The 144,179-nt window shown below is 44.4% G+C and overlaps 3 protein-coding genes across 4 annotated transcripts in view; all 3 read left to right on the top strand.

Moving 5' to 3' along the window:
- The window catches only part of LOC142493881 (cytochrome P450 2K1-like), a 164,461-nt gene extending 151,167 nt beyond the window's left edge, over positions 1–13,294 (top strand). Inside the window, exon 9 of the mRNA XM_075598576.1 lies at positions 12,955–13,294. Within this exon, the coding sequence (XP_075454691.1) occupies positions 12,955–13,136 (182 nt within the window). The 3' untranslated portion in view covers positions 13,137–13,294. The remainder of the gene's footprint in view (positions 1–12,954) is intronic.
- Positions 13,295–37,762: 24,468 nt separating this feature from the next.
- LOC142492441 (cytochrome P450 2K1-like) lies at positions 37,763–97,773 on the top strand. Its single transcript, XM_075595080.1, has 11 exons — positions 37,763–37,953; positions 38,656–38,734; positions 39,740–39,878; positions 47,612–47,782; positions 53,142–53,291; positions 68,586–68,746; positions 70,667–70,840; positions 90,725–90,866; positions 92,586–92,770; positions 94,091–94,232; positions 95,978–97,773. The coding sequence occupies exons 1-11, from the start codon at positions 37,763–37,765 to the stop codon at positions 96,157–96,159; spliced, it is 1,716 nt and encodes a 571-aa protein (XP_075451195.1). The 3' UTR covers positions 96,160–97,773.
- Positions 97,774–129,131: 31,358 nt separating this feature from the next.
- LOC142493878 (cytochrome P450 2K1-like) overlaps positions 129,132–144,179 on the top strand; it is a 102,053-nt gene continuing 87,005 nt past the window's right edge. For both annotated transcript variants that reach the window (XM_075598573.1, XM_075598572.1), the window contains exons 1-4: positions 129,132–129,383; positions 130,916–131,078; positions 138,199–138,348; positions 140,809–140,969. In XM_075598573.1, the coding sequence (XP_075454688.1) occupies positions 129,198–129,383; positions 130,916–131,078; positions 138,199–138,348; positions 140,809–140,969 (660 nt within the window). In that variant the 5' untranslated portion in view covers positions 129,132–129,197. The remainder of the gene's footprint in view (positions 129,384–130,915; positions 131,079–138,198; positions 138,349–140,808; positions 140,970–144,179) is intronic.

Here is a 144,179-nt window from a genome sequence, read left to right as displayed (position 1 = left end):
CTCTATTTGAATTTTCCATGAGAAAGTTTTGAAATCTCACCACAGAGGACTGAACCCGTTTGCTATTTGGTGACAGCTGAGTATAATCCCCTCTGCTGTTTGGTGGTACTGTCCCTCGTGGTTCCTGTTATTTTGTATGTTTGCAACATTCTCCAGTTTGGGTTTTGTGCAACATTACTTAACTTTGTCTCCATCTACTCATGTGCCATGACCATGGTTACTTTATACATCTATGCTGCAGGAATTTTTTTACTCATTTTTGTATTTGCTGATCAGGGTATGAGTTGGTTTAAAATGTCCCCTTTTTTTTCTCCCCTGTGTTTTTCCCTTGGCTTAAAGGTACATTTTTGTCTATTTACATGTTTTATGTACATAGCATTATTGATTTCATACTTTTCCTTATGCCTTTAGTTAAATTTTGCTCATAATAGCATTAGGGTTTATTTAGAAATAATATCTTTTTTGGTTGTTTTTTGTCCCATTTATGCTTTTTGATTGCCTCATTATATTATACTCATTATAAGTTAGACGCATCACAGCTTCTTGGTTCAAATACCAGCATCTACTTTTGGAATATCACTGCCTATATATTTTCAGCTGCCATCTGTTTGTTTATGTTTTTAAGTTAGTGTGTCTTGCTGCTTCAATAAAATCTTGTTCAATTTTTTGCCTTGAAGGAGCATTCGGGTCTTTTTGCTAAACTCTATTTTGGTTATTTTGGTAGTATACTTTAGAGTGCTATTTTAGGGGATTGTCTTTGTCTCTTTTCTTTGTGTGTTTTATATATATATATATATATATATATATATATATATATATATATATATATATATATTTATATATACAAAGAAAAAACTGCGCCCCTCAGATAATATCTCTCTCAACACCAATAGTTCAAATGGTTATACACATATATGCATGCATTAATTAATAGGATGTCAGAGGTAAAAAGTATCTATAAATATGTGAGTATAAAAAATACAAATTTTAATCCACACAATGATAAACTGCAATAAATTGACTATATTAGTGTGAGCTAGGACTAAATACTAAAATCCTTATAGGTGTATTGCCAAAATCATATGATATAAATTATGTATTCAAAAAAGAAAAAAAGAAAAGAAAAATAGTCCTATGTAAAAATGAAAAACAAAAATGGAAACTCTGGATACCGGCTGCTCTCTGCAAGGAACCAACGACCTCCCAGTGAATCTACAGAAAGACAAGAAAGAAAGCGCCCGAATCTAGTGTAATATGAAACAAAACATTTAATAACCGGACCTAAATTCAAATAGATGTAAACTCACAAACATATGTGAATAAAATGCATGTAATGAGTATACTCATTCGCCAACTGTGGGATGGTCCTGCTCTGCTCACACGCCAACCAGCTCTTCAATGGAGTCCCAGAGTGTCTCAGCCGCCGACCAGCAGGGCTTCCACAGGGTGCCACGACCTCTCACGATGTGAACCGGATGCAGATCTCTCCACACAGCACCTCCGGATGGGAGAACCGGTCGCGTGACCCCGCAGTACAATATGATTTGGCGTCGCAGTTTTGCCAAAGTATAAAGTTCAGCAGTGTCCTAGCAGCGTCCCAACGTCCCAGCAGCAAACGAGTATACAATAATAAAGTCAGTAGCTCACACTAACTTCCCAACTCGTTTCTTCACACAAAGGGTGTGAGCTACTGACTTTATTATTATATACTCGTTTGCTGCTGGGATGTTGGGACGCTGCTGGGACACTACTGAAGATGGAACACACCGCTTGTGCCTCTTGCAGGCTTCGTCTCAGCTTGCAAGAGGCACAAGCGGTGTGTTCCATCTTCACGGTGCCAAGATCCGGATCCTTTGCGGTCACCGTGAACCCGCATTCTGCCTTAGTGTAAGTGTCCGTCTCCCCTTGCCAGTTGTTCATTATTCTATGGCGGTTTCATTCCAAATCGTTAGATAGACTTTGTATTTTGTTTTTATTTTCCATGTATTTTACTGTGGTTGTTTGCTGTGCCGCTTAGAGCTTAGGTAGCATTGGAGGTACTCTCTAATAATACTGAGTTTATAGCTGTTTAGCATTTGTAGCTGAGGTGGGGTTGGATCCTCTCAGTATTTGTGTATTTTTTAATAAATTACCATCAACTAATCCCTGGTGCGCATTTGTGCATTCTTTCTTACCCAGTATTAGAATAGCATACAGTACACACAATATATGATTAACCTTGTACTGGTGGCTCTGGCCATGCTCCACCCTGGAGTAGTGTCCCTCTCCCACCACCGTGTGCACCCCACACCGTGTCCAATGTACTGGACCAGTTCCTTGGTCACTTAACCCCCAGTGTCCTCAAAGAACCCACCCCCAAGGTGGAATCCGTTTCTGCAGGCACCCGGTCGCTGATACTTCGAAAAGGATCTGCAGATCCAGCGTCGTCTCTCACGAGTAGTCCCTCACTGTCAGAGAGATCTCTCACGAGTCTTGACTCTGCACTGTAGTCTGATCTCACAATACAGAACACCATGTACTGTAGCTCAAGAGAGTGCATTGTCCCTGACTGCTACTATCAATAAGCGAGTCAAATCCCTGAATATGGCTGTTCCCTGCAGTACCACAAGCTGGTGGTGACTCAGGGCCTGTACTGGGGCCTAGGGGGAATTTCCTGGCCTACGCAGTGGGTCAATGACCCCCTGCACTACGCACCTCCTCTCCCCTTGCTCGCCCAGGACTCATTGGCTAGCGTGGTCTCCGCTTCACGCTTCACTTTCCTGTCTCCAGCTACTCTCAAGCCCTATTGGCTGCCTTGCACCCTGTGAACCTGCTGAGGCTCATTTTTGTAGTCCCAACTCAGAGCCTGCACAAGATTGGTCCAGCTTTGCACGCTTTTGTCCTGCACCTGCGCAAACCATCTCTAGGGGCCGCCGCAACTATCACGCTACTGCGCATGTGCGGACCGCGCATAACTTGGTGGCGCACTGAGCCAATACCTCTGGGAGTCCCCGGCGATGCAGCCGCCCCGGCAGCTCCCACTAGCACCAGGGTAAGAAGGGGTGGTACCGGATGACCTGGCTACATCCTCCCCCTGGTGGAATCCAACGACCCCGCTTGGGAACGTATACCAATGTCACACACATTTACACAATACAAATGCATATATAGGAATACAATTTATCACTTGTATACTCTACATGAGATTATACATTTCATTGAACATTCCAATCACAGATCTCACTCTACTGTGAGCCCACTGCTGAGCCTCATAATGGGGTGCCCCGAATTGATCATAAGTCATTCTCATGAGAATTTGACCAACTCGTTGACTTCTGCGGAGCTGTTCTTCAGTCGCTCCCTCTTGAGAGTAACTAACCTCACTTTGTAACTCAGTCTCTTCCCTTGAGGGGCTCAATGGTTCAACACAGTCTGTTTGAGGCACAAAGCATGGGCTCTGTGGATCTAAGGGCTGACTCCCTGAAGTCACCTTATCTAACTTTTGACCATAGGGCCCTTTACCATAGCTCCTTCGGGAGATGCCCCAGCGGTCCGGAGGTCCCTTTGAGAGATTCCCTCCACCATAGAGTCCTCAGAGGTGGTATTATTTACAGTCTCTGGACTACAGTTGAGTTTGGCTCCCCATCTAGAGAAGCAGCTACTATTTCTGGTTCTTCATATCCTACTTGGGGTATAGGGAGTAGATGATTCCTATGCCATACCTTTGCCTAACCTTCTGACTCTTTGATATGGTAAACCGGGAGGCCAGGCATCTGTGACTCCACCTCATATACTCCATCTCTCCAACGGTCGGCCAGTTTATGCTTTCCGGGAATGCCAAGATTGCGAAGAAGGACAGTATGCCCCAGACGAATTTCCTTATGGCGCACTTTATGATCGTAGCATCTCTTATTACTTGCGTTTAATTGAGCCGAGGCTTTCTCTGCCAATTTATATGCCTGCTGCAAACTGTCCTGTAGCCTTTGCACATACTGGAAATGCGTCCTATTGGATACCCCGTCGGTAGATATCTGCAGACATACATCCACTGGTAGCCGAGCTTCCCGTCCAAACATCAGAAAATAAGGCGAATACCCAGGGGATTCATGATGAGTACAATTATAAGCGTGCACCAAGGACTCCACGTGCTTACTCCACTCCGTCTTCTGGTAGCCTTTCAGAGTACCAAGCATATCAAGCAGTGTTCGATTGAACCGTTGAGGCATAGCGTCCCCTTCTGGATGATAAGGTGTCGTCCGGGACTTGGTTATATTCAGCAACTTAAGCAATTCTCGTATGAGATTACTTTCAAAGTCCTGGCTTTTATCAGAATGCAATCTATTTGGCAGACCATAATGAATAAAATACTTCTCCTATAAGACTTTTGCTACAGTGACAGCTCGTTGGTCTTTAGTAAGGAAGGCTTGGGCATATCGAGTGTAGTGATCAGTGATTACCAATACATTTCTGATACCTCGAGTGTCAGGTTAAATACAGAGAAAGTCCATGCACACCAGATCGATGGGTCTTGAGCTTCTCAGATGAGCCATAGGCACAGCCCGTGTGGGTAGTGTTTTTCATTGCATACAGCGAGTACACCGCCTACAGTGCAATTCCAACGATTCCCTCATCTTGGGCCAGAAAAATCGATCACGTAGTTGGCCAAAGGTTTTATTGATCCCAAGATGACCGTGATCATCGTGCAACGCTTGAAGGACCATTGGTTGTAGAATCTTAGGTAGGAATAACTGTCGTCTATCAGGGTGGTTGTGATACGGCACTACCCGATACAGTAGACAGTTATCAAGTTCAAACTTGTTTATTTCCTTCATTAACAGAGCTACAATTTCTTTTGGGACCCGTTTAAACAGCGATGGATTATTTTGCTGGAGAGCTTGACGGACTATTCCGGCCACTGGGTCGTGTATTTGATATTGTACCAAATCTTTCCAGGCGATAATTTTATCCAAAAAAGAAGAAAAAAAGGCGCAATGGTTAAGCAAAGGAATTGTTATTTATATGGTAATGCAAAAAAGTAAAATAAAAATCACAGAGTACAAATGAAACAACGAATGAATGAGTGAACTGTAATGAAAATTAAAAGTTTTGCCTGCTTGGTAAAGGACTGTTGCCGATGTGCCAGATGTAGTGGTGTAGTCTGTAACAAATCTTCCGATTGAGCCTGTGGTCTTTAAGAGGATAAAAGATAGATCTCAGCTTGCCGAATGGATGCCGGGTCATTACTGCTTCTCAGCTGGGGAGCGTCTCCTGGGGTGTTTTCCTCAGTCAGTTGGCTCCCTTGCTTACACGCTGCTTACTCCTGCAGCTGGCTAGTGCTGGCTGTCTCCCCTCAGGGCTCACGGGAAATTACATCAGTTCTCGTTCAGTAGCTTTCAGGAAATATTGATGGAAGGCCCTTATTCATCACATGCTTGGACAGAAACTAGTAGGACCCAGAGAGGTTTACTAGAGCATTCAAATGACCAGAAAGAGCAATCGTGCCAAAATTTGGGACAATGTGGACCTGGAGTGGTGGTGTTAGTTAAGCCCCCACACCCTTCACTTCACCCCCCGCACCCGCACATTTTTTGTGTTTACATGTGACTACAACTACTTGTACTAAATGCATTCTGGATATAGTGCATTGGAAAACATACTGGACACCTAACAAGCTCCTATTAAACCCCCAAAATACCCACAACATATATATAAGCATATGAGTGTCAGAGGAGTGCTACTGAGCATGGCAATATGCATTAAAACCAGAGACATAACATAAAACACAGACAAAGCTCAGTTTTTAGCACATCTAGTGAGATTCATACACGGTACAGTGCCTAAATATATATGGATAAATATCTAATAAGTAAATGGTCTTTTAGTTTGACATTTTTGGCCAAAATTGTTGTAAGCCCCTGAGCCAACGCCAAGGCAGACCACATATCAGGGGTCCCTAACGCTAATATAAATTCTTAATAACCTGTTTAATAACAGGAAGAATGATTTATAGTAAATCTGTCAATATTAGCTGCAAAGTTCTGTCTGACTGAAGCTTTTATTAACCTGTACATTACCAGGAAAAGCACTCTGTATTAGCGATGTCACAGCCAAACTGCAAGCAGGCAAGTTCCCCTGAGTGGAAGATGCTATGGAGTGAGCCCATAACCATTTAAATGTGGGAGGGGGTGAGCTTAAATTAAGTAGGAGGTTGCCAACCTCCAATCAGCCATGACTAGCTGGACAAGAATTGCAAAACATACTGGACACCTAACAAGCTCCTATTAAACCCCCAAAATACCCACAACATATATATAAGCATATGAGTGTCAGAGGAGTGCTACTGAGCATGGCAATATGCATTAAAACCAGAGACATAACATAAAACACAGACAAAGCTCAGTTTTTAGCACATCTAGTGAGACTCATACACGGTACAGTGCCTAAATATATATGGATAAATATCTAATAAGTAAATGGTCTTTTAGTTTGACATTTTTGGCCAAAATTGTTGTAAGCCCCTGAGCCAACGCCAAGGCAGACCACATATCAGGGGTCCCTAACGCTAATATAAATTCTTAATAACCTGTTTAATAACAGGAAGAATGATTTATAGTAAATCTGTCAATATTAGCTGCAAAGTTCTGTCTGACTGAAGCTTAGGTGTCCAGTATGTTTTGCAATTCTTGTCCAGCTAGTCATGGCTGATTGGAGGTTGGCAACCTCCTACTTAATTTAAGCTCACCCCCTCCCACATTTAAATGGTTATGGGCTCACTCCATAGCATCTTCCACTCAGGGGAACTTGCCTGCTTGCAGTTTGGCTGTGACATCGCTAATACAGAGTGCTTTTCCTGGTAATGTACAGGTTAATAAAAGCTTCAGTCAGACAGAACTTTGCAGCTAATATTGACAGATTTACTATAAATCATTCTTCCTGTTATTAAACAGATTATTAAGAATTTATATTAGCGTTAGGGACCCCTGATATGTGGTCTGCCTTGGCGTTGGCTCAGGGGCTTACAACAATTTTGGCCAAAAATGTCAAACTAAAAGACCATTTACTTATTAGATATTTATCCATATATATTTAGGCACTGTACCGTGTATGAGTCTCACTAGATGTGCTAAAAACTGAGCTTTGTCTGTGTTTTATGTTATGTCTCTGGTTTTAATGCATATTGCCATGCTCAGTAGCACTCCTCTGACACTCATATGCTTATATATATGTTGTGGGTATTTTGGGGGTTTAATAGGAGCTTGTTAGGTGTCCAGTATGTTTTGCAATTCTTGTCCAGCTAGTCATGGCTGATTGGAGGTTGGCAACCTCCTACTTAATTTAAGCTCACCCCCTCCCACATTTAAATGGTTATGGGCTCACTCCATAGCATCTTCCACTCAGGGGAACTTGCCTGCTTGCAGTTTGGCTGTGACATCGCTAATACAGAGTGCTTTTCCTGGTAATGTACAGGTTAATAAAAGCTTCAGTCAGACAGAACTTTGCAGCTAATATTGACAGATTTACTATAAATCATTCTTCCTGTTATTAAACAGGTTATTAAGAATTTATATTAGCGTTAGGGACCCCTGATATGTGGTCTGCCTTGGCGTTGGCTCAGGGGCTTACAACAATTTTGGCCAAAAATGTCAAACTAAAAGACCATTTACTTATTAGATATTTATCCATATATATTTAGGCACTGTACCGTGTATGAGTCTCACTAGATGTGCTAAAAACTGAGCTTTGTCTGTGTTTTATGTTATGTCTCTGGTTTTAATAAAATATAGTGCATTGGATGCTGACATTTGTACCGTATTATATGGATGGAACATTGTATAATTGCTGATTGAAAATAAAAGGTTTAAGTTACAAAAAAAGAAAAGAGGTTTCTAAGAGGGGATATGATAACTATATGCAAATATATTCGGGGACAGTACAAGGAACTTTCAAAAGAACTATTCAACCCAAGGACAGTACAAAGGACTCGGGTTCATCCATAAAGGTTGGAAGAAAGGAGATTTAAAAAGCAACAAAGAAAGTGTTCTTTACAGTAAGGGCAGTTAAAATGTGGAATAAATCACCTATGGGGACTGTGATGGCAGATACAATAGATTTGTTCAAAAAAAGGTTAGACTCCCAGATTAATTCACATGGATCAAGTAGGGTTTATCGGAGGCAGACAGGCAGCAGACAACACCAGAAGGATAATAGATTTGATTGATTTGGCCAAAAAGAAAAACATCTAATCCCTGGTGTTAAGTCTGGACGCAGAGAAAGCCTTCGATAGGATAGACTGGCCCTATTTAGAAGAGACACTGAGTGTATTTGGTTTTGAAGGACGCCTGCTAAAAGCCATTTTAGCACTGTACGAGGGCCCGACGGCAAGGGTGAGACACCAGGGCTTCCCCTCAGAACAATTTAATATTCGTAGCTGAACTAGACAGGGTTGTCCCCTGTCCCCGTTGCTGTTCACCCTCTGAATAGAGCCCCTGGCGGCGCACATCAGGCGCAGTCCAGATATAGCAAGAATACTAACAGGTGATCAGTCACATAAAGTGGCGATGTACGCGGACGACGTGATTTTAACATTGTCCAAACCATTCCCATGTCTGCCCAATACTTTCTGGATCCTGGGAAAATTCAACCAAATTTCGGGATTTAAAATCAATCAGACCAAATCAGAAGCCCACAATATAAATATGCCCAAAGAGGTGGAGAAATTGATAGACATAAACTTTAATTTTAAATGGCAAGCCTCCGCTATCAAATATTTAGGGGTGTACATCACAAGGGACTACAAAACATTGTAAAAAGCAAATTACCCTAGATTAATTAAGACATTGGGGGAGGATCTCAGGACATGGATGAAAGGTGGCATCTCCTTGATTGGGAGATTACATAGCGTGAAAATGAATATCCTCCCAAGGATGTTATATCTGTTCCAAAGTCTACCTATATCTTTAGTGAATGCGGACTTCCTCTCCCTACAGTCACAAATTATGAAATTTATCTGGAACAAGAAAAGCCCTAGAATTGCAAAAGGTATCTTGAAGAGGCCTACAACGAAAGGGGGATTAGCGGTACCTTGCTTGTTAATTTATTATAAAGCGGCTCAATTAGGTCAAATTATCCAGTGGCACACAGACCCGAAATTACGGAGATGGGTCGAGCTGGAGAAAAATTGCTGTGCACCAGTAGAGCTGCAAAAACTGATTTGGCTACCCAAGAACAGTGTAAACAGAATGGAATTGTCGCTCCAGGCCATGGTCAATTCCTTAAAGTTATGGGAGTCCACTAAAAATAGGTGTAAACTCACTTCAAAACATTCCTTAATGACTCCAATAATCTGTAATCCAGATTTCACTCCAGGGCTGAATAGAAATAATTTGTTAATTTGGATACAATCGGGCATTACACGATTGAAAGATCTGGAGGGGAGAAAATTTATAAAAACATTTGAACAAATGAAGTCCTCAAAGGATATACCAAACAAGGAATTCAATAGATACCTCCAGATCCGAGATTTCCATAACAAATCACCAATCAGACCAGCACGAACAAATTTTGAGCAGCTGTGTTCCAGAGGAACGGACACAAGGGGACTTACATCTAGAATGTACAGGGAAGTGATCTGTCCTGAGACACCTAATTACATAAAACTGAGCTACATGAGACATTGGGAGACAGACTTAGGGGAGACATTAGAAGACGAGGAATGGGATAGGATCCTACAGGCAGCAGCCAAAAGTTCGATCTGTACCACATTAAAGGAGAACGCATATAAAGTCCTAATGTGATGGTATTACACCCCAGTTAAACTAGCTAAATTTGTCAAAGGATACTCCCCGCTTTGCCCAATGCAATGCGGGGAGAGAGCAGATTTTCGACATATGCTGTGGTCCTGCGCAAAAGTGGTCCCGATTTGGGAACAAATTAGAGAATGGTTACATAGGATACTCAATTTGGAGATCCCCCTGGACCCGTGGGTGTTCCTATTGGGCAGACGGATCCAGGGTCTGTCAAATGCGTCGCATAAATTAATCGCGCATTTCGCAATAGCCACAACATGCGAGATCGCAGCATTGTGGAAACAGGATGAATTACCAGTAATCCCCAAAATCAGAAATTGGATTTGGCACGTCTGTCAGATGGAACAATTGACGAGTATGGTCAAGGACACTGCCATAAATTTTCTAAAAGTCTGGACGCCATGGCTGGCGCAGACAGATATCCCCGGGGTAGATGTCTTCGCAATATTACAATGATAGTTTCGAGTGCGTTCTCCTTTGATAACGCAGGATCCGTGATCACATAGAGACGGACAGGTAGGTCACATGAGACAGTCACCCCAGATAGGGTTGTAGATAGGAAGAAGGGAATAAGGTGAAGAGTACTATGAGAAACAGAAGAAACACCAGGAACCTTGGAAGAACGAGCAAACGAGAACGCCACATCTACTGCTGCCCTACCATACCCCCTCCCTCCCTCCAACCCCCTCCCCCCCCTCTGTCCATTGTCCGGTATGTCTAGTTAATTTTGTTGGGTGTTCGTTGTTCGTACGTAGCCCCCAGTCGATGTCATGTAGGTGTTTAGTGTTGTTGGAAAAGTGAAATGGTTAAAATTTGACACTTAGAACAATGGTTTGTGGCATAATGTAAGCATGTTAAAAACCAATAAAATCAAAGTTGAAAAAAAAAAGGTTGGAAATCTTTTTAGAAAGGAAAGGTAAACAGGGATATAACAAATAAATAAACATGAGAAGGATGTTGATCGAGGGAGTAATCCGATGGCCAATTCTTGGAGTCAAGAAGGACTTTATTTTTCCCTTATGAGATATCATTGGATGATATCTCACTGAGGTTTTTTGTTTGCCTTCCTCTGGATCAATATACACTAAGTATAGATATAGGATAACGTATCTGTTGTCTAAATTTAGCATAGGTTGAACTTGATGGATTTTTTCATCCTCATCTACAATGTAATTATGTCTAAGATTATGATGATCACATGTATGCATATTGCCCCATATGCCACCCACCCCCTTCCTTTTTATTTTTGTTATCTTTCCCTCCCCCATCCTTCATCTCTGTAATAACCTGCAAAACCATAAAAGAAAGTTTTAAAAAAAAGTTATATCTTATTCATGTTTGGGAGTAGTTCTTTAGAGTGCACACATATTTTAAATATTAACATGTTGCATTATAATTAAGTAATAATCCCCAAAGAACAAGGCATTACTGGCCAGTAATGCCCTGTTCTGAGGGGATTATTACTATTATAGGCTAAATGTAGGCTTTTTTCATAAATAGACAGTTATATAGATTTTTTTATTAAAATAAAATGGTAAATACATGAATCCACCTCTATATACTCTTAAACTGCAGATATCTATATCCACACACTGCCGACCCCTCTGTGTACACACACACACACACACACACACACACACACACACACACACACACACACACACACACACACACACACACACACACAGCAGCTCAACACACAACACAGCAGATCTACACACACACTACAGCACAGCACCTCTACACACACAAGCACACCACACACACACATACACACACTGGAGCTCTACACACACAACACAGAACCTCTACACTCACAACACAGCACCTCAACACACACATAACACAGCAGCTCTGCACACATAACACAGCAGCTCAACACAGACACACAACAGCTCTACACACTCAAGCTCTGCTGCTACACACACACATGCTACACCCATAAACACTGCTGCTGACACTGACACACTGACACATACATACACACTGGAGCTCTATACACACACAAACATCAGCTCTACACACCCAACACAGCCGCCCTACACACACAACACACACACAAACTGCTGCTACACACATGTACAACAGCACAAAACAACACACACAAACTGCTGCTCCTATACCCATAAACACTGCTACTGACACACACACAAACACACACACACTGCAGCCACAATAAAAAATGCAGCTACTTACTAAACTTTGCAGACTCTCTCCCCCCCCCCCCCAATTCAACTGAATCTGCTCAGAAAATCTCAGTCAGCTCGGGAGGGGAGGAGTCAACCTGTGGCTGATTCTTCCTGACCAATCCATTGCCTTGTCTCAGAGCTGTTACTTCATTCTGACCAATCCATTGCCCTGTCTCAGCTGTTCTAAAAGCTGATTGGCTGGAAATAAATACACTGAAAAATACAGTTTGCAAGCTGCTAACATTCCGGGCATTACTGATTGGATAATGCCCGGAATTTTAACCAATCAGAGAGCAGGGTTTTCAATAATGGCCGGAATTTTAACCAATCAGAGAGCAGGGTTTTCAATAATGGCCGGAATTTTACTGCTTTAGCCTATAATAATGATTATCACCTTTATTAACTTGGAATGCCACAATATCCATTCCTTAAATAACTTTGAAGAGAGCCACAGTTCTTAAACAGGTGAATTTGTGTTTCCTATTCCAATCATCTACAGAAACAGAAGAGCTCATTCCTGCAGTTATGCTTTTCTGTGGGTTTTAAGTGTTAGTGAGGACTAACTTGGGGTATGCAGCTAAACCAATATTTTTTTTAGATGTTTTTAAATTGCTTGAAGTAATTAGTATTGCCTAGTTGCCCTTATATTTTCAAGAGCTGTAGACATACAGTGCTACTTGCAGAACGGCATTCTTGTAAACTATAGTAGCCAAATTAGAGTATGCTTTCTTCCTGTAGTATTCTGCTACTTAAAGTATACCACTTATCCTTCTCATAATTTGCTTAGTTCTACAACTGTGTATTTTCTCATCTCCCACCAGTGAGACAAACAAAACGGGAGGTCAGGGAGGATTAGGGATTCATTAATTCGAATTAAACACATATCAAGCTCTCCTTATTTACCATATTGACTGCCTAATACGTTTAAGATGCATTCCTTTATTGGATTGATAAGCGCTGCTGTGTGTTTTGTTTTGCAGGTCCTAGAGTTTGTGCTGGGGAGACTCTTGCAAGAATGGAGATTTTCATCGTTTTCACAACTCTGCTGCAGAAATTCACATTCCGCCCACCGTCTGGTGTCACTGATGTGAATATAAACGCAGAAATTGGACTTTCAACCACACCATTACCACATATGATCTGCGCCATACCCCGTTTTTAGGAGACAACAATGGGGTGGATCATCAAGTCTGTTAAATACTTACCAATACGTTTACTTCAGTTAATATATCGTTAAGTGCTAACAGGGATTTTCAAAGCTCAATAACAATAGGTTAAGAGCTTTTTTCAGTTATAATGAGCCCCTGCATTATTATAATGGACGTTTCGAGCTAATGATCTTCAAAAGAGGTGTTCCCTACAACAAGGAATATCCTCAGAGCTCTGTTACTGTTAACACAGGGATTTAATGTAAGGTAATTGCAAAAGGTTGTGTTACTCACATCCAGACCCTGAAATACTGCTGTGGCCAACTTCATTGCTGCATTTGCCCGTCTTGTCCTGCGGCTGTTTTCGGGCTGGCGCCGAACTTGGCCGCGCGCCAGCCCATCTTCCCCGCTTCTTCCCCTCCCCCTTCCCTTCGCGACCCCCTGGCTGTTCTGCTCCGCTCCACGTGCTGGATTTCTCGCATACCCCGTTACCTTCAGCCTCCTTCGGGGATGCCTGGCGTCTTTGGGATGCCTGGCGCATGTGACCGGCGCCCGGCTGTCGCGCGGCACGCTGCGAAAAAAAAAAAATAGCCGCGTCTGCCCCCACATCGTGGTGGCGGCCGCTGAAGACTCAGCTCGGCCGCCACTGTAGGTATTTTACAGGGTCTGGATAAGTAAGACTACTGTTAAGTATGATTTAACTATCATATTGTTATTTACCAGCTTCTTTTCCTCCCCTCTCTTCTTTTTTTTACTTTAAATAACTTTTTAGTTACTTGATAGACGTAACCCCATCTGTGGGTAAGACCTGCTTACTACCATATTATTTGAAGCTATTGAAAAGAAGTGGTAACTTGACATGTCCTTAGGCGTATGCTAATGTGATAACTAACAACCATTGTTTCTGTATTTAGCTTTGAGGATAGCCTTTAAACCCAGGGAAATTAACACACATTACCTATTTAGATAACATCATGTTAGTGGCCCAGGTTTAATGAACTTCTGTGGATATACCCAAATGAACACATAAACAAAAACTATATAACTATTTAAGAATGTCGAACTATTTCTTTATTTCTGAGTGCATTAACAAACTGGAATGACCAAATAATATGTATCTACTATTAATCAAGTACTGATCATGGTGTGTTTTGCTGTGATTTAAAAATAAAAAATCATGAACTATATCTATATTTGATTATTATTATTGTTATAATACAGTATGGTACTACAAAACACTGAGGGTTATTTATCAAGCCCAATCCTACCCTAAAATTGACAGTAGGAGGTATTTTGAATATGTATAAATGTTATGAGCATTTTTGCCTAATTTTACCTTCATAATATTAGCAGGGAGTGGTTATACAGATCAATAAGAAGAGTTTCTATTACATTTTACATCTGGGTCATCAAATGTCTGCTTTTATTCCATGTGAAAAAACACCACCAGGTATATTGGGGTTTAAATATCTATTGCTAACAGATATGTGACAAGAAAAAAATGAAGCAAAGTTGGGTGAGCATTTGTACATCTTCAAGAAGCCATGGTCATAGACCCAAGTGACAGGCAAATATATCAAAAAGTGGCGCTCCAAAATTATAAACACATATGTGAAAAAATGTGATACTTATACAAACATGAATTAATGCTGCTTAACCCGGTGTGGGGTCGTTCTCTTGATCCCGTGGACAGTGAAGAAGTGAAGATCGCCAGGAAGCGCAATGTCATGTAAAAAACAGAAGAAAATTCCCTGATGGTGCAATATTGTGATTGATATATGATAAATATCAAGGTGCAGTGTGCTGGATACTCACAAGTGTAGAGTGAGCAATGTTTGCTGGATACTCACAAGTGTAGAGTGAGCAATGTGAACCAACGGGCTGACACACATAAAGAAACCTTTATGGGAACATTGCTCACTCTACACTTGTGAGTATCCAGCACACTGCACCTTGATATTTATCATATATCAATCACAATATTGCACCATCAGGGAATTTTCTTCTGTTTTTTACATGACATTGCGCTTCCTGGCGATCTTCACTTCTTCATGGTCATAGACCCCAATGAGATTATTTTTTTTATACTATACCATGTAAATAATAGCTTAGTAATATATTACAAATAGCTTCAAATATTTTGTTGCATTCTTACTCTTTCATTAAATATATTATTGTACATAGATTAGTATCAAATGTTGGATATTTGTGGTCTGTAACAAGCGGGCACTGTAGCTTACAACACATTATTAGTTGTAGCAGCATGAAGCACAGCAACTTGCTATAGACTGATACTGACTAACTGCATACTGTACATACAAACACTCCTAATTTGGACAGGAGATTAGTCCAAACAGGTTTTTAGCAAAACTAAAAGGGCTGAAGGATCCAGTTCAAATCACCCATTGCTCTCACTTTCAAACTTAATATTTTAACAAGAAAAAAAATGGGAATTAATGTACAGTTCAAGCTGCCGTTTAAAAAAAAATCCCATTCAATATGTGCATCATTACAATCTGCACACTGACAAGTGATTAGCTGAGCTGCAGATCGAACTGTTCTCCTGTAATCAATCGCTTGCTCGGGGCTATTTATTTCTGTTCTTGCACAGCCTTTCGGGCCATGTAGCCCTGGAATATGATTGACTGGGCAGTTACAAGAAACAATTTGTTCACAGCTAAAGAGAGGGTGGGGCTCGAGGAAATGTTTCCTATGTTAGAAACATTAAAAATGTCTTTAAGACATTTTTTTTTAAATGCTACAAATATTTTTTCATAGTACAGAACTGATTTATTTAAAAAAAAAAAAACACACATGTAGAATATTGCTGCTTTAAACCTGGGACCTCAGAGGGGTGTGCCTGGGAGTCACAATGCGGCCAAACAAAGACAAATAAAAAAGTCTTGTGTCTTGCACTGTAGTACAGTGAGAACCACCTAATCTGGACCCATCCAGCTGCTAAATGCTATAATGTGCTTATAAAAGGTCTGATACCTTCACTGGGAGACACACCCCATTCTGCAGGTAATATCTTGGAGGAACCTCACAGAACCAGGCAGTGTTAGTCATGTAAACGAGGCCTGCCAGGTACTCACATGGGGTCTGGTGGTGAATGGAGGCTGCTGTGATGCGGTGCTTCAACTTTGGGACCATAAGGAGGGTTATTCATTGTGAGAAAGTGGCAGGGCTGCAGGCCTTTAAACACCACATGTACAACCTATACAGGCCCCACCAGGACTTACAAATAGGTGAAAGTGCCTGACCGGGCAGTCGTGATGTGGGTCCATCTGGCTGGTGCTCAGTTGCAGAGAACGGGGCAAAGCCCTCCGTCACCACGTTTCTACCCCTGAACACTCCAGCCTATAACGAGAATGAGGTCTGAGCAGGGCCTGGAGAGGGGTCTTCAGGGTGCTAAAAGCTTTGAACGCTGCATCAAATCAGTGCCAAGTCAGGATCTAGCCACATATGTAGAGTTGCTCTCAATCACCATTGTGCAAGAAAGTGTTGCCCCCTTACTATTCTTAAGTTTTTAAGTAACTGAAGCTCTTAAAGATTGAATTTCTTCTCAACAAAAATACCTTCACTGGCCCACTGCTTATACAGGAGGTGCCAGCAAAGACTTCATCCCTCCCAAAAAATAAATTGCCCACACTGATCACAAGAGTTAATCATATGATGAAAGGGTGAAACTGGGGTCTTAACAGGCTGGATGGCCATCTCTTATGATAATCAACTGGTTACATTAATAATACAAGTGCAAATCTTACCCCATAGGAGATTGTCCATCATCGTGCCACACAAAAATAGAAAAAAAATGCTCACTGAGAATTTCTTATGGAGGTATCTTGCATGCAGGGGGTTTCAGAGCTGAAATTAATGGGTTCAGCTCCTTGCTTCAAACATGTAATAAAATAAATATATATATATATATATAAAAAGAGTGTGTGGACAGTGCCTATAGGGTAAATCACTGGTGCCACCTCAGTCCAAGCTATAATGAATGCAAGATTGTGAGTTTGAATTTGTCCGTTCGATTTTATTAAACCTTTTCACTTTGGTATAACACGAGGATCAGGCGCTTATTATATAGCCATGCAAAAGAGCACACAGTGCCACTTTTTGCTTCAAAACCATTTTAAACATGGTTCCCTATAGGCTTAAGCTTGCTGCATGGTCACAGCTTCAAGCACAGGCAGGGTTAAGATGCACAGCCAGTAAAGCCACCCACAGACAGCTGTTTTGACATTAATGGGTCTCATCAGTGTGGTGTTGGTTACTGGCTATGCAAAGCTGAAGCAATGAGGATGGGGTTTACCATACTTAGTAAAGTTATGGTGAATAAAAAAAGTGACAAAAACCCTCCACAGCAAAGCATATAGCAAATGGAAATATAACTGTATGCTCATTTGCATGTAGGAAATATAACTGTATGCTCATTTGCATGTATTAGACAGGTCTGCAACCCCGCCTTTCACCATTATCACCCAGCACACAGCACTTCCACTGCAGCAAGGGATTCTGGGAAATGACATGCAAATGAGCACACAGTGAAGCCTATAGGGAACCATGTTTAAAATGTTTAAAATGGTAATTACATGAAACCACTTCTATATACGCTTACACTGCAGATATCTATATCCACACACAACCCCCTCTGCGTACACATACAGCATGCCACACACACACTGCTGGCGCAAACACACACACATACACACACAGACACACAACACAGTACCTCTATACACACAAGCACACCACACACACACACACACAGAACACACACACATACACACTGGAGCTCTAGACACACAACAAAGCACCTCCTCTACACTCACAACACAGCACCTCTACACACACACAACACAGCAGCTCTACACACACAAACTCTGTTGCTACACACACATGCTACACCCATAAACACTGCTGCTGACACACACACACACACACACACACTGGAGCTCTATACACACACACACACACACACACACACACACACACACACACACACACACACACACACACACACACACACACACACACACAGTAGCTCTATACACACACACATCAGCTCTACACACACACACACTGCTGCTACACATACAACAGCACCACACACACACACACACACACACACACTGCAGCCACAATAAAAAATGCAGCCACTTACTAAACTTTGCACTCTCCCCCCCCCCACCTCTACACGCAACACAGCACCACACAGCACCACACAGCACCTCTACACCCCCCCCACACACACACAACACTGCACCTCTATACACAACAAAGCACCTCTACACTCACAACATACACACACACAACACTGCACCTCTATACAGAGCACCTCTATACACAGCACCTCTACACACAACACAGCACCTCTACACACAACACACAAACTGCGGCTGACACTTACACACACACACACACACTGGAGCTCTATACACACACACACACAGCACCTCTACACAGATATACAACACAACAGCACACACACTGCTACTGACACACACGCACACAAACTGAAGCCACAAAGAAACTGCAGACAGCCACTTACTTCTTTGCAGACTACTCTCCACCCCCCCCCCCCCCCCCAATTCAACTGAATCTGTTCAGAAAATCTGTCAGCTCGGGAGGGGGAGGAGTCAAACCGTGGCTGATACTTTTTGACCAATCCCCTGCCCTGTCTCAGAGCTGTTACTTAATTCAAACCAATCCCCTGCCTTGTCTCAGCTGTTCTGAAAGCTGATTGGCTGGAAATAAACAGATTGAAAACTGCTCTTTGAAAACTGCTCTTTGCTGCTAAAATTTAGGGCATTACTGATTGGATAATTCTTGGAATTTTAACCAATCACAGAGCAGGGTTTTTAATAATGCCCTGAATTTTACTGCTTTCGCCTATAATGAGTAGTATTGTGCTTTTGCATGTATTGTTTGCCTGGTGCACATGTTACGCAGGCATCTGTAGTGATTGAGATACTTGGTAGTGCCAATTACTTTGTAGCTTTTCCACAAGGCATCACTGAACTGGTAGAGTATAAGGTGTATAATATCAGTTGTAACCCATGGAAGGTGGGCCCCCGATACCCTTATTCTTTGTAATGGAGCATGAGTATCACAGAGTTTTAAGTACTCGGATTGGAAATAGTCAACCGCAGAATCAGTTCCAAATCTGTCTCCTTATGTCCTCTGTGCCAATATAAAAGTGTGGTGATATTGGAGTCCAAGTGCACTACCATAAATGTAATAGAATTTTAAATATTACATTGCTTAGTGTGTTTTTAAGAAGCGTCTTCTTTTGTCTAAAATTGTCTACACCCAACAAAGTGGTCTTATGGTTGGCAGTACACTTCTAATTTGCATTAATAGTACAGTCATAGTTTGGTTACATCTCTATTTGACCATATTAATTAAATCATTAATTTATCTCATCAGATCCAAAGGGACATATTTAATAAGTGGTGTTGAACTGTAAGACATACATATTGCAAGACTGAATATAAAATGTTATCCAAAGTCCACCTGATTATGTAGTAACAACCCTGCTATAGTTTAGAAAAAGTTATTGTCCCTACAACCACTGTTTTTCTCGGCCACAGCTATAGGAGTGTGAGCTAAACCAACTGATGGCTAGCAGTGCACACTGCCAACTAACAGCATACCTCAATACATCTATTTTGTTAATTGGCACCTTCAAAGCACTTCAAACACAATGTAATAATATGTACTGAGGGCTATATGAGTTACTTAGGCCAGGTAGATTAAATAAATGAAGAACAGAACATGGCCTACCTCGCTATACTGGGTTAGAAGAAAATGGGTACCACCTCTTCTGTTCAAGGGATTACACAGATAACTGTGGTTCGACAAGCAAGCACTATTTTTTTGTAGATAAAAATTCTATGTACTATCTGGGTGTTATACTTTTTCCTTTAAATAGACCAGATTTGTGCATTTTTGTTTATATACTGTAAATTGCACAGGTGGCATCAAATCCCTTCTATGTACCTGTCATGGGCGACCAGGGTTATTAACACCTTTTATACTGGGATCATATGATTGAGAAAGACAAGGCGGTAAAATAAATTGTAATTTATTCCACGAAAAGACATACACACAATGGATCACAATTTGCACTGAAAACACACTTACAGGGATCAGTGCTAACAAAATAAACTTTCTCAGAACGAAATGTTAACAACTGAAGTCTGTACGGGTCCTTTCCAATGACCGGGAGGTACTCACAAAAGTCCTGGAAAGCAATTCGGTATACAATACCAGCCACAACCGCTACGTCCCATTTTCAGAACTTGGCCCCTGAAAAGCAGGACTTAGAACATTTCTTAAGTTGAAATTCCAGAAGCCGGATCACGTCTATTTCTTAAAGAGCATTTTTTTCAGATCTTGAACTTGCCGCTGATTGTTTGGCGCTTGAATCTGCTGTCCTGATTGGCTGCAAGGTTTCTTATAGGTTTTGGAATCCCATTCACAAACTACTACAGCCAATCAGCACGTGGGAATTCCTCTGCCAGCCTATCACCAATTTGCCGTTATACTGAAGCCGGGCAGGCATCGATTTCAATTCTAATAAGGGGCATGCGCCAACCTGGCACCTCTGCCTCTCAGCATATTGAGCCCCCACTGTTCCAGGCTCCGCAAAGTCTGGGGTTGGGCAAATAGTTTCTGGATATCCCTTTGTTAGACCCGAACGTGGGTACTCAAGTATAACTGCAGTACTCCTCCTGTTCTAAAACCTTGGCATCCTGAGGCTTTCAACTCTGGGACCTGAGCAGAGTCAGTGGCACCAAGCTTGGAAGCCATCTGGTCTCTCGGAACCCCAGACTTGGAAATTCCACAGTTCATATACAGGTTATACGTACATATACCTATTAAACATAAACTTTTAATAAAATATTCTGCTTTCCTGTATCTTGTGCAAAAAAAGTCTAAGTCCCCTCTCTGGTGTCAGGGATGGAATAAGATTATATACTTTCTACTCTTACTAGCCTCATCCCTGCCACACTATAGAAACCTGACTTTAGACTTTGCAGACAAAAATCTTGCAGCTTTATCACATGGTTGGAGCACCCCCTGAACCCCTATACCAGGTTCAGGGTGACTGGGCATGAACTGTGTATCCCCCCTTATGCTAGGGACCCTGTACCTTTATGGAGATACCCTGATCCCCTATGCCCCATTTTTTACTTTTCTGGACTATGCTGAAGCAGGGAATCCTGCCAGTGAGTCGTAAGAACGTTTCCAGTGTAGGATTTTGAGCGGAGCACTGTGCTTCAATGTATCCAAGAATATTACCTTATTCTCGAGTACATCTTTGGGGTTTCCTGTAACTCGGGGACCCCACTACATAGCCACAATCTGACAAGACTTTCTCCGCAAAACCCAATCTGAAACTCCCAGCCCCGCAATCTCTGCTTGCTAGCACTCCTGGAAAGGCAAAAACACAAAAATACTTTACTGTCACATAATTTACACACAGTCACAGCAATGCATATATGACAGTCAGGTCCAAGAGCTGACACTCTAGGACCTTAAAACACAGATCAGTGGTAACCAAGTGGGCTTAACCTTTATTATTGGGCCTTGTTACCCCCTCACTGTCACACCTCCCCCCTCAAGATGAAAGCTTTGTTACAAGCGCCTCGCCCGGCGGTTTAACTAGCCTGACACCTCTTGATGCAGTTGGCTCACTGGGGCGTGAAAGTGCACCCACATTGCCATGCTCGCTGCCTTTCTTGTGTTGGATAGAAAAGTCAAATTCTTGCAGGGCAAAACTCCAGCGAAGCAGTTTGCCATTTTTGAAGTGAAACTTCTTTAGTGGCAGCTCTGATGGGATAAAACTGGATAGATGGGGGGCGAAATGTGAAACGGAAGTGACGTCACGTAATGGACGCCGCTCCGCTCACACGCCCCCTGTCACATGTGGAGGCGGTGGTGGCGATAGCCGCCGGCGCCGCTCCTAATCGCCGCCGAGCACGTGTGTGCCGAGCACGCGCGTTATAAGTCAATTTCTGTTACAAAAGTCAAAGAAGTTTCACTTACTATGCACGTGCACAGCACACACAGCTTTTTTTTTCCGGACATCCTTTGTAGCCAACTCAGAGGGTTGTGATCAGTGATCACTGTGAATGTTCTTCCATACGGATTGGGGTGAAGCTCGCGTAAAACCCACACAATAGCCAAACGCTCCTTTTAAATTTTGGCATAAGCCACTTCCCTGGGCAGCAGTTTCCTGCTTAGGTACACCACATGATGCTCTCCTCCCTCCTCCCCCACTTGGCTGAGTATAGCACATATCCCATAGTCAGAGGCATTGGTCTGTACCAATTTTTTTTGAGTGGTCTGGAGAAGCCAGGATAGGAACACTGGCCAGCTCTGTCTTCAATTTATATCACTTGCAAGATTTGAATTTATGGTCAGAGTTCACTAGGTCACAACATTGAACACACTGTTTTTTTCAGGCTACTGCCAATTTCCAAAGTCACACACTGTAGGAGGCTTGTGTATAAGAACATAATGGATTTATCAATTAGAACATTGCGCATAAAACAGGAATACAGACACTGGGTAGATTGACTAGCTACAGTACACCCAGAATCGCAGACCAGTAGTGTCAGGTTGGCAGACATGCGGAGAACCATTGCGGATCCCTGGATAGTTCTATTATAAAACAATTATAGAAAAATAAGTTATCCAGTCCTCAGCTATTCTAATCGTTAACCAGTCAGTGACTTTCAGCCTCTGCTCAGATGCACCATCTGGTTCCATCTCAGTGGCTCATTCATTCTCCATAATGATTACTATACTCTTTGGGGACACAATAACAAAGCAGCATGCAGTATCTCCTGCAGCTACTGTATTGATTTCATACAAAGATATACATTTAAATAACTGTTTAATATTGCACTACAGATGTCATGCTGTAACGCTGTGCTCACCACGGACAAGGAGGGACCCCCGAAACTGAGGTAAGAAGAGTAACACCTGCACCCACAGCTACGGGGACACGCCTGGAAAGTGGAAAATAGGCGTCTGGAACTGTACGGGAGTATAAGATAAAGTAAGATACTCGCCAGACGAGAAGGGAGGTTCCAGAAGATAGTTGGTACCGAGAGCCTGCGGTCCAGAGCCGGAAGGTAGATCAGAATCCGTAAGCAGAGGAAAGAGGTCGGAGAGTTCAGGAGGTCAGGATACTAGCCAAAAATCAAAGTCCAGAGCGGATCCACAGCCAAGCCGGTTCGGTACACAAAAGATCACTAGAAAAGACAAAGGGACAAGAGCTAAGGCAGACACAACCATGGTTAACACTGGTCATACAGAACTATGCTCAGCCAACAAAGAAATGGCTGAGCAGGGTATATATAAGAAGGGAGGCCAATGGGAACAGGGGGAGGAATGGAGGCACGATCCCATGGGAGACAGGGATAGGAGGAAATACTGGCCCAGCTGATTTGCTTGACGCGCAGCTTGTGAGCGGTGCACTCGCATCAGGCGTGTGCCCCGTGCGGGGGAGATGCGCGCGGCCTGAGCTGGGGCCGGGAGTCCCTCTCGCAGGGGGAGATAGAGGCGTGCAAACGTGCGCGTGCATGTGCGCTTCCAGTGGCAGCCGCGGGGGCCAGGGAAGGGGAAGTAGAGGCCCGCTCACGGGAAGAGATAAAGGTGCGCGAACGTACGCGCGCATGCGCGCCTCTAGTGGCAGCCGCGGGAGCCAGGGAAGGGGAAGGAGAGGACAGCTCGCGGCGGAGATTCTGTGGAGCAGGAGCCGGAGAGCGCCCGGTGAGTTGTGGCCTGGGGTGAACCCTCTTGGGGAGAGATGTTCCTCGGGGTCTTACAGTACACCCCCTTGAGGAGCGGCCTCAGGACGACTCCAATATGGTTTTTGGGGAAATTTAGAGTGAAAGAGTCTCAGCAGTCAGGGAGCATGTATTTGATGATAGGGCACCCAAGATCTTTCCTCTGGGCCAAAGCCCTTCCAGTGAACAGGTACTGCACCAAACCCCTCGTGCTCCTGGAATCCAGAATAAATTGAACCTCAAACTCCTCCTGCCCTTGAACTATGACCGGCTTAGGGTCAATCGGTGTCCTGTGGAACTGCGGACTCTGGGACACAGGTTTTAGCAGTGACACGTGGAACTCGGAGGGTATCCTCATGGATGGAGGAAGTTCCAGACGATATGCCACAGGTTTGATCCGTTCCACTACTGAGAATGGACCCAAGTACCTGGGAGCCAGCTTGTGGCTCGGAGTCTTCAGTCTAATGTTCTTGAAGGAGAGCCAGACCTTATCCCCTGGCTTGAAGACTGGTGCCTGATGACGGTGAACATCTGCCTGTGCCTTTTGTCTGTGGGTTGCCTTTCTCAAAGCCTCTTGGATCTTTTTCCAGGATTCCTGAAGATCCTTAATTCAGTTATCGGCCGCTGGAACCCCGGAAGGAACTGAGGTGATGGGCAGCTGACCTGGGTGAAAACCATAATTAATGAAAAAAGGGGATTTCAGCATGGAGCTGTTCTTTAAAGAATTATGGGAGAACTCTGCTCACGGAAGTAAATCTACCCAATTATCCTGGCTGTCCGTGATGAAGCATCAGAGGTATTGCTCCAGCGTCTGGTTCGTTCTCTCGGTTTGCCCATTAGTTTGGGGATGATACCCGGAAGAAAAATGAAGGGTGATATCCATCCTGCGAGGGAAGGCCCGCCAAAATTTTGAGACAAATTGTGTACCTCGATTGGATACGATGGAAAGAGGAACTCCGTGAATGTGGAATATTTCCGTAACACAAATGTCTGCCAAAGTGGCGGAATTGGGTAGGCCTTTGAGAGGAACGAAAGGAGCCTGTTTGGAAAAACGATCCACGACAACCAAAATTGTGTTCATCCCTTTAGAGGTTGGAAGTTCCACCACAAAGTCCATCGACAGATGACTCCATGGGCGTTCTGGTATAGGGAGGGGTAATAGAAGGCCATACGGCCTTTTACGAATGGTGTTAACCTGGGCGCAAATTGGACAGGTTTTTACTTACTCCGAAATGTCCTGCAACATGGTTGGCCACCAAAAGGTACGACCAATGAACTCAGAAGTCTTGTCAATACCTGGATGACCGGCTGACCTAGAAGAATGATCCCACTCAAGAATCTTCTTAAGGAAGCGTGGAGCTGCATACAGACGGCCGCCCGGCACCTTAAGGTCCCTCGGGAGGTTAGATTGTGCTGCCATGACCTGATCCAGGATATCGAAAGAGTTTGCCGAAATTATATATTTGGAGGGTAAGATTGTTTCAGAGATAACTTCGGAATTGTCCTCAGACAGGAATTAACGTGAAAGTGCATCTGCCTTTTGATTCTTTGAGCCAGGAATGTAAGATATGAGATAATTAAATCTCGAAAAGAAAAGAGACCATCGAGCATGACGTGCCCAAGGCGACGTGCACTCTCAATGTAAAGCAAATTTTTATGATTAGTAAAGATTGAAATGGGGGTTTCTATTCCCTCCAGAAGATGTCTCCATTCCTGAAGGGCGAGTTTAATCGCCAGGAGCTCTCTGTTTCCGATGTCATAGTTCCGTTCTGCCGAATAATTTTTTTTTTAAAAGAACCCACAGGGATGAAGTTTGGCCTGTGGGGACTGTCTCTGAGAGAGAATGGCTCCAGCTCCGACGTCGGATGCGTCTACCTCTAAAGTAAAGGGAAGCCCGGGGTCAGGATGACGTAAAATAGGAGCCGAAGCGAAAGATTTTTTGAGGGGGTCGAAAGCTTGGAGAGCTGCAGGAGACCAAACTGCTGTGTTAGCTCCCTTTTTGGTAAGGGCAGTAATGGGAGCCACGATAGAAGAAAAATTCTTGATGAATTTACGATAATAATTTGCAAATCCCAAGAATCGCTGTATGGCTTTCAGGGAAGTGGGTTGTGGCCATTCTAAGACAGATTTGAGTTTGACTGGGTCCATAGAGAAGCCAGTACTTGGAATGATGTACCCAAGAAAGGGAATGGAAGAAAGATGAAAATAACATTTCCCTAGCTTAGCGTAGAGATAGTTCTCCTGAAGGCGGGACAGGACTAATTTGGTGTGCTGAATGTGGTCAGAGAGAGATTTAGAAAAGATAAGGATATCGTCAAGGTATACGATAACAAAGCTGTCGAGGAGATCGCGGAAGATCTTGTTGACAAACTCCTGGAAGACCGCCGGGGCATTGCACAGGCCGAAAGGCATAACTAGATATTCATAATGCCCATCCCGGGTATTAAAGGCGGTCTTCCACTCGTCGCCCTGACGGATGCGGACAAGGTTATAGGCTCTGCGAAGATCAAGTTTGGAAAAAATTGTTGCCCCCTGTAGGCGATCGAAGAGTTCGGAAATGAGTGGCAGGGGATAACGGTTCTTGATCGTAATCTTGATAAGACCTCTGTAGTCAATACAGGGACACAAGGAGCCATCCTTTTTCTTGACAAAAAAAAATCCAGCTTCAGCTGGTGATGAAGAATTACGAATGAACCCCTTCCTCAAGTTATCCTGGATATACTCGGCCATGGCCTTGGTCTCGGGTATGGATAGGGGGTAAGAATGGCTCTTGGGTAGGGCAGCACCGGGAAGAAGGTCAATAGGACAGTCAAAGACTCTATGGGGGGGTAACACTTCGGAACGCACCTTATCAAAAACGTCCGCCAGTTCCAAGTAGACCGTTGGGAGAGAAGTTTTGGACTCTGCGGATAAATCCACTCCGGCTAACATCTGTTTGGGGGGAAGACAGGTCTTGAGGCATTGGGGGCTCCAACGTATGGGTACTTTATTAACCCAATCTAGTTGTGGGTTGTGTAGTTGCAACCAGGGGAGTCCCAGAATCACATCTACCGATGGAGTATGGATCACGTCCAAGATAATCTTCTCTTGATGGCTGTCCTCCGTGGAGAGGGATAGAGAACAAGTCTCCAGGGATATAAAAGCTGGTTGGAGTGGATGCCCGTCTATGGCCTCCAGACCAACTGGAACAGCTTTAGATCAGAAGGGAATCTTATTCCTATAGGCAAAACTCTGATCAATAAAGTTTCCCTGAGACCCGAAATCTATGAATGCGGAGGCGGGGCTCAGGGAATTATTCCAGGCCAGAGAGATAGGCAGCATTATTCTGGTGGGAAGTTTTTTAGGAGAAGAAAGAGAGGAAGAGTTTACACCCAACGAGACCCTCTCATACCTTATTGGATTTTGGCATTTCCCGGTGTCAGGACGTGCTCACCACAAACGAGACGGGACCACGGTGCTGAGGTGGGATAGGATATAACGCCACCCACAGCCACGAGGGCATGTCTTGAGAGTAGAGTGGTCTGGGATTCCGGATCGGGGCAGGAGAGGTACGGATGGTAGAGGGTGCTGTTTGCTAAGTCCGGGGTTAGAGAGAAGGACGTAATCGTTTACCGTTTGCCAGGATCGGGATGCCAGAGGTGCGGAGAGTCGTGTTGCCGTATGCCGAGTTCGGAATGCCAGAGGTGCGGGTAGACGTAGCGGAAGCCGGTTCGGTACACGAGGAAGACTGCAAAACAAGACAGGACAAGACAGGACTAGGGAGGCAGAGAGTGATGAGAACAACTGGTTCTATGCTCAGCCAACGAGTCAGTGACACTGTAAGGTATATATAGGAGAGAGGGTCCAATGGCAGCGCAGCAAGGTGGGGGTGTGTGGAGGGGCCAGGCTACGGCAGGGATAGGTCCAGCATGAGTTCCAGGGGAGGAGCCATAAAGCCCAGAAGTCAGACTGCATTTGATAGCAGCAATGGTTTGAGGTGTTGTGCCTTTAAGAGGTTGGTGAGGCTCCGTGTGGCCGCGCCTCTGTGTAGCTGTGCTTGCGGGCGCGTGACCGAGCGTAGCCGCCGGCCCAAGAGTAGAAGAGGAGTTTTGGTGTGTGCGCGCGCGCCCAAGTGGAGCTGTGATCGGCGTTCCGGAGAGAGGCTGCCTGCGTGCCGCGGGGGAACCCATCGGAGCTGCAGGTGAGTGGGGAGCACGCCGAGGGCGGCGTGACTCCCAGACCCTTACAGTACCCCCCCTTCAGGTGCGACCTCCGGGTGTCCATGACATGGCTTGGATGGATTCTTACGATGGAAAGCCTGGACGAGTCGAGGCACGTGGAGATCCCGGTGGGGAATCCAGGAACGTTCCTCTGGTCCAAACCCCCTCCAGTGGACCAGGTATTGTACTCCTCCTCTGGAAATCCTAGAATCCAGGATAGACTGAACCTCGTACTCCTGTTGACCTTGGATCAGAAGAGGAAGTGGAGGAGACGTGGTCTTAGAAAAGCGAGGACTCTGGAATGCTGGTTTAAGCAACGATACATGAAAGACTGAAGGAATCTTCATCGAGGGTGGAAGGCGTAGGCGATAAACCACAGGATTAATCCTCCTGACCACAGGAAAGGGACCGAAGAACTTAGGTGCTAGCTTCATGGTAGGAACCTTTAGTCGGATATTCCAGGAAGAAAGCCAAACCCTGTCTCCTGGGACGAATTCTGGAACCGGGCGTCGAAGGAGGTCTGCCTGGAGTTTCTGTCTCCCTGTAGCCACCCTTAAGTTCTCCTGAATCCTCGTCCATAAGTCTTTCAGCCGGGAGATGCGCTTGTCAACCGCTGGTACTCCTGAGGATAGAGGGGAGAAGGGTAGACGGGAAGGATGAAAGCCACAATTTATGAAGAAGGGAGATACTTGAGTGGAGTCATTGCGAAGGGAGTTAAGATCAAATTCAGCCCAAGGAAGCAGATCCACCCAATCATCCTGTGTATCGGTTATGAAACACCGAAGGTATTGTTCCAGGTTTTGGTTGGCCCTCTCCGTCTGCCCATTGGTCTGTGGGTTGTATCACGAGGAGAATTGAAGTGAAATACCCAATTTTCGGGAAAAGGCTCGCCAAAATCTTGACACAAATTGGGACCCACGATCAGAGACGATGGTTGAAGGCACTCCGTGAAGACGAAAAATCTCCTGGATGAAAACATCCGCAAGCCTGGAGGAATTTGGAAGACCCCTCAAGGGGACAAGGTGAGTCTGTTTGGAAAAACGATCAATTACCACAAGAATCGTATTCTTTCCTTTGGAGTCTGGGAGCTCTACAATGAAGTCCATAGAAATATGGTTCCAGAGACGGTCTGGAATGGGTAAGGGAAGAAGAAGGCCTGCTGGTCTGACCCGGGGTACTTTGTTGCGAGCGCCCGTGCCACACGCTTTAACAAACTCCTCCACATCCTTAGCCCTCTATGGCCACCAGAAGGTACGTTGAACAAGGTCGTTGGTTTTCCTTATCCCTGGATGTCCTGCTGATTTAGAGGAATGGCACCACTCGAGAACCCTTTTGCGGTGTTGGGGTGCCGTGTAGAGTCTTCCCTCCGGAACCTTGAGCCCCCTCGGAACTTGTGATTGTTCGGATCGTATCTTGTCCAAAATATCAAAGGAGTTGGCGGACAGAATACATCTAGAGGGAATAAGCATCTCTAGCTGTTCTTCAGACTTGTCCTATGCCAGGAACTGTCGAGACAGAGTGTCCGCCTTTAGATTTTTGGAGCCAGGAATAAAGGAGATAAGAAAATTGAATCGTGAAAAAAATAGTGCCCAGCGGGCTTGTCGAGAGCACAAACGACGTGCCCCTTCTAAGTAGAGAAGGTTCTTATGGTCTGTGAGTATGGTTATAGGCAGTGTTCGACAAACCTATACATTTGCTCGCCCCGGGCGAGTGGATTTAACCCCCGGGCGAGTAAATATTGGCCCAAGCAGCACACGTTTGGTACTAGGTGGCGAGTAGATTTTTTTGTGTGGCGAGTAGATTTTTTGGTGATTTGTCAACCACTGGTTATAGGTGTCTCTGTACCCTCTAAGAAATGTCTCCACTCTTCTAATGCCAACTTGATCGCCAAAGCTCCCGGTTCCCGACATCGTAATTCCGTTCTGAGGACTAAAATTTCTTCGAGAAGAAGGCACATGGGTGTAGTCTGGCTAAGGGAGAGGTCCTTTGGGATAATACTGCCCCAGCCCCGATGTCAGAGGCATCTACCTCCAAGGTAAATGGAAGTTTAGGATCTGGGTGGGTGAAGATAGGGGCAGACACAAAAGCCTTTTTCAGCAGATCAAATGCCCGTATGGCGGTCTCAGACCATTATGAAGGATCTGCACCCTTCTTAGTGAGAGCAGTTATGGGAGATACCGTAGAAGAAAAATTGCGAATGAAGCGTCGATAATAGTTTGCAAAACCTAGAAAGCGTTGCACGGCTTTGAGAGTGGTCGGACGGGGCCAGTCCAAAATAGCCTTAAGTTTCTCTGGATCCATATTGAATCCGGAGTCAGAGATAACGTATTCCAAAAAAGCCACCGACTTGAGATGGAACTGACATTTCTCCAATTTCGCAAAGAGATGGTTCTCCCGGAGGCGTAACAGCACTTGTTGAACGTGTTTGATGTGTTCTTGAGGGGATTTAGAAAAGATTAGGATGTCATCTAGGTAAACGATAAGAAATGTGTTAAGAATGTCCCGAAAAATCTCATTGACGAAATCCTGGAAAACTGCTGGTGCGTTGCACAGACCGAACGGCATGACCAGGTATTCGTAGTGGCCGTCATGGGTGTTAAAAGTAGTCTTCCATTCGTCCCCCTCACGTATCCTTACTAAATTGTAGGCACCTCTTAAATCCCATTTAGAAAAGATAGTTGCTCCCTGGAGACGGTCGAAGAGTTCCGGTATCAAGGGCAGTGGGTAGCGGTTCTTGCGTGTGATGTTATTCAAACCCCGGTAGTCTATGCATGGACAGAGAGAACCGTCCTTCTTTTTGACAAAAAAGAAGCCTGCTCCCACTGGAGAGGAAGACTTTCAGATGAAACCCCTCTCTAAATTCTCTGCAATGTAAGTGTTCATGGCTTTCGTCTATGGGAGAGAGAGAGGATAGGATCGTCCTCTGGAAAGAGGTGGCCCGGGTAGTAGGTCAATAGGACAGTCGAAAGAACGGTGCGGAGGTAGAACCTCGGAATGTGCTTTGTCGAACACATCACGGAATTCCCAGTACACAGAAGGTAGGGAGTCGACCTTCTCTGGCAGGGTAGTCAACCCACAATCTTCTGGAAAATCCTGGTACATGTCTTGGCACAAGGAACGCTCCACTGGATAGGTTCCCGATCCGTCCAGTCGATGCGAGGATTATGGAGTTGAAGCCAAGGAAGACCCAAAATCAGCTCAACAGAGGGAGTGTGGATAACATCGAGGGTAATGATCTCCGTATGAATGTCGATGAACTGCAGTAGGAGAGGCACCGTCTGTAGCGTGATTAATGCCGGCTGTAGAGGCCGACCGTCAATGGCCTCCAGACCTACTGGCGTCTTCTTATTGATAAATGGAATATTGTTCCGTCTAGCAAAAGTCTCATCGATGAAATTGCCTGCAGAACCGGAATCAATGAATGCCCGTGCTTGAGTGTGAAACCCCTCTCCAGACAGTGTTATAGGCAACATTATCCTGGTGGGAAGTACGTCTTTGACGATGGGAGAAAGTGTAAGGATTCCCAACGAAACTCTCCGGGATTTCATTGGAAGTTTGCGTTTCCCGGCTTGTGAGGACACTGGGGTAATATGTGACCGGAATTGCCACAGTACATGCAGAGACCGGCATTGCGCCGACATTGTTTTTCGCAGCAGACAGCTTGTTACCTCCCAACTGCATTGGTTCCGGGATGTCCCCGGAAGGGGGTGTAGGAGCCATGAACGATGGCGCAAGATGCCTTGAAACCCGTTGACGGTTACGAGAACGTTCATTTCTCCGCTCCTGTAGACGCTGGTCCACTCGAACACACAGGCAGATCAAATCCTCTAGATTAGTGAGACGTTCCCGCGCTGCGAGCTCATCCTTTAGGGATTCAGACAGACCTTGCCAAAACGCTGAAGATAGTGCTTCATTATTCCATCCCGTCTCAGCAGCAAGTGTGCGGAACTCCACAGCATACCGGGCGACGGGTCGATCTCCCTGGGTCATGTGATAAAGAGAAGATGCTGCCGTTAATTGCCGTGCAGGGGTGTCGAAGACTCTTCGGAACTCCTCGACGAAAAGATCGATGTCCTGTGTGAGAGGACCTTGTTGTTCCCAGATGGGAGAAGCCCATGCCAGCGCCTCGTCGATGAGAAGAGCCACGATATAGCCGACCCTGGAGACAGAAGAGACAAAACGAGAGGGCGAGAGTCGAAATTGGATGAGGCATTGGTTAAGGAAGCCCCTACATCCTTTGGGATCCCTGGCATAATGTTTGGGAGCTGGAATACGAGGTTCCAAAGCAAACGGAGGTGTTGGAAAGGCGGTTGCGGGAGCTGTGGAAGCCACGGGTGAAGGTTGCCGACTGAGAGCTCGGACTTGAACAGTAATTGAATGAAGGCTTTGCTGAAACGTATCCATTCACCTATCAGCTTGTTCCAGATAAGTTTCTAGCCTAGTGAAGAGATTTGTATGGGCATCCCAGGGGAGGAGCCATAAAGCCCAGTAGTCAGACTGCATTTGATTGCAGCAATGGTTTGAGGTGCTGTGCCTTTAAGAGGTTGGTGCGGCTCTGTGTGGCCGCGCCTCTGTGTAGCTGTGCTTGCGGGCGCGTGACTGAGTGTAGCCGCCGGCACAAGAGTAGAAGAGCGCGCCCACGTGGAGCTGTGATCGACGTTCCGGAGAGAGGCTGCCTGCGTGCCGCGGGGGAACCCATCGGAGCTGCAGGTGAGTGGGGAGCACGCCGAGGGCGGCGTGACTCCCAGACCCTTACACCCGGACGCAGAGGACAGCTTGCCAGAAGATGACCAGAATGACCGCAATAATGGCTAAGACCACCATCTCGTCGGCGCTGTCTCTCAGACGCGGATAGCCGATGACCTCCAAGCTGCATAGGTTCGGGCTCATCCATGGGTTGGGGAACGTAAGGGACGAGGTTGCGGCTGGTAGACCGAGGGGAAGTGGTACGAGGAAGAGCACGTTCAAGTCTTCTTTCTCGTAGCCGCTGGTCCACGTGGATGCAGACTGCAATGAGCTCCTCCAATCTGGTGGGTCTCTCCATGGTGGCCAGCTGGTCCTTAATGGCGTCAGACAGACCCTCGATCCAGGGTGGGAAGGGAGCAACGATTCCAGAGGCACACCGCAAAATAAACAAAAAAGAAGAATAATGGTGCAGTAAGTCAGCACAAATAGAGATAAATGCAATCTTGGCTCTGTCAGAATGCCTACTTACACCTAGTAGGAATTAAAACAGCAAAGGTCTGTCAATTCCGTATATGCAGATCTGGATACTCAGCAAGCAGTGGGAACTCAGACAGGGGTAGACATGATTCTCAGCCAGGAGTGGAGGCTCAAACCAGGGTATACACAATATGTATCCCAAATTGATAGTAGTACGGGGGATATGTCAGCTTCACATCAAACCGTGTGGTACATGAAAAACAGAGGCGGACTATGGTGTAGATCGCAATGTAATAATGTATCCACAATAAAAACGGGGGTAAGAAACGTACTTACAATAAGTACATCAAATATGTACACATAGGATGTTCTTGAGTCAGTAGAGTGCCGGACACGTGTGAGACAAAGTGTCTGTTAGTCCTTCTGTGACCCTTTCCGTGTCGCTGATGGATAGCGTCTGACGTCACATCCGGCGACGGAGTGACGACATCCGGTCGCGAGTCAATGAGGCAAACACAGGGAATACAGCACCAGGATCTACCGTCTTCTCTTCTGGAACAGCTGCAGCACTGAATAGATGGCTCTATTCAACCTAAGTTCCACTGTACTTTGGTAATATTTTATGGAAATTTATTAAAAGTTAATTTTTACACTAGTTTGGTGTGCATTTAAGTGAATTCTTTTAGGGGGCACATCCATTTTGTGTGTCCCTTCACTTTTTCTGATTCACATTAAGACAGAACACTGCTTATTAAATATGGTCCACTGTCTTTATCCTTAATAAGATTAGAAGTACTAACTCAAGTCACATGCTCACTTTCTTATAGTACTTTCTCTCTGCATCTGCTTTATTTGCTGTGCATCCCCTTGTTTTTACTTGTGTGCCAGAAAACATGTATTTTATTTAATCTCTATTAGAATATGAAGAGAGAGAAAAGTCAAGCCTTTAGAGGAGCGAGCATTCTTTAATATTCTGTGGGTCAAATACCCTTAGAGATGTTTTATGACCAGGACACAGTAACGTTTATTACAAATACAATTAAAAACAATGAGAAAGGACGTCCAAAGAGCTGAAAAATCGAGGTTACAATAACGTAATACAATGATGTATTAACCTAACTAAGGGAGGTAATAAGTTATACATTTGTTAAGAAACAGAATTAAGTGAATAACAAAAGAAAACATAATTATAAAAAGCACAAGATATGAAGGTGATAAACCTCAATGTTTAATGTTCCTGACAGTGAGAGTTAGTACTTAGTGGTAATGTAAGCAATAAACAAAGCCTGTATATTTATATTTGCAGAACAAAAGACTCTTGATTTAGAGCTTGGTTAATAATGCAGATTGAAATGTCAAAATGCATTAAATCACAGGTTGGCTTCTACAGAGGTGCAGTCACCCTGAAAAAAAACCCTATCCACTTAAATAGATAGGTACATAGAAAGGATTGAATGCCCCTGTATAGATTGCACCGATTTGGTCTAAGAAGATAAACATGTATAACATCCAGATAGTACCAGGAATATTCGTTTACAAATAATAATTGGGCTTGCTTGTCAAATCGCAGTTTTAACTGTGTAAACTCCTTGATAATGTGGTCAGCGAAATGTACGTCGGCAGGTTGAAACGTCTTCTGTTCATGATGTCATTTGGGAGAGTAAACGTTAACATGGCAACTGCTGCCATAATCCTCCCATTCAGATAATATAAACTCGCAGCAAGCGGCGCGTGCGGCCGTGCGTGCACCTCTCACCAGCCCCTTACCTGCTCCATGGCGGTCCCCGGTCCCTCAGCGCTCTCAGGTTCACTGTGCACTGTGACGCAGCAGCCGACAGGGGCTACAACCACATTGTGATCCCGAGCGGCGAAGCGTCACGTGGTTTGGCAGGGAGTCTATCGGAGAGGCGGGAGACCGGGAGCGAGGGAAGAGGGGGGAGAGGAAGTCTTCTGAAGTCTGTGTGTGTCGCGGGAATGGGGGGAGAAGTCTGCTCTGCACTGAAGTCTGCTTCAACATTGAACAACAGCGATGTGTTGCAGTTTTTAGCAGTTAATAGAGCAATGCTGTTGCGCGCCTCCCTAATTAGTTTGTTCCCCAGTGGCCCCCAGTCCGGCAGCCTCCATATGAAATATTGTCCCAGAGGAGCCGGGAGAGACCCACACTGGGGACAGCATGAGTGAGAGAAGGGTAGCTAATATATCCCAGGTGGTAGGAAAGAATACACAACAAGAGGCAGCAAGGGCAAGAGAGAGGCAGATCCAATCCCCACGGGGGGTAACAGTGACCAGTGTGTGTTGAGCTGCTTTGATGTGCTTGTTTTGGCCCTGCCCCCTGTCATGGCTGCGCCTTCCCTGACCTATTTTGGCCACGCCCCCCCACACGCAAAAATGCTCCCTATGGACCGCAGATAACGTGAAGTGTCTCTCCACGTGCCGCCTGTATGCAGTGCGGGCACGCTGTCTGATACAGTGGGGCCTCAGCCTTATAAGTGCGATCCTTTTAAATACCCTATGTTTTTTTTTAACGCTCTTTTCTCTGTTCTAGGAGGCAGCTGTAGTTAGCTAGCATAAACTAATAGTTAATAATATGGCATTGTAGCCTTACCTGACTGCTGTGCTCTACTGCTATCCACATCCTAAGCTCCCGCTGATCCTGAGTCGGGGCATACTCGCTCAAACGTGGCCAGTCCGATACCAGCTTTGAGTGACAGCGGTATTCAGGACACCACATCCTTTTTCCCAGATATGGACACTTCACTTCTAGCCAGGGAGCTTTAAATTACTTTTTTTTACACTCCACTGGGGCCCATTCGGTACCAGCTTCGAGCGACAGCGGTATTTAGGGCTTCATGTAACTCTTGGAAGCTATGGGCGCTTTACCTCTAGCCAGGCAAATACTACCTGCCATGGTTGCAGCATAGCACTGCCCTACTGCATTAGGTAACATTGTGCAGGGGCGCCTTTCAGCCTTATGAATATATTAATCACAAGTGCCCGATATCTATGTATCCGGACAGTACCAGACCCAAAAGGGTTAACTAGTATAGTCTTACCTACTGCAGTTAATACAGTAGACTAGAACTCCTTAGATCCCCTCATAGACCCTGATAGGAATACAGGCGCTCATTGGTGCACACTAGACCATGCATCCATGCACCGCTTACATTGCAACATACTATAGGATCTCCTTAAGAGTTTCTGCTGTTGGTTGCCATTTGATACCTCTATTAGAGCAACCACACTAAACGCAACACCTCTCTGAACATATTGCAAGCAGATAAAGACAACTATTGCTGATCAGTATACCAGTATATATTTTTAATAATATCGCTTGAATATTTCACTTTATACATTTGGATATTTAATCTTTTTGACACAGTTAACCACTTATGTCATATTGTAGCGCATACCTGTGAGGATCGGCATTAGGTTCCGCCCCGGCGACAGGCCCTGTGACAACTCAGGAGATGCACCGCAGACTAGGGAAGTTACCCACAGGCCCCGCGCCGTCATACAGAGGGATTCCTCAAGGCTCGGGCTTAGGCCCCGTCCCCACGTCCCGTGACAACACAGGTCCACAGAGACCACGCACCGGTGCTGCATCATGAAGAATATGCGAGGGGTTAACCGTAACTCCAGTCTAGGACTTTGTTAAATTAATTTTAAGGGACCACATGGATCTATACTATGTCATTATCTACCTTGACGATATCCTAATCTTCTCCAAGTCCGTACAAGGACACCCGGGTCATGTTAAACAGGTACTGCTACGCATACGAGAGAACCACCTTTTTGCTAAATTGGAGAAATATCAGTTCCATCAGACCACGACGGCATTTTAAGGGTATATCATCTCTGATACTGGCCTTGCCATGGATCCAGCCATGGTGAACGCTGTCTTGGATTGGCCTCGCCCCATGACTCTGAAAGCCGTACAATGCTTCTTGGGCTTTGCCAACTACTACCAAAGATTCATTCAAAACTTCTCCTCTGTAGTATTGCCCATTACGGCCTTAACTCAAAAAAATGCTGATTCCGCTTTATGGTCCCCAGCGGCTGTTCAGGCATTTGAGAGACTGGAAATGACTTTTGTATCAGCTCCTGTCCTCGTGCACCCAGACCCTGGGTTACCCTTCATCTTTAAGTGGACGCATCTGACGTGGGAGCCAGAGCAGTATGGTCTCAGAGGAAGTCATCTCAAGCCAAACTTCATCCATGCGCCTTCTTCTCTAAGAAATTCTCTGAATAAAACTATGGCGTAGGCAATCAGGTGCTCCTGGCCATCAAAATGGCCTTAGAAGAATGGAGGCACCAACATTAAGGCACGGAAAGCCCAGTCACCATACTGACGGATCACAGGAATCTCCTGTACATTGAGGGTGCTCGCCTTTTGGGGTCACGACAAGCATGATGGTCACTTTTTTTTCTCGGTTTAACTTTATTATTTCAAATCTACCAGGCTCGAAGAACATGAAGGCAGATGCCCTCTCCTGCCAATTCCTGGTGGAAGACAAAGCTGAAGACCGTGAGGAGACTATATTCCCTCCAGCTTGCATAATATCTGCAAACACCTTTGATTCCTTGGAGAACATTGTTCAAGGTCAGTCCAATATTCCTGAATGTCTCGTAGTCCCAGAAGGCCACCTTTTCACCTGCATATCGTAGGAACGTGCTGGAATGAGGTCACTACTCCAAGAGCTCTGGACACCCAGGTACCAGGAGAACCATCAACCTTTTGGAATTGAAATTTTGGTGGCTGGGAATGCGGAGGGAGATCAAGGAGTTTGTCACCGCGTGCTCTACATGTGCTCAAAGAAAGACTCCCTGCAACAGACCCACTGGATTACTTCAACCTTTTCCAATTCCAGATCATCCATGGACCCAACTATCCATGGATTTTATTGCTGAACTTCCTACGTCCAAAGGTATGAATACCATCCTGTTGGTAGTTGACCGTTTCTCAAAGCAAGCTCACTTTATTCCCCTCAAGGGCCTACCTAACGCTCCCAAACATTCAAAAGTTTTCATCAAGGAAATTTTTCGTCTACATGGGGTTCCTCAGGTTATTGTGTCTGATCTGGGGTCCCAATTTATTTTGAAATTCTGGCGGGCCTTTTGCAAGCAATTGGGGATCTCTCCATTTTTCTTCAGGTGTCATCCCCAGACCAACAGTCAAACTGAACACACTAACCCATCGTTAGAACAATTTGTTCGATGTTTTGTTTCTGATACCCAGGACAACTGGACAGATCTTCTATCTTGGGCCGAGTTTTCGCACAAGAATGTCCGGAGTAAGTCAACAAGGGATTCTCCATTTTTTTTTATCAATTATGGCTTTAACCCTTCAGTCCTCCCCACTACAGGACCCAGATCCGGGGTGCCATGGTGGACAACAGGATCATGCAGCTACAGAGTTCATGGGAGAAGATTCAGGAACCTCAGGTGAGCTGTGCCCACACAGAAGGAACAGGCGGATCGGCATTGATGAAGAACCCCAGCATACAACCCTGGGGTGAAGGTATGGCTTTCCACCAGGAACATTTGTCTCAAGGCACCCACTGTGAAACTGGCACCAAGATTCATTGGGCAATTCACTATCACTGAGAGGATCAATCCAGTGGTCTATCGCTTATGCTTGCCGGCTTCCATGCATATCCCATTGGTTTTCCACACCTCTCTTCTGAGAGAGCTCCAGCTCCACCTCCTGATCCCTTCCTTGTTGAGAGCCAGCAGGAATACGAAGTGCAGTCGGTACTGGATTCAAGGATAACCAAGGGTACTTTCCAGTATCTGGTCCATTGGAGAGGTATTGGGCCCAAAAAGCAATCCTGGATCTCATGGGACCAATTACATGCTCCCAGGCTCGTCCGCCTCTTCCACCTTAAGTACACTCTCAAGCCATCCCTGATATGCCCGGAGGTTGCTCCTGAAGGGGGGTGGTAATGTGAGGATCGGCGTTAGGTCCCGCCCCACAGCAGGCCCCGTGACAACTCGGGTGATGCACCGCAGACTAGGGCAGCTACCCACAGGCCTCACACCGGCAGATAGAGGGATACCTCTAGGCTCGGGCTTAGGCCCCACCCCCGTGCCACATCCTGTGACAACACGGTTGATGCGTCACGTCCCAGGAGACCACGCACCGGTGCCACATCATCAAGAGTATGCAAGGGGTTAACCATAACTCCACTCTAAAACCAGGATCACCTGCACCTGCGGCTCACTTCGCCTCCGCCCTGCCATTGGGCACCTGCTACTGAGTGGGCATTTTTCCCTAATCTCCAGAAGCTGCTTGATACCTCTCCATTAGGCCTCAGCCCTTTATATGCTCAGCCAACACTTTGGCAAATTTGCTGAGCATAATCTATCATCCTGAACATAGTGCTTACCTCAAAACCTCCGTTGCCTCGTCCTGTTGCCTTGCGCATTCTGTTCTTGTTTGTTCCTCAGTGTTTTGACCTCGGCTTGTACCTGTACCCCCGAATTCTCTCTACCTCGACCTCGACTTGCATCTGGACATCTACCATCTCTTCTCCTCGACTCCGGCTATCCTCTACGACCATCCGACCTGCCCAAACCCCAGACCACAGCGAGTATTATGATTACCCTCACTTCTCCAACCCTGACCTGGCTACATGACTATCACTCTGCACTCCGGACGCACTCACGCAGCTCGAGGTCGGTTCATACTAACATCCCCACCTCAGCCTCACGGTCCTGTCCTATTTGTGCTGAGAACCCGTTACAATACCCTATTTTTTACTTGTTGAGTTAATCTCTAATAAAGTGTTGATGTTCTTAATTACTACCATTTACCATTAAGTCATATTTCTGGGACCTGAGTGCTCTCAATAGTAGGGATACTCTTTCTTCACAGTTCGTTATAACTGTGTCATTCCTAAAGCAGTGCAGGGGGCGCCCATTTTCTTCTAATACAGTAGAGTGAGGTTCCCCATATTCTGGTAATCTTTTATTTAATGTTTCCTGACATTAGTAACTCACAACCCTCAGTATATATGCTTTCAAGGCTACAATCAACAACATAGATATCCCTTGGGGGTATGCTGTTTGTAGACAGTTTGCCCTGTTAGCGATCAGCTGGTTTAGCTCACAATGCTAGAGCTGTTGTCCTGAATAACCAAGGTTGTGTGGGTTCAACCTGATACTGTTGAGTCTGAAACCATACCCCATTCCTAAGGTGCCTTAGACCTGTCAACCCAATAACACTTTGTGTGCTGAGGGAAGCACGTGAAATCACTTCCTGCAATTTCTAGAGTTTTATTTATTTTAAAATAAAGTATTTCAAATCAGTATGTGTCTGGCACTCTGACAGATGGCACAGTGAATATTTTTGTCCATGTTCTGTTACTACTGTAGCCCCCTTTCCCTATGCCTAAGGAAACTACGCGAGCAACTATGTGTGCTGCTGTACCTGTTTGTTCACAGGAGGTCTAAGCCTCTGCCTCAGGGAGCCTGTGGTGCTCTCATTCTCCTTGCAGTGGAGCGCCTTTGCCTATGAGGGATCCCAGCGTTGGCGGGATAACACCTCACAGGAACCGATATAGAGTAATAAGTAATACACTTCACAATGTATATAACTAAGGTTTAATATAAACACATACTAACATAAATAACATACAATAACTGTACCCCAGTATAAACACAGTGACTGCAAGGGGTTTACCGTAACTCCACTCTAAACCCAGGATCCCCCGAAGTACTGAGGGTGCTGTGGCACCAATACCCCTGGTGTCCATTGGCAGCCATTCTCACCGAAATGTGAGAATCACCACCCCTTGTAGGTACATGTTGGGTACATGCCAGGGTACTCCAGTACCCAGGTGCTGCTTGGCGTACTGAGTTGGAGCGGGTCCCACGTAGCGGGTCCTCCAACACAATTCCCCTCTCTCCTAAAGGGTTCTGATCCTCCTCGCAGTGTGAGCTACAGCTGGAGTCACACAATGTCTCTGGATCCTGTGACCAGGTCCCAGGCCACTGCATGGCCTTCCGGTGATTGGTGCAGAAATAACAAAAAGGGGAAGAGTCCCTATCTGGGGCCTTCCCTACAACACTCCTCTACCCTACAACACTCCTCTACTATAGCTCAGGGCCTAACTGGAGCCTAGGGGCAAGGTCTAGGACTAGGCCAGGAAATACAGCTCCCTGGACACTACCTTCTTCTTTGCCTCCTCCGTCTGGACTGCCTCGCGGGCTTTCCGAACATGCAGTGCTCGCTCCCCATTGGCTGGTACAGTTCCATGTTCTGCAATCCCTCTCTCTAGGGATTCTGGGAATTGTTTTATTTATTTATTTTATTTATAAAATTTTACCAGGAAGTAATACATTGAGAGTTACCTCTCTTTTTCAAGTATGTCCTGGACATAGTTAATATGACAAATAAAACATGGTTACAAATACAGTTACATAAATGAACAGGGTATACATTATATACAATACATTGCATGCACAGTTAGAGAAGATGTATATTATAGGTGTATGTAACAGTTACAGACCAGATTAAAATGTGAGACAGCCTTAGTTTTGAAAGAACTTAAACTGGTGGTGGATATGAGAATATCCGGTAGGTTGTTCCAGGTTTGGGGTGCACGGTAAGAGAAGGAGGAGCGGCCGGATACTTTGTTGAGCCTTGGGACCATGAACAGTCTTTTGGAGTCTGATCTCAGATGATAAGTGCTGCATGTGGTAGGGGTGAGGAGCGTGTTCAGATAGCTGGGTAGCTTGCTCAGAAAGTATTTGAAGGCAAGACAGGAAAGGTGAACTTTGCGCCTAGACTCGAGTGATGACCAATCTAATTCTTTGAGCATTTCGCAGTGATGTGTGTTGTAGTTGCATTGCAGAACGAAATGACAAATTGAATTGTAGAGGGTGTCAAGTTTGCTAAGGTGGGTTTGGGGTGCCAAGCCATATACTATGGCTCCATAGTCGATAATTGGCATTAGCATCTGCTGTGCGATATGCTTTCTGACCAGCAGGCTTAGGAAGGATTTGTTCCTGTAAAATACACCTAGTTTGGCATAGGTTTTGGATGTCAGGGTATCAATATGCATTCCGAATGTTAAGTGGGAGTCAAACCATATGCCCAGGTATTTAAAACTAGTAACAGGAGTTAGGGTGGTGTTAGCGATTGTTCTGATCTGGAGCTCAGTCACTGGAAACTTTAAAAATGTAGTCTTGGTCCCAAATACCATTGTTATAGTCTTGTCAGTGTTTAAAAACAGTTTGTTTTGGGAAATCCAGTTTTCGAGTCTCAAAAAGTCAGACTGAAGTATGTGTTCAAGGTCAGAGAGGCTATGGCTGTGCGCATATAGGATTGTGTCATCTGCATACATGTGTATTGAATTGTAGTCCCGTGTCTGCATCTGCAAAGCCATCCTAGGATGCCCGCCGCACTCCTCACACTGCTTATGTGCGCCTCGCCGCATTGCACATGCACAATTACCAAAATGGCCACCCCCAAACTCCCGATCGCGCGGAGCTCCGGCCAACTACTTGAAAGCTCCCCTGCACCAGAAGTAGTGTAGTTGGACTCGGCCACCTTTGTTCATATCCATCATGTAGCACCAAAATGAGGGCATACAGTAGAGGCAACGTTTATTCTAACATTTGCCGTAAACTAGCCGGGTTACATTCTGGGTATGTGCTGGGTATGTGCTGGGTATGTTCTGGGCTAGTTTGAGGCACGTTTAAGGCATTTCTGCATTGACTAACGACCCTTAGGATTAACACAGCAGGGATCCCTGGCAGTCCAATTCAGTTTGAATGGGACTGCCAGGGACCCCCGCTGTTAATCTGATAGGCCATTAATCAATGCAGAAATGCTGGGGCTAGTTTAAGGAAAGTTTAAGGCATGTATTCAGAATGTACCTGGGTGTTTCCTGGGTTTTTTGGGGAATTGCCACTGGTTTTTGTTAGAATAAGAGTTGCCTCTACTGTATACTTGTAGTATCTCCCTCTCCCTTTAAATCTCCTTTATAAGCAGACCACTTACACTTCCTGATTGACAGTTCAATGCTCTTTGTGGAGCACAACTAAGGATATGCCCCGCATTGAGGGACGCTCTTGTCCCCGTGGCGCCAACCATAGCCTAAGATATCTGGGTGATAAGCTAATAGCTAGATTAGCTACATTTGTGAGCATCGAGCAGCCATTACATGGCCATTACATTAACCATCAGCTGGTTTATCTCACATTGCTAGAGCTATGGCCTAGAAAAGCAGTGGTTGTAGATTATAGATCTGTTGGATTTGACACCATTTCAGTCTTTAGGTTGATGCCTTAGGCTTATCAACTCTATATAGTTGGTATGGAAATCATTTTAGGAAGTGTGGGATGGGACTCATTTAAATATACTTTGCATATCTATTAGCATATCTCCCAGTCAGGTACCTCAGATGTGCTACTCTTTCAACATAGGCATGCTATCCTAATTTATCCGGAGGGATGTTTGAGGGAAGATATATAAAGCTGGTGACAGTGATTAGATTTTAAAGTTTCTGTCTCACTGTTCTTAAAAATATGTCCAGATTATATTTAACAACAGATTTAAATTAATCCGTCCACAGACTGATTTTAGTGAGGGGGGATGGATTTTGTTTCCGGGAAATGTATTTGGACTGTTCTGCCCATCCCTAGTCATGAAAGCCCTCCACCCCCCCGGGTGTACTGCTGCGGCCAAGTTTATTCGAGCATTTGCCCGTTCTTGGCCGCAGCAGTAGCCTGGCGCGCGCCCGAGGGTGACGGGCGCGCGCCGAAGCAGCGGAAGAGCGCCCTCCGATCGGGGCGCTCTCCCTACCGCTGCCGGGTCCGCCGGGTCCGCCGGGTCCCCCGGAACCCCCTGCCGCCGTCCCGCGATCGCGGGACACCAGGGCTCCCTCGGGGAGCCCTGGACGCGCGTGCAGGGGGCGCAGGCTCCCAAAGACGCGTGACCGCGCGTCTATGACGCGCGGCACGCCGAGGGGCGGCCACTAGCAAGCCGGGAAATCTCCCGGCTTGCGGATCTGGCCGATGCGCAATAAAGCGTGTCGGTAGTGTATATATTTCTCAGATCTATGGTATATAAGACTTTTTGGAACCAGAGCTTTCTGAGCTATGTGATAGAAAATGAACCACTTATTGCACAGGAACCAAAGTTGCAAGACCAAACTGGAGGCGTAACAAAGAAGCCATCATGGTTCAAGCAAAAATTTGGATTCAACACCAATGGGTATCATTGGAGGTGGACTATCCGATACCTGAAAGACAATGTCACCCTTTAATGACAACGACAGATATTATGGGAATGAGAGACATATAGTATGTGGTTTTTACGGTTTTATGCATACTCACATGGCACCCAATAACAAGTACCAGAGTTGATGGAACACACTTGCAAGTAAAAGTGTCAGTGAAAACAAATTAAATGTTTCTCGTTCTTCTAATACTATAGTTTGGGAAGTTATCTGTAAACATGGAATGTGGGAGATAACATAAAGATTGTATGCTACTGTAAATATCAGAAAGGATTTACTTGGTATCACAGTGGTATAATGGTTTCCTAGAATAAGAATAAGGCACTACCAATTTTCTGAGAATACAAAGGGGGCATCAGTTTGGTTATTCAATGTAATAAAACCAGAGGATTTGGGTAGATGGGAATGTAAACATAAACCAAACACAAGCTGCATATTCTAGTCAAGGATGCTCACACCTACTATAATGTTACTTTGGCAGAATCACCATTTACAGAAGGAGTTAGTTACTTGAAAATGAACCATAGGGATTGGTTACGTTAAAAAAATGCTAATTGTACAAGGTATACCGCGTTTCAAGTACATGCATTAGCTATTTTGATTTGACTGAATATGTTATGTGGGTGGCACTATGTGTGAGACAGAGGAGGGGAGAAGTGTTTATAAACCAGGAAACTCCAAGAGCTTGAGTTTTAAACTGACATGTACAGCCAACCTGTTTTCCTTCCAAAATCCTTCTAACTATAGAAATGGATGTGGCATATTCTGCAGTAACATATGTTGTACTTGCACTCACTGTTTTATATATCCTAAATGTTTTGAGCAGCTGGACAGAAATCAAAGACAAGAATTTCCCCCCTGGACCCAGATGCCTACCCCTGATTGGAAATTTACATATTATAGATTTGAAGAAACCACATCAGACTTTAATGAAGGTAAATTCATGTTTCTGCCATTCTATTTAGCAACTGGGGGGGAAAGGAGTAATAAGCAAAAATAAATATCAAAAGTCTGCTGTTATTTTTAGTTATGACTTTGTGACAGACCTTGTTGAAGGTCTTTTTGGAGCACTGCATGAAATAAGGGTTGTTTTATTTAATTTACAATTTAATAGTTTTTGCACCTATTAGATTTATTATCACATTTATACACTGATATTTTTCTAAGTAAGTTGTGTTTGTTTTTTTTTTTGTTATTAGCCACATGCGAAAAATGGGCAGGAATAACGCACCAGCAGTTTCAATAACACCTGCTACATCTCTAGCTAACTTTTTTTTACAAATAGCTGCAACTGTCGGTTGTAGACGGCTTGCCTTGAGAATTCTGCACTTAAACCCAAATTACGCTGCGAGATTTCTGCAGCTAGACTAATGGCCCATCGGATTAACACAGCGGGGGTTCCTGCATTTGAATGGAACTCACACGGTGTGAATCCTACCGGGCTGCAAATCCAATTCAAATGCAGGGACCCCCGATGTGTTAATCAGATGGGCAATTTCAGTCTGGTGTTGACCATCTCACAAGTTACTGCAAGATGGTCACAAATTTTCCAAGGCAAGCAATCTAAAACCGGCAGCCTCATCAATATTTACCACATTTTTGCAATAACGAGGTAATTGTGATTGAGTAACACAATGGGTAATATTTACTATCATGCAAGCAGTTTTTATTTGAGCTACATTATTTATTTCTAGCAGACATTATTGCTCCCGTTAAGGTGAGGCACAGAGGCGGAACCAGGGTTTTTGTGCCCAGGACAAGTTCCTCCAACTGCGCCCAACCATACACAAACACACACACAGCACACTGACAGATACTGGTGCAAGGTGACACAAAACACAGACAGACACTGACGCACAGACACTGCACAGAACACATTATACTGACAGACACTGACACAAAGCATACTGCATAGCACACCAACACACAGCATAAATACTCACAGACACACAGAACAGGACACTGACAGATAGAGACACACCGCATACTTGCACGCACTGTTACACAGCATAAATACACACACTGACACACAGCGCACTGACAGACACTAATACATACTGTAGCATATCTGGACACATCATCCTGAAGAAAGGTGGATCGCATTCTGTGGCGTGTGTGCTAGAGAATGGTGATGAGTCTGCTCTCTGAGGAGGCAGAAAAAGGGTGTGTGCACTGTGTCAAGAGAGGGGGGGGGGTAAATGTGGTGTGTGTTGAGAATATTAGTGAGCATGAAGTTTGATAAGAGGAGATAAATGTGTTGTGTGTTGAGAATAAGGGTGGGTGTGTAAGAAGGGAGAGTGTGTGATGGGTTTGTGCATTTGAGGATGGTTAAGTGTGGTACAGTATGTGAGCAAGAAGGGTTGTGTGCGTTCTAACAAGGACACCCCAAGATTTAAAAATTCCTTAAGGGGTACCCATGCCTAAAAAAAACACTGTTCTACTAAGTCTATAGCAGCTGATCTTAAAATGTAATAAGTATGTCTTAAAATAGCATCATTGGCTATGCGTAAATTGATGTTCCAAATGCCGGGCTCTTTTAATATAGTCTGATTAAAGCCCAGTCCCTATTAGAGCACAATTAAAATGGGGTCTTACATTAAAAACAGCCGTTAATCCAACTCTAATTTCGATGTGAAAACAAGACAGGTGCTTTTTAACGTGTACATAAATTAGGAATAGACAGGCTCTGCCCTCTCTAATGAGCTGTTTTTTTACTGCCCCCACAAAATGCACATATTTTTGGTAAACTCTAAATTGGGGACTTTTGTTACAAGTGGCAAACCTGCCTTTTGTACCCACGCATTCAGTTTGCTCTACTAAACTATCATTAGCTAACCATAACCTGGTCCCCTTGTGTAATAAAGGTATTGTTACTAATTACAATCTAGTCCCTAATTGGTTGTTTTGAAATGATTCTATAGATTTCTATAAACGAAATAAGCAAGATTAAGAGATTTTATACATCTGCTACAGCTACAAATTAACACAGACCAAAATATTTGGTAAATTGTTTAAAAATAGTCGTATTTTCTTCTTGAATATTTTTATATTTATTATTATCTGTAATATTTTCTATTTAAGCTATCAAAAATATATGGCTCTGTGTTCAGCATTCAAATGGGTATGAAGAAAATGGTAGTCTTGGCTGGATATGAGACTGTAAAAGATGCTCTTGTGAACCATGCTGAAGAATTTGGAGGAAGGGCAAGAATTCCAATTTTTCAGAACATGGATAAAGGAACGGGTAAGTTTGTTTCTTTGCCTTAATACATTACATCTAAAGGTTTTAATGCTTAGAGTCTGTGAGAATGATGTACAGTATTATGGCATATTTGGAGCAAAACTGAAGCAAATTGTATAATTTATAACTTGTTTCTGCATGACAATCGGGTTTATGAATGCTAAAGTACTGTATGTGGGACACATTTATCCAACCATATGTATCACATAAATAAGATTGCTTTCTGTTGATACTGTACATCTTGTGCATTTGTTGCCCCGGAATTGTTTTAATTTGGCCTTGATATATAGACCCCAATGTGCTACAGAGAAGTTTTACATTGTATTTGACTAAATAAAAATGGAGTGACATACTGTACTTTTCTGGCTAACAATTTGTTTTACATGTAGAATACCCTTTCTTACATTTGACACAAAATGCAAATGTAGCAGTGCATTAAAAAATGTAGAGTCACACTGTCTTTACTTTGATACAGTGTATATTATCCCCCAATGTGTCTATCAGAAAGCAACATACAGATTCATGACAACAAATGAATATCCTTATACAGTATTTTGCTTTGGTAACTTTAGAACTTGGAGTCACAACATGAGACTATAAGGGGCATAATCCGCATGCCTAGCACACTCACTGCAAAATTTGTCTCTAGCCATTTACTACTGAAATAACAGACACTAGGTACTGAGTTTATTGGAAAGACTGTTCAGGACACAGTTTTGCTCAAAATGTTAAATATCAACATTTAATTGGTATTGTTTTACCCTTTAAACATAGTAAAAATCTTATGAAACTATGGAGACAGAAGAGGAGAGAATGGTTCTGTTCTGTGTGAGCTATAAAACCCATATTACTCACTCCACATCCCCACTCACCTCTTTCTTGTGTGAGGGTCTGCACTATCCAAAGTCCATGAAGATGGTTGATCTGGCCAAATATATACTGGGTCCAGGGAGACAATTTTATTTGTCCTGCTCTGCAACTTAGGGAATACGGACCATATTCAATAAGCTGAGATACTGCTGATCTCAGGGCAATCATTGGATAACTGGTCTTTTATTTATTTTGTATTGTTATGTGGATGAGTAGTTATATTTTTTTCCACTGACTCCTTGTAGGGATCTGTTTCTGCCTTATTTTCTATAAAGCCCATACTGTCGGGCCCTTGTCACTATTATACCCTTTGTTGTATACTGTATATTGTATTCCCAGTCTTGCTGGCTAAAAAGTAGATCAGTGGCCACTGGGTTGATCTGTAACCATAATATAGTGTTTCCAAACCTCTCCTTGCGACCCATGGCCACACCTGGTTTTGGAAATAACCAATGCCCTTGCATCCAGGTGAATGCTCTTACTTTTTGCACATTTATAGAATGTTAGGTTGTTGCCTCAGAAACCTGGTGTGACTGTCGATTATGGGGAGAGGTTTGGAAAACACTGCATTAATAGGAGACTTCCCTACAGCAGCTATGCCAATGAGCAACACATCCACTATTAATGTATGTGGCCTTCCTGTAGGATCAACGCATATGGGGCCTATTCTAGTAGCTTTGATAAGTGACTTATCGATGGTTTTGAGCACTTTGAGTAAGTTCGCATGTGTAGATATTAAAAAAGATCAGATAGCATGGCAAACTCGCTCGAAAACTGCTTCCTCATGATTGGTAGCACTCCCGCTCAGACAAATCGAGTGGTTGCTCAAAAAATACTAAAACTTGCATTTTTTGCCAGATTGAGCTATTCAAGCAGTTCCAAGATTCACATTCCTGCAACTAGCAGGCTCTGATCTGGGATTCAAGATGAGAAAAAATGTATTCTTACTAGATCACATTGAAGCTGGGTGTCTCTGTATCTGACACGCATTCATATCAGCTCTGGAGACCCCCTGCTTCGATCCTATGCAATAAAAATATATTTACAGTCAGCTCCATTACCTTAGCATCTAACTGCTAAGGTAATGAAGGGGTGCCTGGTTTGTTGGGGGTCGATGGGTGAGTAATAAATGGACACGCTTCGACCTACCACCTCTAACCCCAACAACCCCATCACATACAGTACAGCAATGGGCAAAATCACAATTATCCAGATCTGGAAAATAGCGCATTTGCCCATTAAAAATAAAACATTAAACAGCCAGCATTTAGTAAATAAACCTCTGCCAGGATGAAGCCCTCATCCTCATCTTCATCTTGATCCTCCTATTCCTCCGTGGGCAGCAACATTAAAATGAAAAATCTAACTACTGGCCACTAACCCCTTAATTACCTTAGCGGTTAGTAACCGCTCTAGTATTTAAGGGTTTACATCCTTCATTACTTTAGCGGCTAGCCGAAAAGGTAATGAAGCTGTTTTTATTTTATTTTAATAACATTGTTTTGAAGCAAGGTGTCTCCGGAGCTAAGCCCCAAAATGTTTGCCTCAACACCCCCTTCTCCTGAGTTACAGCCCCTGGCATGGGGTGCCGGATTGTTTAAATCTCCTGTGTCACGTAACCAGGACATTTAAACTTTGCAGTAAAATGAATGTGGTTTAGCTCTGGAGACCCCCTGTTTCAATATTGTTTTATTAAAATAAAAACAGTACAATCGCCTGTACGAGCTGTACAGGGAGATGCAGCTCTGTCTGTGCAGTTCTTCTAGACTGCAGGAAGATCACAGAGGCGGAACTTAGAAAAGGACAGAGGTAAAGACACTGCTAACTCGAGCGGTATTGGCATTTTCCTAGCGAATGGTATCTGGCTTACGATAACTCTTTCTGAATTTCATGATAAAACAAATGTCAGACCGGTCGGTAGGTCATGCCAAAACATTCGATATGGCAGTGATTTTATCTAACTTACCTGAATAGGCCCCTAAACTGATAAGTGGACTGTATACCGCCCTACAGCGAAACGGTATAGTTGTTTGCACAGCAATAATTGGTTTAATATCTGAGAAAACCTTACTCACATCTACAGATTAATACACAAATTAGTTAGTCACAGAATATTATATAATATGTGACAAAACTTGCAGTACAGTGTGGCTGCTAAATGTGCGTCGACGCATGTACTTGGCCCAGAAAGATTGAGGGGCGGTGCTTGTGTGCACAGCGCATGCAACACACTGGGACCGCAGCCTAAGGGTTAGTGGGTATTGAGTTCTGGAAGAGAGTTCAGAGTGTGCAGACACTGAAGATAGTTCTCCTGCTAGAGGAGTGTACTGAGGCCTAGTCCCTAAGGGATAGGGTACAGATAATATGTGATCCAGGGCATGTACCTCGCTGCTAAATAAGCCTCAGTCATACAACAACTGGTGTGGTGCTTGAAGCATGGCTAATGATAACAGAAGAAGTGTCCATGAGTTGCATCCTGAAGCCTCAGGATCCTCTTGAACTGGAGGCGCTGGCCACTAAAAAGACACCGTGAGCCTGTCCTGATGTCCTCTACACAACATCGCGGAGATCTCCTGTCTCCTGTTTACCAACCAGGTATGATACAGCAGCCACAGAACATAAAAGTAGCAGCACATTTCCCAGAGGGTGGGGGAAACAGGGCTGCACACGAGTAACAGGAAGGTGTGCTATAAATACCCATACAGGTTACCACAAAGTGAAAAAGGGACCTCTGACGTGGGATTACAACCCAATTTGGGGTATGAAGTGATATTACTCAGTTGATACATTATTTCTGATCTTTAGTCACTGTAATTCATGATTACCAATGCCCCTCCCTTGACAGATGGACACTATAATATCAACATTGTTTTTAAGTTGTTGCAACACTTTACACTCCAAAAGTGAAATGTTAGAACTTGCTGTTGGTGGTATCTTATTACAAGCTGTACTATCCTGTTGTACTAACCGAATAAAGGTTTATACAGACAGGTTAGTGACGGGAGGATCAAAGGTACTTTTAACCTTAAATTTTGGGATGTCATTAGTCATAAGTTTATCATGAAAAATGTAATTGAATTTCATATGTCTATTGAATTTAAACATATCCACGTCACTAGAATAAGTCAAGTGTTGCTGTCGGTACATAAAATAGTCCCCTGTCTAGAAAATGGGTCCCAGTATTGGTCAATAACACGTCAGACAGATTATAGATCAGCGTGGTCCGCTTTGTGGGGGACGACGCTGCCCCTTTTCACATACCCCCTCATCTGAAAAGTACCCTTTGTCGTTTGTGTGTAATGTTGTGGCTCTTAATTTGTAGGAGTTCTTCTGTAAAAAAGGTGAACCTTACAGCTGTGCTTTTTGAGCATGACATAGGCTGTGATTTATGCCACAGACGCGCTCTCGGATAGTGCACTCAACTAGAGTATACTTTACGCTACAGGCTAAATACTGCACATTTCTATGCTCCAAAGGCTGCACTGTATGCTCTCCTCACACTATAGAGACTTTCAGAAACAATATTGATTGAGTGTAGGTATACCCTCTGGACACTAATCTGCACAGATTCTGACTGAGACCCCTACGACTGCATCCTGCTACACAGGATAGTCTCTTCCTGCTGATCAAATAGACATTCATCGACCCAGCCATCCCAATACTCTGCCAATCTTGTGACAATCATATCAGTTGGACTTATAAGACAAATTATAGACTTTTCATGCACTGACCTCAGTAATATTATTTTTATTATACTAAGGGGTCAACTGCCGATTGTCAACCGCTTGCCGTGTGTGTTTTTGCCGGGTCCCTGCTGTGTGAATTCTACAGGTTTACACCTGTCTGTAAGAGATGCGCAGTCAGAGTCTAACAGGCGATCGTTGGGGCTTTAATTTTATTTTAATAATACAATATTGTAGTAGGGGGTCTCTGGAGCAGAACTGCATTGATTTCAGGTCCGGGACCCCCGGCTTCCCGAGGTAGTAGCCGCTATGTTAATGAAACGTTTAACCCCTCCAACTGCCCACCCGAGAAGTCTAACCACCACCCTGGAGTAACTATCCCCTTCTTCCAATCCCTCTACCCCCAATACACATTACGATACAAACAACAATACATTGAATACCCTTCCCTCCCCCCTCCCAACACATATAGTAATGTGCAAAATCCCTATTTTCCATATCTGGATAATAGCTAATTTGTAACGAATCTCTGTTATCCCCCTTTATTTAATACACAGCTACTAAAAGCTAAGTTTCAATTCTGTCATCTATTCACACCACCATTACTAGTATTGAGTGCACCTAATAGGAGCGTGTTTTCTTTCTCGTGCATACTATATTAATAACTTGCAAACTTTTAATGATTTTTTCCCAAAGTTTTCAGTATGTAAAAAAATGTTGAATGTGCGAGATAAAGTTGTTTACATATATTATTTTTTTTAACTGTTTCTTGTTTGGCTACATTTAACATTTTTAACACACTGTTTTAGGACTTATTTTTTCTAATGGTGACAACTGGAAGGTGATGAGAAGATTTACTATTACAACTTTACGTCATTTTGGAATGGGCAAGAGCAGCATAGAAGACAAAGTATTTGAAGAATGTGATCACCTAACTCAACATATTGAGTCATTCAAAGGTACAGTAGGGATATAATGTGGATATGTATTGTATTGTATGTCTTTATTTATATAGCGCCATTAGTGTACATAGCGCTTCACAGTAGTAATACATGTGGTAATCAAATAAATAACAGATAATATAAATAACAGATCATGGGAATAAGTGCTTTAGACATAAAAGTAACATTTCGGAAGAGGAGTCCCTGCCCCGAGGAGCTTACAGTCTAATTGGTAGGTAGGGAGAACGTACAGAGACAGTAGGAGGGAGTTCTGGTAAGTGCGTCTGCAGGGGGCCAAGCTTTATGTATCGTGTTTAGAATATCCACAGTGCTATTCATATGCTTCTTTAAGCAAGTGTGTCTTAAGGTGGGTCTTAAAGGTGGATAGAGAGGGTGCTAGTCGGGTACTGAGGGGAAGGGCATTCCAGAGGTGTGGGGCAGTCAGTGAAAAAGGTTTAAGGCGGGAGAGGGCTTTAGATACAAAGGGGGTAGAAAGAAGACATCCTTGAGAAGAACGCAAGAGTCTGGATGGTGCATACCGAGAAATTAGGGATGAGATGTAAGGAGGGGCAGAAGAATGTAAAGCTTTAAAAGTGAGGAGAAGAATGGAGTGTGAGATGTGGGATTTGATCGGAAGCCAGGAGAGGGATTTCATGAGGGGAGATGCTGAGACAGGTCTAGGAAAGAGTAGAGTGATTCTGGCAGCAGCATTTAGGATAGATTGTAGGGGAGACAGGTGAGAGGCAGGAAGGCCGGACAGCAGGAGGTTACAGTAATCAAGACGGGAGAGAATGAGGGCCTGAGTCAGAGTTTTAGCAGTCGAACAACAGAGGAAAGGGCGTATCTTAGTTATATTGCGGAGGAAAAAGCGACAAGTTTTAGAAATGTTTTGAATGTGAGGGGCGAATGTGAGAGAGGAGTCGAACGTGACCCCTAGGCAGCGTGCTTGGGCTACTGGGTGAATGATTGTAGTTCCAACAGTAATGTGGAAGGAGGTAGTAGGGCCAGGTTTGGGAGGAAGTATGAGGAGCTCTGTTTTAGCCATGTTGAGTTTAAGGCGTCGGAGGGCCATCCAGGATGATATAGCAGAGAGACATTCAGAAACTTTGGTTTGTACAGCAGGTGTAAGGTCAGGTGTTGAAAAGTATATTTGTGTGTCGTCGGCATAGAGGTGATAATTAAACCCAAAAGATGTTATTAGGTCACCTAGAGAGAGTGTGTACAGAGAAAAGAGAAGAGGTCCCAGGACAGAGCCCTGGGTACCCCCACAGAGAGATCAATAGAGGAGGAGGAGGTGTTAGCAGAAGAGACACTAAAAGTACGATGGGAGAGGTAGGATGAGATCCAGGATAGAGCTTTGTTCCGAATACCTAGAGTATGGAGAATGTGGAGGAGAAGAGGGTGGTCCATGGTGTCAAATGCTGCAGAGAGGTCGAGTAATATGAGCAGAGTGTAATGACCTCTGTCTTTGGCAGCATGGAGGTCGTCAGTTATTTTGGTGAGGGCTGTTTCGGTGGAGTGAGCAGTGCGGAAGCCAGATTGTAGAGGGTCTGGGAGAGAATAGGTGTTGAGAAAATGGAGCAAGCGAGAGAATACAAGACGTTCAAGTAGTTTAGAGGCAAAAGGCAGGAGGGAGACAGGTCGATAGTTAGAAAGACAGGTAGGGTCAAGCTTGCTGTTTTTGAGTAATGGTATGACTGTTGCATGTTTGAAGGAGGATGGAAAGGTTCCAGAGCAGAGGGAGGAGTTAAAAATGTGTGTAAGCGTAGGGATTATAGTAGGAGCTAGAGGTTTTAGGAGATGGGAGGGAATGGGGTCAAGAGGGCAAGTGGTAGAGGGAGAAGAGGAGATCAACAGCGACACATCCTCCTCTGAGACAGTGGAAAAAGAGTCAAGGAAGGCAGGAGGAGAGTTAGGAAGAGGTGTAGGATGGGGGGAAGAAACAGAGGGGATGTTCTGCCGTATGGATTCCACCTTTTCCTTAAAATAGTCAGCAAAGTCCTGAGCGGAGATGGAGGAAGGAGAGGCAGCTGAGGGTGGTTTGAGTAGAGTATCAAAGACAGAGAACAGTCGGCGTGGGTTAGACTTGTGCATGTTGATTAGTGCAGAAAAGTAGGCTTGTTTAGCTTGCGAGAGGGCAGAGTTGAAACAGGATAGCATAAATTTGTAGTGAAGGAAGTCTGCGAGAGTGTGAGACTTCCTCCAGAGGCGTTCAGAGGAACGAGTGGAGGAACGCAGCATGCGCGTGTGGGAATTTAGCCAGGGTCTAGGGTTAGAAGGGCGAGGGTGGCAGAGAGAAAGCGGGGCATGTAGATCAAGAGACGAGGACAAGACAGAGTTGTACTTTCTAACCAGGTTGTCAGGGTCTGTAGCAGAGCTGAGAGAGGAGAGGGAGGAGCGTAAAGTGGACTCAAAGTCAGGTAAGTGAATAGAGCGCAGGTTTCTGCAGAACCGGGTTGTAGATGGAGGTGGAGAAGGGGAGAAGCGAGATAAAGAGAATGAGATGAGATGATGGTCAGAGAGAGGAAAAGGGGAAATGGAGAAATCAGAGAGAGAGAAGTTTTTAGTGAAAACCAGGTCTAAGTAGTGGCCATCCTTGTGGGTGCTAGCTGCAGTCCACTGTTGAAGGCCAAAAGAAGAGGTAAGAGAAAGAAAGCGGGAAGCCCAAGAGAGAGAGGGGTCATCAATGTGGCAATTGAAGTCCCCAAGGAAAAGAACAGGGGAGTCTGAGGAGAGAAAGAAAGAGAGCCAGGATTCAAAGTGAGAGAGAAAGGCAGAAGGGGGATGAGTAGAGATAGGTGGGCGATAGATGACCGCCACATGAACAGGGAGAGGAGAGAAGATCTGGACAGTGTGAGCCTCAAAGGAGGGAAAAGCAAGAGAGGGGGGAATAGGAAGGGTTCGGTAACGGCAGACAGAGGAGAGCAGGAGCCCCACGCCTCCACCCCTGCCATCAGGGCGCGGAGTGTGGGAGAAGGAAAGGCCAACATAGGAGAGGGCAGCTTCCAGAGCAGAGTCAGACTGAGTGAGCCAGGTCTCAGTTATAGCAAAGAGAAGCAGGGAGTGAAAGAGAAAGAAGTCATGTACAGAGAGGAACTTGTTAGAGAGGGAGTGAGCATTCCAAAGGGCACAGGAGAAAGGGAGAGAGGAGGGAGGGTGGCAGGGGATGGGTATGAGGTTGGAGGGGTTGACACCAGAAGGAGTAGAAGTTGCATGTGGGAGGCGAGGACGAGAGCAAGTTGAAATAAGACAGGGACCAGGATTGGGAGAGATATCCCCAGAAGCAAGGAGGAGAAGCATGGATAGAAAGAGGATGTGTGAGGAGGATTTGTAGGGGTGTTTTTTAGTGCAGGGGATATAGCTGTGTGGTGTCAGAGGACGCAGGTAAGAAAGGAGTTCATGTGAACTGAGAAGTGGTGAAGAAAGGAGAGATGGAGATATATGAATAGAGTTTGAGACATACTGAGGCTGGTAAAAAGAAGTGCATAATTTGAGAAGAAGTGAAGTCACAGCAAATATAAATGGTAAAGGCAGCATCACAGCAGTAATGATGCAGTCTGGTATTGATGATATATTGTATAATGCAATACATTTGTAAAATTGTAGTTAATTTGTAGTCAACCAATGTTAATACATTATATAGCTGAGCTGGGACAGGGAACATACAGAATTAGAGGATTCACTCAAAGATATCTGTTATGTTAGTGTATTTTCATGTGACTATCCAGAATCCTTTTCTGAAGCCTAACAACTTTATGATGTGAGAATGACGTGAATGAATCACGGAACCTGTGCGAGACATGGAATAACACTTTTCTACTTCTTCCAATAGTTATTCCAGAAACATGACTCCTGTCTTCTCTGTACTTACTTAGTCAGGGTTTTTTTTCTTTATGCACCATACACTTTCAGAAAATACGTAATAAGATTATTAATAAATTACATGTTTGTTTCAACCTTATGGAATCGTTAGTGTCTTGTTACACAGTGCTTCTGCTACAACCTGGATTTTGCTGGGTGGTACAATACTGTAGTGGTTGTTCTGTGTGAAATGTATGGCAGAAACCAGTATGTGTAACAGTGTTTCCTCCACACAATCACAGATAGGGGCCATTGCAGGGTGTATGCTGCATATACCTGCTGGCAACAGGAGGGCTGAGTCGTCTGCGATGACTTGGGAATAGGCTTCTGGGGTTCATACCCCACATAATACTTAGCAGTGCAGCGCCTCCATCTGCCTTAGGCTACAGGGAAATGGAGATGATCTCCCATGGTAGAACTGTACTTTTCCCCCCAGTTAGGTCACACACCAGGCAGGAGGTATATTGCAAACAGGAACGGTTTATTACTACACTTCTGCAGTGACAGTTACTCAGCAGTCTTCTGCTGGATACAGTCAGTACTCACTGAAGATGGTTAACAAACACACAGAACCCCAGCAAGCTCCTTTAAGGAACCCCTGAGGCCCCTCCCCACAATTGTATATATGTGTATATATATATATATATGTGTGTAGCCAGGTCCCCCCTTGTTGTAGCTGACCCCCTCCTTCCTTAGTGCACAGCCGCCGCGTGCAAGGGAGTGAGGGTGGGCAGGTGCGCGAGCAGCGCGTTACATGATAGTTGCGGCCGGTTGCCGGGGACGCGAGCGGGCAGGTTGCAATGGGACACGAGCGGGCCGGTTGCCAGGGATGCTATTGGGCCGTTGCTAAGGCCGCGGTCGCATCGCGAGGGTCCCGGCGGGTCGGGAAGCAGGGCGCCGCCATGTATAGTGCTGTTGCACATGCGCAGGAGCCAGCTAGTGCGGGAAGTCCCAAATAGCTCACGCATGCGCGAGACAGGACTGCCAGCCCCCAGGGTGCATAGGGGCAGAGCCACATGACTCCAGGGAGCCAATAGGGCTGAAGTATTGCCCTGCAGGCAAGAGGAGATACATTGTTGGGTTTGCAGCTACGCAGTTAGTCAGGACCAGGATACGCTAGGGGAAAGAGTTGAGTGCAGGGGTCAGTGATCCTCTGCATTAGGCCAGCAGCCCCCAAGGTCCCAGTTAGGTCCTGAGCCACTGTGTAGCTTGTGGAGCTATAGGGACAGGCCCTAGATAGGGACATTGCCCCATTAACTAGTTGGATAGTCAGGGACACAGCGCTGAAGCCGTGCAGCCCTGTGAGGTGGGTTCTGGGCGCAGAACGCCACCAAAGACCCTGAGACTAAGGTGATATTTTCCGCGCTGGAATTCACCCCACGCGGTGTGGAGGATGACGTCGGATCGGGCGGAATCCCTGTCGTATTCTGCGGAACCCGGGGTGGGAGCCCCGGGCAGGTATCAATTCTTCAAGTGCACCAACAATCCTACATTATACTCACCCGTACTAGTGGCTGCACAGTCACACATATTATCTCACCTAAAGAGTGTGGGACATATTGTGTGGGGTTACTGGACACGGGGTGGGATCACCTGGTGTAGGTGGGAGCATCCTGCGAGACGCAGTAGTCAGTGTCTCTCTAGAGAGGGACACCTGTTGATTTATAAATACGTACATGCTATGCAGTAAAGCCAGTTCTGTTTTACATCTGTTCGCTTAATGTGATTGTTTCCTGTGAGGGCCCCCTCCCACTCCGTTGGGATCCCTCCAGGTGGAGGCGTTGCACCATGAGATCGTATAATATGTATGTACCCCAGGCTCCCCTAGCAGAGGCTTAGGCTCCTGAGGGCCACACAGGTTGCACAGCAGGTAGTAGCGTCTGTATTCACAGGGAATACCCGTTATATTTGGAGGCGCTGCTGAGATAGTCCTGGGGTGCCCTACTCAGTAGTTAACATTACCCTGTCAGTCAGCATGTCTGCGCTCACGCCCAAACAAGTGGCCGACTGGGCCGAAAAGCTAGGAGAGCTCCTGCGACACGTAGTCGCCGTAGACGGGGTACCTGCCGATGTTTCCATGTTTACTGTCTGCAGCGCAGTAAGGACATTACCTGGTCTGGCGGGCGCCCGCCTCATCAGCAAGCACTATAACATTGACCGGCAAGAGAACACCCTATTGCTGGCCACTGAACAAGCTATACCCCCTGATAGAGGCCCACGAGTAGTGTATCTACCAGAGACTTTACCGCAAGGGTGCCCTCTAATTTACCCTGGAACCGTTTCCAGTCACGTCACTTCCCTTACCAGACATGAGGGTTGGGACGACAGAGATATGGCCGCCAGTACACCCATCAGATCAGACATATCCCTACCCAGAGTGACCTTCTCTTCTGATGCTAGGCAAGGGGCCACCAGCTGGGCCAGTAGTCCGCCAACATCACCGGTCCCTAACCGGTTAGTGAACAGCTGCACCCCAACCCCTAACAGGCAGGGAGCGGGGATCGCCAGTGGCTCAGACAGTGGCGGCTCCCTGCTAGGAGTGACATTCCCGCAGCTTGTGGAAGCGATAACTACGTTCGCCCAAGCCCCAAATTATAGGAAATTGAAGGCGTTTTCAGGAATGGTTCCTGTCCCCGCATGCGAAGAAAGCATCGATTCTTGGAAGGAACACACCCTCAAGGTGATCGATGAATGGCCCTGCTCTGAAACGGTCAGACGTCAGAGAATACTGGAAAGCCTACGACCCCCAGCAGCCACTATGGTCAGTGCACAGCGCGACCAAGACCCTGACCTCTCTGCTCATCAGATGGTATACTTGTTAGTCCAGATCTATGGCAAAGATGAAGAGGAGAGTGAGCTGTGGTTCAAATATTACGGTCTCCGACAGAAGGAGAAGGAAGACCTGTCAGACTTCCTTCAATGAATCCAGCTGGTCCTGTGGAAATTGCGAACTTGCGGCCTCATCATAGCCTCAGAGATGGACGAATACCGGCGCAAGCAGTTCCTCCGAGGGGCCATTCCCACGCATCACATCGTGATCATGATCAGGTGCTCACTAATGGAGGGGCCTCCCCCTACCTTCATGGACATTTTGGGGATCGTCAAAGGGCATGAAGCCTATACCAAGCTGCATACAGGCACCAAGGTCAGAAATCCCCCGGCCAGTGACACCCCGGGAGCCTCCGCTCGCCGGATCAAGACACCTGTCAAAGAGGAAGAGGCGCCACCCAAGTCGCCCTCAACGAAAGGCCGGGCTTCGGGGAGATCTTCCCCCACTTACCCAAGACGACTGGATCTTGAAGATGTCGTCTGCTATGGCTGTGGACAGAAAGGCTATTTCTCTAGAGAGTGTCCTGATGGAGTCACCCAAGAAAAGAAAACGCCCAGTAAAGGAAGCTTGGCTAGGGCTATGATCTGTCGAATACAGACCCCAGAAGCCAAGACAACCGAGGTCACCCCCGCGCCTCCCGAAGCCCCTACTGACCTAAGCCCAGGTGAAGGAACTCCGGTCGGAGATGGTTACTGTCAGATAGGCCCCTCTGCCATCGTGTGTGTGGTAGTAGAAGGAGTCTATGCCGCTGCTTTACTGGACACCGGGTCCCAAGTGACCATAATATACCGGCAATTCTACGACCAACACCTTAAGCATTGTCCCCTGCGGTCGGCGGAATATATGAAGGTGAGGGGGTTGAGCAATGAAGATTACCCCATCGATGGGATTGTGAGCGTTCAACTGGAGATACTTCAATTGAATACCGGCAAGAAACATCCCATGCATGTGGAGGCAATGGTGTGCCCAAAGCCTCAAGGACAGTGTCAGTACCCGGTCATCTTGGGAACAAATACGGATATAGTACGAGTTGTAATCAGAGCCTTCTTGAAAGAGACCAATGAATTGCCAATGGCCAATCCACTCCTGGATCCTGTACTGAGAGAGGAGTGCAACAGAGTATATGTCTTAGAGCGTCACTGGGACCTCTACAATCGTCAGCGCGGACTGACGACCATTTCACCAGGGGGAGTGCAACGCCTTGCCATCTGGTGCTGTTATCCGGATCAAGATGAGACCGATCATCTGTTCTCTCTGGAGAGTGACCCTGAGGAAGAGATCCAGAGAGGGTATAGGCTAATACCTGAAGTGAGAGAGTGGACGACCCGAATTCCTCTCCGAACCTACGTGTATGTTCAAAATATCTCTCCATTTCCAATGGACATTGATGTAGGACAAAGTCTGGGCAGCATATATCCCGTCAGCCCGGTAGAAACAGTGCCCCAGGTGAACGCCGCTGCAGTGGGTGAGCAGTTAGTCGATCTGGACTTCAACTTCGGAGACTCGACGCTGCCAACTGAGTGGAAGGATCGACTGACGGTCAAGCTGAATAAAAGAAGGACGGTATTTTCCACCAGCGAGATGGATGTGGGCCGCAGTCGCAGCGCCCAACACACCATAAGGCTGAGTGCCGCCACTCCATTCCGTGAACGCTCTCGTCGTATCGCCCCCAGGGATGTGGAAGATGTAAGGAACATCCTGAAGGAAATGGAGACCGCTGGGATACTGACAGAGTCGCGGAGTGCTTATGCATCACTCATAGTGGTGGTAAGGAAGAAGAATGGATCTGTAAGATTGTGCGTCGATTATCGAACTCTGAATAATCGTACGGTACCCGATCAATACAACCTCCCTCGCATTGAAGAAATCCTGAATGCTCTAAACGGGAGCCAATGGTTTAGTGTGCTCGACTTGCGATCTGGGTACTACCAGGTACCTATGAGTGAAGAGGATCAGGAAAAGAAGGCCTTCGTCTGCCCTCTGGGCTTCTACCAATTTACGCGTATGCCCCAAGGTATATGTGGAGCTCCTGCTACCTTCCAGCGACTGATGGAGAAAACAATAGGGGACATGAACCCTCGGGAGTGTCTTGTCTACCTGGACGACATCATTGTCTTCGGGAAGACCCTGGAAGAGCACGAAGAGAGGCTGCTGAAGGTGATAGACCGTCTTGGAAAAGAAGGATTGAAGTTATCCCTCGACAAGTGTCGGTTTTGTCACACCTCGGTGACCTACATGGGACACATCGTGTCTGCTCAAGGGATTGCTACTGATCCAGCCAAAGTAGAAGCGGTAGTGAACTGGCCGCGTCCCGAGAATGTCACGGAACTGCGATCTTTCCTCGGTTTCTGTGGGTATTACCGTCACTTCGTGGAAGGGTACTCTAGTCGAGCTAAACCCCTGAACAATCTGCTGAAGATATACCCTGAAGATACCGGAAGGAAGGCCACTTCGGCCCGTCAACCGTTTGGCGATAAGTGGACGCCCGAATGTGAACGGGCCTTCCTGAACTTGAAGAAAAGCCTGACTGAAGCACCAGTATGCTGACCCAGAACAACCATATGTCCTGCATGTGGATGCCAGTCTCAATGGACTGGGCGCTGTCCTGCATCAGAAGCACCCTGAGGGTCTTCGGCCTGTAGCCTACATCAGCCGCAGTCTGACACCCAGTGAACAGAAATACCCGGTACACAAGCTAGAGTTCCTGGCTCTCAAATGGGCGATCACAGAGAAACTGCATGATTACCTCTATTTTGTTACGTTTGAGGTAAGGACAGATAACAATCCCCTCAAGTACACCAATACTTCCGCCAAGTTGGATGCAGCAGGGCATCGATGGCTGGCAGCCCTGTGTAACTACAGATTCTCTCTGAAGTACAAGCTGGGGCCTTTGAACATTGGAGCTGATACTCTATCACGACGACCAGGATTAAGTGCTACTCCCGATGATGATGAATGGGAAGAGATCCCTGGACCTGGGATGCGAGCAATGTGTAGCATAGCGGCCGTCATCAATGATCGGGTGGCCTTCTCTGAACTACGAGTTGCAGATTCGTTAGGGTGCCAGTCGCAGGCGATCCCCGCCACCTACTGCGATCCCGAGGGAATGAACATAACCCATGACAAAGTCATAAGATGGAAAGACTTAGTGGACTATCAAATAAGAGATCCAGTAATCAGCATCATTCGGCAAGCTGTTCAAAGAAAGAATTCCGCTCTATTGAAGAGTGCTCCCCGAGACCTCATCGCGTTACTAATGCGTGAGGTGGACAAATTCGAGAAAGACAATTGTTTGCTCTATAGGGTAGTCCAATATCATAACCACCCTGATAGGCGACACTGGTTCTACCCCAAAACTTGAGATATATGGTGTTGAAGTCTCTACATGATGAGCACGGGCACCTCGGTGTAGAGAAGACTTTTGGGCTAGTCCGAGACCGGTTCTTCTGGCCCAAGATGCGGGAAGCGGTGGAACAACACTGCCGTCGTTGTTCCCGGTGCGTTCAACGCAAGACTTTGCCTACCAGAGCAGCTCCCGTGGCCCATCTCAAGAGTTCTGGTCCAATGGACCTGGTGTGTATGGACTTTCTGTGTATTGAACCTGATAGCCGAGGAATCTGTAACGTGCTGGTCATCACGGACCATTACACTCGATATGCGCAGGCCTTCCCCACAAAAGACCAGAAGGCCATCACAGTCGCAAAAATTCTATGGGAGAAGTTCTTCGTTCATTAAGGTCTCCCAAACCGACTTCACTCCGACAAAGGCCGAGATTTTGAGAGTACTCTGATCCGAGAATTACTTAAAATGCTGAGCATCGCCAATTCCCGGACGACTCCGTACCACCCCGAAGGAGATGCTTTACCTGAACGATTCAACGGGACCCTGTTGGACATGCTTGGAACCCTGAAGGGTGCGCAGAAAACAGAATGGAGTCGTCATGTAGAAGCTTTAGTACACGCGTACAACTGTACTCGCCATGAGTCCACTGGATTCTCCCCATACACTGGCGACACACTTTATTCGAGCTCGGCTAGTCCCACGAATTCGGGTATACCCGGGTGTATTGAGGTTTGTGACTGTTTTCTGCCCGAGTGCATTGGGTTATTTTCCAGGCAGGGATTGAAGCATTTTATTCCCGCTGGCTGCAATACTGCACAGTATATATATATATACTGCATTACAATTCATGAATTTATGCCATCTGGTAGACACGCGAAGCATTGCAGCCTATTAAATCCTAATCATTATCATTTAACAGATCAGCCGCCCGTCAGCCAGGCATGAACCCAGGCTGGGAAGGCAAACGCAACGGGGCTTGTCAGAGGTGAGGAGCGGCACATTCCAGGTATCTGCCAGGTACATACTGGGTATTTGCTCGAATAAAGTGTGTCGGTGCAGTATTTCCTCATGTTTGGGCGGGAGGCAAAACTCCCAGTAGATGTGCGTCTTCGAGTATCAACGGATGGGATACCCAATGCTACCCATTTCAAGTATGTGCAAAGGCTAAAGGACAGTTTGCAGCAAGCTTACCAACAGGCTGAGAAGTCTACAGCTAAACTGAATGCTGGCAATAAGAGACGATATGACAATAAAGTCAAGTATCGAGAGTTACGTCCTGGGGACGCTGTGTTGCTTCGTAATTTGTGAGTCCCCGGAAAGCATAAACTGACGGACCGGTGGAGAGACGGCGTATATGAGGTAGAGTCACAGATGCCCGGCCTCCCGGTCTATCGCATCAAAGACACCGACGGCCGGGTAAAGGTTTGGTATCGTAATCACCTTCTCCCCATTCCCCAAGTGGGAGACAAAGAAGAAGAAATACAGGCCACGCCGCTCAACGGGGAGTCCGATCTATCAGAGGTGGGTCAAAAGACTGTAAATAACGAGACTCACTCTGAAACTCCTGAAGACCCTATGGAGGGACCCTCTCAAAGGGACTATTCCACAGAAGGGGCATCTCCCGGAGGAGCTACGGGTAAGGGGCCCCATAGGCCAATGCCTACTAAGGTGGCACCAACAGGCCAGCCTTTGGATCCACAGAGCCCGTGCTTTGTGCCTAACAGAGACTATTCAGAGACATTTCTCCCCTCAAGGGAAGAGGCTGAGCATCAGGACTGTACTTACTACTCCCCAGAAGGAGTCGCGGAAGAACAGCTCCGTAGGAGCCAAAGAGTCAGGTACCCTCCAAATCGGGTAACCTATGATCAAATTGGGGCACCCCATTATGAGGCTCAGCAGTGGTCTCGCAGCAGAATGCAGTCCGTCATTGTGATGTTCACTGAAATGTGCAATCTGATCTAGAAATGATAAGTTATATGATCTACTGCATTTTTATTATATAATTTCTGTACGGGTTGAGTTATGTATCCCAAGCGAGGACGTTGGGGTTTTTCACCAGGGGGAGGATGTAGCCATATCCCCCCTTGTTGTAGCTGACCCCCTCCTTCCTTAGTGCACAGCCGCCGCGTGCGAGGGAGTGAGGGGGGCAGGTGCGCGAGCAGCGCGTTACATGATAGTTGCGGCCGGTTGCCGGGGACGCGAGCGGGCCGGTTGCTAGGGACGCGAGCGGGCCGGTTGCCGGGGACGCGATCAGGCCGTTGCTAAGGCCGCGGTCGCGTCGCGAGGGTCCCGGCGGCTCGGGAAGCAGGGCGCCGCCATGTGTAGTGCTGTTGCGCATGCGCAGGAGCCAGCTAGTGCGGGAGGTCCCAAATAGGTCACGCATGCGCGAGACAGGACTGCCAGCCCCCAGGGTGCATAGGGGCAGAGCCACATGACTCCAGGGAGCCAATAGGGCTGAAGTATTGCCCTGCAGGCAAGAGGAGATACATTGTTGGGTTTGCAGCTACGCAGTTAGTCAGGACCAGGATACGCTAGGGGAAAGAGTTGAGTGCAGGGGTCAGTGATCCTCTGCATTAGGCCAGCAGCCCCCAAGGTCCCAGTTAGGTCCTGAGCCACTGTGTAGCTTGTGGAGCTATAGGGACAGGCCCTAGATAGGGACACTGCGCCCTAGATAGGGACACTGCTCCATTAACTAGTTGGATAGTCAGGGACACAGCGCTGAAGCCGTGCAGCCCTGCGAGGTGGGTTCTGGGCGCAGAACGCCACCAAAGACCCTGAGACTAAGGTGATATTATCCGCGCTGGAATTCACCCCACGCGGTGTGGAGGACGACGTCGGATCGGGCGGAATCCCTGTCGTATTCTGCGGAACCCGGGGTGGGAGCCCCGGGCAGGTATCAATTCTTCAAGTGCACCAACAATCCTACATTATACTCACCCGTACTAGTGGCTGCGCAGTCACACATACCATCTCACCTAAAGAGTGCGGGACATATTGTGTGGGGTTACTGGACACGGGGTGGGATCACCCGGTGTAGGTGGGAGCGTCCTGCGAGACGCAGTAGTCAGTGTCTCTCTAGAGAGGGACACCTGTTGATTTATAAATACGTACATGCTATGCAGTAAAGCCAGTTCTGTTTTACATCTGTTCGCTTAATGTGATTGTTTCCTGTGAGGGCCCCCTCCCACTCCGTTGGGATCCCTCCAGGTGGAGGCGTTGCACCACGAGATCGTATAATATGTATGTACCCCAGGCTCCCCTAGCAGAGGCTTAGGCTCCTGAGGGCCACACAGGTTGCACAGCAGGTAGTAGCGTCTGTATTCACAGGGTATACCCGTTACATTTGGAGGCTCTGCTGAGATAGTCCTGGGGTGCCCTACTCAGTAGTTAACGTTACCCTGTCAGTCAGCATGTCTGCGCTCACGCCCAAACAAGTGGCCGACTGGGCCGAAAAGCTAGGATTGCTCCTGCGACACGTAGTCGCCGTAGACAGGGTACCTGCCGATGTATCCATGTTTACTGTCTGCAGCGCAGTAAGGACATTACCTGGTCTGGCGGGCGCCAGCCTCATCAGCAAGCACTACAACATTGACCGGCAAGAGAACACCCTATTCACAGGGAATACCCGTTACATGTGTATATGTGTATATGTATGTGTCAAAAAGGAGAGCATGGCAAATGTATACAACAAGCGACAGAGAAGCCCAATGCTACATCCAACATGACAAAAATACACAGTAAAATACTTACATATTCTCTTGAAAAAAGATCATTTAGTTGAACCCTTTGGCCAAAAGCATTGTAAGCCTGCGAGCCACAACAAGGCAAACCCAGTTCTAACACTACCAGATAAAATACTAATATACCTCTATTAGAATTAAAATTCTCATTTACCTCTATTAGGAGGGAGAAAAACCCAACAGTGCTAGTGTACATAAGATCCTTTCAATACTAGATGCAATTTGTTGCTACTGTAGGATGCTTTGCAACATTAATTGGTAAAACTTGGGATTCTTTGGGCAGAAGGGGATATTTGAACAGTTTAAAGTATTTTTACATATGTACCACAAAGGCAGAAGGCTCCTTGTAATACTTGGTTCATAGCGTTCGCCTCATGTGTTTAAAATAAAATGCTAGAAAGGCCCCCCTATAATATACAGTACTGTGAAGATGTGTTCCCTGTGTTAGGGAAGAGTTCAGTTCCAACTATGGGTATAAAATCTTCTCAAGCGTAAAACAGCTTCACAGTTTGGGAAAGAACTCTTATCAGCAGAAAAGTCAGTAGCTGCTCAATGAAAATTTGTTATAAAATGTGTTCTTTCTAGAAATACTAACAGACATCAAGATCCCTGTAATCTTACAAAATTATTAAATAATTCACCAGTACACGTTTCAGGAATTGTATTCATATTCATCTTTTTAGTGCAAAAAAAAATGTTTAGAAATGAAATTGAGTGAATACTATCTTTAGGTTCCAGAGAAGCAAAACATTCACATAATACTGAAACCCATGAATACATTTCCAAAAATTACAAACATAGAAATCACCCCAATCTATAAGACACTAACCATAGATCTATTTGCGTTTTTTACATCTATCAGCATAAATGGGCAGGGGTACAGGTGCGCCGACAAGTATTATAAAACTTGCCTTAAACTTGCCTGGGAAATCTGGGGCTATCACATGCTGGGTACATGCTGGGTACATGCTGCAAACATTTCAATGACATTTCTGCAGAGACTAATGGCCCGTCGGATTAACACAGCAGGGGTCCCTGGCAGTCCCATTCAGTTTGAATAGGACTGCCAGGGACCTCCGCTGTTAATCCGATGGGCCATTAGTCTGTCTGCAGAAATGTCACTGAAATGTTGCAGCATGTATCCAGCATGTACCCAGCATGTTCCTGGGTCTTGTTGGTGATTGCCCCAGGTTTGTTTTAGAATACTCGTCGGCACTACAGTATTTGGCTAAACCCTCATTATTGTCTCTCTTTGCTACTTTACATTTTCATATGTGATGATGTGTGATATTATATGGTTGTAATTATATTGTAAAAATAGAATACAGATATGGTTATTATTATTAAATAACATACAGTGAGAGTAGTCTATTTGTTATCACTGGGCACTGGGGATCATTGTGCACATATGATAAGACTACTTTTCATATTATATTTATTATATTATATTTTTAATAATTTATATCCTATACTTTTTTCTTTATTTTATAAAACTATTAGTTGTTTTCTTTAATGCCTATCATCAATCTTAATTGATAGGAAAGCCGTTTGATAATACTACAATAATTAATGCAGCCGTTGCCAATATAATTGTGGCAATTTTATTTGGACATCGCATGGACTATGAAGATCCAACATTTCTGAGGCTCCTAAGTTTGGCAAATGAAAACTTTAGACTTCTGGGATCTCCCACGATTTCGGTAACATGACTTACAATTTTTCTGTCCAAACACTGTTTATTTTTCTAAAATCAAATTAAAAATCCAATTATCAAACCTAATTCTATCACTATCAATACAGAACCTGCCTCAAGGATTAATCATAAAGCAAGGTGTGGTCATTTCTCTGGTCATACTGAACAGCTGTGAATTTAATTAGAAAATAAGATATAGGAGGAAGGAAAAGTTTAGTCTCGCAGAATTTTCCTTGAGACAGCAGTGAAGCATCTTACACCATCAAATAATTTTTTACTGGTAAATTGTGACCCATGTCTATGGTCACTCCCGAATGCCTAGGTTTTTGTAAATAATATTACGTAATACCCTAAGATGTTGCATGATACTGTACTGCAACACCTCTTTGTTTACATTAACCTTTGATAGTTAAACAGGTGCGTATTATTATTAGCATTTGATAAGATGTTAAGGACTGTAAAGCCTGATGAGGTTTAAAAAAGGGTTATCGCAAAGCCCTTTAATAATTGTTTGCAGAATGTAATGATATTGGCTAGTATAAGTGACCAAAAGAAGCCACACACATGTTGTGCATTATTTAATCATCAGGACATAATTTTTTTAAGCATATAGGGTGTATTGGGGTCTTGCGTGGTTTTGTTGTTATATACTGTATATTGCCAGAAGATATCTGTATGTGCAATGCAACATTGGGGTATAAAAGAAATAGGGGATTATTCTGTAAGCTCCGTTAGCGCTGTACTGAGCAATCTGCCTGGAAAGCCCCATTGACTTGAATGGGACTTTCCGTGCAGAACGCACAGCAAAGAGCTAACGGATTTTACAGAATAAGCCCCATAGATTTGTCAGCAAACTGTGACAATGTTCCAGGGCGCTAACGAAAAAATCCAAATGGACAAAGCAGGGAGCCCAGGTGGTGAAAAAATCGTAGAGGCTTTATTTGCAACATTAACAAGTGGTAATCAGAACAGAATATGTCCTCCCACGTGTTTCACGCAAGTGTTACGCTTTCTCATGGAGTAATTACTCCTCTTCGATTTTTTCACTACCTGTACCTGTAATTTCAATACTATAAGTTTTGCAGATATGTTTTAGTAAGGCAAATGTTGTAGAAAGTATTTAAATAAGAATTAGTAGAATGATGTACAGTAAGCACCTTCCGCTTTTTGAAAGTATACAATAGTGTCAGTTAGTCCTTTTAAATGTACACAGAAAATATAAAATAATTTTGAACCTTGTGGCCACAAAAATAATTAAGTATTTGAGTCCCAAGGTAATTTAATATGATAAACTCTTTTAGACCTTAACTTATTTATGCACAGTGATTAAAGTCTCCCTGAGCCTCTAGAGGCTGTAGTTGCACAGTCAAGAGGGCAATAAGGGATTCCTCTTGTGCATGGGGTCCCAAGCATTGTTAGGCACCTTCATAGATTTACCCACTGAATTCCCTAACTAACTAAATATAAGGTGCAGGAATCCTTCCTGTAACTCACATGAATATCCATGTTTCCTGGAAGCAATCCTGGCTTGTCCATGAAGTTGTAGATCTGGTATCTCTAGGTCTCAGTCCTCCTTTCTTTGATGCAGTACATCTTCTGGCTCTAACGAGCTTATTTTAATATTGAGGAAGAAGAGGTTAGCCTTAACCCTCTCTAACTATAGAATAATCCTAGCTTTAAACTTGTTCCTAATCTAAACACAGTCGTATAACTGTGTAATAGCAGTAACTCCCCTACTGGATAAGGCCAGGGCCTAACAAGGCCAAGTAACCACAGAGTTCATTCTGAGCTCCTCCTCCTCGATTCTTCTTCATGTCACACCCAGACCTTCTAGTGCTTGAGGCAGAGACAAATAAAATATTTGCAACGTAAAATGTTACACTACTCTTTATTGTTTTTACTGCTTTATTTTATTTTATTTTTCTAGCTGTATAATATCTTCCCAGTTCTTGGATTTCTTCCTGGTAATCACAGAACTATTCTAAAGAATGTGAAAGAACTAAATGTGTTCCTTAAAAATAAATTTGTCGGATATCTAAAGGATTTAGATGTAAATGATCAGAGGAGCTTCATTGATGCATTCCTTGTGCGGCAAAAGGAGGTAAGTGTCTTATATACAGTACTTTCATACAGTACAAATCACCGCAACTTGAAATTATCTATCTTCTAAGTAAATGTAGTTTTACTTATAAATGTTTTCATCGTAAACTTGGCATTTAATTTGACACATGTAGCCGTATGGGAATGTGTGGCTCATCATGTTAAGCATTTATAATGTTTTTATGTGCATTTTAATTTCCTATACCAGGGATTTCCAATAGGGGATTGGGAACTTCTAGGGTTTACGAGGGGTCTTTTAAAAAAAAAAATGGAATGGTGGTTCCCAGGCAGTATAGTGGGTTCCTGAGCCTGTCACTACTTGGCACTTAGTAGGGTCCAAAACTGTGCAACTGTGTGGATGGTATAGCTGTCAACTCCAACAGGAGGTTGTAATGTCACTCCCCACAATGCTTTGCATTTACAGTGGTAAGGCAGTGTGTGGCAGGACTTTGCAATCTAATGCAGTAAATGATACAGTAGCTATGCCACCCATGCTGTCTGCACAGACTGATATGCAGTTTGTGACCTTATTAGGCATGTGTTTCCTCCTCAAGCTCAGCACACTATACAGTGGCGGCCGCCTTTATCCTAATGCGACCGGATCCGCGGCGCTCTGATAATCGCGGGCAGATGCGTTTTTTTTTTTGGTCCGGAGTGAATTGCGTTATTTTAGCTCTCGCGATATTAGCATTTTATTATCGCTGTCTGAAATACTGCAATACTGTCTAAAAACTCAGGGGGGCTTTCGCGAGCTGTTGTCTTGGAAGTCTAATACATTAGCAGTTCAACCTACGTCAGTACACAGTATGCGTGTGCGCGCGCAGTAATTGTAAATTTGCATATTTATAAATGCATTTGCAGTGCTGTACAGTATGTCTCATTTGAAAATTGTTGAAATGCATAGGCGTGTACAGTACTGTAACAGTACCACATTTCGGCATATACAGCGCTCTCCCCTCGCTCGTCCTCGCACACACACAGGATAATTTACTGCACTGCAGGATATTTCAACTTCTTATCTTCTCTACAGTGCAGTACACCTCTCCCACACCATTCCTTTGAATGTGTGTCTTTCTGGTTTCAATCACATGCCTGCTTGACAGCTGATGATTACTGCTGCGCATGCGCCTGTAAATTCACCACTGCTTGCTTGAGTGAGTGACCAAAAAAAAAAAATTCTCCTCATTTTTTTTTTTTTCTCCACAAGCCAGCAAAAACCATCTTGATATTACGATATTCAATCTGTGCTGTAGGTTTTGACTGCGACCCTGTGCGTTTGACTGCACATGGTTGATTTGTGTGCTTTTTATGTACTGTATTTGGGGGTGTATGGATCAAATTATTATGATGACCTGCCTTTTGAAATAATGTAATTTCTTTTAACTGCTGCCCAGCTACTGCAATACTGCATGCAGCTGTACCCCCCTCCCCCACGCACACACACAAGGCTCACTCAAGGATTAGAAACTCTTATCGACAGACACCTCTACAGAGTCATTCATTTTCTGAAGCTTGTCATTGTGTTTTTAATCCGTCCCTAGCCGAACGTCACCTCACAGCGCCTGCGTGTAATCTTCTTTGAGATGGGAGCTAGCTGATTACTGCGCATGACTCACCCAACCCCCCCCCCCCCCAACCCTTTGAGGCTTTGCTTACGGTAATGCTTTGGAAAATCCCTTCTCGAATTTGATATGTAAATCTGATTTGCACAGCACTGTGAGAATTGAGAGTTAAAAAAAAACATTAACATGTTGTTTTGTCATTCTTTTTTTTTCTTTGGTGTACTGTAGGTGTGGGGGGGGGGGTTGTCAATGATTATGATTATCATGACTGTAAATAAATATTTATTTTATTTTATCAGGAACAAAAAAAAATATATAAAAATAATCATGAATAATACATAATGCAGTCTTTATTAATTTCTTCTGTCAGATGGAAATTGAGGGCCGGTAGATAATCATGAATAATGCACATTGATAATAATATAAATTATTAATATATAATATATAATTATATATATAATTATATATATATATATATATATATATATATATATATATATATATATAGTAATATACTTTTTTCCATCTTTATCTTCTTCCTCATTCTGGGTACAATACATTAGTTCATTGAGAGTGGAGAGGTTTTGTGTACAGTACATCATGACTGCAGTTTAGATAATGTACACTTAACTGTACAAACAGTTTAAAGACTGTACACGATACCTCCCCTCTCCCCCAGTCCATCCTTTTTTTCTGAAAAGACAAGAAAACAAAAAATTAGTGCAGTTATGTGCACACTGTATTATGGCATTGTGTGCTGTGTAGTACTGTCAAACTAGTCTATACTGGAACTACTGTATACTCTGACTACTGTTAAATACTTTGTAACCAGATGGCTGGTGCTGCTCTCTCTGGAAAGAAATAATTTGAGCAGTTAGGTGCATACTGTATTATGGCATTGTGTACTGTATAGTCAAATTAGTCTATACTGGAACTACTGTATACTCTGACTACTAGGAAAGAAAAAATCTGTGCCATACTTACCTGTATCATACTGTACTTACAATACTACAGTACAGTACTTCAGTATACCATACTACCTTCCTGATGCTTGCCCATTACGCGCGATCACAATGGGCAACACAGTCGCAATATGGTCAATATATTTATTTATATAAATATTTATTGCAGCGTTCCACGGTGAGTACATCGTTCCAAAAACTCAGTATGCCTTTCGCCAACTCATCCTTTTTGGAGAGTTTCACGACTTTTCGGATATGGTCCTTCGGCTGATGCCAGACCATTTCGATAGGATTGAAGTTTGGCGATCTGTCATTGGAGGGGGGAAAAAAGGACAATTAGTTTAAGAGATACAGTACACAGTAAAAACAGTGGGAAAAAATGAGACACGGTTACCGCACTTACTCCGCTGGTATCTTCACCCAGTTGATACCACGCTCAAGGATACAGTATGCGCTGTTGACGCGGTGTGCTTCGGATCGTTGTCCTGGTAGAAACGGTGACCATCCGGGAACTCATGTGTGATGTATTCCACAATCTCAGGCACAATTTTGTCTTGGAAGAAAGCTTTATTCATGATTCCTATAACGAGAAGAGAAAAGTGCTCAAAAAACTGTACACTAGTACAGTACAGTGCGTAAGGCAAAAGCGTGTGACATACATTTTACTGTACCTTCAAAGATGACGACGCATCCTTGTCCACGCCTAGAGATTGCACCCCACACATGCATCTTCACTGGGTGTTTTGGACGCGGCTTCATAGATATGCAACCTTTTTTGTGGAATGCAATGCAAAGGTGGCAAATCTCTCCAGCGAAACAGTAGACTCGTCAGTGAAGATGCAATCCTGGAAAGTTTCTCCACTGTTGATCCATGCCTGGGCCTGGATCACTCTCTTGATTTTGTTAACGTCCCTTATCATGGGTTATGCTCTGTAAAGGTCACTTTCTCCATCCCTCTTCGATGACGCTGCTGCTTCTCCTCTCTCGGAAATCCACAGGTCACCTCCTCCACCCTTCTTCGGCGACGCTGCCGCTTCTCTCCATGGAACCCCCATCTCATCCTCCGTAGCACCCATCCACCCAGATGTCCAGAGCACGCAATGCACGAGAACCAGCTCGTTAGACCGGATGCTGAATGGGATAAGTGTGGATATCCCCAGGAACTCTATTGTGCTGGCAAAGATAGATCTGCTTCTGGAGAACATGCTAACTATGGATCAACGGATGCAGAAGATAGAGACTGACATAGCATGGATACATCATTTTCTTGGTGTTCATGCCCCTGTATCCCCGACGCCGGAGCAGGAGGGTGGCATGGATGTGATGAATGGGACCTTCGACCACATTCCATCAGCAAGCGCACCCCCTCCACCAGAAGATTTTGTGTCTATGTATGCCGTTGAGGAGGAGGATTACATGACAACCACGCCAGGAGACAACACGGCGACCAAGACAAGAGGAAAGCTTCCTCCCAGGCAACCTACCCTCTCCCGCCGCCACAAGCACACCCGCTCACAGAAGCACACCCGCTCCCAGAACCCAACCTACACACACTTGCATCGAGACGGTGCCCGACATCATCCTGCGCGACCTGCCCAATCCACTCAGGGAGAAGTATAGTGCTGGTTTACCCCACAAGTATGCAATGTTAATTTTTAAGCACCACGTGTCCTACTCGGTGTACTGCGAGTGGGCCTACAAAGTGAACTATGAAGGAAATCGCGAAAAAAAGGCGCTTCCTGACAATTTAAGAAAGACTATTCTGGAGGAATTGCGGCACTTTTTTTCAATTACAGATCCTTATTGAAAAGCGTTTGAGACTCCATTAATGGCATCTTGCGCCATACAAGGCATTGGCCCTGGAAGGACAATCTGGTGGGGTACGCATTTGCGTCAGTGTTCAACTGTTGTTAATTTTTTGTAAATGTTTTGTTCCAGTCCCCGAGGGCCGCAAACAGGCCCGGTTTTACATAAATAAAGGAGATGTTGCGTGTTTTAACTTGTATTAATAAAGAAATGTTTTTAATTACAGTACTGTACACACAGGACCTGCACAATTCCTGTCCCCGAGTGCCGCAAACAGGCCTGGTTTTCAAAGGTTATACTGAAAACCGGGCCTGTTTGCGGCCCCCGAGGACTGGAGTTGTGCAGGCCTGACTGACTGTTCTGTGCACCATCCCACTGTAAATGTTTTGACTTGCTGTACTTTAATAAAGGAGATGTTGCGTTTTTTAAATTTTCTGAATAAAGAATTTTTTTTAATAACACCATGTGACTGTAAACCATACTGGCTGACTGTAAATGTTTTGACTTCTGTACATACTGTAAATGTTTTCACTAGCATTAAACCACACACCTGTTGATGTTTTGAATTGCTGTGCACTTAAAATGTTTCTACATTGTACAGTATTTGTAAATAAATGTTTTTGTACTTACTCCACCAATAAAAGAAAATGTTGATTTGCTTTAAATTGTTCCATTGTCTCCTTTTATACTGCAACAAAATACAGTGTTTCTAGAATGTACAGTATTGTCCAGGCATACTGTACTGTATACTGTAGACATGCTCAGTACTGTATATCACAAGAGTATTAAAAAAATTACATCCTGTACGGGTATATAATACACATATGTACTGGAATACATGTAGAATAAATGCATACTTTTTATTTTCTCGGGTTTATTATACAGTACGTGTATATATAAAAAGAAGTCTTGTATACGGTCTGAAAACATCAGCATACTGTTTCAGGTATTCTATCCTAATCAATAACAACGGCCACTAAACTGTAGACTCCGGTACGTGGTTTTTTAAATCCGATTCAGCAATGTGCAGGCATTGTTACACAAAGCGATATTATCCATCGAAATCCCAACATTCTCCGTTTTCCGCATGAGATGACAAAGTTTTCTTTTCTGAGGAAAAACAAAAATAAAAGTTTTACTGTAATGGTCAGTCCCCTAAAGAAGTTCCTAGTCAGTCCCACCAATAATTTTCTCGGGGGGCGTCTCCTGTTCACATGCGCATGCGCCTACCGTCGATGTGATGACACGCATATGAGTTTCAAGAAGGTCCCAATGCACATGCGCCTAGCGTTCCACGAATTATCTACAGTACTGTAGAAGCTGCTCAGCCAATGATATTGCTTGCAGGAGAATCGCTTGACTTTTGAATCGCACTAATATTGATATTTTCAAAATAAAAAAAACAGAATAAAATACGGCAACATTACTCACCACAGAATTTCCCAATCATCTGGCGCCGGACCACTGCCAGTCCAGTATTCTTGATCATACACGTTGACAGGTGACAGCAGGACTACTACACCTGTAGTCAGCTGATTAGGTTTGAAATCGCTAAGGTACATGCAAGCTTGCTCGAAACTGTACGCGAAATCCGGCTCATGCTGCAGGTATCCGTGCGTGGACAGACAGCAAGAGTTGTCACTGACGGTCGGACCGTTATTGGAAGCCGGTGCTGGTGCTGGTGCTGGCGCATTGCTTGCCAGCGACTGACATTTCTTACTTGGTTTTAACACGACCTTTCGCCTTTTACCGTCTGCATGATCATAGATACGGGAAAAACCCGGTGATACACACCAATACCCTCCAATAAATTCGGGATCAATATGAAAAAAACATGGATCGCTACATAACTTTTTCCTTATTGCACGCTTCCACACATGAGGAGCTGGCGAAAATTTGTAAAAGTCATAGTTTTCGATAAAATACTGATAAATTTGAACAACTGTTGCCATCTTATCATCTGTTGCATTAATCGCGGCCCATATTAAATAAGCGTACGTTCTGTCGGGTTTTTGGAACACGGGCTGCACTTGTACACTCATGGCAGCGGGACTGACTCTGGACAATAACAGAAACTGGTGTTTGTCTTTCTTTAATATGAAATTCTAAATTGATACATTATTGTAACCTCTTCCTTCAGTCCCAAGGCCAATTTACAATAGACCACTGTGGTATCTTTTTTAAACGAAACACCTGCAAGTCGACACATTTCTGAAGCGCATGCGCATTACAATTCATGAATATCTGCCATCTGGCAGACACGCAAAGAATTGCAACCAATTAAATCCGAAACATTCTCAATAAACACATCAACCGCGCATCAACCGCGCATCAACCGCGGCTGTGAATGCAACATGAATGCGGTATGAATGCGGTGAAGTGTGTGACATTCGGACAAAAATCCCGGTAAAATGCGGTGATGTTGGAGAATAAAAGGGGCCGCGACAGCAGTTCCTGGAATTTGTCAAACAGTTTTGTTAGCAACAGTCTGATAAGTAGGGAACAAGTTTTCTTAATTAGAAATTTGACGAACAAATATTTTGTAGCTCCGAAATACACAATGTAAAAAAGATTGGGAACCACTGTCCTATATCTGTCAGTATAGTACATAATCCTAATTAATTTATAGTTACATTCTCTCTAAAGTCCAGAAGAAAGTTAATTCAACAGCCATGGTTTCTCAATTGTTTCCCTCTTAATTATGTATTTCTGTCCTGTGTACTTCTCTGGTTTCTCTTTGACTTGGACAAGGTCCAATTTTGGACCTTCACATGCACTCCCCCTACATACAGTACAGATGAAGTAAGACTTACTGGCCCCAGATCTACAGAAATAAAAGCAAAATCCTGCAGCTCGTGGGACAGAAAAACCATGTATCCCTCATCCCACTTCAGAACTATTCTAGCCTTCACATGGGCCTTAACATACTCAGCTATGCCTATAGTGTAGTGGGTAAAGGAAAGGAAAAAATCTTCCTAAATTCATACGTGTGAAAACAATATTATGTGCAATATAATGTGCACAATGCTGCAGAAAATATAATTATAAGTGCACTCTCTGAAGTGGGAGCCTCACCTCTCACTGTGCTACTACCTGTAGATTCATAGTAGTGAGAGAGCAGAGCACTGCCAAAATGATGAAGAGGGCTTGATGCAAAAAATAAGTTTATTTATTAGGCATAATAGCCAAAAAAGGGCAGACACACTAAATTAAAAAACTCTGACGCGTTTCCCGCCGTGGAGGCGCTTTATCAAAGAGCTCTTTGATAAAGCGCCTCCACGGCGGGAAACGCGTCAGAGTTTTTTAATTTAGTGTGTCTGCCCTTTTTTGGCTATTATGCCTAATAAATAAACTTATTTTTTGCATCAAGCCCTCTTCATCATTTTGGCAGTGCTCTGCTCTCTCACTACTATTTTTTGACTTCCCTGCATTGTAGCACGCACCGGCACTTCTTACACGGAGCAGCTGATCCATCCGAGAGGATTTCCTTCACTAGCTGCATGTGTCTCAGTCATTGCCAGTGTGCAGCCGATAACCCCTTCCCTCACCTGCTCCGGGACATTCCAGCATTGACGGACCCAATTTGGAGGTTTTGAGTGTGTCGTCCTCCCCACCAACAGCCGCCACTTACCCCCCTGCAGCAACGGACCGGTTCATCAGGAGTTTTCCAGCAGGCACCCGGTTAGACGGCCAGAGACTCTGCTTGCAGGGCTCCATTACACCTGTCAGTCTCCTGCACCGGGTTTGCCGCACGTTCAGCCGAGGAGGTCAATACCAGCTATCTCCTCCTCCCAGGGGGGGGTGTGTACCATCGGCGTGGGGAAATCGTTTCCAACGGCTCCAAACAGGTGAGGTGGGGGTATTCAGGCCCGCACATACCATCGGCACATTAATTGAGACACCCTTACCGTTTATCTACTCAGTTTTGGTTCTTTATTAAGTGCTTATTTGTCACTAACTGCCTGGCATATTTGTAGCACCACCAGGGGATCACCCCCATTTTTCTCACATACCTGTAGATTCAGACCTGGGCAGGATGTGGAAGTCAATGACATCACACAATCCTATGGTGTAGCAGCTAGAGAATTGCTACCAGTGTATGAAGGGTCATGGGTTTGATTCCTGCATGGTATGGTAAAATACTTAGTGTAGGGGGGAGGCGTGTGTGTCTGTAAGCAAGAAAGCATTGGGTGTTATAATAATAAAAAAGAAACAACCTTGGCGATTGTTTTAAATTGGGATCACGCTCAGACTGCTGACCCGTGTTACATCAGATCACGCTATAACGGTGTTGAGCTGTACATTAAAAAGTCATAGGGGCTTATGCAGAGAGGATCGAGATTAACAGGGAAAACGGCAATGAAATATCCACAAATTTGGGATAAATTATGGCCGTATGCAGAAAGCGCCTTTACCTTCTTTTAGCAGATGGTAGTAAAATAGCCAAGTTTTCCTGGCTACCTGGAACACGCCATAGTAAAGGGCAGAATGGCGCGTTCCAGCGCTTCGGTCCTTCTGGCATTGCACGCTAAAATAGCATGGCGAGTTCCAGGTTCTCGGCACAAGTTTGCCGACTTTTACAACTCTGAAAAATTTTCTGGCCACTTTTAAAAATTGCTCCATTTTCTCCCGAGTTTAAGGATTTCTGGCTAGTTTTTTCGCCAGAAGATGGCGCTATTTCCTTATCTATGCTCTCTGCATAAGCCCCTTAATCTTTTTATTTTAAATCCTACAAGTATTTTCTCATAGTACAGAACTGATTTATTAAAAAAAAAAACACATATAGGATATGCAATGTCCATACTTATAATTACATGTATGTATGTTTTCATTTAAACTTCTATGGACTATTTCAAACTGATCTATTCTTATCGTAAAATCATCCCCAAACTCCATGCATTCTATGCTTAAAGCAGAAATCCCAGTGATAAATAGAGGTAGGGACACAGTGATTTCTTAAATTGTGCATCCCTGGGCATTTCTCTGGCACTTAGTTGAAATTGGGGCCATTCTAACAGGCATCCCACAGTCAAACTCGGTTTCACAATCATACAGCTGCAGCGGCCATTATTCAAACAAATCACACGTTGTGTACATCGGAATACCGATGTCATGACGTGGGATGTCTTCAAACCTTACCGCCTTACGACGCGAGTTCGGCGAGTGCAGAAAATGGCATTTTAGAGTTCTGGTTTTTAAACAACTGAAATTGACACAGTAGCACAGTTCTGTACACATTTCAATTCATTAATTTCATTGCACCCAAAGAAACATAATCCATGAAATTCAACAAAGCATTCATGATAAGCGTGGGTACCTGGGGTGATAGGCCGCATTCATGCTGCGTGGAGTACAGCATAGCACACGAAATCGGCGCTGTGATTTGTTTGAATAATGGCCGCTGCAGCTGTACCTTCTTTCAACGTTTTCTAAAACATCCCAATTCATATCATAAATATCTCTTTCCTTTAATTTTGGCGCATTAAAAGCGGACACAACAGCATTTCCGTTTCCTAACTAGTTTTTTTTTATAACTTTGGTTTTATTGAGTTTTTCAGCAAAGAACATGTACAACAAAATCTTCACCATACATTGTACAAAGAAATTGTGTTACAGACTGACATTTCTCACAAACAGAAAAATAAAAATAAAATAAAAAGGGGGGGGGATGTAGGGGAGAGAGGGGATAGGGAAGAGGGGGGAGGGTGGTGTGGTGCGGGAGTCGATCCCACTAGAACCAATAGAATCGTGTAGTTTCAACTCCTAAGGGTTGTTACATCCTTAGCACCTCCAGGTGAACCTATCCACCCGAAGTCTTAGATACCCACTTCACGAGCCTGCCGAGGATGTTCTTGGCACTATGTGTTCTGCGTGGATCTTACGCTCAGCGTTATTCAAGGGAAAACGCATCTATTACTATCAAAGCAGGATAGTATCTCTTCCTACTCCCGGGATGTCCCTCTGGTCCAACCAAGGTGTCCAGGTTTTTAGATAAATTTCGCCAGTGTCATTAACTAGACTTGTTAATTTCTCCATCTGGCATACAAACCAAATTCTGTTCCGAATCTTGGGAATTAGGGGAATTTCGGGTTGCTTCCATAGTGCTGCGATCTCGCACCGAGTAGCTGTTGCGAAATAAGCAACTAGTTTATTACTTGATTTAGTCCACCCCAAGGACGGTCTGTTCAGCAGAAACCGCCACGGGTCCATGGAAATTTTAAGATTTAGAATCTTCTCAAGCCAATCTCTGATTTTTCGCCAAAGCGGTTTAATCCTCGGGCAAGACCACAGCATATGTAGCAAATCAGCCGTTGCTCCGCACTGCCTAGGGCACAGGGGGGAGTACCCTGGTACAATTTAGATAATTTCAAGGGAGTGTGATACCATCGCATTAAAACTTTATATGCGTTTTCCCTTAAAGTTGTGCATATAGAGCTCTTGGCAGATGCCATAATTATTCTATTCCACTCTTCAGTCTCTAGGACTTCACCCAGATCTCTCTCCCACTGATCCATGTACCTCAGTTTGTGGCCAGCTTGTACTCCTGAACCGATCACCTCTTTGTACAACAGCGATATGAGTCCCCTGGTATCCGTCTCAACTAGACAGAGCTTTTCAAACTTGGTTAGTGGGGGTCGTGGGGTAACGCTAATGTAAAATGCTCGCAGTTGGAGAAATCTAAATATTTCTGAGGGGGGGACGTTTGATTCCTCTCTAATTTGTGCAAAGGGCTTTATATCTTTGCTCCCCTCTAGATCTCGGAGTCTATGTATGCCTAATTGCTTCCAAATTGAAAATTCCTTTCTGTACAAGCCTGGAGCAAAATCTGGGTTGCCCCACAATGGAGTCATCAGAGATCCTTTAGATAGCAGATTACATTTACTTTTATTGGCCTCCCAGATAGCCAGCGAGTTCGCCACTGAGGCCAGCGGCTTATTCAGCAGCTTCAAGGCTGTTTTGGGTAACCATATCAAGCTTTTTAACTCGATTGGGGAGCAAGCTTCACTTTCCAATGCAACCCACCTTTTCGAATCCGGGTTTACATGCCATTGGGAGATTTGGCTTAATTGTGCCGCTTTGTAATAAGATAACAGACAAGGTACCGCCAGACCCCCTTCCAATGTTGGCTTTTTTAGAATCATACCCTTTACTCTCGTTTTTTTTCCTTCCCATATGAATTTGGATATAGCAGACTGAAGTGAGAGTATGTCCGTCAGTCTAAGTGGCACCGGTAATGTCTGAAACAGATATAGTATGCGTGGGAGGAGATTCATCTTTATACTATGTATCCGTCCGATCCATGAGATTTTAAAAGACGCCCACTTTCTCAGCTCTTCCTTCAGATCGCGGATCAGTTTGGGGAAGTTCGCCTGGTAGATACTATTGTAATCTTTGGGGATTATAACCCCTAGGTATTTCACCCCTTTTTTCGGCCAATTAAAGTTGAAATTGAGCTGTATCAACTTTTCTGTCTCTTTCGGGAGGCTTATATTCAGGGCTTCAGACTTAGATTGGTTGATCTTAAAGCCTGATATATCGTTAAATTTCCCTAGCAAGTTGAATAGGTTCGGCAAGGAAGTGAGCGGCCTTGAGATTGTGAGCAAGACATCGTCTGCGTAAAGAGCTATTTTATGCGTTTGTGTGCCCGTCTCTATGCCTCCCACATCTGGATAATCTGTGCTGCTAAGGGCTCTATATACATTGCGAATAGAAGGGGGGATAATGGGCACCCCTGTCTGGTGCCGCTTCTGATTTGGAGCGGGTCGGACGGAAATCCCTGGTGGATCACCCTGGCTGCCGGTCCCTGGTATAGTGACAGGATAGCATTGATCACCCGTGCTCCCATCCCAAACTCTCCAAGCGTGGCCCTCAGATATGGCCAGTCAATCCTGTCAAAGGCTTTTTCAGCATCCAGACTCAACATCATAACTGGGATCTTACGTGTATTGGCTATATCTATCAGATCAATGATCCGTCGGGTGTTATCTGCAGCTTGTCGACCCGTAATAAACCCGACTTGATCTGGATGTATGAGTCTGGGCAGGATGTGACTTAATCGGTTGGCCAGCAATTTAGCATATATTTTGATATCGGTGTTAATGAGCGAAATGGGCCTGTAACTTGAGCAGTCTAATGGGTCTCTCCCAGGCTTATAAATTACTGAGATGGACGCTTGGAGCATCTGTTCCGGGAATGCAGCCCCGTCTAGCACCGCATTGAACATTCTGAGGAGGTGAGGCCCCAGGAGCTCAATGTATTTTTTATAATAAAGGTTGGAGAACCCGTCAGGTCCAGGTGCCTTGGCGGGTTTGAGGCTCTGAATAACCTGGGTAAGTTCCTCTAAAGTAAAATCTGCTCCTAAAACTTCCCTTTCCGAACCACTCAATCTTGGTAGGTGTGCGCCCTTCAGGAAGTCCTTCATGGCCCTTTTGGTTTTACCATTATGTGCCACCTTTTCACCATTATAGAGGTTCTCATAGAAACTCCTGAATTCCTCCACTATCAGTTTTGGGTTGGCTGTTTTGGCTCCTGTTTTTAGCCGTAACTCCCGGATACTATAATTTGGCTGTCTATTCCTCAATTTGTTGGCCAGTAAGGTATCTGGTTTGTTTGACTTATCATAGAATAGCCTTTTGGACCAACTCACCGTGTTATCTGCCTGGGAGGTCAAGACTAAGTTAAGCTCGACTCTAGTGTCTTGAATTTCTTTGAGAAGGGCCGAACTCTGATCTCGTTTATGTTTGAGTAGTAATTCTCTAAGCTTATTTTGTAAGGTATTGATTTTCCAATTCCTTTCTCTTTTTTTTTTAGCCGCTAATTTAATTAGGGTCCCCCTCAAGGTTGCCTTGTGTGCTTCCCACAGTACAAGGTGGGATTGAACACTACCCGTATTAATTTGGAAAAATTGATCTATCTCTTTACTAATTATTTGTTCGGACCCTGGGACCTTCAACAGTGCCTCATTAAGTTTCCAATTTGCTCCCGGCCTGTCCAGAAATCTTTGTGTGCACCGTAGCTCTATAGGTGCGTGATCCGACCATGAAATATCATGGATCCCTGAGTGGGGGATCTTCGGGACCAGTCTGCTAGAGACAAAGAAGTAATCGATTCTGCTATAGGATAAATGGGGGTGCGAGAAAAAGGTGTAATCTCTTTCTAACGGGTGCATCTCCCTCCAAATGTCTATTAGTTGGCTATCCCTAAGACCTTTCAGGAGGGCATCTATATATGACTTTTTGTTAGCCTTCTGGGGGCCTGACCTGTCCATCCCTGGGTTGATCGCTACATTGAAATCCCCTGCCACAATTAAATCCCCCTTGGCTACTGATCTCAGTGTGTCAAAGAACCCGTTAATGAATGAGGGGTCTTGCTCACATGGAGCGTATATTGTAGCCAGCGTTATAGGCTGGGCTTGTATAGTGCCTACTAAGACTAGGTATCTACGTCTTTATCTCTCTTAACTACCTCTTCTATAAATGGGACGTTGTTATGAAGCAAGATTGCCACTCCTCTCTTCTTTTCCGTCCTTGCAGAGGAAAGGTAAAACCGCTTGAAGCTCTTATCCCAGAATTTGGGGGCGCTTTTGCCGCTAAAGTGCGTCTCTTGTAGGAACACTACGTCGGCCCGCTTGCGTTTGTAATCCGCTATAGCTATTCGGCGTTTTCCCGGGCTATTTAAACCTTTAGTGTTGTGGGATATCATAGTCAACGACATGGTGTAGTAGGGTTGTTGTTATCGCTGTAAGTGCTGTCTATATTGTAGGCCCCTTTAGCCTCTGAGCTCTCTGGTCCATCTACTTCAGTCGGGGGTTGCGCCCGCACCACAGGGGAAGGGGGTGGAAGGGGGGGGTGGGGACGGGTAGGGGGTAACAAAACAATTGAGAGGCCGAAGCTGACCTTGGTCAGCAATGGTCCCTTGGCCCTCAGGCGAACCTTGTGCCCTGGAATGCCCGGTGGGGGCTTCCTAACTCCCAACCACATCTCGTGGCCGGGTGCCCGAGGGACTTGTCTGTGCATGATGGAGTGACCCATTCGTGCACAGCTTGAGTCGCAGGTGGCCGGCCCAGGTGGTCCCGAACCCGGCACCATCTACGCATTATATGCAAACAATATAGAGAGAGAAAGAGAAAAAAGGAAGCAATGCTTCTCCCCCTCCTCTCCCTTAGGCATACGTTGTGTGTCATAGCAAACCGACATGTGTAAATCACAAAAACTATTTACAGTGAAACAGTAGAACTAGTTAAGTCCTTTTCGTCTTCCCCAGCCTTCTTTGTGTCGTCTCCCAATACGGCTGGTGGCGATCATAGTGTCCCAATAGAGTGTGCGGTGTGTGGCCCCCCTCTCCTCCCATCTGTGGGCTAAACCCGGGGGGGTCTCCCCCTTACGCTAAGTGTGACCTAGGGTTAACATTTATGAGAGACAGAGTAGTGAAAAGTCTCGGACTGTAGCCTCCATCATCTCTCCTGTGCGTAACGTTTATTCACGTCATCCCTCCCCCCCCTCCCCTCCCCTCCCTTCCCTTGCTACCGGGCTCTTTGACTCCATAAAGGGGGTGCTGATTGTTCTGGAGTCCTCGGGTAAATGGTGTCCGGTCTCGGAGCAGCGACCATGTGTGGCGATGTCCACTTTGATGGCTACCCCTCTTGTCGAAACAGCCCCGAACTCCCCGCTCCTCCTCTCAGGAGCTCCAGACTGTAAGGGTTGGAGAGAGATGTTAATTATATGACAATGGATAGTGGCATTCCACCCTGAGAGGGAACCACCTTCAGCCTACTCTTCCTATCTCACCTACTTCCAAACTCTCTCACCTGAGATTATCATCCTCCCTCCCTCTCCTACCTCCCTTCCAGAAGCAGGGCCCTTTCTCTTGTTTACGAGGGTGTTCTCTCGTCTTTGCAGATCCCCTTTCTAGATTCTCTATTCGTTCTCTCCCTCTTCCCTCTCCCACTCTTTCTTACCCCCCTCCTGCTTATCCTCTCCCTGTTCTCTCCTCCTTCCTCCATACTCTTCGTCCCTTCTACCTGTCATCCTTCCCCTCTCTGACCCCTTCTTGCTCTCTCTGAATGCCTTACCAACCTCCCTCCTCATTCCTCTTGCCACCTTCTGCACTTCCCTCTGGTCCCCCCCTACCCCCCTCCCTTCCCCCCCCTTTCCCCACCCCTCCCTGCTATAGAGATCAACTTATGTCGTGCTGCTGGAGTCTGTGTTGCTCATCCTCCCGAACCAGTCCGGCTTCTGCTTCCTCCGTCGCCAAGGTTCCTTCTCTTAGATGGGTCCCCCGGATCTGTTCGCTGCTTTAGGTCATCTTTTCACCACACGGGGGTGCCCTCCGCCAGTCTATCGATCGACTAACCTTCAGTCGAAATGCTGCCGTCATCCCATAGGTATCTCTCTCCGGTCGGACCCCCAATGCCAGAAGCAAGATAGCCGCGACTCCAGATCCCCCTACCAGAGGATCCCTGTGACAGCCTTCTTCACTAGCTTTAAGAACATGGCCGCATCACTCTCTTCTCGTCACCCGAGGGGATCAGATCACAAAGTACTTCTCTCTGTTAGATTTTGGGCCGGGGAAGGCTCCTTTAACTCCTGGCACGGGGGTAGAGAGCCACAAGGCAGCCCTCAGTCCTTGCGTTTGCTCCCTGACGGCTCCACACGCTGCCAGGACGCCGCCGGGATAGGAGCTTCAGCGGGGACCTGTCGTTCGGGGCTCGGGGGAGAGACCGGTAAGTCCAACTTTTTTAAGAATTCTGCTCCTCCCTCCAGCTGTTTCAGGGTAATGGCCACTCCGTTTTTGATTACCATTAAGCCGAAGGGAAAAAGCCAACGGTAGCGAATTCCATGATCCCTTAGGACTCTGGTGACAGCTCCGAGGGCTCTCCTTTTTAACAGGGTTTGTGGGGCTAGATCCTGGAAGACCTGCAGTCTCACCCCTTCAAATTCCAGGGTCTTGGCAGTTCGGGCAATTTGGCACACCTTATCTTTAATTTTGAAATAATGAAGCCTAATGATGATGTCCCTCGGGGGGTCACCCTGTTGTGGTTTAGACCGTAGGGCCCGGTGACATCTGTCGAATTGCAGTTCAGCCTCACTTTTATCCGGCAGTATATGTTGGAGCCAGTTTGAGGTGAAGTCCTCTGGATCTGACACGGATTCCGGGACTCCTCGCAGGCGTATGTTGTTACGCCTTTCCCGGTTCTCCGCGTCCTCCTGTCGGTCCTGCAAGTCAGCAACCTGTCTGTGTAGTTGGGCCATGGACTTGTCATTTTTTTGATGGTAAGTAGCATGTGCGTCCACTTTGTTCTCAAGTGTGTTTGTTCTTTCCCCTATGCTATCTATGTCCTGCCTTAGCTTCCATAATTCTTTCTGGAAGAAGGACTTCATGTCCGAGCAAAATGCCTTCATATCAGTTCTCGTGACCCAGTCCTGATCTGTGGCCCCCGCTCTGCTTGCAGGTCTGCTTGTGGACCTGTCGCTTTCAGAGTCCGAGCCCGCCATTTGCCCGCTGTCTTCCCCTCCACTCACTAGCGTCGGCTCTCCTTTTTGGAAATAGTCGGTAACCACGGAGGTTCTTTTGCGTGTAGCCACTTTCTTTGGCATCCTTAGGTGTTCCTATTTCTAGGCTGCTGTGTTTCACTATTGATCGTCGGTTTTTTATGCTTTTATTATTTAATATTGGTGCCGGCTGGGACGGAGCCTCTCACTTAGGCATCCATAACCCTAGTCGCCGCGCATGCGCCCTTTTCTTTCTTTTTTAATCTGAAGTGGCCATGCATTGGGGAGCTCAACATCAGCGGAGGCGTTTCTGCTCAGTGGCCGTATGATTCTGACAGCAGTTTAGTGAGGTAAGATGATCTCTCCTCTTTCACCCCAAGCCGCAGCACCCAGCTCCTCAAATCTGCCTTTCTTGAATTCAGGGAACCAATTTGTTATTGCAAACAGTGTAGAGTCTTATAAACCTGCTTTTGCAAGTGATGTTACAGCCTCTACAGTCCCTTAGTGTGGTTAGGCTGCTTTTTTTTTTTTTTAAATGTATATTTATTTATTTACTGTCTTGTGGGGAACTGTTTCTTTAAATCAGCCCTGCGGCGGCCATTTTGGATTTGGCCGACACGCAGGCTGGAACGCATGGAGCTCGGCTGCTCCAGCCCCTGCAGCAGCTCTGCACAGACTTCACCTCGGAGGCACCAGGAGGCGGAGGTAAGCGGAGGGAGCGCAGGTAAGCAGGGGGAGATCGGCACGGCCCTCGGCTCACCCCGCGCGGCCGCTGGTCAGGATAAGGTAGATCTTGTACCGAGCCCCCTCTCTCTCACTATGCGGCCATTTTAGACTGCCAGAGGCCGCGCCAGAGTCCCGCACCACCTCGGCCAGCACCCCCGGCAGCCCCAATCACCCCCACAGCGGAGTGGAGCAGGCAGAGGAAGGGGGAGCAGGCAGAGGAAGGGGGATATATAGAGGCGCTCTCCGGATGGGGACAGGTATGCCCGGGGTTCCGCTCCGTTCACCCACCGCTACAGGGCAGTGACGGCCATTTTGGGTGATGTTCAGCCTCTCCTAAGCCTCGTGCTGCCCCAGGCTGGAATATTTATGGGATAATTATGGGTTACTCACCCAGTTCTCCCTATTGTGAGCCTGCCCTTATTATAGCTCTTGCTCTCCGCGGGCAGGGGAAGCCAGGGGAGAGTTTGACACCGGGTCACGATCCTTGAGGGAGCTCTGCTCTGGGGCTGCAACTGCTGTTCTGCACAGTAGGCCCCAGTACCCAGGTTATTCATAAGATATCCAAATTAATGTCTTATATATGTATTTATGTCCTTGAAATGATCAGCGCTTCTTGGGTTATTCAGATTTGAACAGTATCACTTAGTTTGGTGTAGTGTGAGCTAGGATGGTTATAGATGTTTAATCACACTTTTGTGGAGCTACAGAATCACACAGCCATCTTGTTTCGGCTCCAAGCCCCGCCTCTCCTAACTAGTTTTTAATGGATTTATTTATTTTATATACATTAGCCCCTTGGGCATCTTTCAGCTTTTCCACAAGCCATTAATTTTCTCTGCAAACGTCCTTATTCTCCAACTGTGTTTGCTGGTTCCTTACACCCATAGCAGCAGCAGTGTTTGCATTAATTTTTAGAGATTCAATTGTGATTTTTAAACCATTCACTTTGTCTTCTAAATTCTGTGTTTCCACACTTATGATTTCATAACGTTCCGCTACCCAGCGGGCAGCAAATGAATTCTTTCTCTTGGACTTGGAATTGTGTTTTTCCATTATTGGCGTGATCACATAACCCAGAGCCTGAAACCATGGATCTGAGGTTTCTTCCATACATTTAACATAACCTCAGGGTTTGTTACCTTGGCAATCTTTTTCAACAGACCCTCCATTATTACATGTTTTAATTATTACTCAACGTGCTACACACACTTTACACAAATGAAATCCCCGGCGCATGGTATGGACAGACAACAGAATGGATTACCACTAAAGTTGACAAGAATCCAATAGATATCCACAGTTGATAAAAGTCTGGATATTTTCCATATAAAAGTTCTGCTCCGGTGCTGTACTCCTCACCGATGTTATCCTATTGTATAATACACAAGAGGAGAGGAAAACACACCATAGTGCAGTATGCAAAGTCCAAAATCTTGTACCCTGTAGAAACCAATATAAAATGTCTACTTACAAAGTGGGCATGCAATGCATGCGGTGCCAATGTCTTCTCCCGCTGTTCCACAAACCCCACGTGTTCCAGTCTCTCTGGCTCTGTTTCTCTCCCAGCACTACCCCACTACCAGCACTCAATTTGTTTCCCCAAAAGATAAATATAAGGGTAAAAAAAAAATGTTGCAGAACTGCAAAGCTTTAAATAAAACACACACACAGAGAATCACACTTACAATATGTCTCTGCTGACAATAAAACACAATTGCCGTCCGCAGCTTGTCCGAACTGGAGCTCCAGCTGATGCTAGTGATAGCCGCGATCACGTGACCTTGCACGCGTACGGATAGCGTTACTGCAAAAGCGACCTACACACTCCTTTGGACGGCAACAAAATCAAGCTCCTCCCAACAGGTTTCGTGACAATGCCAGTCACTTCCTCAGGGGTATCCCTGGTGGTGGTGTTATCTCTGTAACAGGTTCTTTGAGAAATTTGTTGTTGGGGTCTCCTAGGCAGCATCCATCAACAGGTGATCCTCATTCAGGTCTTTTAGTGGTTATAATCATTTTTCACTTGTTAACTATATTATTTGTCATTTTCTATTTGTGCACTTTGTAGGTTTAGCGCTATTTCATTTAGGATATTTTAGTTAGGTTCTTTTGGTGCTACACACACTTAACTGAATAACAGATTGATTTATCACACAATACTATTCACTTCTAAATGTGTTTGCCAGTCACACTAAACCCTCCTGCCACGGCTCGACATTTTCTAAGAAATCCCCCTTCTGTATTTCACTTTCTTTTTGGGTGCAGAGGCTTCCCTGACATGACAATAAACTGGCAATAAATACTCTAACAACTCGTTATTTTTTTTTCTAATTTTCAGGATGAAAGAAACCCTCAATCATATTTCGATATTGAAAACCTGCCCGTTATTTTAAGAAACATGTTTACTGCAGGAATGGAGTCAACAGCTACCAGCCTCCGCTGGGGCCTCCTTCTGATGATGAAATACCCCCATATTCAAGGTACAGTAATTGCTATTGATCTGCAATCAAATGAACTATACGTTCCAGAATCTTGTATACCATCTACTTTGCTATGATGCTGAAATGATGGTTACTTACTTTAGGTAGAGACATCAACATAATATGTGAGTTCTTGTTAAGATTTTTTGAAAAATGCAATAATCTTTTATGTGTACTAGCAGAATGACACAGTACGACTCTTAACCTTTAGTTTTTCTGGGTGTAATATTTATGGAATGAAAAATGCTTAATACATTCTCTTCAAATCTACAAGCAGCAAACACTGACCTTAAATGGGGGTAGCATTTTTACCCCCACACAAAAAGGGACAAACTTCAACCCCAGCAGAACATAATGTAGGAAGCAAAACAGAAAATCACATGGAAACTCTCCAGAGGGCCATGTTTTAAAATATACTGTATGGGTTAAATGATTCCCTTCTTAAGTACTGTATACTATTAGTACTGTATACTAAATACTAGTTCGAAAAAAAAACCTATTTTTGTAAGCTTACGCAGGTTCTTCTCAGATCCTGTGAGCTAGTGCATTGAGAATTTAATACTATTTGATGGTATTGAATTATCTTAGTTTTATTGCAACGATATTTACTTTAGGAAGATATACAGTAATCTAGTAAATTCAGCTAAGTCTCAGATGTGTTGAATTGTTTACCATGGTTTAAGTTTTCATGCACATACAGTACTTCTGTAAATTTGTATTTATAAAGCCACTGAACGGCTCTTAAAAAGATAAGACTTAAAGCAGCAAATCTGTTAAAACATTGGAAAAGGGGAATAAAAAGTACACACTGGGAGAATGGAGCCCCCAGCTAAACATGATCACGGTCCAGCACAAAGAGAATTTCCCGTAAGGATTAAAGCAGCAGAGGTCCCTGCTTCTGGATGGGACTCCCGCAGTGTTAATCCTACCAGTCTAAGAGCTGCACAGATTAATCAGAGAGAAGCAGCACCTCTCTCTGTGTCTCCTGGTGCAGTTCTCACAGCACATCTCCCTGTTTGTTTATTTTTAGTACATAAAATTGAAGCAGGGGGTTTCAGGAGCTGAGCCAGGAGCGGAGCCAGGAGCTGGGAGAAGGAGTGGCTCAGTGAGTAAAGACTGGTACTGAGTTTGAAGCAGGGGAACCTGATTCAATTCCTGGTGTTGGCTCCATGAGACCTTGGGCGAGTCACATTATCTCTCTGTGCCTCAGGCACCAAAAACATAGATTGTAAGCTCCATGAGGCAGGGACCTGTGCCAGCAAAATGTCTCTGTAATGCGCTAAGTAAAACTAGCAGCTCTATACAAGAACATATTATTATTATTATTATTCATTTAAGATCCGGGACCCTCTGCTTCCTGAGATACAGGCCTCAGCAAGGGGTGCCGGAGCTGTTTATGTGTCCCGGTCACATGGGCCGTAATGCTGAAGATGTAACCTTGCAAGAGACACCAGCACCTGCTACGGATATCTAACTCGGGAAGCAGGGGATCCCCGAACCTGAAATGAATGCAGTTTAAGCCCCAGAGATCCCGTGCTTCAATCCTATTTTGTAAAAATAATAATACTAATAGTGAGTTCTGCTGTAAAAGCTGCACCGGGAGACACAGAGAGAGGAACTGCTTCTCTGTGATCTCTCCGTGCAGCTCCAAGACTAATGGCGACTTGGTACAGATGTAGCATCTTGTATCTACTGTATCAGCTTTTTTTTTATGTTCAGAAAAGGTACAAGAAGAGATCACAAGAGTAATAGGATCAGGACAACCTAACTATAATCACCGTACAGAAATGCCTTTCACAAATGCAGTTATACATGAAACCCAGAGATTTGCTGACATGTTGCCAATGAGCTTGCCACATGAAACTACTAAAGATGTCAACTTTAAAGGATATCTTATTCCAAAAGTAAGTCTATTATTTGCATTCCAAGATAAAGCTAACATTTATTGTTTAAAGAATACTGTTTGCACCTGACAATAATTGTGTTAGTATAGCTCAACCCTGCTGTTGGCTTTAACTGAAAACAGCATCTACTCCTTGTTCTCAGGCACTTACAGGTTACATACTGTACTCTGTTGTAGGCTTACGAAATCAACATCTGTGAATGTCTTTATTTAGACCTGATGTACGTACTTATACAACAACTGATATTTGTAGTCTTACTGTCAGGGTTTTATTGTGTTGTATACAGATGCAGCCACCCATATTAGAACATTTACCTGGGAAATTCTGGGACAGTCTCACACTAAATGCCTCAACCTTGCCTCAACATTTCTGTGAGATTCTTAATGGCCCATCGGATTACCACAGCAGGGGACGCCAGGGTCCGGGGGGGGGGGGGGAAGGGTCCCTGCAGTCCAATTCAAGCTCAATAGGACTGCAGGGACCCCTGCTGTGTTAATCCGATGGGCCATTAAGAATCTCACAGAAATGTTGAGGCAATGTTGGGGCAAAGTTGAGGCATTTACCGTGAGACTGCCCCAGAATTTACAAGGCAAGAGTTCTAATACTGGTGGCTGCATCTGTAGTCTATTTTTATTTATATAGTTACATCCGTGCACTCAGTGCAGTGTTTTATAAGACATAATACAGGGGGAATGAATACAAATAAGGAGATGTGCATCACATTTAAAAGCCAGGAGTCTCTTTCCCGAAAGAGCTTATAAATGGTACGATGGCAGGCAGAAGCAATGCAGGGAAGTGCAACATTTGGAAGGCATGGTCAAAAGGGTAAGTACATACTGTATGCAGCGAGTCATGTAGTCACATTAGAGAACTATGGAAATGTTTCATTGTTGAATTTTGAGTTTAAAATGTGTGTTTTCAGGGTCTTTATCTTTAAATTGTAGTTGAAATTGTTTGATTAATATACTTTCTCAGAGGCATGTGCTCAGCGAGCCTTCTGGTATTTGGGACAAAGCATTATTTACAGGATATAGCAAGTTATTAAATAACAACGTTCCAAGTAAGAGAAACTCATCACTGTCTGGGATTTTTATTAGCAATGTGATTTTCTGATGATTCAAAAAAATATTTTACTAAATTATTAAATATTATGTTAATATGTTTAATAGCATTTTAAAACACATGAATATTCTTTTCAGTGTAAACTATCCTCTATGCAGACTAAGTGAAGGAGAGATTCTTATTTTTTTAAACCATTTACAGTATGTAAACTTATCCACATTAAATTGATGTTCATGTATTTTTGGTTTTCATTTGCAGGGGACATATATTATCCCATTGCTCACATCTGTCCTGCACGACAAGACACAATTTGAAGAGCCAGATCAATTCAATCCAAATCATTTCCTTGATTCAGAGGGCAATTTTATAAAGAAAGCAGCTTTTATGCCATTTTCTGCAGGTACCTTAGCTTAGCGTGTGAAATACAATAGTCCTTTATTTTGAAAGAAAATGTACAGTATACATGGACTGTACTGTATATTGTGACAAGCTTCTAAAGTAGACTTTTTGGTGGGAACATTTTGATTATTCTGACACGTAAATTAAAATTGTATTACATTTGCTACATTACATTTTCTGTGGCATCTGCTTTAATGCACATTTTTGTGTCAGTATATGATATGAAGAATAGAGGTCTTTTCACATACTAACACTAATATTCAAAATGCTGTGAAGTCATTATCACCTTGTTAGGGAAGTGTTACTGTAGTTCCAAGTCACTTACATGGACTTGCAATTCAACACTGAGACAATAAGACTTCACAGCACACTGTATTGAAAAGGGGCCTTACGTTGTCCTAACAATGTATTGCTTTAAGAATTTCCAATTCTTTCCAATTTTCTTCCAATTTCCTAATTCTCACAGCAGGGCACACGTCTCCAAAAAAAATGAAGAAATGCATTTCCTTTACAGAACATCACCCTGCTGCATACTATGGGATGAGTTAAATTCTCCTGCGTTGAATGCGTGCGTTAAATGAGTACTGCACTAGAGATGGGAACATTTTGGGGGGCGGATTTGCATCTGCAGCGAATCGTCCGGTTCCTTTGGTCTTCATATCAATCTGGAAAAGGCTGATTCACATTTTGCGGATTTTTTTATTGTTATAACAGATTCCGCGACCAGCTGGCGGATTTGTAGAATCCAATGCATGGATTGTATTCTACAAACTTCCTGAGGCTTTAGAGACAGTAAGTCTCACTACATCTGTAGTTCACTTATATTTGTTTAATTTATGGTCACATATACTGTATCACATTATTATAGATGAATTAACACTAAAATTAACGTTATTTTAACCAGTGTATTAATATTGTAATTTCACAAGATAAACACAAACAATATTTATTTTGTCTTATTTCAATTATACATAATCCAGTGGTAGTAGTATTTTTTTCATGATTAATAATATTCTCAAGCTGCAGATAGCGTATTTTAAAAATGGTCTTTTCGTTGTTTTTACTAGTTACTCTCTCTTTCTGAATGTTAATGATTTATTATTAGAAGTTAAAATGTATTCATGTTTTGGAGGTATTCTTTAGAGTATATACCTTGAAACACCATGGTACCTATTTCTTAAACACATCTGAAAAGCGTCACCGTTTGAAACAGGTGAATTTGTGTTTCCTAGTCCAATCATCTAACAGAAACAGACGAGTCCATCCCTGCAGTAACGCTTTTCTTTGTTTTTTTAGGGTTAGTAAGGACTAGGGGCAAGCAGCTAAATCATTAATGTTTTCTGAGTCTCTGTTTTTTTCTGAGGAATGTTTAACCTCTTTGAAGTAATTAATATGGCCTAATTACCTTGATATTTTCAAGAGCTGTAAGCATGCAATGCTAATTGCAGAAAAGCATTCTTGAAAAATGTGGCCAAATTAAAGTATGCTTTCTTCATATAGTATTCTGCTACCTAAATTACTGTATACCACTTTTCGTTCTCATCCCTTTGCTTAGTTCTACTAGTACATTTTCTGAACTTCCACCAATGAGACAAACAAAATAGCTCGGGAAGGTTTAGGGATCCATCAACTCAAATTAAACACATATCAAGCTCAACTTCTTATTTACCACATTGACTGCCTAATACGTTTAAGATGCATTCCTTTATTTGATTGATAAGCGCTGCTGTGTGTTTTGTTTTGCAGGTGCTAGAGTTTGTGCTGGGGAGACTCTTGCAAGAATGGAGATTTTCATCTTTTTCACAAATCTACTGCAGAAATTCACATTCCGCCCACCGTCTGGTATCACTGATGTGAATCTAAACTCAGGAATTGGATTTACAACCACACCATTACCACATATGATCTGCGCCATACCCCGTTTTTAAGAGACAACAATGGGGTAGATCCTCAGAAGTCTGTTAAATTCTTAAAAGTGTGTTACCTGAAGTAAACATATCGTTAAGTGCTAACAGCGATCTTCAAAGCTCAAATACTAGATGTAAAGTGCTGTTTTCAGCCATAAGGAGCTTTTGAATTATTAGAAAGGATGTGTGTGTGTGCTAATAATATGCAAAAGAGGTGTTCCCTCTAACAAGGCATATCCTCAGAGCTCTGTTACAGTGAACACAGGGATTTAATGTAAGGATCATAGCAAAAGGTGGTGTTACTCACATTCAGACCCTTAAATAGGTCTTTTACAGGTTCTAGATAAGTAAGACCACAGTTACGTATGTTTCAACTATTGTATTGTTATTTATCAACTTTTTTCACACTTCTTTCTTCTCTTTTTTTTTTAACTTTAATTAAATAATTAAACAATTTCTTGAAAGAAGTAACGCCATCTTTGGGTAAGACCTGCTCACCACCATATTATTTGAAGCTAATGCAGGGAAGTGCTAACTTGACATGGCCTTAAGTGTATGCTAATGTGATAACTAACAACCATTGTTTCTGTATGTACAGTATTTAGCTTTGAGGATAGCCTTTAAACCCATTGACACTAACGGACGTTACCTATTTAGATAACGTCAAGTTAGTGGAGCAAATGGAATGGAATTCTGAGGATTTATCCTTATGAAAGCAGAACACATAAACAAAAACTATATAATTATTTAAGAATGTCCAGCTATCTCCTTATTTCTGAGTGCATTTAGATAAACTTGAATAAGTAAGTAATATGTATCTACTATTTATTAAGTTCTGAGCATGGTATCTTTTGCTGTGATTTAAAAATAATGAACTATATTTAATTATTTCTTGTTATAATACGGTACTACAAAATACTGAGGGCTAATTATCAAGCCCAATCCTACCCTAAAATTGACTGTAGGAGGTATTTTGAATATGTATCAATGTATTGAGCATTTTTGATTAATTTTACCTTCATAGTATTAGCAGGGAGTGGTTATAGAGATCAATAAGAAGAGTTTCTATTACATTTTACATCGGAGTTGTCAAATGTCTCCTTTTATTCCATGGAAAAAAAACTCCACCAGGTCTAATGTGGTTTAAATAAATATTGCTAACAGGTATAGGACAAAGTTAAAATTAAAGAATGTTTGATGTGCATATATACATATTCAAAAAGCCATGGGCATAGACCCCAATGAGCTTAAATTGATTGTACCGTAGCATATAAATAATAGCAGAGCAATACATTATAAATACAGCTCAACCCCATTATAACACTGTGCTTGAGGTCCAAAGAATCACATCGCGCTATAAGAGGATCGCGTTAGAAATAATGTACAATTGTATGCATTGTACAATAAAGTATTTAGGATACCAATAATCGTGTTGTAAAGTATTCATAAATACGAAAATTGGGAGCCACGCTTGCATCGGATATAAGCGGATTCACGTGGTAACGGATCCCGTTATAACGGGGTTGAGCTGTGGCTTCATATATTTTATTTAATTGGTATTCTTTCATTAAAGGTAACTAACAATCCTACCATGGAGTTATGGTTTGATTAATGTTTGAGTGTTAGTGAAACCTGGACGCCTATTACTGTATGTATTTTACTGTTTGATAAGTAATTTGTTAAATAATGTTGTTTCATATCTTCAATAAAGAGACACAGCTCTTACATTGAGAAGTTTGGGGGTGGAAGTGTTTTGCTCACTAATGTTTTAAGTAGAGTTTCTCCTCTACCATCCAAGTCATGTGTCTTCCGAAACATCTAGGGGGTGAAAAAAATAAGGAGCACAGCCCAAATCGACAAAGAAGCCAGACAAGACAAAAATTACACCAATGAAATGTATTTAGGTTAGTACCATGAATAAAAGACAGCGAATCCTCGGGCACGTTTCGCATCAAGCACATGCGCTTTGTCAACTTACTGTACAGTACAACATACAATACAACATAGAAAACAAGGTACAACATAGAAAACAGCTGATACATAGTGCACTCCACCAGAAATACCGCTTCTGGTGTAAAGCAACAATAGCTGATGCTACCAGAAAGGAAACTCAGGTGAGAGGCATCAAAAAAAATCAGTAATAGTCAGTGAAGAGAATTAACCTATGAATTATAACAAATATAACGTATACTGACATAACTCACATACCGTACGGAGAAATAGAGTAGCAATAAATTAAAACTACACATTGATACCAGCACCCCCTAAACGATAAGTATCTCTGCAAGCATGAGGTCCCTGAGCTGTAATAATGGGATTCAGCTCCGGAGACAACTACTTCAAACCTGTAACAATAATATATATATCTATTATATAGATATATATAGCAAATGGAAATACTACTGTATGCTCATTTGCAGGTCTTAGACAGGTCTGCAACCCTGCCTTTCACCATTATCACCCAGCACACAGCACTCCCACTGCAGCAAGGGATTCTGGGAAATGACATGTAAATGAGCACACAGTGTCACCTTTTGCTTCAAAACCATAAACATGGTTCCCTATAGGCTTAAGCTTGCTGCATGGTCACAGCTTTGAGCACAGCCAGGGTTAAGATGCCTTAATGGGTCTCCACAGTGTGGGATTGGTTATACTGGCTATGCAAAAATGAAGCAAGGGATAGGTTTTACCATACTTAGTTACGTTATGGTGGGTAAAAAAAGTGACATATATATATATATATATTGACAAAAGAAAAAATAAAAAGTTGCGCCACTCGTGAAACTAGTAAGTCATAATAATAAAATTCTGCCATGTGCAATACACAAATAATTACAAACAATCCTATATAAATGTGAAAAAAATAAATTCAAATATTGTATTATAATAATATCAAGCAAACTAGAATATACACTCTAAATGCATGAATTAAAAATATTTATGCATACACAAAATAAAATTAAATAATAAAAAAGTCCAAGTGAAAATGTCCAAACCCTAGAATAAGTCCTGATAGGTAGAACAGAACAATGTACAGGGTCCAGGGGTCCATGGCTGCTCTCAAATGGAATAACCAATTCCAATGTGGAATCTAGAAGAACAAAAAGAAGATAGAGAGCGCACGCCCCATAGTGTATTATTATACATTTAATTGGAGGGGGGGATGGAGGAGGGATTAAAAACACTCACAAAGTAGAAGTAAATAACAAGCAAATTGTAATAAAAATCACTACCGAGACACGCACCGTCCCGTGTCACGTCTGCAGCCCAACAGGAAATTTTTGAACGATTCACCAGATAGCGTTCATCCTCTGAACGATCAATGAAAGTCCTCCATGCAATGTGGTATTAGAGTAGGGCCTCAATGAAACACATACACGCTCCGGCCATAAAGCGTAACGTGATGACGTAATGTCGTAATGTACGTCCCTGACGCATTTCGTCACAATAATGCAACTTTATAAAAGGGAAAAAACCCTGGGTTGGTGACGTCATCGCGTGCGTGTGCGTGCACGTGGAGCCCTGAGCGTTCCAGTGTTCCAGGCAGCCGTATTTCAGTGGTGGTAACTGATCAATGAAGGAGCAAAGAACGCGGAGGCATTGAGAGCTATAGCGATCTGGCGCCAGCTTGTGACAGGAGTTGGTGGCTGCTGAGAACTGATGAGGTGCATTTTGTCTATCCTGGACTCCCCCACCCCTGTTGATGACTACACACAGAGATTTCTCTCCCACGTATGGTTGCTTTTTTTTAATCCTATAAGTGCAATTCCTTTGGGCTTCAGTCTTTTAATAAATGTACTCTATTGTTTAAACAGTTACATGCTAAGGAGCTTGCGCTTCTGTTTGTTTTTTGTTCATATAAAAATATAAAAAAAGACAAAAAGAAGCGCCAGCTCCATGGCATAATATTGTATGTAAAATTGACAATTTATTAAAATTTAGAGTGGCCGCCAGGACATGCACTCACTTCAATGGGTTAAAAAACATTCAAATATAAAAAGTTTGTGAAGGCATAAGAAGCTGCAGAGGTCTCCCGCAGCAGAATCAAAAGAATGATGGAGAAGTGTAGAGACGTGCCAAGGATGGCATTGGATTGAAGCTCCTCGGTGACTACCCCTCCCCCACCCCCATACCTCTCTTCCCCAGTGTGTCTTCCCCCCCCCCCCTGTGCATGTTGGATGTGTGATTGGTGTTTGCATCGTGTCAGTTCAGACAGATATGGACCAGCTACAGAGCATATGGAGTGTTTTATAATGTGTGCAAAAATGTCTGTATCCTTTAAAAAATCAATAAAATATAAAGTTGAAAAAAAAAAAAACATTCAAATAGTGGCCTATGCTGTTGAACAAAGACCACTTCTTTCAGGTGCCTAATCCTCCAAAGGTTAACTGTCCACAGCCAAATACGTCTTTGTCAAGGTTCAGCTCAGAGAACAGATATATCACTTGCCACAGCGGCTCAGCATCTATGTAATTATCAAGGTGATCCAATAAGAATATTTACTCCCTGTGGACGCTCTGATTACTCTCCATTCAGCCACGGATAAATATCTGCTGCTTACAACCTGCGTATACTGTACTTACCTTACTATCTGGCTTCCACCTCCTGCAGTCTCCCACGGCATACAGATTGTCTCTAATGAATGTTTTTTAACCCATTGAAGTGAGTGCATGTCCTGGCGGCCACTCTCAATTTTAATAAATTGTTAATTTTACATACAATATATGCCATGGAGCAGGCGCTTCCTTTTGTCTTTTTTTCATAGATTTCCTTGATCTGGCTAGATCAATCAAGAAGCAGCCTACTCCATACTGTGAATGACTATTATTTCTGCATCTGGACTTTTTTCTTTCATTTGTTTCCATCAATTGGACTGGTTTGTTCTTTAATTCACTTGAATGGTTTAAATATTATTTATTTATTTATTATTATATATTAATAATTTTATATTATTATTTAAGTTTTACTTGTTTATTCACAATTCACTTAATTCACTATTATATTGAACCCAAATATCACACTGATAGCGCTACTCTTTGTTTTTTTGTTCATGATATATATATTTATATATACAGCTTAACCCCGATATAGCGCGGTCCTCGGGTGGTTCCGTGTCCGCCGGAGGGGAAAAGCTGAGAACTCTCCCAGCGTTCCCAGACTCGGTGGGGCACCGGCAACAGCACACAGCACTTACCAGCATCTGGCAGCTCTTCTCCCTGTCTCTGCTTCCTGCTTCTGCTTCCGTCTTGCGAGAGCAAGTTCCCTTAAAGAGACAGTGTGTCTCTGTGTGTGTGTGTGTATTTGACTGTGTGAGACTGTGTATGTGTCAGTGTGTCAGTGTGTGTGTGCAGTGTGCCGTGTGTGTGCAGTGTGCTGTGAGTGTATGCAGTGTGCTCTGAGTGTGTGCTGAGTGTGTATAGTGTGCTGTGAGTGTGTGCAGTGTGCTGTGAGTGTATGCAGTGTGCTGTGAATGTATGCAGTGTGCTGTGAGTGTGTGCTATGAGTGTATGCAGTGTGCTGTGCAGTGTGCTGTGTGTGTCAGTGTGTGTGTGTGTGTGTGTGTGCAGTGTGCTGTGAGTGTGTGCAGTGTGCTGTGAGTGTATGCAGTGTGCTGTGAGTGTGCAGTGTGCTGTGAGTGTGTGCAGTGTGCTGTGAGTGTGTGCAGTGTGCTGTGAGTGTGTGCAGTGTGCTGTGAATGTATGCAGTGTGCTGTGTGTGTGCAGTGTGCTGTGAGTGTATGCAGTGTGCTGTGAATGTAAAGTGTCCCAGAATTGCTTGAAGGTGTGACTGATGCTGCCAGAATTGTGCACATATAAACACTACACATAATCCAGACGAAATCCACTGGATACAAAATGTGATAAACAGCTCCCATTCAGAGTCCAACCATAAGGGATAATGAGTAAAAGTGAGCCCTTTACGTGCTCTGTGTGTTAGCAGTTCTCCCACTGGACGGGGTATTAAGTGGTGAGGGGGATAGATGTAAACGGCGGTGCCGTGTCTCCAGCCAGGAGACTATGACCGGCAACACACACCACAGTCCCCCGCCACTGCCCTCACTGTCCCAGTGAAACGCGTCAAGAAGTTCTTTGTAGCAGATTTTCTTATGTTGTCATGCACTCATTAAATATAGACTTTTAGAGTTTAAGCGTGTGGACTCCCTGATTCATATCCTGACGGCAGCTGTGCACCGCCTGATCACCCGTTTTTTGCTGCGAATGTATGCAGTGTGCATTGAGTGTGCGCAGTGTGTGTGCAAAAAAAAAAAAACTTAAAAAAATTATTATTTATTTATTTTTATTTTTTTTATTCGGGTCCACGCTAAAACCACGTTATATGCGGATCCGCGTTATAGCGGATCGCGCTATAACGGGGTTGAGCTGTATATATTATAGATATATACGGAAATAGCCGTGTTAGTTCAGTTGCGATAGTGCAGAATAATGAGTTCCTCTGTATTAGGTGAAATCTTTTTTATTTGGACTAACATTTTATGTCATAGGACAAGGTTTCTAGAGTTCTTCTCTCTTCTTCAGGTCTATATATACAGTTTTTCAAATTGGAGCGGAGCGCTGGGTGACTCAGGATCATGAAAAATAAAAATAAATACAATAGTGCAGATGGTATTGAAATAATAATATAATTAAAATGTTCTCTGTAGTAGTGGTACTCACAGATTGCACTATCAAATATAAGCGTATCAGAGACCCTTCTCTCTCTGATGGGAGCCCTTTAATGGAAATCCCTCAGAGTGGTATGTTGATAATGGAAGCTTGTAATAGAGTGGTTCAATAATCCTCCCAGGGGTATGTAAAAGTGAAAGAGAGAACACACAATAGAGTAGTACAGTCTAAAATTGTATTGGCAGCAATCAACAATTATATGTGTAATACACTCACATTTTGTAATACAATATGGTTCGTGGGAGAGGACAGCTGTGGATGGAGAACGCCGGTTGTTCCTGGAGCGGAGGAGCCCTTCCGCATACGTCACTGGTGCCTGCGTCACGTCCTGTGTTGTCGTAGGTCAGGGCGGAAGAGGCTGCGGAAGAGGCTTGCCAGCAGTTGTCTCACGGTTTCCTCAGCACAATCACCTCCCACAGCGGATCGATTCTACGCGTTTCGCTGTGGCTTCTTCAGGAATCGAATAGGTTAACCCCATAGGTCCTTATATATATTATATATATAGTCCATCATAAATTGACATAGAGCTAATCAGGGGGTCCTATCAGCTGATTGCAATATAACATATCATTGGTAATGAAGATGTGTGTCAGTTAAACAGTGCAAACAATATAAGAAGTTCATATTCTCTGATACAATTAATACAATTTCTATTACAACAAATAAAACAGTTAATTTTAATTCATAATATTTAAAACAAAAGATGATGTAAAAAGGAGTATTTAAAAGGATATATGAAAAATATATTAAGAACGACGCAATGAGTGACGGAGTTCTAAATAGGATGAGGAAGATAATATATATTATATATTAAATATTATATATATATAAGACAAAACAGAGAAAGAAAGCAGCGCCTCTGATACTGCACCGACACACTTTATTCGAGCAAATACCCAGTATGTACCTGGCAGATACCTGGAATGCGCCGCTCCTCACCTCTGACAAGCCCCGTTGCGTTTGCCTTCCCAGCCTGGGTTCATGCCTGGCTGACGGGCGGCTGATCTGTTAAATGATAATGATTAGGATTTAATAGGCTGCAATGCTTCGCGTGTCTACCAGATAGCATAAATTCATGAATTGTAATGCAGTATATATGTATATACTGTGCAGTATTGCAGCCAGCGGGAATAAAATGCTTCAATCCCTGCGTGGAAAATACCTCAATGCACTCGGGCAGAAAACAGTCACAAACCTCAATACACCCGGGTATACCCGAATTCGTGGGACTAGCCGAGCTCGAATAAAGTGTGTCGCCAGTGTAAGTGTGAAAACAATAATAAAGTGAATAAACTTGCTAAGAGTCCAAGACAGGTAAAGGAGCCACTTTCTTGGACTCTTGAAAAGCATTTACCTGCCCTGGATACCTGCTGGGAAGTCGATCCTTCATACTCTGAGACTGGGATTGCCCCAAATGATGCAGTATTAACCGGATGGTGGTGATTATTAATCACGCAATGCTTGTTTTTATTGTACTTTTGTAAGTGCATTTTTTACCCCCTCCTCCCCTTCCATATCATTAAATTTACTATTTTACGCTATGGGCGTGCGCTCTCTCCTCTCTTTTTCCATATATATATATATATATATATATATATATATATATATATATATATATATACATATATATATATAATCAAAAAATAAATAGATGATACCGTTATAACAAAAAGCAGCAGCCAGCACTCCAAGCAACAAATGGAAAGTCAAGGTGCATGCTCCATAGAAATCAATATAGAAACCCTGTCTTTCCATAAGAGAAGGCACAAGAGCAGCAACACTCAGATATAGCAAAAAGACATGTATTAGCAGTGACAAAACAGCACACTATAAACCCAACGTTTCGATCCTGGCAGGACCTTCCTCAGGGAGGTGCTACCAGACAATGACACCCAGAGAACATATATACCCCATAGTTCACCATGTGAGGACAATTAGAGGCAGCTAATTGTACAATCCTGGAGCTCCACGAGTGCAATCAGTGTATGAGGTAGCACGGCGGCCATCTTGGAAATCAGGAGACAGAGCAATGCATGCTATGGCACATGTGTAGATGAGTACAGGCTCCCCCGGTGGACAAAAAAATCCTAGCGTCCAATGTTGCTAGGAAACGCATGTGTGGCGTCATGAAGTCATGGGAAGTCAGCTCAAAGGGAAGTTGCGCATGTGCAAGGCTCTGTGACTGCACCAGAACGTCACGCCGATCTGGTATCCCATTCAGTGTCAATTGCATCAGCGTGGCAGCTCCCTAGAGAAAATGACAGTGAAGGAACAAGTGAATCAACACATAAAGGGAATAAAAACAATTTCCAGAGCTGAGGGTGACTGTTTAGATGGCAAGGGGAGGGAGGGCAAGGGGAGGGAGGGATAACAAGGGAAAGGAGGAGGTAGAGCAAAAAAATGCATATAAATTAGGCAATTGTAAATGGCATACTGGCTAAATATTAATATTCAGTACTGCACCATTGGGGAACAATAATGCAAAGTCCCGGCAATGGAAACCTAATTATGAGCATCTATGCATTAATGAAGAGAAAAGGACACAGAACAAAAATTCAAAAGATGCAATCACAAATAACATCCTAATTTGAAATCTTCATTTAGTCCTCGCGGAGCCATTGTATTCAGTTCAAAAATCATGCGAGTTTCAAGTTGTAACAGCAGTTTGCCCCTGTCTCCTCCACGGGGGCCAGCATGTGCTTGCATGATGGGCATGCATCGTAGCATTGCCAAGCTATGCTTGTGATCTTTAAAATGTCTCGCTACCGGTTGCGGTTTAAGATCCTCATTATTCGTACTGTCAAGTAATGCCTTCCTGATGGAGGAGCGGTGCAAGCTCATATGCTCCTTCAACATACGTGCGGTTTTACCAATATAATACAGGTCACATGGACACCAAATGATGAATACAACGAATTTACTCTCACAGTTCATGTAATCCTTTATTTTAATGGCTTTTCCACTGTGTGGATGGACAAAGCTTTTCCCCAATATCATGTGTTGACAGTTTGTATATATACATATATCCCTCTTATGTTCACTGTATATAATATTGTGTTTCTGTATTTCAGCCATACCCAATGAAGGACCCTGCCAGGTTTGAATGCCTGTAATATTTAAACTACTTGTTGGTCCAATAAAAGGTATCATACTGTACCACCTACTTCCTCATCCTCATGTGTTACTACATGGAAGAAAGGACCAACACAGTTACCCACCATTCTTTGATGGAATATTGGTAAAATAATATCACTTCCTTTAAAAATATGTTTCCATTAGATTCTGAAGGGCACAGATCAACATGGACAGATCCTAACAGAGTAGTTACAAATGAATAGAAAAATATTTTAAAACTGAAGTCCAAAAGACATCAATTATTATTTTAATTAGAATTGGAAGCTTTCCAAGTTTGACTTTCAGATAAAGAACCTTTGATACCTAGTAGCTCGTGTTGTTCTCATGTTGAGCCTGCCAGAAATCCTAGGCAGATCAGAGCTTTTTTTGAAATAAACACAAGCTTAATCTGATGTAAGTATTTCAAAACTCCCACTGCTTTAGTTACAACATCATCTGTTACTGAATGATTTCTAAATCTTTTCACTTCAATAAAATGTCTATGAGACAGGGAGGTATATGCTAACTTAAATAAAAACAAAAGCAATGTAACATCTTTTTAGATGAAATATGTAATAATCATCTTAAGTAAAAAGTATCCATTGCAATGATGAACTAGTGTACAGTCGTTAGTTATCTTCATTACTTTCATGTGATGACTATTAGAAAACATTGTGTATTTTATAAAATAATGTAACTGATGACAAAAAAAACAAATAGGTAGCGCTAAATCTATAAATACTAAAAATAAATAATAAACATTATTAATAAATATATATATATATATATACTTACCTTATGTTCATCACTTCTCTCAGCTATGTAACTTCGGTGGTGTTCATGAATACACCCTGCTGAGTAGGCAAGTGTATGGAGTGTTAGTATAGTGGTGTAGATATATACACTGTTTCAGTCATGTCTGTATTCTTATAGCTCACCGTGTATGCCCATCTTGTGTGATTTAGCATTAATTATCATTGGATGTTTATGAATATATCAAGCTAGCCACGTAATTAAGTACTTATGCACAAGTCTATGTGTGTATCCACAAACTAAATATTGTGATTTTAAACATATTACTATAGATGGTGCACTTTTCTCTGTTTTGGCACATATACATTTGCTTAAACATTTTTACCATCAGCGGTTGGAGCTATACAGATTAAGCTAATATACCAACTCCAGGACTACTGTTCCTGTTCAGCAATCTACAATTTATCTATACCGTACATTTAGCTGAATCTTCAGCATTTATTTAGCAGCCAGGTGGTGCTCCTATTCCACCCTTTAGTAGCTCATTTTCATTACTGGTATTTAGTCTAGGAATCATACTAGCTAATGTGTAATGTGAACCAGCAAGAGAGAATTAATTGAAAAATCTTTCAACTATCCTCACTTTAATAGTGACGATTCATTTATGTGCTGTCTGTAATGTGTTTTTTGTCCAACCTTATTTTACTTGATAAACCATTGAAGGTTATGTTTATAATATTCTATTTTACATCCATTTTGGCAAGTGCTGTATCACAAGCGGTTCTTTGTATTTGCTTTGGCAAGCATTTGTTTCGTGTTTATCTTATTGTATACCACTGTCACCACGAGCTCAGCACAGACTGTCGCAAGAGCTCCTCCAATTCTCTCCCCTTATCCTCCTTTTTATTCTCAATTGAACCTTACTACCCCTGTCTTCCACCTGCCTTGACCTCAGACCTGGACCTGGCTACCCCTGTATCCCAGGTGGTCAGGAATTTGCCATCTGCTTTTTCCTGGACGACTGTGTGACAAACCATTGAGCTGCATCTGTATATTCTTCTTGGCTGACGAGACCTTGGCATGGGCCTCCCCTATATTGGAGTAAGTCTCTCCACTGATGATTGACACCCTGTTGTTCCTATAAAAAGTATCTATTCCTCCAGCTGTTGCACCCCCAAGAGCGATGCATTTCGGCACATGACATTTCTGCTCCACAGCTCTATGGGGTAGATTCAGCTACATGCCAGGGCTTCCTATACCAGTATCATTCAATTTGAATTACACCATCAATATTCACCACCCATCATGCCAAAGTGATGTACATGATATCCCTATTGGCTGATGAGGCCTTGGCATAGGCTTCCATTATCTTGGACAAAGACTCACCCCTGGTAAACAACTTTCTGCTCTTTCTTCAGGCCTTATAAACAGTTTTCGATACTCTAGCGCGTACCTCATCAGCTTCAGCATTGCTGCTACATATACACCAAGGGATCCAGAGTTGGTGTGCTGGGAGACCACTAATGATCTTGATGAACGGACCATCCTTTGATTCCACATGGGCCTATGGATCCAGGAGCAATAGTGTGAGAAAATCTGCACTCAGGAAGTCTCCAACTTTCAATAAGCATTGCATCCTCTGAATCTGCAGACTGATTCTTCTCATCAAGTGGAACACAAGCAACTTGATGGTACCATACTGTCTCAACATGGGAGGCTCCAAAGCCCCACTTCTGACCTCTGACTCTAATGCATCTTACAGGGTCACTATCTGTCCGAAAGACTCTGAATTTCTAGTGAGGATAGAGGAATATTCACAAAGTATTTTGGTTATTCTTCTACTGTGCAGCTTACTAAACTATCGCTACCTGTCCTCCTTTATGGATACGGATATGGATATGAATGGATTTAAGCTCCGGATACTCCCGGGATCAATCAGATGCAGGAAAAATGCATTTTTTTCTAAGTCCCGTCTTCCAGCTTATCGGAAGCTTCTCACCACCTTCCTGCTAACTTTTCCTGGCGAGATGATTTGGAGAGGAAATTGCAAATCTAGAGCCGCGATTAGCCTCGATAAGCAAATCGAGGGCTACTAGAATCGCACGAGTTTGAAAAGCTGGCGATAAGTGGCTTCTCGCCGCACGTTTGGCGTTTTTTTTTACGGCAACAATTTTTTTCCGGAAAGCTCTTGTATCGCCGATTTATCGGGGCTTACTGAATAGCAGTAGGCTTTTTTGGCGATAAGGTGACGACGATAAGTGGCTTATCGGAGCTTTCTGCATAGGCCCCTAAATATTGTGGTGGTTAATTTAACTACCCCAACATTTAAACTGTGATGCTGGGTCGCGGGAATTGCACTGGGCCTCTGTAAATGAAGGGATTGATTCGATAATTTTGTGTCTCATTTTAATTTCTTCGTGGAAGAAAGTTTTTTTTACTGTTTATTTATGTTATGTCCTATGCTCTGTCAGTACTGTCAGTTCCATATGGAAAAAAATTAACAAATAAAGTAAAAAAGTACATGTGTTTCCTGTTTTAAAAATGACTGCATGAAAATGTAATATATTCATATTTGATATACAGTAGGTAGACTGCAAAATAACTTTGATGTAGCTACAGTATTTAAATTACCTATTTTCAAAAGGGATGAATTCTTTTGAGAAGATCAACATTGCTCATTTTTCCGATAGGGACTAGATAGGAGAAATTACACAAATTATAAAATACTGTAAAAACATGAAATGGAGACCAACAAGCATGCTGGGAGTTTACAATCTGGAAAACCATGGGAAAGATATCACTAAGCAATTTTTGAACTCCCAGAGAGACCAGTAAAGTACATATATTACGCATTAAAAGTGAGACCCGCAAAGTACATAAATTATTAATGATGCATGAAGACTTGTCAGATCTGCACAACCGTGGAGAAATGTGCTTTGCTTAAGGTAATTTATATTACAGTGTGCATGTATCAAAACTGTGCAATGAGTCGTGAAACCAGTTTTTTACCTTACCCATGTAATTACCTTAAGGGATTCTCAGATCCTGTTTGTTTACATTCAGCAAGAATATCGGGAACTGTGTGATGAATCTCCCCAGGTTAACTCAGGTAACATAATCTGTATGAACAGTTGTGGTGACCGTACCACTCAGCCTAATACTTAATTAGATGTAAAGTATACATAGCAGGGTGAAATAGGAAAAAAACTGTATCATTTTAACAAGTGTGGCAGGACAGCCTCGCGGCGGGGTCAGTAAGACGCTAGACACGATGGGAAACGTTAAACTGTAGTGGTTTATTAGCCACAACCAAAATAAGTGCACTGTCCCTTTAAGAAACTACTTTCTAGAAAATAAAGCCTGTTCCCGTTAGGGAAACTAACTCACTTCTTGAGCCCTTACTAACAGGGCAGCCAGCTAATCTGGTCATGCCCAAAACATATGCTACACAAAGGATAACAAATAAGCATAATAATGTCTTATCTGTAATGCAGCTCCAACAGCAAACAGGAACACGGTTCTGGGGAGCAAGCTTTGTCCATCCTCGCAGCAATCTGTATCTTTATCCTGGGTTGGGGTCCCAGCTGGTCCCAGCAGCAAAGCTCCTCGCAGGACTGGGGGACTAGAGCAGCAGCAGCTACATCTTCCTAGCCGGGAGAGGTCTCTCCACCCTCACGTGGAAAAACAAGCTCACCTTGTGTGAGCAACTTCCTGCTTTTTAAAGCACTTGTTTCACTGATAGTTCAGCCCCTGTTTAATCAGTCTTCAGCTGTTCTTTCTCTGTCTGAGGAGATTGAACTGGCTGCATCATCTCTCCATTCACTGTCACAGCCTACTGAGTCAGTGACTCTGTCACACAAGGTAGGTTTAAACCTGAAAAGATCCCATATACTGTATAGCACTCACTGTGGACTGAAAGTCTGCGAGATCCAAGATATCTCTGCAGGGGGGTCGATAGACCAGAGGCTGACCATATATTGAAATATATAAGATATATGTCCACATAGGACTAAAAAAAAATCAAAAATAATAACATTTTAATAATAATATATTTATAAACAAGTGAACATGTAATACACAGTGTAATTAAAAATCCTTGTAAGAGGCCGATGTCACCGGAGACCATGTTCTACAACATCTTTTTATAACTGGGATCATTTGATTGAGCAAAACAAGCTGGTAAAATAAATGGTAATTTATTTCTTATAAAAGTCAGACACACAAAGTTACACAATTCAAGATTAACACACTTACTGGGGATGGAGCTAACGAATAAATTTGTTTCCATAGGAAATTCCTTCAGATCATCTTTTTAGAGTACTTTCCAATGACCGGTAGTTACTTACAAAAAGTAATCTCCTTGGAATCTGCACTCCTCCTTGGCTGCAGACCCTCTTAAGCTTTCAGGCCCTCATACACTAACCTGGACAGCTTATCAGAGCGTGGGAATTCTCCTGCCAGCCAATCACCAATTTGCCAGTATTGTAAAGCAGTGCAGGCACCTTTTCTCAGGTAGTGTAACGCGAAGCTCACCACAAATGAGGCGCAACCACATGGCTGAGGTAGGGATTTGTATAGAACGCCGACCACAACCGCGAGGGCGCGTCTAGAGTGTAGGATAATCTTGCAGGCCGGGTCAGGGTATTAGAGGACAGCGTAAATGTGGTACTTGCCGGGTCTAGGAGTGTAGAGTAGCGGATTGTAGGAGTACGTAGACGGAGCCAGGATTGTAGAGAGTAGAGTCGTCATAGAGCCAAAGCCAGGGTCAGTGCAGGAGAGATCAGCATTGTCGTATTCCAATGCCAGGGTCAGTGCAGGAGAAAGTAGAGTCGTTGCATCTAAAGCCAAGGTAAGCGCAGGAGAATATCACAATGCCCAAAGTTCCATGGTTCCATGCAAGGTCAGGCAGCAAGGTAAGGCACAGAGTAGCGAGGTTCAGCATCACACAGAGAAGTTATGCTCGGCGAGGTATGAGAGTACAGAGAGCATATTTAAAGGGCCTCCCACCAATGGGAGTTATCCAGGAAGCATGACTGCTGTTTCTGATAGTGAAGAAGGAAGACAGATGCAACAGCTGCTCCCATGTTACTCAGACTCACCAGGGAAAATGGATAAATTCAAGGCTTTATTTAAACTACATAAAACGGATACTGTATATATATATACTCCTTGAGAAAGAGAAGTCGTGCTCGAAACGCGTGGGAGGAGGTCTCTCAGTCTTGTTTGTTACAGTATCCTTTTTATGTATGTAACGGTCTTTCTGGCCCGGCCTGACCCACCCAATCTCACATTGGCCCCTGTGGTCTAACCGGTCCCCATTACAGTGTAGATATGCCTGATGGTGCACCTGTTGGCTACAGGACTCCTGAGTCTCCCGCATGAAGGTGTGTGGGGAGAACCCGTCTAGACAGGCAGCTGAGGTAGTGTGCTGAGTCTCACCTAGTTCCAGTGCAGCGCCTCCACCTCATCAGGGTCCCTGCGTCCGCAAAGGGATGATCCTGTTGAGGAACTCCTCCGTGGTGCTCCTCTCTGTACACTCATTCCACAGATGTACACAAGAGGGTTTCTGAATGAACACATCTTTATTGAGTGGTGTGGGCTAGCTGCCCCTCGCAGTTGAGATCTAGCCTCTCATGATTATCCACTCTGCTTCCCTTCAAAGGTGATTCTTTCCTTTAATAGGGATTCCCTATCCCCGCAGGGATCACTACCCTGTGCCAGGTCCCTGGACACAGTCTCCTCTGGAGTTACTACAACTCCTTTTCTCAGCAGAACTCAGGTCTCAGACTAAGACTTCCCAGCAACTCCTGCTGGGCTTGCACTAACTTTAGAACACAGTGCTGTGCCTTATGTAACTTTTGAGGCTGACACACCTCTGACATCACTAACCATGGAGTCAGAGCATGTGACCAGTCCCAGCCATACACAGGGCACCCCACCAGGGTGTGAGGGTAAACCTCCATAATTACTGCTGGCATGCCCACACTTACCAGGCCTTACTGCCAACAGGAGAGATGACTGTAGGCATTTTACATGACCGCTACATTCTCCCCCTGGTGAATCCCATCGCCCTCACCGGGACCTAAATTTGTACGCCTTCTTCCAGGAAGCACTGTAACATAGGACATAATTATGTTAACATTCACATACAAATTGTCATAATACCATAACAATGACTACAGTACATTCCGCCAAGCCCGCCCCGACCAGCAGCCACGAATTTGCGTAATGTGTAGTACCGCCTAATAGTAGTGATCTGGGTCAGGTTTTCTAACCTCCCTGTTACCCATATCCAGGACCGTGACATAGTAATGTCTAGGCGATCCCCTCTCTGGCCTATAGGTCACCTTATGTTTGTGAATATTTCTCCCTATGCTCCACACTCGCATCAGGGTGTCTATTCTTTCCTCAGCCTTCTTGCCTACAATGGTGCTCCCCCTATTGACTAAATACATCTCTATAGTCTCCCTGAGCCACCTTTCCCTATTATCTTCGATTTCATCCATCAGGGGCTCCGGAACATAGGGATACTCCAACCCGTGGGATTTTTTTATACCTGACTATTATAGCCCTCTCCGCCCTACTGACCCTGGTCAGATCAGCATTACCTGCCCTCCCAGGTAACACCCACGATAGGGGCTCATCAGGATCCACTGGATCTGACAGTGTGTCGGGACCCATGGGCGCTATGTCTCTACGCTCCAGCTGGAACCACCTCTCCTGTAATTCCCTGTCCCTCTGCTCGGGCATGAACTCTCCCTCTGCCCACCAGAAATCTACCACGTCCTCCCTCCGGATGAGAAACCTAGTACGGTCCATCCAAGCAGAATACCCTTCAAATAATGGAGCCCACCACCGGTTTTCCCTAAACTTATTTGGTTCCCCCAACTCTCTATCGTCACTTAGAGAAAATACCCCCGATGACCTGGCTGATCGAGGTAGAAACCACCTGGAAGATCCCAGGGCCTTTTTCACGGGCTCAGATACGGTTTTGGAGACCCTCAACTCTCCCCCTCCGCGGGAGATGCCTTCCTTAGCGCAACTGCGCTGTCTTTCCCCAGTCCGTTCCCCTTCCTCCCCCAATGGTATGTCCACTGATTCCAGACTAGGCGGGGAACCCGGGGACCGTGTGATTGGGGCAGGGGTTTTAACTAGGGCGTGGGATTGGGCGTAGGGGCAAGAAATTGGACCCCACGGGGTTGGGACCCGTTCCCGACTGTCCGTAGACTGGTCCAGTGATGATAGCTCACCCTCCTCAGTCCCCGGATCATCAACCCATTTCCCAGTCCTTTGAGGTGATCGGGGACCTTCCCCCGATCGCCGAAGCGTCGCTGCTTCCTCTCCGATGGTTCCGCCGTCTCCACCGGAAGTGATGTCTTCCCCTGAACAGGAAACGCCGTCATCGCGGGTTGGACCCCCATGCGGGATCTCTTCCTCAATGACGACATCCGGAAGTTCCGCTGTCGTCGCCACCGGAAGTGATGCCGTCTCTCCACGTGCGTCCGCGGCCTGGCAGGGCCTCCCGGCCGCTACACCGCCTGCAGAGGTAAGGTAAACGAATGGACTCCTCTTACCCGTCCGCAGGGGTGCCGGTGTCTCTCGTCCGTCGCCGCCACGTTCTGAGGCGGAGGGACTCCGTCTCTCGGCTCGCCGATCTGCGGGGGACGTGCCGTTTTTCCTACAGCCACCTGTACCACGGGGTGTCGTCCTCCCCGGTTCCGTCTTGGGCCTCGCGTTTGCCTCCGCTAGCTCCCGGAGGTCCTCATCCGAGTAGTCTCCCTTCTCAGGGCGGTCAGGGGGTAACTCGACTGCCGCGGCTGCGGCCGACCCAGCCGACTTGACCGGCTCCAGTCCCCTTTCTCCGGGACTCGCACGCCCGATCCATAGTGCGCCAGGGGACTCGGCGGCTCGCCTAGCCTGGTCCCCCGGGGGGTCAGCCGATAAGATTGGGATGAACGTCGGCATCGGCCATAGATATAGTGTCCCGCATTGTGGGCAACGTGCCGCCGTGTTGACCATGCCTCCGGGCAACCCGCATTGCAGGCATAGCCCGACCACCGTCTCGGTGCCAGCCACCCGTACCACCAGTAGCCCGCCGGGTACTGAGTAGGGCTGGGTGGAGACCATCGTGCCCACAGTGGAGGAGCAGGCCATTCTTTTTACAGGAGCCACTTCCTGGATAGGTCTGCTCAGATCAGTGGTTCCTCGCAACTGACTGGTGGAAGTTGCTGGATCCGCCACTCCCTGCTTCGGCTCCTCCTTCCTCTGACAGAGCTGGAAACCGCCCCCAGGGGTCACAATAATGGGCGGGTCCTACAGGGAAATGTCATGCCCCTTAACTAAGACCGCTCCTTTCTCAGTCCTGGTGGGCGCGGTTAGCGTTTTCGCGCCAGTTTCCTCCTCAGAGCTGAGGTCCTTTCCCGCGGCTAACTCCCGCCTTTTTCTTGCAGCCGCTTTTTGTGCAAGGTATCCTTCTCTCTTGCACTTGCCTTCCGCGGCCGGAACTACTTTCGGTAGTGGCGCCGTCTGGATATCAATCCCTGGGCCCAGTGGGTGCATTCCCACAGGCCATAGTTGAAAGTCACTCCCCCTGGTGGAAATCAGGGGAGGGTCCCATAAACTCAGCGGTTGACTCAGCACAGGGGCTGAGTGAGTCACTGTCCATTCCGGCGTCTCCATAGCTTTCGCGCCATACCCCCCATCAGGACGGGGCTCTGCTGTTCGCGCCATTCCCGGCCAGCTTTTTGCAAGTCCTGCACCAGCCATATTTCCTGTGACTGTCCCATGCGGTTTCCCTAGCAAGCGGGAACCGCCATTTTGGTTGACTTTTAAGCCCAAAAAGTCCATTTGTTTGCTCTCCTCGCGGGGTTCCTCCCCAATTATTACAATCTCTTCACACTCTTCAAGGGTGGCCCCTTACTGTCCCATACAGGATAAAAACGGGGCAGCCATAGCCTTCGCTCCGCTCCAGAGCAGCCTGGTTAACGATAACTCGGCGACCGCTTGCTCTTCAGTGGGTTGCACGCCACGGGTGCCCTCCCCATCAGCCTCTGGTCGCCATTTTGTGTTCTCCGCACCACGCGGATCCTCCATTCTCTCGTAGCAGTTGTCGTACATGGGGCTCCGCTCTGCGGGGCAGCCTCCACATCAGTACAACAAAGAGTGTTCAGATGCACCACCACATGTGTATCTCCTTCCTCCCAGTCTGTGCTCCCTATGGTAAGTGTCTGGAATGGGCTAGGTACTCTGGCTCTGCCATGCAGTACTTGGGGCGTCTACCTCTCTTGGTCAGCCTAGCGCAGACCCTCTCCAGAATTCTATACCAAGTTAACAGGCTATCCCTTTAGGCATCCTACCAACTAGCACTGCCTCAAGGTGACTCGGTCAGCTATAGCCCGGCTCCAGACCCCTCACTCCTTTCAGGCCCCTAGGTTGTCCCTGCGAACTGACAATATCCCGTCAGCCCCCTGACCACCCCTAGGTCCGTCCCTACGCAGCACAGAGTGGCAGCAGACTCTCTCCCTGTTTCCCAGTGTGCCTAGCTAGAGCCTGTCCTGTTGACGGATCTGATCTCAGCAGCTCGCCTCCAAATGTAACGGTCTTTCTAGCCCGGCCTGACCCACCCAATCTCACATTGGCCCCTGTGGTCTAACCGGTCCCCATTACAGTGTAGATATGCCTGATGGTGCACCTGTTGGCTACAGGACTCCTGAGTCTCCCGCATGATGGTGTGTGGGGAGAACCCGTCTAGACAGGCAGCTAATAAAAACTATTTGCCTCATTGAAGGAGATTGATTATACATATGTGTGACTAAATACTATATATATATAAATATAGTATTTAGTATTTAGTCACACATATGTATAATCAATCTCCTTCAATGAGGCAAATAGTTTTTATTAGGCACTTTTAGAGTGTATTAGTATTGTGGACAATTGTATTGAGTTGCAAGCATCAACAGCTGATGAGGGGCGTTCTGTTGATTAAGCGGCATTGGTTCGTGTATTTAAATAGCAGACAGACCCTCTCTCAGTACCGCCCTTTGAGAAAGTCACCCGCCGAGTGACGAAACGCGTAAGGGAGCGTCATTACGTCAGACGCTACGACATTACGTCATCATACAGCGCAGAGAACAGACCGAGATCTGCGCCGATGCTACGGAGGCTTGAGGAATACAGAGCCACACTTTCCTGAACTCTCTAAGGACGTATGATACCCGTTGGCCTTCTCTACTAGCTGGGACGCGGATCCATCCTGTTCCGAGACCGGACTGCATTAAAGACATAAAGCAAGAACCGGATGGTGGTGATTATAATCACACAATGCCTTTATTACTTGTACCCTTGTGAGTGCATTTTAACCACCCCCCTTACCCCCCCTTCCCTCATTAAATTACCTTTTTACGCTATGGGGCGTGCGCTCTCTCCTCTTTTTTTCTTTTAGATTTCCTGTGGACGTGGTTTGTCCATCTTTGAGAGCAGCCGAAGTTCCCCTGCACAAGTATCCATTTCATTTTGGACTTACAATTGAGGACTGGTTTATCCTTTTTCTTTAGTTATTAGTTTTTTCTTTTTTTAATTATAATAAGCATTTTTATATATATTTTATATGTACACAGTTGTTTAAGTTAAGTGTTTAGTCTTGTTTACATTCCAGGTGTTTTATGAGTATTTGCTAGCCAATTATGTACTATTAATAGGAGTTCATTCTTAATTTATAATCCTATTTTCACTTCATACTATATTACACCCCCCCGTTTTTTATACAAATTTTAGATTAATAGTTTTGATTATACCCAATTGGTTCAGAGGCGCAGCTTTTTCTTTTTGCTTTGTTTCAATATATTTATATATATATATATATATATATATATATATATATATATATATATATATATATATATATATATATATATATGTATATATGTATATATGTATATATATACATATTTGGGGATTTCTGATTGAGTTATCCTGTGCTATTTGTAGTTTGTGAGTGTGAGTGCTTGTGTATTATAACAGGGGCAAGCCAGTTACCAACAGATAGAGCTGTTGGGTGTCTGCCAGGTTGTCTGACAGTTAATCCCTGTCTGGAGGAAGGCAGGGCTACTAACAAGCCCACCTAAGTGTTGCAAGGGTTTAAAAGGCAGATCGAGAAGTGTTTGTCTCTTTCCTCTGGTCTGCGAACAGACCACGTGTAGGTGTCCTTGCTACCAAGGGACAGCAGTTACTACCGCTAAGGTAATGAAGCTGTTAATCCCTCCTGCAAATTTCCAGCTAGGCCAAACCACCCTTGGGCAACTACCTCCTTCAACCACACCCTCTATCCCCAATAAACCAGTTACTCTGGCTTAACCCTTTCGTTGTCTTAGCGGTATCTCCCTGCATTATTTAAATTTCCCTGGGGATGGTGGGGATGCCGGCACCCTTTAACGGGGTCTGTAACTGTAACTCAGGAAGCAGGGGTCCCCGGCCCTGAAATTGATGCGATTTAGCTCCAGAGACACCTTGCTTCAATATTGTGTTATTAAATTAAATTAAAATGAAAGCCACGTGATCGCCTAGTAGAGGCTCGCAGGTAAAGTAATTGATCCAGACTCACTCTTACTGCGCGTCTCCTACAGACAGGTGCAACCCGGTAGGTTTCACACAGCGCAAGTCCCATTCAGACACGGGAACCCTGCTGTGTTAATCTCGATGGGCCATTATGTTTTGCAATTCTTGTTCAGATAGTCTTAGCTGATTGGAGGGTGGCAACCTCCTACATAATTGAAGCTTACCCCCTCCCACATTTAGATGGTTAAAAGCTCACTCCGTAGCATCTCCCACTCTAAGGGGAACTTGCTTGCTTGCAGTATGATTGTGACAAATCTAATACAGAGTGCTTTTCCTGGTAATGTACAGGTTAATAAAAGCTTCAATCAGACTTACAACTTTGCAACTAATATTGACAGATTTATTATAAATCATTCTTCCTGGTATTGCACAGATTATTAAGAATTTATATTAGTGTTAGGGACCCCGGAAGAATGTGGTCTGCCGTGCAGTGGCTCAGGGGCTTACAACAATTTGGCCAAAATGTTAAACTAAAAGACCATTTTATGTAATAGATATTTATACATATATATTTAGGCACTGTACCATGTATGAGTTTCACTGGACGTGCACTGAGCTCTGTCTGTGTTTTATGTTCTGTCTCTGGTTTTAAACACAATATATGTTAGCAACCGTTTACTATAACTAATGATAACTTCAGTACCCTGTACCACACAGCATAAATCATATAACCATATACACAGATCATCAACTAGTGCACACATCAACATAGATATTCCCTCCTCCAAAGTACTTGGGTGATGGGCACCAATCCCCTGATGTCCCTTTATGTCCACACCCACTCAATGTTTTGGAGATAGCGCTATCCCTTGAAGTGTTAGTGCACTACTAAAGGTACCTGACCGGGACTCCAGCCCACGGGGCCACAGTATAACTAGATTTGGATCCACCTGATCCGATGTGATGTCCTCCTATGCGTGGGGTGAATTCCGGCGTGGATAATATCACCGCGGCTCCGCAACGTCTGTACCTTGGCAGGGATCCGTCTGCAGCTGGCAGGCCACAGTCACTGCTTGGCGTGGCCTCCGTAATGATAGTCTATATATATAGGGGCCTACGTGAAGATAGTCTTTATATATACAGGGGTCTGAGCCCAGACCCAGAAATCAGGCTGCGCGCCACAGAGTGTATCTTTACTTAACCAAATAGCTAAAGGGGCAGATCTTCTTCTCCAAGGCCTGTCCCTGAAGCAACCAACAAACTGGGCAAGGGTAACCGTTATCTGGGACCTCTGGGGCTTAACTGGCCTAGTGCGAGGGGCTACTGCTCCCCTGCTCCCTGCTCCAACTGACCCCTGCAAGCCCGCGAAATGTATCTAAACTGCAGCTGCCGAGAATCCTTAAGCCTTATTGGCTGTTCTGGAGCACCTGGTGTTTGTCTCCCTTTGCCTCATGGGAATTTTAGTCCCGTGGAGGCTGCTGTAACATTGGGGCCGCGTGCGCAATTCCACTGCACATGCACGACTTCCTAATGGCCGCCGCAACTCCCACACTTCACTGCGCATGCACGACCACTGCGCATGCGCGTGCAAACCATCATGGTGGCCCCCTGCTAGCCGGGTGCGTCGCCGAGCCTCCTGAGGCTCGGAACGCTCCCTGCTCTGACCCCCACCTTTGGAAACAGCCGGCGGGTCCGTCGCTGGCTCCGGCGGCACCCGCGACCGCGCTGAGGCAAAGGAGGGGGGTCTCTGGGAGCCGGAAGGGAAAAGGGCTACACACTCCCCCTGGTAAAATCCCAACGGTCTCGCTTGGGTAGCAACCATAACCATGTTCAGAATTTATATAATAAAAATGCAGTACAAATATATAACTTAACACCATGCAATGCTCTACATGAGATTACACAATTGCGTGAACATCACAATAACGGCCATCACTGTCTTTTATACGATATACTGGTAGCCCTGGCATTTAAGTATTCGACTTCATAAACTCCGTCACGCCAGTGACCAGCCACTTTGTGTTTGCCGGGGACTCCTAGGTTTCGGAGTAGAACTGCACCGCCAGGACGGATCTCCCGATGGCGGACCTTATGATCATAACGTCTTTTGTTATCAGCGTTCAAACGAGCAGAAGCTTTCTCGGCTAACTGGTAGGCGTTTTGCAGACTGTCTTGTAGCCTTTGTACGTATCGGAAGTGCATCATGTTGGGTACCCCATTGGTAGATACCCGCAGACGTATATCCACTAGAATTCTCACTTCTTGCCCGAACATGAAGAAATAAGGAGTGAACCCTTTGGACTCATGGCGGGTGCAATTGTAGGCATGCACCAAAGATTCCACATGTTTGCTCCATTCTCTCTTCTGAGATCCTTTTAACGTGTCGAGCATGTCCAGGAGAGTCCGGTTGAATCTCTCCGGTAAGGCGTCCCCCTCTGGGTGGTATGGTGTGGTTCGAGACTTAGAAATGGTTAGTAGCTTAAGCAGTTATTTAATGATGTTGCTTTCGAAGTCCCGACATTGATCCGAGTGCAGACGGTTTGGCAACCCATAATGAATAAAATTTCGTTCCCATAGGACCTTAGCTACCGTGATGGCCTTCTGGTCTTTGGTGGGGAAGGCCTGAGCGTAGCGAGTATAATGATCGGTGATGACCAATACGTTACTGATGCCTCGGGTGTCAGGTTCAATACACAGAAAGTCCATGCACACCAAGTCCATGGGACCTGAGCTTTTCAGATGAGCCATGCGGGCGGCTCTGGTAGGGAGGGTCTTGCGCTGGATACATCGGGAGCACCGACGACAGTGTCGCTCCACTGATTCACGCAGAGGAACCTTCATTCAGGGCAGAAGAACCTATCACGCACCAACCCAAAAGTCTTTTCTACACCCAGATGGCCATGTTCATCGTGTAAGGCTTTCAGGACCAGATATTGTAGATTTCGGGGTAGGACCAATTGTTTCCTCTCAGGATGGTCATGGTACTGTACCACCCGATAGAGTAGACCATTGTCCAGCTGGAATTTGTCAGCTTCCCACATGAGAATCGCCACCAGGTCGCTGGGAGCACGCTTCAGCATATCCAGTTTGCTTTTCTGCACGGCTTTGCGGATAAGGCCCACTACTGAGTCCCTTACTTGGAATTGTATCATCTTTCCACGAGATAATTTTATCACGGGTGACGTTCAGCCCATCGGGATCACAGTAGACAGCAGGTAGAGCCTTGGATTGACATCCCAATGAATCCACGACATGTAATTCAGAGAAGGCCATGTTATTCCCCACTATAGCTGCTGTGTTGCACATGGCTCGCATTCCTGGCCCAGGAATTTCTTCACAAATGTCCTCATCTGGGGTGGCCCCTAGTCCTGGCATTCTAGATAGGGCATCAACTCCAGTGTTTAGCGGTCTAGGCTTGTACTTCAAGGTAAATCTGTAGTTGGTATGCTAACCATCGATGGCCTGCAGCATCCAGTTTGGTGGTGGTCGTTATGTATGTCAACAGATTATTGTCTGTACGCACTTCAAAGTTGACCCCATACAAGTAATCGTGGACTTTATCCACAATCGCCCATTTGAGGGCAAGAATTCCAGCTTATGGACGGTTTAGTTCTGTTCACTGGGGGTTAAACTGCGGCTGACATAGGCCACTGGTCGGAGACCGGACGGATATTTCTTATGGAGTACAGCTCCAAGCCCGTTGAGGCTTGCATCCACATGAAGGACTTAGGGTAGTTCAGGATTGGCGTAACGGGTGTCTCTGTTAAACATTTCTTCAGATCAAGGAATGCTTGTTCACAGGTATCTGTTCACTTGTCATCAAACGGCGCTCGTGCCCATGTAGCAGGTCGGCCCGTATCTTCTGCGTATATTTTGAGAAGATTGTTAAGAACCTTGGTTCTACTGGAATACCCTTCTACAAAACGGCGGTAGTATCCGCAGAATCCTAGGAAATTGCGTAGCTCCATGACGTTTACGGATCTTGGCCATTCCATCACTGATTCAATTTTGGCGGGATCCGTGGCTATCCCCTCAGCGGATACTATATGTCCCACGTAGGTCACTGAGGTACGGCAGAATCGACATTTATCCAAGGATAACTTCAGGCCTTCTTGCCCCAGTCGATCCAACACCTTCATGAGCCGCGTTTCATGCTCCTCCAACGACTTGCCGAAAACAATGATATCATCCAGATAAACGAGGCCTTCTCGGGGGTTAATGTCCCCGATTGTCTTTTCCACCAACCGCTGGAACATTGCTGGGGCTCCGCAAATACCTTGAGGCATGCGAGTGAATTGGTAGAAGCCAAGGGGGCATACGAAAGCCATCTTCTCTTGGTCGTCTGCACTCATAGGCACCTGGTAGTACCTAGACCTCAAGTCCAAGACACTGAACCACTGACTCCCCGACAGGGCATTGAGAATTTCTTCAATTCGTGGCAGTGAGTACTGATCAGGAATTGTACGGTTGTTCAGGGTCCGGTAGTCGACACACAATCGCACTGACCCATTCTTCCTTTGCACCACCACGATCGGCGAGGCGTAGGGGCTATGGATTCAGTCACAATGCCTGCTGCTTCCATCTCTCGTAACACTTTTCTCACATCCTCCACGTCTCGAGGGGCAATACGACGAGATCTTTCTCGGAATGGAGTGGTGTCACTTAGCCGGATAGTGTGTTGGGCATTTCGGCTACAGCCCACATCCATGTCACTCGTGGAAAATACGTCTTTCCGTTCTTCCAACTTGGCAGTCAGCCGTGCCCTCCATTCCGCGTACAATGCGGATTCCCCTAAGTCAAAGGCCATTTCCGTGGTCTGCTCCAGGGAGGCTGCATCAGTTACTTGGGCGGACATCATATCGACAGAGGTAACCGCGTATATCCGTCCCAATCGTTGCCCATAGTCTAAGGGCATGGGATAGGGAGAGGTGTTGTGAACATATACCTTGACGTTCTGAGGCATTTCGCCCTTCCACTCTCGTTCTCGGGCACAAGTCGGTAACCCCAATAGGCATCCTCTTCGTACACACTCTCTAAGGAGAAGAGCTGATCGACCTCTTCTCATTCTGGATAGCAGCATTCCGCCCACATAACTTCTGTTCCCCCTGGGGGAATCACGGTCACTCCATTGTGAGTATTGAATAAGTTGCCGTATTCTACTTCATCCGGACTCGCCAGCTCGTCTTCCGTCATACTGGGTTGTATGGGTAGAGCCGAGAGGGTAATTCTCAAGCCTCTTTCAAGTATGCTCGGAACACTGCCCGTACCACATCGGTATTTGTTCCCAAGATAATTTGGGCACTGGGATGCTCCTGAGGTTCGGGCATATTAGCACCTCCACTTCCATTGGATGGGACTTGCCAGTGTTCAATTGTAGTATGGCTAGCTGAAGTTTCACCACGCCGTCAATGGGGTAGGCCTCCAGACTAAGTCTCCAGAGTTTCATTGCGTCTGCAGTTTGCAATGGCAGGTGACTCAGATGTTGATCATAGAACGAGCGCTACACAATGGTCACCTGAGATCCGGTGTCCAACAATGCAGTTGTGTAAATGCCTTCCACGAGGATGCGTATAAGAGCAGCTGGTCCCACCCGAATGTAGGTGTCTGTGGTTACGGCTTCTCCACTGCTCGGCGGGGTGGGGCCCTCGGACGAAGAAGGAGTTTCTTCAGTCTGCGCCGTGCAGGTCATGGCTTTGAGTGGGTCGTTCCTGACCTTTCTTGTCCCTGTGCAAGTCTTAGCGAAGTGCCCTTCTTGGCCGCACCTGAAGCAAGCTTGACACCCCGGAGAGGTCCCGGTCCTGGATGCCGCTGACTCCCTCTTTGGGAAGTGTAGTGCAGCAATAGGAGTTTTATGAACAGGGAAATCCTCCTCACCTTCGATCTCTTTGGCCTTTGCAATCGCTGCTCTCTTTAGTTCATCTTGAGGATGTTCTTTAGTCGAAGTAGCGGACTTTTCTCGTCTCGCAGAGTCACTCGGTAGCTTTGGCCGGTGCAACCGCAGATTACCTTCGTGAGCGAGTATTTTATCCATCAACTCTTCGAAATCTAGTGGCTGATCTGGAGAGAGAGTACAGCTGACTCGTATCGCCACCGGATGCATGGGCAGGGTGCCCTGCAGAAGTTGCTGGACTCGCATGCCATCAGCTTGGGCTTGTGGAATAACCTCCTTCTTTACCAGAGGCCATAGAGCCAACTGGATCTGATGAAGAAACTCTGACACTTCTTCTCCTTCGACTTGCGTGAGCGTGTAGAACTTGGCCAGTAATGACACGGCGTCCTTTGGAACCCCATATGTCCGGGTTAGGGCCTGGATCAGGGCTGCCGCGTCAGTGTTAGGGTGTTTACTGTCATAAAACTGCACCATATGCGTAGCAGGGGGTCGTAAGCACTCGACAATTCGTTGCCGTTTTACTGCATCAGAGCAAGTCCACTCCGGGAGCAAATGTTCCATGTGGTCTTTCCATTCCTCAAATTCTGCCTCACCCGTCGGCGTGGGTCTATTCCCGGAGAATATCTTGAGCTTGCCGTATTGATGGGAATGAGAGGCCTGGCTCAGAGCTTCTATTAGCTGAGATAGGATTCCTCCCGTCGCTGGGTCCACCTGTAAGGACTTAGGGGCCCGGGAGGGTATACTGGTTTGGCGTCTTGTACTTGTCTGTCGTTCAGGGGACGGATACACGGAGCGCGGGGACCCAGTCTGGAGGGGGGTCTCCACGGGGGACCCGGCACTGAAGATCACCCTGGGTATCAGTGGCTCTGAATATAGCAAGGACTGTCCTGAGAGTAATGTGTCATATTTCCCGGGAGCGCGGGAGGGTCCCGGCATGGCTTCGGGATAGGGTAGGGGGGCTGGCAGTGCCCTAGGCTATTCTGAGGAAATGACAGGACACCCCGGAGGCAAGGCTCCCAGAAAGTGTAACGTGGCAGGGGTGATATTTTCCCTTACTTCATAACGGGTTGCTATATGTACCAGTGGTATGTGGGGTTCCATCTCCGCCCGATTTGGCGGGCTTGAGTGAACCCGGGAAGGGATATGACCTGATTAAGGACTTCTTGAGAGAGGATGCCTGCTTGCACATCCCCCACTGCGAACACATGGTGGGGGGACTCGTCTAGTTCCAGCGCCCAGTCGCGCACTTGTTGTGTAGACGGTGAAAACATGGTAGTGTGTGCAACAGCTCAATTTAGACTTTAATAGAGCACCCCAGGTCTGAGATCTCAGCAGCGCTTCCAAATGTAACACCTTTTGCCCCCCATATCGCAGATGGGGACCATATGTAATAATACACGTGTGTTACTGGGTGTGGTGCGTTACCTGATAGGCTCACAGAAGGCCTGAACCTCCCTCACTGGGAGCCTGGGGATACCTGGGGAGCCAAAGACATACCTGATTATTCGAATACAGCGCCTCCACCTGTAAGGGTTGCCACCTGAGTGGGATGGTCCTCTTACAGGACACAGTGATAGTAATACACGCACACAATATATGTTAAACATACTGGACATTCTTCCTGGTATTGCACAGGTTATTAAGAAATTATATTAGTGTTAGGGACCCCTGAAGAATGTGGTCTGTCGTGCAGTGGCTCAGGGGCTTGCAACAATTTTTCCAAAATGTTAAACTAAAAGACCATTTTATTTAATAGATATTTATACATATATGTTTAGGCACTGTACTGTGTATGCTTTTCCTGGTAATGTACAGGTTAATAAAAGCTTCAATCAGACTTACAACTTTGCAACTAATATTGACAGATTTATTATAAATCATTCTTCCTGGTATTGCACAGGTTATTAAGAATTTATGTTAGTGTTAGGGACCCCTGAATAATGTGGTCTGCCTTTCAGTGGCTCAGGGGCTTACAACAATTTGTCCAAAATGTTAAACTAAAAGACCATTTTATTTAATAGATATTTATACATATATATTTAGGCACTGTACTGTGTATGAGTTTAACTGGACGTGCACTGAGCTCTGTCTGTGTTTTATGTTCTGTCTCTGGTTTTTAATATATATTGCCATGCTGAGTAGCACTCCTCTGTGACACTCATATGCTTATATATATGTTGTGGTTATTTTGGGGGTTCAATAGGAGCTTGTTAGGTGTCCAGTATGTTTTGCAATTCTTGTTCAGCTAGTCTTAGCTGATTAGAGGGTGGCAACCTCCTACCTAATTGAAGCTTACCCCCTCCCACATTTAGATGGTTAAAAGCTCACTCCATAGCATCTCCCACTCTCAGGGGAACTTGCTTGCTTGCAGTATGATTGTGACACATCTAATGCAGAGTGCTTTTCCTGGTAATGTACAGGTTAATAAAAGCTTCAATCAGACTTAGAACTTTGCAACTAATATTGACAGACTTATTATAAATCATTCTTCCTGGTATTGCACAGGTTATTAAGAATTTATATTAGTGTTAGGGACCCCGGAAGAATGTGGTCTGCCGTGCAGTGGCTCAGGGGCTTACAACAATTTGGCCAAAATGTTAAACTAAAAGACCATTTTATGTAATAGATATTTATACATATATATTTAGGCACTGTACCATGTATGAGTTTCACTGGACGTGCACTGAGCTCTGTCTGTGTTTTATGTTCTGTCTCTGGTTTTAAACACACTATATGTTAGCAACCGTTTACTATAACTAATGATAACTTCAGTACCCTGTACCACACAGCATTCATCATATAACCATATACACAGGTCATCAACTAGTGCACACATCAACATAGATATTCCCTCCTCCAAAGTACTTGGGTGCTGGGCCCCAATCCCCCTGATGTCCCTTTATGTCCACACCCTCTCAATGTGTTGGAGATAGCGCTATCCCTTGATGTGTTAGTGCACTACTAAAGGTACCTGCCCGAGGCTCCAGCCCACGGGGCCGCAATATAACTAGATTTGGATCTGCCTGATCCAACGTGATGCCTTCCTATGCGTGGGGTGAATTCCGGCGTGGATAATATCACCGCGGCTCCGCAACGTCTGTACCTTGGCTGGGATCCGTCTGCAGCTGGCAGGCCGCAGTCACTGCTTGGCGTGGCCTCCGTAAAGATAGTCTATATATATATATAGGGGCCTCCGTGAAGATAGTCTTTATATATAGAGGGGTCTGAGCCCAGACCCAGATATCAGGCTGTGCGCCACAGAGTGTATCTTTACTTAACCAAATAGCTAAATGGGCAGATCTTCTTCTCTAAGGCCTGTCCCTGAAGCAACCAAGAAACTGGGGAAAGGGTAACTGTTATCTGGGACCTCTGGGGGTTAACTGGCCTAGTGCAAGGGGCTACTGCTACCCTGTACCCTCACTCACCAGCTCCCTGCTCCAACTGACCCCCGCAAGCCCGCGAAATCTATCTAAACTGCAGCTGCCGAGAATCCTTGAGCCCTATTGGCTGTTCTTGAGCACCTGGTGTTTGTCTCCCTTTGCCTCATGGGAATTGTAGTCCCGTGAAGGCTGCAGTAACATTGGGGACGCGCGCGCGATTCCACTGAGCATGCTCAACTTCCTAATGGCAGCCGCAACTCCCGCACTTCACTGCGCATGCGCGACCACTGCACCTGCGCACGCAAACCATCATGGTGGCCCCGCTAGCCGGGTGCGTCGCCGAGCCTCCTGAGGCTCAAAACGCTCCCTGCTCCGGCCCCCACCTTTGGAAACAGCCGGCAGGTCCGTCGCTGGCTCCGGCGGCACCCGCGACCGCACTGAGGCAAAGGAGGGGGGTCTCTGGGAGCCGGAGAGGACTGGGGCTACATATATAAAGAAAAAAAACAGAAAATAACTTGAATAAGTGTATATTCCTTACAGTTAATTATTTACATTTCACAATATTTCACATAACTGGGAATTTTCCATGAAGGTGACTGCCCGAAAAATAAGGAAAGATACTAACTAAAGTTTACATATTATCCTTCTGATGTATCAAAGTCTAACAGATGTAAATCAGGTCAAAGCAAACCAACTGCACCCAATGTATCAGTGATAAAAATATTCTAAAGAAGCCAAATGTACTTTGTATTAGTAAAACAATAAGCCACTGTAAAGTCCCTGAAGCCGAAACCCCAAAATGCTCCATGTAGTAAGCAGAGAAAAAGAGAAAGGGGGCAAGCACCGTGGAAAACTCACAAATCAAGCAAGTGGTACTAAGTGATGGCACAGTTCTGAATAATTAATATCTAATAATTGCAATACAAACTTGGGGTTGAATAAATCATGAGTTTTTCTCTATGAGAATTTCTCACCTTTCCCTATATTTCCCATTTTTTTTTTTTTTGTTTTATTTTGAAATGAAAGATAATAAAACAAAAGTAGATGGCCGTGCAATGTTAGCATTATGATGGGGTTCGATAAAGTCATTTTAATGAATGAGAGAACTTGTGAGTGTGGCTATACAGTATTTCTTTGTTGCTGTAAGTGACTGTTCCACCTGTATGCAGGGTGCAGCTTAGGGACCTAGTTCAGGACCCGGAGAGGGAAGCGATGTTATCGATATACGTACTGTAACACTGATGTCAGTGTGACAGACTAACCTTTGTGATGATTTTAAATTGGCTTTGTACGGTATAGATTATGTTCTCAAGAATATAAAAAAAGAATCCAGGAAAGCTTGTGGAACACAAATAATTTGCAAGAAATTAAACTATGCTCTATTAAACCAATGTTTTGGGGAAAACATATGCACTATAATAACCCTACAGTATAGCCTGATAAAGCAGAATAATACGGAAAAAGGGATTAATTCTAAAACAATCTTCCCTACATTAGGTGTAATGTTGCGCAATAACTTTTTTTTATTTGACTGAATATATTAAAGTATGTGGGTGGCACTTTGTGTGATAGAAAAAGGGGGAGAGGAGGGTTTATAAAGTAGGAAACTCTGCCCAAGAGTTTGAGTTTTAAACTGACATTCAACCAACCTGTTTGTCATCTGAAATCCTGCTGATTATAGAAATGGATGTGGCATATTCTGTAGTAACATATGTTGTACTTGCACTCACTGTTTTATATATCCTAAAGGTTTTGAACAGCTGGACTAAAAGCACAGACAACAATTTCCCTCCTGGTCCCAGATGCCTACCCCTGATTGGAAATTTGCATATTATAGATTTGAAGAAACCCCATCAGACTTTAATGAAGGTAAATTCATGTTTCTGCCATTCTGTCTACCAGCTGGGGGGCTGGAGAAAAGGAGTAATAAGCAAATATAAATATCTGAATACTGCTGTTAGTTTTAGCTGTGACTATATACGTGTATGTTGAGCTGAGAGATAATTCGCTAAAGGTCTTTCAACCTATTAAATTTTAATTAAATTGACATCGTATTTTTAACAGTTTTGCACTCTCTATACTGTAAAGGGACTATGTACAGTGTAAAAGTGACTGCACTACTGTAAACATACAGATGTGACAGACTATTTGTACCACAATATTTTTCGCAAGAATGACTGTGGCTCCATTGAAAACAATAGTAATGCATAGAACACACAACTAGGTTCCCAGCACTACATGGTATGTAAAGAAAAATACAAACACTACGGATAAAACAAAAATTTCTGTATTAACTTATATTAAAGAGTCACCACAGAATACTCTGTGGTGCAGGCAAAGAGGCACTCCAATAATCTGTGTTCAACAGTCAATAGTGAAAGCACTGTGCAAATATAACAGTGAAACGTAGGATAAAGTGTATTTACTTTACTGTGAGACTCTGCCCAGTAGTTATGTCTGTGCAATGCCCTAAAAATATTTCATTTGGGGAACTGACCTCAGTCTGCAACAGCTGAGCCTAGCAGAAGGAATCTCTGCATCGTTGATCAAATGTGTATTTTAAGCTCAAGATCACCCTAAAAAAGCTCCAAACCCCCCCCCAAAGATTATGATTTTTTAAGCAGTACCTCTGGAGTACCTTATCTTCATGCATGCCAAATATATATACCCTAGCCCTATAAATGATTTCCCTTCTTCTCTGGGGTCTTGTCCTTTTCTAAAAAATTTCAAACATTGTCACAATGCGTCTGCGAATCAATAGAGCAACAATTAAAGCAATGGCTCAAGAAAATTGATATTTCAAATGCGGGGGTCTTTTAGTATAGTCTGATTAAAGCCTAGTCCCTATTAGAGCAGAATTCAAATGGGGTCTTACATTAAGAACAGCCGTTAATCCAACTCTAATTTGGATGTGAAAACAAGACAGGTGCTTTTTAACGTGTACGCCCCCATGTTGAGCTCATTTACATAAATTAGGACAAGACAATCCTCTGCTCTCCCATATATGCTTTTATTTTAATGCCTCCACACAAACTGTCTTTTACACATATTTTTTGGTCAACTTCACATTGGGGACTGTTTTTTACGAGTGATAAAACTGGCCATTTTCACTTATGCAATGAGTTCGCATTACTTCTCCACTATCATTCGCCAATCGTAACCCGTTCCCTTTGTGTGATAAAGGTAGTGTTACTAATTATAATCTAATTTCCACATGTTTGTTTTGAAATGATTCTATACATTTCTTTAGACTTAAAAAGCAAGATTAATCGACTTTATATACCTGCTGCTTGTACAAATGAACACAGACCAAAATATTTGGTTAGTTGTTTTAAAATGGCCCCATTGTCTTTCGTGAATATTTTTATATTTATTATTATCTGTAATATTTTCTATTTAAGCTATCAAAAATATATGGCTCGGTGTTCAGCATTCAAATGGGTATGAAGAAAATGGTAGTCTTGGCTGGTTATGAGACTGTAAAAGATGCTCTTGTGAACCATGCAGAAGAATTTGGAGAAAGGGCAAGAACTCCAATTTTTCAGAAGATGGATAAAGGAAAGGGTAAGTTTGTTTACTTCCATCAATACATAAAATCTAAAACTTTTAAGACTTTTAGTCTGTGCGGATGATGTATAATGGCACATTTGGAGCAAAACTGAAGCAAATGACATCATTTTAGCTTGCTTCTCTTCTCACCAATGGGGGTTATGTATTAATGTAAAAGTATGGGTGACAAATGATCTAAACCATATGTATCAAATAAATACAATTGTTTTCCATTGATAAATCGTGTGCATTTGTTGCATAGAATTGTTTCACTTTAGCTTTGATACATAGACCCCAACGTGCTGCATAGGAATTTAAGATTGCATTGGAATAAATAAAAATGGTGTGTGCAGGAGATAAGAGCAGAGGTATAACCAGGGTGGCATACTGTATATTGGGGAATATAAACCTTGGTTTTTATTCAGCTCATAGCTTCAAACAATACAACTTTAAGGCAGCATACTAATAAACAAATAAAACAGACCTATCACTCTGTAAGGACTAACTCATACTGCCCAGTCCCTATCTTCAGGGCAGAAGGTTTGGCCTCTTTCCATCCTCTAACCCCAAAGTCCAAAGAGTTACCTGGTGTAAGGGTGCTCTTTCCCATAGTCCAGGGTCTGGGTTGGTGTTCCAGGGGTGATTGCACTGACAGGTTCCAGAGTCCGCTGTAGCTGCAGTTAACCAGTTCGCTGCTGGACTCATCAGCCAGATACAGGATTTCTGTTTGGAGCCCTATATAGACAGGGGTTAAGGCCCTGTCACAGAGTGACAAACATTTTTTTCGTTAATAGTTTGTTTTAGGTGTAGAACACTCTTACATTTGACACAAACAGTAAATGTAACGGTGCATAAACAAAGTACTGTATTTACAAAAACAGAAATGCCCAGCGCAACATGCAACGTGACACAACATATAGTACAACACTTCAGTGCAATTCTGCTCATGAGTAAGGGTCATTTAGTTAAACCCTTTGGCCAAAGTGTTATAAGCCTGCAGCCAACATCAAGGCATGACCAATTTGCAGGTCCTAACACTACCTGGTAAATTCTTCATGTACCTCTTTTTTGTTGCTGGAGGGAGGAAGACCATACTGGATCTGTCATACACAGGAACATGATAAAAACTGCTAATTCAAAAAAGTATATATTCATATTTTCTTTACTTTGATACAGTGTATATTACCCCCAATGTGTCTATTAGAAAGCAACATACAGATTCATCACAACAAATTGATCGTAATATTTTGCTTAGGTAATTTTAGAACTTGCAGTCACAACACTGGACTATAAGGGGCATAATCAGCATGCCCAGCACACTCACTGCAAACTTTGCTTCTAACCATTTACTACTAAACTAACAATGGGCACTGTGTTTATTGGAAAGACTTTTCACTACACATCTTTGCTCAACTTGTTAAATATCAACATGTCATTGGTATTTTTGTACCCTTCAAACATAGTAAAAATCTTATGAAAGCTGTGAGACATACCAGTAGAAGCGGAGAGAATGGTTCTGTTCTGTGAGCTATAAAGCAAGCAAAACAAATTAGAAGGTGAATGCTGCACTCCCCAACAAAGAAAAGGATAATAAATACCGGTGCTCCTGGTTCAGGAATCTCTGAGTGGTATTCCAAGTCAAATAGGAAGGAAGAGTCTGGGCACTACGGATTTCTGCTTGTGGAAATTTTTTTATTTAGCCAGTGTGATGACGTTTCGGTCCCAAGGGCCTTTCTCAAATGATTATGCCATTAGCATTTGAGAAAGGCCCTTGGGGCCGAAACGTCATCACACTGGCTAAATAAAAAAAATTTCACAAGCAGAAATTTGTAGTGCCCAGACTCTTCCTTCCTGTGAGCTATAAAGCCCATATTATCCACTCCATGTTCCTTCCCACCTCTTCCTTGTCTGAGGGTCTGCATCATCCAAAGTCCATGAAGATGGACGATCTGGCCAAATGTATACTTGGTCCAGGGAGACAATCTTCTTTGTCTTGCTTTGCCACTCATGGAATAAGGGCCATATTCATTAAGTTGCAATACTGCTGATCTCAGGGCAATAATTGGAAAACAGCTTTTTTTTAGATTGTTATGTGGATGGGTAATTATGGGTTTTCATTCCACTGACTCCTTGTGGGGATCTGTACTAATGTCCTACATTAGTATTAAAACCCAAATTAAAAATGTAAACAAATATGTTACCGTAGCGGCTATCTGCTATGGTAATGAAGCTGCTTAAATTAAAATGTTATTAATACTTTGCGGGAGCAGGGAGTCTCCTGAGCTGAAGCGCTTTGATTTCAGCCTCCGTGAACCCCTGCTTCCCAAGTTACAGGTCCTGTTATGGGGCATCTGGTGCCGGTATCACAGCCATTTTTAAATCGTCCGCGTCACGTGACCGGGGGATTTAAATAATAAAGGAGGTACCGGCACCCCATATCGGGGTTCCCAAGGCTAAAATCAAAGTGCTTCATCTCAGGAGACCACCAACTCCAGCACAATATTAATAAAAAATTACATTCAAGCAGCTTCATTACCTTAGTTGATAACCGCTAAGGCAATGAAGGGGTTAAGGAACAATAGCAGGTTTATTGAAGTCAGAGGGGGTGTGAAGTGGGTACTTGGCCCTCCATTCACCCCCTCTTCCCCTAGTAAACATTACAATATGTAATAACCACCAATACACAACCCACCAAACCCCTGTGCCCCACATAAAAACATCATTTTTTTATATACATAGGATTGATACAAGAGGCCAGCGGGGGTTCTTGGGTGGTCCCTGCGGGTGTCCGGGGGCCCCAAAGTAGTCCCTGGATTGTCCCCGGGGTTGTCTGGGGGTTCTCGGGTGGTCCCTGTGGATGTCCGTGGGCCTCCAGGTGTCCCCGCAGGTGTCCTTTTGACCCCAAGTGGTCCCGACGGGTGTATGGGGGCCCTCGGGTGGTCCCCTTGGGTGTCTTGGAGCCCTTGGATGGTCCCAGAGGGTGTGTGGGTGTCCACGGGTTGTCCACATGGGTTTTATTATTATCTTTTATTATTGTGTATTTGTGGCCTTCATGCTTTTTTTATTAGGGTGACCATTGACTGCTATAGTGGCTTATCATGACCATTATATATGGGTATGATGTACCACTATGCAAATTAATTGGTACAGGTAATCGCAGTAGGCTTTTTTGGTGATAAGGCCTCGATTAGTGGCTTATCGGAGCTTAGTGCATAGGCCCCTATGTCTATTGAGACATTTCTCCCTCTACTGTAGAGGTAAAGCTAGAGTTAGTGTTAGAACCTGCATATTGGTTATGCCATGACGTGGCTGCAGGCTTATAATGCTTTGGTCAAAGGGTTTAACTAAATGACCCTTACTCATGAGAAAACTAACATATAACTATTTAACTCTGTTTTTTGTGTCATATTGGATGTAGCATTGGGTATTTTTGTCTTTTGTAGTATTCATTTGGCCACGTTCAGTAGCACTCCTTTTGACAGAAATCTATATATTATGTGGTGGGTGCTTGGGTTAGAGCTTGTAGGGATTGCATGTTTGCTTCTCATACAAACCAACTCTATTGAGAAAGACAGCCTGATAGTTAGATTTAAAAATGCATATTGTTTTACTGTCTCCCTGGGATTACTATCTCATTCCAAGACAATGGAGGTTGGGAAGTTGCTGCTCTGGTGAGGAGGCAGGCATAGCTACCTGGTGCTTCTTCATTGTTTGTTTTTATCTGCATTCACCAAGACCCCACTTCTTACTGCAGCCCTGTGTCTGGCCTTGAGGGACATGAGTTTGGTTACATCTATGTATATTGAAATACTGTATACAAGGTACATTGCTACAGAAAACAGTTTTAATAAGCCCATATTTACAGTATGTAAAAGTTGCCTTTATTTAATCATGAGATTCTGATCAAGTTCTGGTTTCCATATTCTAATACCAGTGCATTTGGCAATAGCACTGTATTTCTATTGGAAAACAAGACTTTGAGAACCAGAACTTGACTGCATTTTCATGATAAGAAATACAGTACCATACTGGGTCACACTGAGTGGTCCAGCATCTGAGTAAGAGATGTGCAAATGTCTTCAAATTTTACTAAATTTTTGCAGAAGGTTTCGCAAATACCATAGTGCTTGAATTCGATCCAAATTCTAAAATAGGGCTCTAATGAACAGAGAAACAGGAGTCCTTTTAAGTAGAATGAACATTGAATTACAGTGTATACCTCCAAATAGAGACAGCTACCTGTTAATACACCTGAGAGATTCATGAAATAATTTAATTTAAATACTGCACCGACACACTTTATTCGAGCAAATACCCAGTATGTACCTGGAAGATACCTGGAATGCGCCGCTCCTCACCTCTGACAAGCCCCGTTGCGTTTGCCTTCCCAGCCTGGGTTCATGCCTGGCTGACGGGCGGCTGATCTGTTAAATGATAATGATTAGGATTTAATAGGCTGCAATGCTTCGCGTGTCTACCAGATGGCATAAATTCATGAATTGTAATGCAGTATATATGTATATACTGTGCAGTATTGCAGCCAGCGGGAATAAAATGCTTCAATCCCTGCGTGGAAAATACCTCAATGCACTCGGGCAGAAAACAGTCACAAACCTCAATACACCCGAGTATACCCGAATTCGTGGGACTAGCCGAGCTCGAATAAAGTGTGTCGCCAGTGTAGGCTATTTTTGCTCGGTTTGTGAACAAACATGTTGCACGTCGCTAATCCCAGTGTCCTGTCACAAACAGGGATGCCATGTTTTCATTGACAAAGATGGTTCTACTCATCTACTTCTTGAAATAGTTATTATACAAATATGAATTTTTATTTCTTCTTAGTAAAGTGTCTTAAGAAGACAAACAGTATTCTCCCTTCTTTCACATACCTCTGAAAGCATTTACTACTCAGATGCTCCATACACTGTAGCATAAATGAAATATTCTCCTAGGCATGCCGGGACCTACAGTATTGATGCAAATACGTGTAGTTGCTGAATTCAATAGTCTCCTAGATATTAGACACTATATTTGCTTTGAGGATGATATTGCTGCTCGAATCACATTATATATACAATACTGTATCTAGAAACATACAGTTATTTGCAATACTGTCGTATAATCAAAGAACAGAAGTGAAGAAGTTAAAGCACAAATTTCTCTTGTAAATGAAAGTACAATTAAACCAACACAGTGACATGTGAAAAATGAATATAATAAGAATTATTTACGTCACAATACAAGAACCATAGTGAATAGGGCAGCTCCAATGAAAAAATACTTTTCCCAATCGTCTTTAGAATTGTTTGGTACAGAATACGGAGCACAAATACTCCCTGGTACAGTATATGCAAGAATAAAATGGGGGAAAAGTAGTCAAACACAGCAAAAATCTTCAAAAAATAGAAGTAGAAAAATCCAAAATCATCACACTCACATGCTATGCATTAGAATAAGGCAATGAAGAGGTTAAACCTCTTAAAGTGGTGACTGGAACTTCAGTATTGCAGCTATGGGATGGAGATCAGAGATCCATACTAATATTAGACCTCAGAGCCTCCGCTCATAGAAATAAGAGAAAAACAGACCATAAAACAGATATCAATACACACAAATAATCAAGAGATTATAAACAGCCCCCTATAATTGCACTCAAGGTAGGGAACAAAAATCGTATATATTGTCTACTGATAACTGGCTGGATATTAACCAAATCCTAGCATAGGATTCACCGCCAAAAGGTCACACTCAAATGAAAATAAAAAAGACTTTAATAGTTATGCTGTAAAAAACGACGAAACACTATAAAAATGCACAACAGTGCATAGATAAAATCCCCAAATGTGTTTGGTCACGGTAACCATATGAACAAATTGTGTTCCAAGCATATAGCTAGTAATGAATCAGACGCTATATATAAAGCTGAACTATTGCATACACAGGTATGGTGAATAATAAATGGATATTGCAGGGTTAAAGGAAGGTAGCAGTGGGCTCAATGCAACCACTATGTGATAGGTAATATAACCAGCAAATCCTCTGTATAGGGTAATCAGTAAACTCGGTATAAACTATAACTTGGTCTCTATGAAGGCCCTAGAACAGCTTGGTTAAGACCAATGCACAGAGTGAACCATCACATACAATCGTTGTCAATAATAAACTCTGGATAGTGCACACTGCAAAGTAGACAATACTGTTATCAGTAGACAATATATACGATTTCTGTCACCTACCTTGAGTGCAATTATAGGGGGCTGTTTATAATCTCTTGATTATTTGTGTGTATTGATTTGTGCTTTCTCCCTTGCACCAGGTAGATTTTTTCTTGTCAACGTGTATGTGTGTTTGGTGTAGCGACGTGCCCTTTGTGTATATTCATAAAACAGATATGCAATTTACTAACACAAACAAAAAAGAATAAGACAATGCACTCAAAAAATGGCGCTCAGTCTCAGGCATTGAGAACACACAGGAATCAACACAGACGGCGCACACCAGCCTCACACCTCTCTCGTTCCGATCCGTGGGGATTACGTCACTTCTGGAACTGTCGCTGTCACTGGGAAATGGAGGCACCGGGTGGGGCTCCTGCAGCTTGTGCTTTGCCTTGATTGGTAGTCTGGTCCTGCTCCTGCTCCACTGCCCCTGGCTTTCAGCTGTTTGTCTATATACTCATTTAGGCTTACGTTTTGTTCAGCACAGATTTTTGTTTGAGGGAGGTTATATTTTAAAGGGTGTCAAGGGAAGTACCTTAGACCCACTTGGTCTTTGGGAACGGGCCAAAAGAAGAGCTTTAATCCCCGAAAAGTTGTCCCCCTTGTTCTCCTTTCACTCTTCCCCTTGTTTTTTCCTTTCATCCCCTCCTTTCCCCCTTTCCCCTCCCTCCCCTTTCTCTGTATTTTATTTGTAACACGTGGTTGCCTCTTTTCTTTTTATCAGTGTATTTTGTATTTTGTGTTATATAATCTCTCTAATTAATGATAAAGCATTTTGTTTGGCATATCACATATATCTCTTTATATTTTTTGAGTGCTGGGTACTTCCCTTTTTTTGGTATTTTAGTTCTATAAATATATTAAAAACATTTTTTACTGTTTCTTGTTTTACTAAACCTTTTAACACACTGTTTCAGGAGTTATTTTATCCCACGGTGACAACTGGAAGGTGATGAGAAGATTTACTATTACAACTTTACGTGATTTTGGAATGGGCAAGAGCAGCATAGAACAGAAAGTAATTGAAGAATGTGCTCATCTAATTCAACATTTTGAGTCATTCAAAGGTACAGTAGGGATATAATTTGGATATATACATTATAAAGTGCAATACATTTGCAAAATATATCATTTTAATATTTATAATATTATATTAATATAATATGTATTAACTGATGTTAATAAATTATATAGCTGAGCCTGTGACAGGGACCATACAGAATCAGTGGATCCACTGAAAAACAGCTGTTATGTTAGTGTATTTTCATGTGCCTATCCAGAATCCTTGTCTTAAGCCTAACCACTTTATGATGTGAGAATGAGATGAATGAATCAGGATACCTGTGGAGACATGAAAACACTTCTACTTCTTCAAATAGTTATTCCAGAAACATGACTCCTGTCTTCTCCGTACTTTGTATAGTCAAGGTTTTTTTTATTACGCACTAAACACTTCCAGAACCTCTTAAATAAGGTTGTTAATACATTCAATTAACTGTTTTAACCTTATGGGATCAGGAGTATAATGTTACATGTTACAACCTGGCTTTTGCTGGCAGGTACAATAACTTGCTTGCTAATTTTGTGCACAATGCATGACAGAAACACGATAAAAGAGCTGTTTCAAAGTTAGATGGCCAGATGTAGGGCAGAGTACATAGCATAGAATAATAACCTGGTCGGTTTTAAGACACAGAAAATGACTGAAACAGAGCCCATGTGAACAAAAAGAATTCAGAGCAGATTCCTAGACAGCAATCAAACTTGAGGCTAACATTTGGGATGATAAAGGAAGGTTACAACAGACTTGAATGTATAGAATGACTGGGAGGATGGCACAGGGTCTATACTGTATATGTAACATAGGAAAAGATTGTGGCAGGAGATCGAGTGTAACACAATAAGGACAGGTTTAGAAGAGCAGTATTTGAGGGGCATGATGGAAACAGGTGAGCAGGGGAGACGTTTGACAAGAGAGTGATATAAGGACACTAAACATTGCTACAATAGGACAAGAAACAGGAGTGGAATATTGAGGGACCAGGGAGTGAAAAAGGGGAGCTAATGCTAAGGCTAAGTCCTCGGTGGTGGCTGCTGCACACGCGCTTGGTGTCCCGAGAGCCGTGAAGAGCTTTAAACCGCGATCTGCGGTCTGTAAGGAGCGATGGGAGGCATGGCCAAAATTACGTCAGGCACAACACAGGCACAACACAAAGTACAGCAGCTCAAAGCACTGCCCTCCCATTGGTCCAAGATACTGTATCTGCCCTGCTATTGGCTCCCAGCACACCATGTGACCGCATCGCCGCACAGGAAGACAATTGTGTTGTCTCCCCTGCTGGATGATGAACCACCACACCGAATGAGCCAACACACGTGAGCACACAGCGGCTAGCCTGATTGAGGTTAGTGTCTGGTGTGCGGCACACACGCCACCGCATGGGCTGCCGTCAACACCAGCGACTCAGCCTAAGGCTAAAGATAAGAGTATGGAAGAGTTATGAAAAATAAAGCAGATTTCAATGGTCAAGGAAGCTTCCAGGATTTTTTTGAATGGGAGATAAAGGGATCAACATTGAAGATAACAGGAGAGCAAGGGAATGTCAAGAGAGATTCTTGATTATGTTTGGTCTTTACAGTATTTTGAATAATTGAGGGTTTCATATCACACTTCATGTACCATAAACTAATGTCTGGTTCTCAGTGTTCTATTGAAAAAATGTCAGATTCGTTCTAGGTTTTGATACCTCTTAGGGATCAACAGAGTTTCTATTACTGTACATTACATTCTAGAATAAAGCTTTAGGAACCTTACAGGCATCTTCTTCAAGTGTGAAGAAATTGAAAATGTAGGGTACTTGCCCATAATGTATTGTAACACGGATTTCAAATAGTTTGCTTAAAGCACCAACGCACTGCAACAGATTATACAACAATGTGTACATGTAACATTCCAAAAAGCCAGCGAGTCTCTCTCTCCCTCTCCCTCATTCAGTCAATTGGTAATATTAGGGAGACAGTGCAGAAGGGAATAATTGTATGGATTTCAAAATATGTATAGGTATATATGTACCCCAGAGAAGAACATCTCCTTGTAAAGCCTGTGCTTTGTTTACAGCATTCTTAGCACTTATTAAAATAAATGTTACAAAGGCCCCACTGTGAAGATGCGTACCCTGTGTTGGAGAAGAGTTCAGTTCCACTTATGGGTATAAAATGTTCTCAAGCATAGTGAAGAGTAAGACAGCGTCACATGTGATGATGCGTGATATAATATGGTAGGAATTATATCTTAAAAATAGAATAAAAATATGGCTAATTTGTTATTAAATGGCATACACTAAGAGCAGTCTATGTTTCATCACTGGACGTGGGGGAGCATTGTCCCCATATGACGAGAGTCTACTTTTCATGACTATCTTTATTATATTGTAGTTTTTTCATTTATATCCTATACTTTCGATTCTATTTTATAAAAAAATATTGGTTGTTTTCTTTAATGCTTTTCATCAATCTTGCGTTCATAGGAAAGCCGTTTGATAACACCATGATAATGAATGCAGCCGTTGCCAATATAATTGTGGCAATTTTACTTGGACATCGCATGGATTATGAAGATCCAACATTTCTGAGGCTCCTAAATTTGACAAATGAAAACGTTAGACTTCTGGGATCTCCCATGATTTCGGTAACATGACTTAAGATTTGTTTGTTCAAACACTGTTTGTTTTTCTAAAAACAAATAACAAATCCAATTACTGTATCAAACCCAATTCTATCGATACAGAATCTGCCTCAAGGATTAATAAAAAAGCAGGATTTGGTCATTTTTCTGGTCATACTGAATAGTTTTAAATTTAATTAGAAAATTATGTTGAGGAGGAAGGAAAACTTTGGTCTTGCTGAATTTTCCTTGAGACAGCAGTAAAACATCTTACTCCAGCAATCTTATGCAATGTATATACCCTATTTCCTCGATTCTAAGACGCACCTTTTTCCTGATTTTCACATGTCTGAAATCGGGGTGCGTCTTAGAATCGATGTATTAAAAAAATACAAAATAATAAAAAGTGCAGCAGCAGAACAGGTCCCAAGTCTGCAAGTGAATGAAGATAAGACGACAGCGGGCGTGCGGTGGAGGTGGCGGCAGGAGATCATAATAGCAGGAGCAGAGCTTCATGGGGGAACAGCTGGGGATGAGCACACTGTAACCCAAAGTCAGACACCGGTCAACTTCTGGTGTTACAGTGAGCTCCTTCCCAGCTGCTCCCCTATGCCGTTCTACTCTTGCTCAGCTCTCCTGCTATTATGATCTCCTGCCACCACCGCACGCCCGCTGTCTTCTTATCTTCATTCACCTGCAGACTTGGGCCCTGTTCTACCGCCGCACACCTGCCCACTGTCCATCTTCAACAATCTGCAGACGTGGGACCTCTACTGCCTCCGCCACCGCCGCTTCATCCTCCGCTGACATGGGACCTCTCCTGAAACATGGTAAGTGAAAAGGCAATTTTCCTCGATTGTAAGGGCCAAATCGATGGTGCGTCTTACAATCGATGGCGTCTTAGAATCGAGGAAATACGGTATATATATATATATATATATATATATATATATATATACAGTGTTCGACAAATCACCCAAAAATCTACTCGCCCAACCAAAAAATCTACTTGCCACCTAGTCCCGCCCCCAACCATGCCCCTAGTCCCACCCCCAACCCCGCCCCTAGTCCCGCCCCCAACCCCGCTTTAAAATAAAATATATAAATAAAATACATTTAATAAATTCCTAGTCAGAACAACATTCGTTTTTGACAAATGTATTTATTGTATTACATTATACTACAATTAGTCCTTGTTACGTGTGTGTGTGTAAATGTCGGATCTAGAATTAAAAGCCAGGTGTGAATGACTAGTTTCCTGAACCTCTTAACCAGTGTCTGGATGCCCCCGCTTCACAATATCTAAAGCAGCAATCCCACCTGGGATCTTACCTGATCCGCAGTCCCTCAATGTCCAGGTACCCTCATTCCCGCAATGTTATAAATTGGAGGTGAGGTGTTCCCTACCTGTCTTCTGGGTTTGGGGGGGGGGTTCCGATGTCTTCCGTGTGAAGCTTGAGTCAGATCTGGAAGAAAGCAGTATAGGGCAGTTAAGATTTCGGTGTAGTATAGGGCAGTTAAGATATAAAGGGTAAATAAGAGATCCAGGTCCAGAGTGTGAGTGACAGAGAGAGAGAGAGAGAGTGTGGGGAAGAGAGAGAGAGAGAGAGTGTGGGGAAGAGAGAGAGAGAGAGAGAGAAAGTGGGGGAGAGAGAGAGAGTGTATGGGAGAGAGAGAGAGTGTGGGGGAGTGTGGGGGAGAGGGAGAGAGAGTGTGGGGGAGAGAGAGAGAGTGTGGGGGGAGAGAGAGAGTGTGGGAGAGAGAGAGAGAGAGAGAGTGTGTGGGGGAGAGAGTGTGGGGGAGAGAGAGAGAGAGTGTGGGGGAGAGAGAGAGTGTGGGGGAGAGAGAGAGTGTGGGGGAGAAAGAGTGTGGGGGAGAGAGAGATAGAGAGTGTGGGGGAGAGAGAGAGAGTGTGGGGGAGTGTGGGGGAGAGAGAGAGTGTGGGGGAGAGAGAGAGTGTGGGGGGAGAGAGAGAGAGTGTGGGGGGAGAGAGAGAGAGTGTGGGGGGAGAGAGTGTGGGGGGAGAGAGAGAGAGGAGGTGGGGGGAGAGAGAGAGTGTGGGGGGAGAGAGTGTGGGGGGAGAGAGAGAGAGGAGGTGGGGGGAGAGAGAGAGTGTGGGAGAGAGAGAGAGAGAGTGTGGGGGAGAGAGAGAGAGAGAGAGAGAGAGAGAGTGTGAGGGAGAGAGAGAGAGAGAGTGTGGGGGGAGAGAGAGAATGTGGGGGGAGAGAGAGAGAGTGTGGGGGGAGAGAGAGAGAGTGTGGGGGAGAGAGAGAGTGTGTGGGGGGGGGGAGAGAGAGTGTGGGGGGAGAGAGAGAGTGTGGGGGGAGAGAGTGTGGGGGGAGAGAGAGAGTGTGGGGGAGACAGAGGGTGGGTGATACACAGAGAGAGAGGGGCTGGGTGAGTGACTGGCTGGGTGAGTGACTGGCTGGGTGAGTGGCTGGCTGGGTGAGTGGCTGGCTGGGTGAGTGGCTGGCGGGGTGAGTGGCTGGCTGGGTGAGTGGCTGGGTGGGGCAGGGGTGACTGGGTGAGTGACTGACACTGACTGGGGCAGGAGTGACTGACACTGACTATGGCAGGGGTGACTGACACTGACTGGGGCAGGGGTGACTGACACTGACTGGGGCAGGGGTGACTGACACTGACTGTGGCAGGGGTGACTGACACTGACTTGGGCAAGGGTGACTGACACTGACTGGGGCAGGGGTGACTGACACTGACTGGGGCAGGGGTGACTGACACTGGCTGGGGCAGGGGTGACTGACACTGACTGGGGCAGGGGTGACTGACACTGACTGGGGCAGGGGTGACTGACACTTACTGGGGCAGGGGTGACTGACACTGACTGGGGGTGGGGGGGGTGACTGACACTGACTGGGGGTGGGGGGGTGACTGAAACTGATGGGGGTGGGGGGGTGACTGACACTGACTAGGGGTGGGGGGTGACTGAAACTGACTGGGGGTGGGGGGGGGGGGGTGACTGACACTGACTGGGCAGGGGTGACTGACACTGACTAGGCCAGGGGTGACTGACACTAACTGGGGGTGAGGGGGTGACTGACACTGACTGGGGGTGGGGGGTGACTGATACTGACTGGGGGTGGGGGGGTGACTGACACTGACTGGGGGTGGGGGGGTGACTGACACTGATTGGGGGTGGGGGGTGACTGAAACTGACGGGGGTGGGGGGGTGACTGACACTGACTGGGGGTGGGGGGGGTGACTGACACTGACTGG

Source organism: Ascaphus truei, chromosome 4 (assembly GCF_040206685.1).
Source record: "Ascaphus truei isolate aAscTru1 chromosome 4, aAscTru1.hap1, whole genome shotgun sequence".
In the NCBI taxonomy this organism is placed as follows: Eukaryota; Metazoa; Chordata; class Amphibia; order Anura; family Ascaphidae; genus Ascaphus; species Ascaphus truei.
This window is presented reverse-complemented; position numbering and strand designations above follow the sequence as displayed.

Excerpts from the sequence above, each read along its gene's own strand:
- LOC142492441 (XM_075595080.1), top strand. The coding sequence starts at position 37,763 with ATGAAGGCAGATGCCCTCTCCTGCCAATTCCTGGTGGAAGACAAAGCT. Across the intron at positions 37,954-38,655 it reads CACCTTTTCACCTGCATATC|GACCCAGATCCGGGGTGCCA; the intron begins GTAGGAACGTGC and ends TCCCCACTACAG. Across the intron at positions 68,747-70,666 it reads TGGGATCTCCCACGATTTCG|CTGTATAATATCTTCCCAGT; the intron begins GTAACATGACTT and ends TTATTTTTCTAG.